Consider the following 141563-nt stretch of genomic DNA (forward strand, 5'->3'; position numbering starts at 1 on the left):
AGTGTGTCACTCTCCTCTGATGTAAGGAACACCAGTAGTATCTATCCACAGAAAATGAATGAAGTCTCGCCTACTGTCAGCGTGTGAAATGATATTCAGATCCATTAGTAATAACCCCAATGACATACGCACTGTCACTCCCCTTCTCCTCTAACATCCAAGCAATGTTCCTGCAGAGGCATGTATTGGTAAATATCCATGGCAACAATATGAAAGTTGTATGGTAACAACTTTATGAACAGGCGTATAGCTGGAGAAAGTTTTCTTTGTATCCACTGCAATTCTGTGTCGCTCTATAGGAAAAGTTAACTTAAAGTATAAATCTTCACATCTTGCTGTAGCTGCAATTTTTAACATAAATCCCAAAACGTTCTTGTCATTCTTCTTGCAAATGAAATTAGATGACGTCACACTTCTGGATTCTTCACCTATTAGTTTGCATGGACTGCACTACAATACAGCGATATACAGTATATATCTAGCACATACTCTAGCACTTTTTAATAAATCACATAAACAGTGTATAAACAGTGGTTCTATGTGATGTAATATGCTATAAGCCATGGTTGCCAACAGTTCACGTTACTGATGAAGGCAGCTGACCAACTAGGGAGTCAGAGAGCTGAGATCACATTCAAATAAACTAATGATTAATTAGGTGTATGTGTCATTGCAATGAATGCACCGTGGGCCTGAATCTTTGCTCTGCCCAGATCTGACCAGGCTACAAGTCACTCATGCTACTGAAGGCAAAACCTCCTCTCCTTCTCTTCATCCTTCCATCCCCTTCTTCCATCCTCTGGTCCCCCATTGCCTGGTTCCCTCTCCATCTCAACGCAGACAGACCTGCTCTCTCTCTCCCTCTCGCCCCCACAGCATCATCGTCGTCTCTGCTGGTCTCTCTCACATCTGCTGAAAACAAGCTCTCTCATTCATTTTTCTCATGTCCCTTCCATCTCTGTTTTACTTAGAAAACAGCAGGAGAAGCACTTATCTTTCTCATGCATCTGTTTCTCTTGTCCCTCGTCTCAAGCCTACGTAAGCTCTGAACTCATAACTTGATTTCTGCACAGAAGAAAAGATTGTTGCGCACTGATGTCTCAGCACCCCCTGCATCTCTCGGTAATGAAAGCAGGCTCTGTGGTGGCCTGTTGTACCCAGACGCTACAGGCAGCCTGAGCGGAAAACATCCACTTCCCTGTGATTTCTATGATGTGGGCCACGGCTGACGCAGGATGCTACGGCTGCTCCCCTTGGCAGCAGGCAAGATTTAATAGGCTTCTGCAGGCAAACATGGACAGACTAACAAAACAAATGCCAACACAGACACTCGTTACGAGCACGCGTAGTATTTGCGCACACACACGCACACATGCAAATAGCTACACTATGGCTACATACAGTCATGCACAAGTACGAATATGCACACACATTCATGCAACATGCCCATGCGCACACACACATACTCTCTCTCTCACACACACACACACACACACACACACAGACAAACCACTTCTTTTCAAGGCAGATGATTTGTGCCAAGAGATGACAGGCAAGTGATGCAAGGTGCTGATACAGAATCTATTCTGGGAAAGTGCGCTCATTGCTCAAATGCCACTACATAGCAGCAAGTGTACCTTCCTCCACCCAACAACAATATAATGCAGTAGAATACTATGAGCAATTCTATAGTTTAATACTTATGGTTCTTCTATGTCATCCCGCATCTCCATAAGAGCTACATTTGAAAGGCATCTAGGCTTAGGTATCTGTGACTCTTAAATAAGTCATATTACATCTCCTTTGTTTTATCGTTATGCCTGTATCTTTTCAATCTTCAACTCTGTCCTCCTCCCTCCTCCACTGCTGACTTCTACCCCCCAGATGCATCTCTCAATGGCTGATATCATGTTTCTGTGTTTTTACTCTCACCTTCTCCAGTGTTTTCCATAAATAGGCTCTTCTGTGGCGCACCGCCACAATATCAACATGACAGCCACAAAATAAGAAGTCGGTCAATGTTTAGAAATGGATCTAAGAATCTAAGAGGTGCGCATCACATTATGTTATGTGTCAACCCAGAGACTAATCTTGCGAGACTGGGGCACTCACTCAGCTGTTGCTTGTAAATACACCGCACGCACCTGCCTTTTTTCCTCATCCGCTTGTGTGAGACAGACAAGACTAACCCTAACCGCAAAAACAGCTGTGTTCAATGTGGAGAGTGACGAAAAACAACAATCAACAACAGAAGGTAATTGCTAAATATTTTCCTCACGTAATCATATATCAATAAGTGGGAAATTAATTTTCTCCCATGCACTGAACGTTTGTTCCACATTGAAAAGTTTTTTACAAGGAAGCCCTAAAGCCCTAAACCCCACCAGTTGAAATTAATTCATTTCAGGAGTAGCTACAGCGACATCCGTTATCACCACAATGGAAAGGGAATGCGCTGAAATAAAAATGTTTAAGCCATGACAGAACCAAGCTGTTTATTTTGATTCCAGCCCTCAACCAGTGCGGCTGCTGTAGCAGCTAGTACAGAAGGTCAGGCAGCAGAGAGAGGTGGTGGCAATGAGGCGAGAGTGGCAGGGCAGAGACGACAGGTGAGGTTTTAACACCGGGATGTCTGTTCAAGTACACCCCCCGAACTCCCCCCGCCCCCCCGGATGCCTTACCACCACAAATAAAGTTCTGAGCTAAGGGAAACACTGTTCTCTTCTGGGAAAGACCTGCCTGAGGAGCTTGGGCTGGCAGGGCAGGAATGTATTAAATCTCTTTTCAACCACTTATTCTCATTTCATCTGCCAGTTATATTCTTCCGTGATCCCATTATTAAATTCATGTCTAGCATTGGTATTGTTTACCTCATTGGCTTGTTGTCTGTAAGGACTTCGCAACTCTGTTTTGAAAAGTGCTACACAAATAAAGCGCATTACCATCATTATCCCCAAGCTGCCTGTTTCTCTATGAGTTTTGCCCTCGTTTCCATTCTCAACTCTTTTTCATAGCAAACCAGTTATCTTGTGCTCTCTCTCTCTCTCTCTCTCTCTAACCTGAAGCCCTTCTCTCTCTCCCTCTCTCACCCATCCAGTTTTCTATTTGCGTCCATGGCGTAACAGCATGGAACCCTATCCCTCTAGACAGCCTGTTGAATTATAGGGAATCTTACTGTAAATCACCAACACACACACACACATACACACTTTCCCACAGGAGAAACTTAAGGCCTGACCCCGTGCGTGGATCTTGGTTTGAACCAGGGTCTGCATGTGAGGACACGTGTGTTCAGACCCTCTTGTACCAGAGCCAAGCCGGGCTGGCTCTTAACAAGTCAGCACTTAACAAGTATTACTGGGGAGGAAATATAAGGTGGAGAGAACTTACTCTGAACTTACTCTGAGAGAGCTGTGAGAGAGTGCGGTAGACTGATAGATAGATAGATAGGGGGGGGGGGGGGGAGTGGGAGACAGCGAAAGAGAGAGAGAGTGGAGAGTGTTATGTTAAGTAAGAGACTGGTACTTCTCTGGATTGCAGTACATGTCTCTGGGCAAACAGGAAAACCACAATGTGTATGTCAAGATCATGTGTGACTTTCTGTGTCAACGACTCTAAGGTCATCGTGGTTGAAGTTGTCTTTCAGTATGCAAAGGTTTCTCACGTTTCACACGGTCTGCAATGAGAAACCTGCATCTCTCTGAGAGAAAATGTTTAAAAAAATATAGTTACACTATACAGCGACATACAGAACATCCTATTGTTGATTGTGTTTTTACTGGTGGATATACCTATCTCAACAAATCCATAGGCCAAGGCTATGGTATAGTTTCACAGATTTTAACTGAAGTTAGGTCTCAATCCATGTAGACTAAAAACTAAAAAAAGGAGTTCTCATGGCTTGGCTTAATCCATGTCTGGCCCTGTCTCATTATGCTTTCGACTTCTCTGGAAGACTCTCGGAGTTCTCAGAGTTTGTCCTTTACTAAATCGGTCCATACTGCTGTCTGTCCAGCTACTTTGATCCAAGGCCCCTGCCTCTACAGCCAAAGTGACAGGTTCCCGAGTTCATGTACTGCTGGCACAGTGTGCTGCGTCTGGACTGGCTCAGCCCCAGCTGTAGCCCAGCCACATGTAGAGTATTTGATCCACTTAGCACCTCTGCCCAGAAAATAGACCTGGATGACACCATGAGTAAGGGCTGTACACTTGAACAGTGCCCCCAATTTGTGATTTAAATGTAAATATTGCTTGGGTGTACCAATTACTGCACTTTTGCTCTAAAAAACACTTATTTGTTGAAGGAATTGCTTATGAAGTTAACCACAATTTGTACAAATCATCACAACATTAATGCAAAAAAGTTTTTCAAAACTGAAATTACTTGATTTGGCAGCAATAATCACAGGAAAAACTCCACCAAATTCCAGAAGAACTGTCTGCACATTCAGTGCAGTCAAGACAAGCATGGTTGACAATACATGTATACTGACTTTTCTTCCAGAAGTGCCCATATATGAGAATAAAAAAACACACAGAAGAAAACAAAGAAGATTGCTAATTAGCTCCTTGGTTACCGCAAGAGTAACCAATAAAGCACAGGGAATAATCAGCAGGGTTAACATGCATGTCTGACCAGACAGATTGCTTGAGTGAAATTATCCATGGTACAAAAAGTGTAAAACTTTCGGGATCATGTAGACCATAACTTGATTTTGATTCCAATCCTAAACATTTAGAGAAAAAAATTAAGTAAATGGGGGATTAGAAAGGACCCAGGAGACAGGAACATCACCAAAATGAAGCAGAATAATAAATGAAAACAAAACTCATGCAATATGGGTAATATGAGGAGGCTAGCATGCTATTCTATTCCATTCCAACTGTGAGAGACATACTGTATATACATTCTATGTGTGGCAAGTATGAATATATGAATGCTTCTATATGTGTATGGGAGGCAAGATACACGACAGGTGCCCACCTTGCCGGAGGCTCTGACAGGCCTGGCGCTCTAACTCAAACCGTATGGCCCTCTTATCCATGCTGCTGCTGATTGGCTGAGGCCTGAAAGGGGCAGGATCAATGCGGAGGCAAGACAGAGGTTCCAGCATGGCGAGTGGGATCAAACTAAGAAATTATTCTGAATCGGAGGCCCATGAACGAGTAACCGTGTGAACAAGAAGCACAAGGTCCAAAAGTCACAAAAATTCCTTAGAGTTGAGCTTCAGTTTCGTCCAGGTGTTGTGCGGTTGTTGTTTTGTGCCAAAGCAAACAATAAAAAGTCACAAAAGGGTACAGTCTCAAAATGGCACAATAAAATCCCCTTTGAGTTCAGCTAAAAATGCCAAGTTGCTGGATATTGAAAACACATTCATGGACCCAAAATGAATAAATGAATCTGTCTTTGTAGCACCAAAACATATGAAAAGTCCAGAAAAGTGTTTGGTTCTCCTTTGGTTCTTAACTCAAAGACCATCAAAACAGATTTCTCTTCATTGAAACAGGCATCTCCTGCCACTTCTTTTGGAAAAGACTCCAAATAGGTGCAATAAAAACATCAAGTGCATAGTCCTCTATGACATAAAACGTTCACTAGTAATAAAAGGCAAGAGAAAAACAAGGAATAAATAAAAAGGCAAACTAGTTTTCCAGAAAAAAGAAGCTATCACAGCTACAGTGCAGCTTCAAAAGAGGTTCCAATGTATCTAGTGCAGCTAGAGGACTGACTGAGCAGGAGGTGTGTGTGCATGTGCGTGAGTGTGTGTATGTGTGTGTCAGATGTCGGTGAATCCGTGATCAAGCAGTCTGTCACAGCTGTTGCTGTACTCAGTCATTCAAACCGTTGACAGACACAGGCAGGCGTGCAGAAGCACACACACACGCGCACACACACACCAAATTCCTCTCACTTTGCACTTATGATCTCAGCTCAGTGGTGTCAACATGATGCACCTGTGTGAGCACCACTCTGCAGTCGAGCCTTCGGGCCTAAAACCATTACCCTAGCACACGGACAGATACCAAAACATGTGCTGCCTCTCTGCATGTCTGCTTTCCTTGCTGTCAAAGTGGCTCTCCCCCTATTCGCCTGTCTGTCTGTCTGTCTGTCTGTGTGTCTGTCTGTCTGTCTGTCTTTTGGATAGCCTCTGCAGTGTTTACTCCTTTAGTTTGGTTAACTCCAAACCATCTGAAAATGCAGATCTCAGTCCACTTCCGAGCAAACCGCAATGTGGTTCATTAAGAGTGAGAACGTAATCTAAACCAACTGCAAGGAAACGACCCCAAAACACGCAGGTTTATGGGTATAAGGAGCCGTCTGTTGACATCTGATAGCCAGCAGTTACTCATGCTTGGGAAGCGTTCCATAACAAAATGAACTGAGGGAAAAGTGACAGACAAGTCCATCATGCTCAGCTAAACTTACAGGTACTGGAATCGGATGTTTTGCCTCTGTCTCTTTCGCTCCGCCGTTCCGTTCCTATCTGTCTTCCATCTTGACTGTTTGTCTTCTCATCTGCCTGCCTGCTTGTCAGTATAAAAAAAAACCCTGTTCCATCCCACTGACAGTTTCATTCATCCCCATTATTAAGGCTCTGTCCGGGGCGACATCAGATAATATGACATGGCATTAAAAGGTGCGAGGGGGCCCTTTCAAGGTGAAAGCACCAAGCGCCCTTTTCTCATCTGTCAGTTAGCATTAAAATGAACAGACGGCTCCTCTCATGCTCACATTATGTTGACGAGGAAGGTGATGCGGCGATGCCAGGGCAAAAATGAAATGAAGCGTACAGTGTGTGTGTGTGTTTGTAAATTATTTGTCCATCAGCGAACCTATCACAGGACACTAAGCATAAACGTGTGTTGTGGTGGACAGATTCACACAAACGAGGGTCCGTGTGTGTGTGCGTGCACATGTTAAATATGCAGGATGCTGCGTCCCAAGGCGAAATGCTTGTATCTGTGTGTGTTCGTGCGTGTGTGTGCTACTGAGTGTGTTAAATATGCAGAATACAGTGTCCCCAGGCAAAGCACTCCTCTCTTTGACGAGAAAGGGGAAAACGAATCAGGACTCTGATCCCCCATTGCTTCAGATAAGGCCCCAACCATACGCTGGCAGGGATAATCCTGCTTTCCTGTGTGTGTGTGTGTGTGTGTGTGTGTGTGTGTGTGTGTGTGTAATTGCCTATTCTCTGTAAGTGTGTATCTATGTGTGAGAATGTATGCCACTCTGTGCCTCAGTAATGAGAATGTGTGAGTATAATTTGTGTAACGGTGAGAGTGAAATTGTATCTATAAGTGTGTGTCTGCATGCGTGCGGTTGCGCAGGGTGTAAATCGGTTAGTGTGCGTCTGTGTGTGTGTGTGTGTATGCCCCAAAACAGTGTATGCTTGTGTCAGCCATAAATAATGATAGGAAAAGCAAATAACGAGTTGCTAAGGGCTCTAAGTATATCCTAAATCTCTCTCTCTCTCTCTCTCTCTCACACACACACACACAGCTCTGTTCTGCTGTATCAGTGGAAGCAGATGTTAATCACCGGTTATCACACAGTAGAAACATATCTCAGAGTAATGCTCTGGATTCTGGATCCTGGAAACCATTGAAAGCTGTGGCTCAAGGTCAACCTAATGGTTTTAGTTTACATTTAAGCCTAAGGCTAAAGTGGTATCATTAGCAGTATCACAACAGTAACTGTGATTACGGTCTATACAAATAAACCTGACTTAACTTGATTACATGAAACTTAAATGATTCCCATAGGGAAATTGGGCCATTGCAGGAGCAAGTAGTAAAAGGTATGCACTGAAGAAGAATAATAGGATATAAGTAACAATAGAGCAATAGAGTAGATCATGAGTGAAAGCAGGCCACACTAGAGTGCACTAACATACACCTAACATCCCATGACATTTGGTGAAAAACAGCCAAGCCCCTGACCTCTGACCTCAGTTGCGTAACATGTCCAGGTAGAGAGGCATGAACACACATGGGTTTCACATGACCGTGACCAGTTTACAGCCTAGGAGGGATGGTATGGGTAAAGGAGGCGTAAGTGACATCACAGGGGTACACACAAGGTAGGACACAAGGACACAAGGTATACAGATTATCAAGTTTAGGCAACAGAGTTCACTTGACAACACATCAGAAGTTTGGTGACCATGGACCAGCACTGGAACAAGATGTCTCTGGGGACCAAGAGGGCACACTAGCTCTGTAGAATTTAATTTATTGGTTACTTCCACGAATCATGACTTAACTTTGGAATTTGTCGGCCTTGAGGCAACAAATGCAGGGTTTACCATATATTGATTACATTTAGGCAGCCCACCCAGGTAAATCAACAGCCACTCAAGTAAAATTTTAAGTAGTAAGTAAAATTTGGTTTAAATTCAAGTGTTCATTACTAAGATACTGTTTGACCCTTCCTTGGTTTTTGCTCCTAGCTGTATGTCCGGCTATGCTTTCATCAGCGTCTCCTCCTCTATGAAGAGGTATTCCGTGATTCTTTAAAAGGACTTGCTGTTATGTCAGCAAGAGGAAATGATGAGACCAGAGGTCAAAGATCACTGTCAAAAGCAGCTGCTGTAAAACTAATGTGTCAGTGTGTGCGTGTGTGTTCGTTAAAACCTGACTCAGTGCTCCAGAAAGAGCCCCGGCAACGACGTTCTGCCCCACATTATGGGAAGTTAAGCCATGGTTCTGAAGTTGTCGCACATAAAAGGGACAGTTATCCTGGCTTAAAGCCATCAAGCTAATGTCTCTGGATCTACAGGGTGCTGGTAATGTGAAGGCCACGGGGCAGCTGGTGGCCTCGTTTCTGAAGCAACAACCCACTGAGGGGAAATATGGTTTGTACTACTTTGAAAAGCCACCAATCCAATAGTTGCTGTGATCGTGTCCAAGCAGTTTTGACTTAAAAACTCAATTTTCATATTTCCCATCTTTACTCATTTTAAGGTAAAAACATCTACCTCATCATCTCCACTTTCATCACTCATGGTAAGAAAAGAGAAAGTTGTAAACAAGTCTCAAATTAACTCCCCTCGTCCCCCTCGCCTCACCCTTTACCATCTCTCTTCAACCTATATGATCTCCCCTTCTCAATCTACACCCTCCTCCTTTCGTCATCCGATACCCCACCCTCTACCATCCTCCTTTCCTCAACCTTATAGCCTCCTCTTCTCCTCACCCTATACCCCCCCGACCCTATACTCTCCCCCTCCCATCACCGCATAGAGCGCTAACAAGAGCTATCAAGAAAAAAAGAATCTTGTCTTCTGCTTGTAGATTCCTCTCCACATCATGTATTTTTAGATAAATGGTACAGAACATCTTAACATCTATTACAAATTGTTGTCATGTCAAGATGTTAGCCTCTCCTCTTCTCATCATAAACCTTCCTCTATCTCCCCCTCCACTCCCTGTCCCATCACTTTCTCTCCTCTGATTAAAAGGCAAGACACTTGGATTATGCTGCAACAAGTGTTCGATGGACCTTGTTTGCATTTTTTAGAGTTGCAAAAAGATGTCTCCGTTAACTTCAATAGTTAATAAGAAGGCTGAGATGAAACTACGGGGTATAACTCACTTTGTGTTTGGTAATATAAACTTCAATGGAGTTTTGAGTGACATGGGGGCGAGCAGTTAATGACTTTTCATTTTGGGGTGAATTATTCCTTTAACCTTACCCTCCTTTCCTCCTCTTCTCAATCCCCTGCTTCCCCCATTTCCTCACCCAATACCTTTTCCTCGCTTCAAAATGCTAACCACCTCCCCCTCCTCCGTTATTACCATCTCTCTTAACTTCTATACCCTCTCGCACTGGTTTAAATAGCAGGGCCAGCTGGCCACACAGCTATATCCAGAACCTCTTCATCTCTGCACACCAGGGCTAGGGTTACTCACAGATAGGCTTTCCTTATGCGCACACACCCAGACACACACAGACACACACACACACACACACACACCCACCCACACACACACACACACACACACCCAACTATACAAAACCTGACTGGACAGATATTTCGTGTTAATGCCTCAGAGCCTGTTTGAGGCATCTCTCTTCGCAGCTCTTTTACACAAACACACATCATCCAAATATAAACTGCCATACAGATCCCATTCAGGGCAGATTAATGGGATTTAAAGGGGACTAAAACTGAGCCCGAGTCCAACAGATGGCATTCTGTTCATTTACTGTTGAATCACAGATTCAAACAGTTGTGTCAGTGTTACAGAAACGCTGGTTGTAGTGCTCATATTGGCCAGAAGGTGGCAGCATGCATCATCTTAAAATAACAGGACTCCACAGTGTATTCCTGTCTGGTAAAGTGGTTTATCCAAATGTTTACAAGTTTTCTGTGACCATGTCAGCTACATATTTAGCAGACATATGCATATTTTATGTATTCCAATAGAAACACAAACACACAGTTATATAAGACAAATCCTATTTCTGTGAACTTCGGCAGCCTAGGCCTAATTTGTGAACATGACCAAGTTTCTCCCAAAGTAAAAACTCTCTACTGACAAAAAACAGGGCAGTAACTTTATGAACACTTTGAAAGCATCCAGGGCGAGTTTCTTAGGATTTGGAAAAACCAAAAGTCAGTGTCTGTGTGTGTAGTTGTGACAGAGAGTGAGACAGAGCAAGAGAGAAAGAGAGAGAGAAAGAGAGAGAGAGAGAGATATTCAGGGTCATTCCCATCCATCACAGTACTGCAACATGAGGTCATGTTCTGTTAAAGGGCTGAGGAGAAGTGGAGGAGAAGAGGAGGAGGAGGAGGAGTATTTGCCTCTGGCTGAAACTCCTGGAAGATGGATTAGACTGAAGGCAGCTTGTCGTCTATCTTTTTATTTTGGTTTATCCGGATCTCTCCAGGTAAATTACATAGTCATTCCTCTTCTCTGTATCTGTCTCCTCTCCCATCTCTCATTTCATCTCATCTCAACATCCTGGGCTAAAATCTGACCTGGGACCTTAATTGCATGTCATCCCCCTCTCTCTCCCCAGTCTTTCCTGTCTCTCTGCACTTTGAGCTATCTAATAAAGGCAAAAATGCCCCCAAAAATAATGTAAAAGAACCCAAAAAACAAAAACAAGGTTATAACCAATAAGATTAACACATTTAGCCCCCCACTCCCTTCTATCCACTACCCCCTGAGCCAATAGTGCAGTTGATTGACATCTGGGAGTGAAGCTCTCCTGCTCCAGAGTTTACCTCAATTGGTCAGATGCCCAAGCCTCAAAATTTACATTGAAAGGAAAAAGAGCAATGGTGCTATCAATATTGACAAGATTCTACCTATGTGGGCTTTAAGACAGAGAGAAAAAGAAGGAGAGAGTGTAAATTGTCTCCATGTGCAGGACTCATTGACATTATGCAAACAGAAACAGATACCTCTACACCCCAAGTAATTACACATACACACACAGACAAACACACACACACAGAGTGTTCTACAGTCCAGCAGTGTCGGGCATAACCTGGCTTTGTGTTCAGCACCTCTACTAGCAAGAGCTTTATCTCTACAACCAGACACACACACACATACGCACTGACACACACAGAGACACACAAGCCTCAGCAAAGTGTTTGGGTCAGGCTTTGGGCCAACTTTGTCGTTTAGCAGCCATTTCAAGAGCTGCACTTCACTGAAATATGGAGTGTATACAATATTTCACTCTGAGTGGTTCAAGTGTGTGTGTGTGTGTCTGTCTACATTTGCGTGTGTGTGTGGGTGGGTGTAAGCAAGCCTGTGCCTGAGTGCATGTGCACGTGGAAGACAGCATTTGCTGTTTAGAATGAGGTAATGCGGGGGGCAGTCCTGATATGTCAGCAATGTAAACTCTCCCAGCTAGCAGCTCTACAGTTACTGGCTTACTGTCAACTGTTTCAGAGAATACAAGGGAAAAACACAACACACAAACTCCCTCTCTCACTCTCCCTGTAGGACAAACTGCGTTAGAAATTACCCTTCTTTACACTTGGAATACAAAGGAATGAGATACCATCGTGTTAAATAGGCAAATTAATTCAAACGGGACCATAGTGTGGTTTTATTTGCATGTTTTATACTAGTAATATCTAACGCGGTCATGAGTATGTTCCTGAATTTCCCTCCTCCTCTGTTTCAATAATATAATGTGTATGCCACTTAAGAATATATGCCATTTGGTGGATACTTTTATTCAAAACACATTACAGTTCTATGAGCACAAGCATTTTTAGCATGGTGGCCCCTGTGGGAAACAAACCCATAACCTTCACAGATAGTTTGTGCTATGCTCTACCCACTGAGCTCAATAGAACCACACTACCACAGGACCACAGTGCACAGGACCAAAAACTACATGCAGGATTGCTGTCTCGTGTGTTAAACAAACTGAAAGCTGTGGTAAAATCATTGTTTTTTAGTTGTTGTTATTCATAACTGAAGGACAAAAAAATTGATGTGCATGCTCACATTTTCTCACCCGTCTACTTCGAGCAAGGGCTGGCAAAGACACAAAGCCCAAAAAATGCTACATCTTTGGAAAATTATGATCTGAAAAAAAGTTTTTGTATCTCCATTTAAGGTTAGGGTTAGGCATGAGGTCTCCAGAGTTAAGGTCAGTGTTTATAATAAACTTTGTAGTTGAAAATGATGTTGGCTTTGCAACTATGCCAGAAATTAAACATTAGAAAAGATAAGAGGTGAAGGATAAGAGATAAGAAAGTTAGCTGTAGGCCCACAGACATAATACAAGCATATGCATACAACCCCGTACATGAATACACACATACAAACACATGCACACACACACATATAATGTCTAAAGAATCAAAGTTTAGGTTGGTTTCATGCCAACACACAATCTCTTCTTCCCTCCTCCTCTTTACCTCTACACTACTATATTTCTCTCTTACTTTATGCTTTTTCATTCCGTCTATTCATAGTTCTGATTCTGTCTCTCTCTTCATATTTCTCTCTCTATCTCTGGTCCTGTCCTCCTCCCACTCTGTGTGAGTGATGAGGAGTGCTAACTAAGCTCAGATATCTTTTACTGCATCCATCACCATCCATCACCGAGAAACCAGTGAAGAGCCTGGGGAAGGTGTTTGACTGCAGCCTGAGAGACACAGCATCCATCCGAGCGACCAACCAAGAGCTGGAAGCCTGGCTAGCTGCAGTGGACAAGTCAGGCCTACCTGGCAAGTTTAAGGCCTGGATATACCAACATGGCATCCTCCCACGGATTCTCTGGCCCCTCTTGGTCTATGAGGTCCCGATCTCCACAGTCGAGGGCTTTGAGAGGAGGGTTAGCAGGTTCCTACGGAAGTGGCTGGGACTACCTCGGAGCCTGAGCAGCATCGCCCTGTACGGGCAGAACAACAAGCTAAAGCTCCCCATCAGCAGCCTGAATGAAGAATTCATGGTGACCTGTACTAGGGAGGTGCTGCAATACCGAGAGTCCTGCGACCCAAAAGTCTCTCAGGCTGGTATCGAGGTCAGGACAGGACAGAAGTGGAGGGCAGCAGAGGCCGTGGATGTCGCTGAGTCGCAGCTAAGGCACAGGGTGCTGGTGGGCGCAGTGTCTCGTGGAAGGGCTGGCCTGGTTAGCAGCATAACACCTCGCTACGACAAGGCGCAGGGGAAGGACAAGAGGTCGCTGATCCAGGATGAGGTGCGAGCGTCAGTCGAGGAGGAGCGAGCCAGCAGGATGGTTGGAATGTGGCAGCAGGGAGCCTGGACAAGATGGGAGCAAGCGGTGGAGCGCAAAGTCTCATGGGCCGAGCTTTGGAAAGCCGAGCCCCATCGAATAAAATTCTTAATCCAGGCGGTTTATGACGTTCTACCAAGCCCATCCAACTTGTTTTGCTGGGGGAAGGTGGAGTCACCAGCTTGCCCTCTGTGCCTGAAGAGAGGGACCCTGGAGCACATCCTCAGCTGCTGTTCGAAAGCCCTGGGCGAGGGGCGCTACCGCTGGCGCCATGACCAAGTCCTGAAGGCCATAGCCACACAATCTGCAGTGGGATTAGCCACTGCAAGCGCCTCCGCACAGTGAAAAAGACCATCGCTTTCGTCAGGACTGGAGAGAAGCTAACATCAGCTGCCAGGACCACCTCCTTTGGCCTACTAGCAACGGCACAAGACTGGGAGCTGAAAGTTGACCTGGGGAAGCAACTGAAGTTCCCAGAAACTGTTGCCACAACAACGCTAAGGCCAGACATGGTGCTGATCTCGGAAGCCATTCTCTTGGAACTTACCGTTCCCTGGGAGGACCGCATTGAGGAGGCCAACGAGAGGAAGAGGGTAAAGTACGCTGAGCTAGTGGAAGAATGCCGAAGCAACGGGTGGCGAGTGAGGTGCGAGCCCATTGAGGTGGGATGCAGAGGGTTCGCAGGCCAGTCCCTCTGCAGGGCCTACAACATGCTGGGCATCACAGGGGCCAGTAGGCGAAGGGCCATCAAGTTGGCCACCGAGGCAGCAGAAGTTGCTTCAAGTTGGCTGTGGATCAGGAGAGGAGAGCCGTGGGTGGGGTAGTGCTACCTGGACATAAGCCGGGACTTGATCAACCCCGGCTGGGTCGCCTGGGCGAGGGTGTCTGATTGTTGAAAGACCCGAAACACCCAATGACCCCAGGTAACATCACTGATGATGTGTCCAGGTGCATCACAAGATGATGTATGCCACAAGAACTGCCCCCACCCCCCAATCCGTCATCCCCACTGTAAAGAAACCGGTGAAATTTAAGAGTGGGAGGATAGAAGTACACACAGAGGAAGATGTGATAACACTCTGGATGCAGTTAGCCGGATCTACAATACAGTGCTTCCATCTTCACTGGTTGATAAAAGTGTGATTAGTTGTGCTCAAATGAATGTTTTAAAGCAGTGTTTGTCAGCTTGTGGGTTGGGGACCGGGAAGGGGACCACAAGATGCTCTGACAGACATGGGTCACAAGGAACCCCCTAAATAGGCGAATCATGTGTTATGTCATATACTACATGGCGACACACTGTTTTTAAGAATAAACATGTGACATTCAGGTGTGAGACTGTAATGCATCTGGTGAATTTAGCAACAGCAATAGTTCAAAAACGTTGACATTAGCCACCTGGTAGTAAATACAAGTAGGACCATTTTTGCAGGCACTTATATCTTACAACCAGTGTTGTAAGTCCAAGGTAACAGTCACACTAAGACATCAACTCTACTTACAAAAAGCGAGCAATAACTGCTGCAGTTCATTTATGGTTGACATTAAATTAATAAATAAAAATGTTTTGGATGTGGGCATTACAACCATTTAAATACATGCGTTCAAGTTGTCATCCTGTTCTTTCGCTCCTTCTGATATGATACAAACGTAGCAATCGACATCATTTACACGTCATTTACCTAGGTGATTGGATTGCAATCAGATCGAGCAAAACAACATGAAATCCAGTTCTAAATGCACCCAAAATGCATTAATGCATCACCCAAAACATCTCCGGAGGTGGTCAAGAGACACATTTGGCCACATTAACAGCAAAGTGTAAATGCATCTCCAATCCACATGTAGCACCTATGTAAATGGCTAGAATAAAAACACACTTGTCAAAAATGGATAGTAAGTATACTCAAGCATGGGGAAGACACACATTCTAACTCCGCCTTAACACCTGGCATTAACATTCGACTCATATCCAGATATCGTTTAGCTGAATTACATTTACACCTGCTGTTAAAATGCATCTCATACATCCATATTGGGAACGGATTTCTCTTTCCCTCGCAAAACGCAAATTCATGTCACTTCCCCTCATACGTCCTATAGGGATATTTGTATGCACTTTTTGTTATTTTTCAAAACAGAGGAAGAGATCATCTTAGACAATATACATATCGTACATGACAGCGAAGAAGAAGGCTGCTATTTTTCTTAGTTTATTTCCATTACAAAGCGTTTACTTCCATGTACACAGTTCCTATATGTGGACTGAAGACGCATTGCATTTACACTACTTGTTAATGTGGTCAAATGCATCTCAGTTTGAGTTATCAGATATTCAATGCATCTTGGGTGCCTTTATACCTGGATGTTATGTGTTTTTGCTCTATCCAATTACGATCACCCAGGATGCATGTTAATTCCAGGTGTAATGGGGGCTAAACATTTTCAAAAGTACAGGGAGAAATGCAGAAACTGTCACTTACCATTCTTTCTCTCTCTGATTGGCAACAGGTTGGGGGCAGGCTGCAGGGACAATTCTTGCAGCTCATTGGCCACAGCCTCACTCTGAGGGCTGGGGGCGGGGCCACCGGCACTTGATCCCTCCCCTAACTGGGGCTCCATGGCTACCAGGGAGACGGAGTGAGGCTTACTTAATGAGGCAGACCTAGGAAATGAACAAACACACGTGCACGCACACACATACACAGACACACACACACGTGATTAACTGTCACAGTTCATTTTGTCTCATGTTCCTTGTCGGGTCTTTCCTTGCATCGCAAGGTTAGAGCTTCCTCGCTTTCAGTCCTTCTCTACAGAGTATGGCGGGTTCCTCAGAGAGAGAAGACATGAGTGGTAATGGAGGAACATCAACAATTCAAACATTACTTTCAATCATTACATCACACCTTAGTGCTCCTATCATACTCCCTCACTCTGTCTCTCTCTGTACCTCCACCTCTCCCTCTATATGCACCTCATCTATACACAGACCATGTCTGTCCTTGCAGGGGACAGCTACCTCATTACTGATGCCACCAGGCAGTCTCTCTTTTTGCCTGCTAGCATTCCAAAATTATTAATTCTTAGAGACTGTCAAATATGTAAAACATAACATCATGACAGACTAACAGAAATACAAAAAAGATGTTTAGATTCAGTTCACCAAAAATAAGCCAAATGTAGCTAAATGAAAATTGGGCCTTATTGCTATTTTTCTTTTGTCCCACTTAGTTCTGCCTCTGTGTGAATCTATACTCTCTCTCTCTGTATCAACCCCCTCTATCCCTCTGTCCATACCCCCCAGGTGAATCACCCCGTTACCCTAGCCTTGTCACACACACGCCTCCTTCTATCTTTCCCTCCATCTCACTCTCCAATCTTCTCTCTCTCTGTCTTGACCCATTCCTAGTTATATGAGCCTGTAGTTAACAGTGAAGACATAACAGAGGTAACAGACACTTCGGTGTCCCTAACCCCAATAATGGCTCCGCCACTCTGTCGTCATGGCAACCCGCCATAAACAGGGAGAGTTGTTGGACCGCCGGGGCCACTGAGCCACTGTGGTAGAATGCAACGCCACAACACTCACCATGGCAACGCCTTACATAATCAACCACTGGCTACCAAGGGAAGAAAGGTAGGTGTGTGTGTGTGTGTGTGTGGGTGGAGGGGGGTTGGGGGGGCAGACAATCAAGTCAATTTACTTAAATTTTTAATATGCTACAAATGGCTTTTGGTATCAAATGTTGGTACTAGGGAAATTCTCTGATAACAATACCCCATTGTAGCCTTGTAGCCTGGGGTTAGCACAATCTCTGAGACCAGTATCAGTATCCAACTATTCATGCATACCTACATCACACTATGATTTACTGGCAAGTCAGTCATTGCACCAGATAGGCTACATAAAGACTGACCCCTCTTGTACCAGTGTCATTCAAGGTGCTACGTGTATCATTATAACATCAATAAATCATTACCATATTCATTTGGAGACATTAATATAAGTAGCCTACCATAAACAAATGAGACCATCACCAAGAAGATTGGCAGCATCTTCCTTGTGTGCCAGTGCCACTGGGTCGAATTTTGGGGGAAATGTGCTGTACTGCTTTACGGCTCAAAGTGATATTGTTTTATGGCACAAAACAGGAAAAGGCATGCTGTTCTTGCAGCCCAATAAAGCTAAAGCTTTCAGAGCTTCTTGCAATGGCAGATTTTGGATCAAGTGAAAGGCCAATGGAAAAAACACTATCAATTTTCAACTCTTACCCTTCTTCTTGCTCTTCTAAACAAAGGCACGCGGAGTGACACCAGGAAGTGGGAGGCAGGACAATATAGCAATATCCTCATGTGACAGGAAGCAACAGAGTTTATGGGAAATGTGGTCCATTTTGAGAAACACTAGCACTAACAATACCACTGGTGGAATTTGCCTATGCCTTCATCAGCTATCTGTGCTGAGCCTAAATAGGACATTTTTATGCACTATGTCCTCCTGCTGTGACAAGCCTCTTCCAAGTCTCTGGGTATCATGTCATGGTGGCTGCAACCTGAGACCTGCCACTGATTAACAGAGTAACTACAATCAGAGCAGAGAACTTATGCCCCCCCCCCTCCTGTCCCCCTCTTCTCCTCTGTCATTTACTATATCCACTCTGCCTTACTCCTCTTCTAATCCTCTTCTAATATAACACTCTGCATTTCTCTCCACAGATACTTGTCAAGCTGCAGCCACTGCTTGTTCCAGTGGTAGCGAATTGTATCATATATCATATCATCACTGACGGCATTGGGTTTCATTCTAAAACACTCTAAGCAATAAGAATTTTTTTTACCTGTTGGGTTCACTGCTCAATATTTAGAAATACAGCTTATTGTACCATCAAATATGTTACATTATGTGAGCTAATAATAATAATAATCCATAGTAAATTATACATTGATGCCAGAAATCATTTCTTAAGAGTGACAAGCATGACACAGTATCACTACCTTGCAGTCACACTACATGATACCAACCCTATAGGACAATGCAACATTTTTATTGCATGAACACTTAAGTCAAAATCTATAACCGTTGCCCAGTCCTCTATGTGACGTGTGACCTTCAGTGAATGGCCTATACTGCTGTCCCACTACTTGAAAAGAAAGGAAAAAAATATCTAATTTTGCCTTCCCGAAGCAGGCCCAAACAGGTTCGTGGTAATGTGCCATGTCCGCTGCCATGGCAACTGATCTAAGGCCCTGGGTTCCCCCCCCCGGGTACACTGAAGCCTGATGGTCCTCCTCTTTCTCTACTCTTCTCTTTCCTCCGCTCGACCCAGAAACACACTGCTGCCTGCCCGAGAGTCTGGCCTATAAGTAGCACCTCTGTTTCTGGAAACCCTCTGAGAGTGGCTGACTGCAGTCTGGTTGATTGAGACACTCTGAGAAAAGCTTCTCCATCACAAAAGCATCATTTTAGTATGGCTGCAGACTGCTTGGCATACACAGAACAGAGGGAGTGGTGAATATTTGATTTGGCCTAGTACACACATGAATAACAACCCATGGTCTGATGGGTCAGGACCTGACATGTGTCTGATTTCATAGCAGCTGGCCCCTGTGACATAGACAAAGCCTCATCACAACACCAGCCAATCATACTCTAAGCTAGATCTATAAGAGGTACTGTTGGGGATTACGAGAGGCAGCATTGGCTTAATTTAGCTCTAGAATATCCTTGAGTGTTTGTGTTACAATGTAAACAATGTATTCAATGCAGAATATTCAAACAGTTGTGATTGTATCAACACAAAGAGTGATAGCCTTGCCTTCCATAGCTTTGTCAGTAACAATGCAAATAAGCAAAAGCAAACAAAATACAGCCGGAAAGATAATCAGAATCTACAAGCCACTTGGAAACACCCTGGCACACTTATCAGTGAAATAGTTTGACTGTATGACATTAGAAATCCATCAAGAATTAGGGTAGATAATATTGATAATAAATGTTAAAACAACAACCTTTGTCAAAAAGAGGAGATATGAAGATAATCTATCCGCCTATCACAGAGCTGCTGCTGTGCATATCTGGTCTTTATTTCCAGTTAAACAAGCTACTAGGGATTTCCAACTCACTGGGAGAGAGACAGAGATTGTATCAAATCTATACAAGAGACACATAAATTCTTATTTGTCAAGCAACTGACTATGGTGTCCCTCAAACAATTGTGACCAGAAGATTGCTGGTTCAAGTCCCTGGCTAAATGGGAAAATCTGGGCAGGGAAAGTGAATGTGTAAAACTCTCTGTCCCTCAGCAACAACCTTCAAGGTGCTATTGAGCAAGGCACTTAACCCTCAAACACTCAGTGAAGATGCTTAGTGGACAGAAGTGGTAGAAGACCATGGTTGTCCTGGGCAGCTCCCAGGTGTGAATGTTTGTAACTGTATGAGTATAAAGTAGGGTGATACTGAACAAGCACGCATGTTGTGACATCTCTGTATCCCATGGCTCTACATGTGTAGAGGATTTTTTTTTGGGGGGGGACCAACCAACCGACAGTGTGTCTTATACTAGCTGCTGATCGCAGCCATGTGAATCCAAATGAAAATGTCATTTAGGCCTCCTTCAAATAATCAGTTAATATCAGAGATCATATGACACATTATGTTATCATCTTGTTATTCTGGTGTCATGTTGTAAATTGTGAACAGTATTTATGTGTTTTGATTATGACTGTGACTGATCACATGGTGGCTGATATTTAATGTATTTGCCTAACCTGCCTTGCCAACTTTACCGCATGGGTGCCACAACAGAAATAGGTTCTGCCTTTCGTTGTGACATCCTCCATGATCACATTTATGGTTAATATGTTTGTAAAGTCAGTAAATAAATATGATGATGGACGCACTCATATTTTAGCCTATAGCCAAATTATAGATCCCACATCCAACAGGGAGTTAAGCAAGATGAAAAGCACACTCAGTCAGGGAGTGTGTTCTCCTCATTTCACAGGACATCAGCCACTGCTCCACTTTGTACCGAAGGCTTTATTCATGCTAATCTGACCCAGTTTTAGTGAGTGCGTGGGAGTGTATGTGTGTGTGAGAGAGTGGGAGAGAGAGAGAGAGAGAGAGAGAGAGAGAGAGAAAGAGAGAGAAAGAGAGGGAGAGAGATCTCATACACATACAATATTCCGTGGACAATCGCAATTCCATGGTACTTGTGTGAGGTCTGTAGCCAGGCGTGTGCCACAGTAATCATCTTGCCACTAACATACTGTACTTAATGCTGCTGCTATTTCACCATCACCTGCTTGAACCACATATCCAGGCATGCTGTGCAGACAGACACATAAAGAATTCCTGTGCAACTACTTCTGAGAAGAATGAACACTGACAAAAAACATAATTTAATGCACATTCCTCCATGGCTTGCACACATTGTGTGGGTTTATGTCTGAAACTACTACAAGCTAGAACCCAGAGGGTTCCTGGGAGTCCTCAGCAAAATGAGTAAGAGTTTAGCACAATGAGAAACTGTATAGAAGAATGATTGTTTTGGTCATAGGTTTCACTGCCCTATTCCAGTTACACTGGAAACAGTTATTAACTTCTGTACTAAATCATATTTAACAACTGAAATCCTCTTCCTTGGGGCACAGTCTTATCAAATTGTGCTCTGTGGTCTGATGCGTGTCTGTGAAAATGTTTTTGGAAGCCACACTAGTCTAGGGGCAGCTGTCAAGATGGGCTTGGTAGTTGTAGCAGTGCGTTATAAGCACAAGTAACAAACAACATGCTAACTGCATTGGCATTATGTAATCCAGCATGCAGGCGGGTCCGTTGGAGGCTATAATGCAAATACGTACCTTGGTATTATCTTGTTGCCCTTGCGGAGTCCACATCATTGTCCATTTCAAAAGAATGACAACCAAAAAGACAAGTGGGGATCTTAGCTAGCCTAGCTACGCTAACTGACAAGTACAGCTTGTTTGACAGACCCCTGTCAAACTAGACAGAATGGAAAAATTACATTTCCTGTCATAACTTTCAAAACAAAACCCTTACTGCGAACATAATTGCAAAGTTTTGGAGTAATACTTTTGTTTTGAAGGCAAAATCCCTTATATTCCGGTATTCTTGTGGCTAGCTTGACGCAGCTTCTTGACAGTCTCTGCTCCGGCTGCGGTCACGCCTCCTCACGACGGAGACGGGCTGCACTCGCTGAACTTATGGTGCGAGCACAAAAACGGTTATCATACTTACTGACGGCAGAGAGCTTTCATTGTAAAAAATGCATTTGCATTCGATAATGCGAATAATGTATATTTTTCAGACCATAAAGTTTGCGAGCTAGCAAACGTGAAGTGAACACAAACTACACGACTCGAGCTGAGCTGCTGATGCTGTCTGGCGCGTCAAATAGATGCGCTCGTCATACCGGTCTGTATGGGATAGCCCGGGATGGCGGAGTTATACGAGGTGAAACCAAAAGGGGGCATTTCAACAAGTAAAATCTCCGGCCATTTGGTCAACTATGCCAGTAGAACCAGACCAACAGCCGTGAATGACGCATCCATTGCTGGTATAGCTACTGTAGGGAATTGAGAAGACTACACATGGGTCTATATAGTCTACTTCCAAATAATCTTATCCCTGTTCTCTGATCAATGATGCCTGTAAATTGCTTGTAACCCTGTTGCCTTGTTCTTCTATGTTTTCCCGCATTACTGTATTTGTACTGTTAACTAAACCATTACTTTACTTGTTTCTGTTGTTTTTTTGTTTACCAAATAATGAAATCCTGACCATCTAATTCAATTAATTTACCTGGCCATCTGACATTTGTATTGAATGACTGAATTTATTGAAGTTGAAATTAATTATAGAAATCAAACTCATGATGCACTTACCAAGTTTTTATCCTATTAAAACCATATTGCATTGAAAAGTCCTAGATATTTAGTTTTCTTTAAGATATTGATACTGGACTCTTGATTTGTTCTGACTTGACTTGCTGTTCTACATTTAGACTTGACATTAATGACATGGACTTGACTTGGACTTCAAATCTACATTCAGACTTGGGACTTTACTTGAGACTTGTGCCTCAAGACTTGAGACCGGCTTGGGACTCAAGCAAAGTTTACTTAGTCACAGCTCAGGGAAAACCAGTCCCATTAGCCAAGGTTATTTTATGCTATAAGACTATGCTTCTATGTAGTGGTAAATAAAAAGGAAGGTAAACTCTGGCCTGCAGTTGATGATCATATAAGGCAAACAACCACCAGTGTAAACTAAATTGACTTTATTTTATGAAAAGCATTCATTTATGCTTTTTTTCCCCTTAAATGACCCTCTACTCATATAACTGACACCAGTTTGACACTTGCTATCACGTTTACTATGAATTAATGTCATATAGATTTCTAGAGGTGGAAAGTAAGTACATTTACTCAAGTACTTTACTTAAGTATAATTTTGAGGTAGTGGCACTTTACTTGAGTATTTCCATTTTGTGAGACTTTATACTTTTACTCCACTACATTTCAGAGGGAAATGTACTTTTTACTCCACTACATTTTCTTTTATTTCATTCTAAGCGTAGTTGTGTGATTTTTTACAACTGATAACGACCATGAAGCTGTTCAATTTCTGTGAGTTTCACTTGTAAAATAAGATTAATACACTTACAAATGACAAAGACCTACAAATAATGTTTATTACCAGATATTTTTTGCATATAAGCACAGGTAAAAAATAGAAAACATCTCCTGATTTTGTACACTTTGCATTTACAGTTCAATCACAGCAGTGTGTGTGTAAAACAAGTTCAGCACTATTCTGTCATCTTTTCCTCCTCTTCCTCATCTTTATTTTCCCTTTCCTCCTCCTCCTCCTCCTCTTCTTGGACATCTTCCACTTCATCTTCCTCGTCATCGTTATCAAAGTACTTTTCCTCTGCATCTCTGCTCACTATGTCCAAGTTGTCATAATCCGGGTTCCCATCCACCTCACTGCAATATATGAAGACACACACAACTTCAAAAGCAAAATTCAACAGTATATTTGTTCATGACAGTTATCAAAACGTTAGGTAAGATCAAATGGTGTACCTTGTACTTTGACCATTTTGTGTACAGGTGAAAGTAAAAAGAGAATTTCCCTATGAGGATCAGCAAAGAATCACATTACTCATTAGTATCCTGCTGATCCATAGGGCCCTCTGTGCTCAGACTGCTAAGTGTGAATGCCCAGTCAGTGGTGGTGTGGCTGACCTGTAGTTGAAATCCTTGTCTTTGCCATCCAGGAAGCGCTGGTGCATCTGACTGACGAACTCCTCCCTGAGCAGAGCCTTCTCCTCTGGGCTAGGCTCCCACCCCTCCTCCTTTACTCCCTCGTCTGCCATAGGAACACACGGAGAGAAACACATGCTTGATGACAGAATGGGGAGGGAGGGAGTGAGAGAAAGACAGACTTTGCCTCCTCACTTGACCGTGCAGGAACACATGCTGACTGTTGCTGAGTGAAGTGGAAGAAGGTGAGAGAGAAATATACAGATAGAGACATTTTGTCCTCTGGGCTGGGCTCCAATGTATTCTCTCACCATCCTCATCCTCGTCTTCCTCCTGCGCGCCCTCCTCTCTCTCCTGCTCCTCCTGCAGCCGGTTCTGGATGAGACGCTCCTGGTAGGAGTCGAGGAGGATGTGGGCAAGCCCCCCCGTGCCTCCCCCCGGGCCCTCTGCTCCTCCGTGTGCTCCTCCGTGTGCCCCTCCCTGCATGGCCTCCAAGGAGCGCTCCAGCAACTACAACGTCAATTTAAAAGGAATCAGAATTGAGTCATTCTGAAAAATAAAAACTAAACTACATCTACCCAACCCTGTGTAAAGACGAGCTAAAACTAAACTGGAAATTGTAATTGAAAATAAAATAAAAAAACAAATGGTAAACCCTGGTGCTGCATCATCGTCTCTCACCTCCTCATCGGTCAGGTACTGGCCGATATACTGCTCATACAGCAGGGGCTCCCTCACCCGCATCTGCTCCTCGCTGAAGTACTGACCCTCTGGGAGAGGAGGTCGGCCGGGACGGAGGGATGGCGGGATGGGCAGATAAAGAGAGAACACACTGTTTGTGAGGGGGTTTTAATGTGATGGGAAGCAAGAGATACTGCGGCAAGTTACTAGCCGCAGTCAGCTAGGGCTGGGTACCGTTAGGATTTTACCGATTCCGGTGCCATTTTCGATTTTTCTTACCGATCCAATTCTTTATCGATTCCCTTATTGATTCCTACTGCATACATTTTCAGGGTTAAGAGACTACATACAGCTTTAGTGGAGTTAAATTTGTTTTATTACTCAAGACAGACATTGTTGTGTAGACTTACTCCTGTCTCTGAATGACTTCTCAGACCAGCTAAGGCACATTTGGCATAATGCCTTATTGTAGAGAACAAAATACAAAGTTATTGGAGGTCCAAATCACAAATATTTGCCACTGACTGTGTTTACCACTTTACTGGGTCCTTCAAGCGCACTCTACCCGTAATTTCAATATTTCCAACAGCACTTGGAGGCAGCATCTGTTTGCTAGTGCTGTGCAGAATAAGTACGGCGAGTCTAGGAGATAATGAGGTAAATATTGGACTTTTGGGCCCACAGAGCAATCTGTGGGGCTTCAGAATACTTGGATCATGCTGCACGAGCTGTTTGGAGTAATTTTATGGTCTTTTTATTTGCTGTTTTTGGAACTCTGCCACGGAGCTGCTCAGCTGCACTATCCAACTCGCTGTGTGTTTTATATGGACTTACAAACTTCACCGGTGTTTCGACTGACATGAGGGTGAGTACGTATGTGACCAGCCAGCGTCAAAGTCCACCATTGTTTGCGATTGACAGCACACCGGAGGGTCAAATAGGTTATTCCGCAGCTACTGGAGAAGCATCCAGCTGTTCAAAATGCTTAATGATCAATAAGAGGTATCGTTAATGCGGTCGCTTAGCGATTCTGGTGAATTAGGCTGGGACTAAATTGGAACCGGTTCTCGATACCGAGCCCTAACATCGGTCCCTAGTGATGTAGTGCAGTGATAATGAGTGTTGACTGAGGAATCAGGCAGAGAATAACCAAGTACATGGGCATAGGTCTGGAGTCTCAAACCTACCCCTCTGCAGGGCCCTGAGGGCAGCGTAGCGCTGGTTTCGGACCCTGGTCCTTTCGGTGCATCCTGCAGTTCGCCTCTGTATCACTCTGCTGTAGTGCTGGGCCCGTGGGTCAGAGCTGAGGTGGGCGAACGCCGCCAGATGCTGGGGCTTCAGGTAGGCCTGGAAATGGGGGAGGGTAGATCATGTTTGATGCAATAACCTGTATTTTACACAGGAGCTACTTTGAGTAAGTGTGGTTATCTAGAAACTGGGAGCACCTGGGCCCAGTGCTCCCAGGCTTTAAGAACAGGCCACCCCAGTTCTCAGGGGGAACTCTCTCCCCCTTAGACATTCTTTTGGTTTTTGGTTGGCGTTTGTTATCCTTCTCCTAGGTTACACCATTCAACACCCACAACAGACACACTTTCACTTATGCATCTTTTACACAACTGACAGTACCGACTCCTCCACATTCCATAATGTGCTTTGCTGCTCTATTAAAAAATTTAACTGGCTTCTTCCTTCAACTGTGGTGCATCTCCCTCCTTTGTCACGGCTTTCAGAGCCGGGCTGTGACAGAAGTAGCAAGTTAATAATCTAGTTATTGTACTTATGGGTAATGCTACATTTCCAAGTGTTTTTCAAAGTCAGTATTTTCACTTGCTTTAGCTGCTTTTTTTTTTTAGGTAATTTTCCAAACAAATACTCACTCTGACTTCAGTTACATTTAACCCTTTACATGAGTAAATATTTCAGAAACGCTTTAGGTTATCATGGTCTGACAAATATCCTGTATTTCTTGGTTGTGGAGTGAATTGTGGTGCAATGTTCAGAAATATATATGAATACTAATCAAAATAACAAATATTTTTGACCTTCCACAAACAAATATTTTGGTACTTCTATCATGCTTCCAACACAATTCAATCACTATCATAAAACAAGAGGCACTTCAGCTGCCTTATGTTGTGCCATAATCAACGTAATATATTAAACATAACCATATGCTAATGAGGCAATTCATTAAGATAATAAACAAATATTTCTATTTAAACATACTTGTCCTCACATAACGCATAAGTATTAATATGAACTCTCTATCTTAAAGTATTAAAGAATTAAAGCAATTTCAAAAAAAGAACCGTTTTTCCTCATGCCATGGTAGCAGGACACAAAATTTATGGTTGTGCATGTCTCAATATGCCTACCACTGTTGTTTAGCTTTCAAAAGGGCATTTCAGCCACTGGTTGAAACATACACACATATGTATACACACATTTAACACACACACACACACCTGAGCCCTACCTGGTACCTCTCCAGGAACACCAGTGGCCTGCTCCTGTACTGCTGCAGTAGCTCCTCTGTGCGCTGATCTAGGCTCAGTTCAGCATCTCCTATCTGCTGGCTCTTCACTTGGGTCCGGCTCAGTGCCACTGCCTCCACCATAGCCCTCACACAGCTGGACACAACCTGGGGCTGGGTGCCATGGGTTTTGACACGACAACACAAAAAATGTAGGAAATAACAGGGGATGAAACGTGGCTGTTGTGCCAAAAAGCCCCAAACTCTGAAACAATACCTGTGAGTATACAAGTTGATAGACAGAAATCAACGTTTTGTTGTTCTCACCTGGTTGTCCTGCCGAGGCTCTTCGGTGTTTGTAGACCTGCTCAACTCGAATCCAAGTGCTGGTGTCCGCTGTTCCCTCGGTCGGCAGACAGGTGCTTTGTTCGTGTCACCACTCACACACAGACTCAGTTGCGGTTTAGGTGGAGGCTCGATCTCTCCCCACATGACTAACGGTTTAGCCACCAGTTAACCAACGTTAACGCTGCCTGGAAAGCTTGTTGAAAGAGGTTAGCTAATGATAGCCAACACTCCTTGTCAGTTCAGATGACCTAATGTAACGGTAATGTATATGTCGTCACAGATATGGGAAAGGGGTGGTGAATTTATTCAAAAAAATGTGCTGTGTTGTGGGCAGAATCACATGAAAATGCATTTAATAATAAAAAAACAAAACAATTAAATTTTACCTAGCTTTCACGTTTGGCAACCATATTGGTCCGTCACTATTATTGTTCCCCCGCATTCGCTGCTTCTTCTTTAGTTTTGAGGCGGTTGACATCTAACTGAAAGGTGTATTACCGCCACCTACTGGGCTGGAGTGTGGGTAGAGACTTGGATGATCTAGACTCTTGAACTCTTACTAGATTCTGTTTATTAAACCCCCCCCACACACACACACACACACACACATTGGGAATTCCTGAGGTCTGCAGAACCAAAAAAAAACAGGCATACAGAGGTTTATTGGTCTTAATGCAGAAAGAGAGAGAACAAGCCAGCCTTCAAACTATCAGCCCACAGGAAACTTTGGGGAAATGAGCAAACATTTGAAAGTGTACAACAGCCCCCCCTACATATAATATTTATATTATATATAAATGTCCTTTCTGCTGGCTTCACTTGGGTGTTGCTCAATGCTACTGCCTCCACCATAGCACTCACACAGCTGGACACAACCTGGGGCTGGGTGGCATGGGTTTTGACACGACAACACAAATGATAATGATAGGATAGAATGATAGGATGTTGTATACAAAGTATACAACATCCTATCTACTTCCTCCCTCCCTCCTGTAACTCCTCACTCCAAACTAGGCTTGTGCATGAGAGGGACAAACTTAATAAATTCCAAATCTTTTACGCAGCTCAATCTAGTTGTAACTACAACATTCACGACTGACTGACCTTACTTGTGCAGTTCGGACAATTGAACAGCAATTGAACAACAATTGAATGGACAATTGAATCGAACAACAAAACAACTGGCTTCCAGTATTCAATTTGGGTTATGGCTGTTTCACCTCATCTCTTCTGTGAATATATTTGTTTTCTCTCAGGGGGGGCAGGGCAGGCCGGACTAGACTGTCTGTGCGCGTGTGATTGACAGGCAGAGCGGAGGAGCTGTCCTGATTGGCCAGAGTCAGTCCAGGCGCCCTGAGATTTTGGAGTAGCTGATTACAGGGCCTGGGACAGCCACAGAGACCAGATTTATTCTCAGAGCATTTGATTTATTCATAGCTGTCGGGATGTAAAAGAATTTCAACAAATATTACCAAAATGGTTCTAAAATAAATTGCCTACTCCAGCATTAAAGCTGCACTAAGCGATTTTCCGACCACTAGAGGGTGACAGAAACCGGAACACATTTGTAAATAAAGCAGAGCAAAACTACTGGACTACAGAGGCCCTAAGGACAAGCTGTGCATAAAGGCTAATAGCTAAGCTACTGAGAAGTGTCGCCGGGTTACCAGTCTCGCTTTGCCAGATTTTTCTCCCGCTGAAGGTTACATGTCCCACAATGACAAGTCAAGAGGCAGGTAAGTTTACTAGTATAACAAGGTTACTCACTTGCTTCATCGTTTCCGCCATTACGAGAATTTTTTTCAGGAATGGGAGGGGGTGAGTGCCACTTTTAAACAGCGAGGGGGGGACAAGCTAGTTTTAAACAAGAGATTGACCTATTGCAAGCCGAGCCCTTGATGTCTCGCCTCCTCTTGGTTTTAGCACCCTAGTATAATACATGTTCTGTACTGCCCTCTGCATTGTAGTGATATTCTAAGTGGCACTTTCTACAATTTTAAGGGTTCCTCAGAGTGCGTGTAAACAAACATTTTGATATTCACTTCAATTCAACTTTATTGTCATTGTAAAGTACACCGGTACACAACAAAAGGCAGTTGTGCACTCCCAGGTGCAGGTGCTATTATGTATACCCAGAGTTACTTGCAGATGGTGTCAACAATGCGGCTGTTCCAGAAGGTCAAATGTAGCATTCGGCTGCATGCAGTGGTCGCTGTTATTGGACCACATGGTCCAAGACAGCGACTGCTGCAATCAGTTATGATGGATAACGTTGATAATAGATTGATTTAACATCAATTACGTTGATTTCCATTGTTAACATCAACGTTATTTCTATCACGAACCAGAGAAGGACCCAGATACAGACACTCAGACCAAGGTAGTATTAAAGTCCAATTACAGTCTTTATTCCACAACAGGCAAAACTCCAGTAGTACACAAAGCAGGCAGGTGGATAATAGCCTGGTAAGACCATTCTGATCACGTGACCTCACATTCTGTTTCGCTCCACAGATCAGTCTGGACTTCTAGCTGCCCACATCGATTTCAGTGGGTGGGAGTACTTGCCTTGACAGACAAACTCCTTCAGCCAATCAGTGAATCCAAATTCAAATCCACTCGGAAGAACGGCGAAAACGTCTTTTCTGCCGAGAAACTCCGCTAGTGCATACTCTTGTTCTTGTTTAATTGTTGTTATTGAGTCTATTTCTGCAATAACTGCACTTATGGCTGTGTTTACTCTACTAACGTTAACGTTACCGCTCGCTTCGGGAGACGGCATTATTGGGTTGAGTTACATTATGATGTGTTCAAGCTCTATTCAGTAAAAATGAGTATTAGGCGAAGGTAAATTATAATGTTATCATGATGTGTTCAAATGTAATCTTGTAAAATTTAGTTTTTGGCGAGAAACTTGAATAAATACAGTTGTTTGAAGGAGAAATTTGTTGATGTTTTCACAGCAATATAAAATAGATATTAGAGAGGGAATTATGCCCTGTTTAACTTCCTAACACTAGTTCTAAGTAGGGCTGTCAAAATTGGCCAAAAATGACGTTTGATTATTCCTTCTAAAAAAACACATAGGTTCGAACCAGTCGAATATCTATTTTTGCGCATTATGTCCACAAGAGGGCAAACCAATACAACGAGAGACATAACTACTTGTATAGGTGCACAAAAAGTGACTTTATTTCGCTAGCAAAGCTAATCATAATGTCATTTTCAAATTATATTTATAATTAAAAAGATTGTGATACAAATCAAGTTATAGTTGGGTCATCTCCAGCAATTCCATGACCGTGGAAAGCGGAGGTTCGTTTCTCAGTGGATTTGTCATCTGTGAAGGTTAAAAAAACAATTTAGCCCCCTTGCCCCTTGCGAAAATGTGGGCTAACTTTTTGAGAGCCCCAAATTCAAAATGGCTACCATCGGCCATGTTGGAAATTATCTTTTCAATGGTTTGGCCTACAATGCTGCACAGTACATGGTTTCTGGGACTTTTTTGGTAGAGGAATTCATAATTGATATCGTTTTGATGATTTGACCTATTTTTGACCTTCAAATCCAAGATAGCCACCGATTTTCAGCTCTGAAAGGTCAATTTTTCAAAGTCGTCGTAGAGCCTTCATATTAGGCTCTAATGAACGCTCTGCTCATGGTGAGTTGAGTTATAAACAGTAAAACAACAGGTAAGTACACAGAGGTCATCTCAGAGGTCAAAAAGGTCAACGTTTGTGGTTCATGAGAAACAAACCTTTGCTATATGGGTCATTCCTGTTATGCAGCAACATTTCTGTCCTCATGAAACACTTCCTCATATTTTCTCTAAAATGTGTCAAATATTTATTTATGGCTTAAATTATAGATTAAGGTCTTCTCTATCACATAAACAGAGAATAATGCACATTAAAAATACTTTTTTTTACTTTACTGATCTTTTTTCTGATACATGTGCTCGATTTTACCATGTCCCCAATGCAAAGTAATCAACTTCTACAAGAACTATAAGCCATAAAATTATAAAATACTCAAAATATTCTTTAATTATTTTATAGGCCATGTTAAACTCTCTCTGATTATATATATTAGGAAGAACTATAGTTATTTTTTACCATTTTCATCATTTACTGTGTGCCCCTGAAGTCATTTTCCACCCCGTTAGTTAGTAGTTTCTCGCCTTCCAAAAAAAAGACTACAATTCCATTGAAACCATTTTCAGGAAGTGAAAAAATGTAAACACATATTTGATACCTACTACTACCACACAACCTACAATGAACCTCCAAGCAAGTCAGTGGTGCATGACATCATGGTGAAACTAGTGGAGGCCATGCACAAGAAGAATATTCCATTCTCCTTTCTCGTTGGTGACTTGCCCACCTACAAGACGATCGTTCAGCTTAAGGCGGAGAATCCGGAAATGTTCAAGGACATCATCCCAATTCTTGGCGCTTTCCATCAGCAGATGTCCTACATCTATGCTATCTACAAGAGATTCAAGGGCTCTGGCATGGCAGACACTCTGGTTACAGCAGGGGTAGTAATGGAGGGGTCTGTTGACCAAGCACTACAGGCGGGGCGTGCGCTGCATCCTGCTCTGGAGAGAGGCTCTTATCCAGAAACGACTGACAAAGATTCTTGAGCATGAGGAACTATCCGAGGACATCAAGAAGAACCTCAACACTCTGCGCAATGCACTTACTGACACTCAGGAGGCTCTACAGGAAGCTCACAGTGATCTTGAGGATGATGGTGACATGAAGGAGCTAATCAACAGAGTTTATGAGAAACCTGGCACAGACATGGGGGACTTCTGGGTCTCATTCATGGAGATGTCCGACCCTCTTGTACAGAGTCTTGATGCATGTCATGCAAGAAATGGCTCAGAGTACCTATCATCAACATACAACATGTTGCCTGGACTGATGGCATATGACAACCATGACTATGGGAGGTGGTTGCCAGATTATTGGGCAATGCTCTCTTCGCTGTCAGATGAGCAAATGGCCTTCTTCAACGATCACTTCACCCAGTCGTTGACAGGGCTACCCTACTCCTGCCAGCCGCTGGACCTTTGGATAGAAACAACTATGAATCTGAACTCAAAGCTACAGCAAGGATGGCTTCAGCTTCTACAGAATGAGAAGCAACTGTTCTCAACAACAAGGAATGCAAACAACGTCGCAAGGGTGAAGGCTTCTTTGAAGCGGAACCTCAAGTGCCAGCGTCGCCATAGGAAGCATGCTGAATGCCAGCCAGCGAGGATGAAGAAGGATGAGCAGGCAGTTCAGGACCTGCAGGCATGCATGAAGGATTTTGACACTGAGCCCTTTGACATCTCCTCACCTAAACTGAGGTCACTACAGTCTGGCCTGGTCGCCTCACCAGAGTTAGTGCATGACCTCAAGACTGCACTTCCACATGGCCAAGTTCCAACCCTGCAAGAGCGAGTGTTCACCAAGATCAAGCCTCTCACTGCAACCATCCACAGGAACAAGAAGCGGAATTTCGCTAGCGAAAGGATCTGTGCACCATCTGGTGCACCTATGAAGGTGGCCCAGATGGAGAGATCGGGGCTGGCGGCCCTGGTGGACCTTGCGGAGGGATCAGGTATGATCCAACTTGAGTCAGCCCTTGAGGGGAGAGTGACTGAGGAGTGCCTTTCACTCTACAATGTAGATGGGTCAATGCGCAAGACTGTTAAGAGCAAGTTGTTAGAGCTCTTCAACCTAGACCCAGTTATTGAGGAACCACGAGACCACATCAGCCTTGTGGACATGGGGCTGATCTGGCGGCTAGCCACCCCCACACCTGAGGACCGCGAGGCTAGGAAGTGGGACAGCTCAGAGTACCGCTGGAGTGACTACCTTGATAAAATCTGCGCTATCATCTTCTCACGCCACGCTAATGCATGCCTCATCATCCTCGTCAACGACAAGTATGACCTTCCCTTCAGCATCAAGGATGATGAGCACGATTGTCGGGCAGCAAAACATCCACACATCCCAAATGTTTTCCCCAAGCCCGAAGACAAGTTCCCAGGAGCTGCTGAGTTCAACGAACTCATGGTCAACTCAGGAAGCAAGGTCAGACTGCAGAAGCTCGTGAAGGAACAGTTGAAAACACAAGTTGGTTGGGTGCGGGGTGACGTCATATACTGCAAGGGAGAAACGTCAACCAACCTGGGCACTGGCATGGCAAGCGGGGACTATGTCTTTAAGCATCCAGAGGCTGATACAATGCTGCTTTCTGCCTATGCTAAGCTGAGGACCAGGAACTACACTGGAACAGTTGTACTAGACTGTGAGGACACAGACGTGTTTGTCCAAGCAGTTTATGTCTCGCAACAACTCCGAGGTGATCTGCTGATTAAACGCAAGCATGCGTTCATCAACTGCCATGCCATGCTCTCAGAAGAGGCTGCAGACATCATCATACCTCTCCATGTGATCACTGGCAGTGACCACACCTCAAGGTTCTATAGGCACGGGAAGAAGAAGGTGTTGGAGAAGGTGATAACTGATCCTGAGGCAAGAGAGCTCCTGGGATGAGTGGGTGAGAATCTGGAGTTAGAAGACGGAGTCAGAGCTGATATGCAGGCATTTGTCCTCTCCATCATCTATGGTGAGAGTGCAGATGTTACCTGCGGGCAGGCCAGAGCTTCCAAGTGGCACAAACTGAAGAAGAAGTGTACAATCCGTCTGCCACCTGATGACGACTCGTTGGAACTTCATGTGGAAAGGACAAACTATATTGCGTATTGCCAGCTCCATTATAATCTGCTCGAGCATCCCTCTCCCATTGGTCATGGCTGGGAACTTGTGAATGGGAAGTGCCGACCAGTGCGTCACACCCTTCCCCCTTTGCCTCAGCAGCTCACACTTCATGACTGTTCAGATGAGAGTAGTAGCGATGATGAGAGGAGTGAGTGTCCTAATCATTGTAAAGTTGCAAATTCAGTTTAAATACCTTGTTAAATTCCTTGTTAAATACTTTGTTAAATACCTTGTACTGTCATAAAGTGGATATTGATGTACAAGTGTATGCCAATGTATTCCAATAAACACCTTTATCATTCAATTCAATTAAAAAAGAAAAAAAAAGAAAAAAGAAATTACTGACCAGAGAGAAATTAGTGACTATAGAGAGCGAAGGTTCGTTTCTCATGAACCACAAACGTTGACCTTTTTGACCTCTGAGATGACCTCTGTGTACTTACATGTTGTTTTACTGTTTATAACTCAACTCAGCATGAGCAGAGCTTTCATTAGAGCCTAATATGAAGGCTCTACGACGACTTATGGAGCTGAAAATCGGTGGCCATCTTGGATTTGAGGGTCAAAAATAAGTCAAATCATCAAAACGACATAAATTATGAATTCCTCAACCCAAAAAGTCCCAGAAACCATGTACTGTGCAGCATTGTAGGCCAAACCATTGAAAAGATAATTTTCAACATGGCCGATGGTAGCTATTTTGAATTTGGGGCTCTCAAAAAGTTAGCCCGCATTTTCGCGAGGGGCATGGGGGCTAAATTTGTTTTTTAACCTTCATAGATGACAAATCCACTGAGAAACGAACCTCCACTTTCCACGGTCATGGAATTGCTGGAGATGACCCAACTATTACCTATTTTGTAACGTCAGACATGTTCAGTACCGCTGTCAAGATTCACTCTCCTGTTTTTTTCTCGGTGTGCGTTCTCATGTGCATTCTCTGAGACCAATACAAGTAGCGTCATACAGAGCGATGGCGATGGATCCATGGGAAGTGTAGTCATAATATGAGGAAATGCACCTGTAGAGGCCATTAAAAAACCCAAGTCTCTATAGTTCAGCACCTTTAAAGTGTGGGTGAAATTTTGCTTTAACTCCATGATCAACAGTCCACCTTTTAAGTTACAAGCTTAAAGCCTGGTGGTTTGTGTGGTAATTTTCCAAGGCACACTCTAAAACAAGATGTATGTTGTCAGTCTGGTTCACAGATGGCGGCTGCCATGGGCGAACAACTCAAGAGGTACCTGCATGCTGAAAGAACCTCCAAGCTGAGCAAACCCCTCCGTACTTCTACTCCTGCTCTAGATGGGTCAGATTCGGATGACACCTCTTGCGATTTGTTTGAGCCTGTAGAAGTGGCAGGAATGCGGAGACGGACAACTTCTCTCGTTGACTACACCAACTCGTGTGTCATTTATTTTTAACCCACAGAGCAAGACAATTTACCTCGCGCTCAAAAATACAACATTACGTCGAGCTGACGTCAGACTCAGAAAACCAGACTTTCTTAAAGGGACCGTGTCTCCTTAACCCTGAGAAGCACACAATATAACTGCGTATGTTAAACATACTCAAACCACAGATTATGGTGAATAATGTCTATAGAGTCCGCCACATACGTCCCCCCAGAATTCACCATAACAGAGAAAGTCAACGTGGAGGGGGACGGATGACCCGGCCACAACGGCTCTGCAGAACGGGAGCGGGGGCCGGGGCGCCCGCAAGAGGAGCCTTGGGGACCCTGCGGCGGCCTGGGGGCAGGGTGGGGGGTGGAGGCAGGGCAGGGGGGCGCCCCCGCTGCAGGGTAGGGTAGGGCCAGGCCAACGGGTTGGTCCAAGTCCAGGTGAGCTGGTTTGAGGCAGTCCACAGAAACGTACTCCGGCTTGCCGCCGACGTCCACCACGAAGTGCTTGTCCCCGGTGAGACCGTGGGAGGCCGTGATGCGAAGTGGGGACCGGTGCGAAAACACTGGCGTTGTCCCGGAGCATGGCCCGTTGGCGGGCTGTGGACCAGGGAGCCGTGGTGTTAGGGACGAAATCCCCTGGGACCCGCAGCGGCTGGCCGTAAACCAGTTCGGCAGATGAGGACTGGAGGTCCTCTTTAGGGGCGGTCCTGAGGCCCAGCATGACCCACGGGAGCCTGTCGGCCCAGCTGCTGTCCTTGAGGCTGGCCCGAAGAGCGGCCTTCATGGAGCGATGAAACCGCTCGCACAAGCCATTGGCCTATGGGTGGTACGCGGTGGTGCGGTGGAGCTTCACCCCCAGGCCCTCTGCGACTGCATTCCAGAGTTCGGACATAAACTGTGGGCCTCGGTCAGAGGAGAGGTCAGATGGGGTGCCAAACCGGGCGACCCAGGACCCAATGAACGCCCGGGCCACCTCGGTGGACGGCGTCGGCGACAGTGGGACGGCTTCCGGCCATCGAGTGGTCCTGTCCACCATGGTGAGGAGGTAAGTGAAACCGTGGGAGGGGTGAAGCCCACGGGCTGTTGGAGCGGCGAATGATGCCGAGGCGCTCCATAGGCTCGAACTCCGTCCTGGCGATGGCGAGCTTGGCCGGGTCGAGGCGCTGGGCCCGGGCGTAGACCGGGGGGCCGGTGGTGGCGATGTGGTGTTCCACCCTGTGCTTGGCGATGGATGACAAGAAGGTGGGCTGCGTGAGGTCCGGGAACTCGGCGAGAAGACGGAGAAACTCGTCCGCGGCGGAGAGCATGCTAGACAGTCTGATGGAGTCTGCTCCACTGAGTGTACACGCGTATGAACTGAAGGTGACAGCGTCGATCAAGCGGCAGTGTTTGACATCCACCAGCAGTCCATAGGTGCATAGGAAATCCGCGACGAGGAGGGAGACGGACACTTTCGCTGTGACAAAGTCCCAGCCAAACCGCTGTCTGCCGAAACACAGCGCCACATACCTCGTGCCGTAGGTGCGGATGAGGCTGCCGTTAGCGGCTACCATGGGGGGGCCATGTCCGCCGTCCAGGATGTCCACTCCCGATGCGGGCAGGACACTCCTCTGCGCGCCCGTGTCGCACAGGAAATGCCGTCCGGAGATGGTGTCCTGGATGAACAGCAGCCTGCCTGCTCGGCCGACGCTCAGGGCCACTACTGAGCGCCGGCCGGCGTTTCCCGCCACGCGAAGCTGCATGGCGATCGGCACCGCTTTTCACGATTTTCACGAGAGCGAGACCACATCCCGCTCCGCCTGCCAATCCACCTGCTTTTCTGCATCTCCCCGCACACCTCTCATTGAAAATGAATGCAGGTGACTGACGCATCTTGTGTAAAATGCCATTAACGCTAAACAACAATGTCTTCAGTAATAAAACGTTAACTCCACTAAAGCTGTGTTTAGTCTTTTACCCCTGAAAATGTATACAATAGGAATCAATAAGTTAAAAAAGTTACTTAAAGACATCAGGGATTGCTGCACAGCGCCCCCATCGCCACTCCAGCTTTGTGTTACTGTGAAAGCCGCATCTCAATGTATTGGGGTGTGGCTTTCACAGTAACTAACAAACCCTGACAACACAGTCGTCACACAAGTTTAGCTGCTTAATGAAAATACCAGCCACACTATACTACAGAGTTGTAGTTAAGTCACCATACTTCGAGTCCGAGTCAAGTCTCAAGTTACCGGTGCTCAAGTACAAGTCTGAGTCATTTGTGTTAGAGTCCGAGTCACAAGGGCAAGTGAAAAAAAAACCCACATCTGAAAATTCTCCGGATTTATCAATAATGAAGACATATCCAAAAAAGAAAAAAGAATTAATTTATTTTTATTCTAAATAAATCATCCTTCCAGAACCCACAAGGTGACACACAACTATGGAGAACATAGTAAACGTAAACAAATAAACTTGACTGCTTTGATATGCGAGTCAAGTCATGCGAAGAAAGGGAGAAAGTGGAGAAAATGGACAATAAAAAGTTAATCCCTGATGTGAATTTCACATCAGGGATTAACTTTTTATTGTCTTCTCCAGTACAGTGAGATGGAAGCACTGTCTCTCCAAGGACAACTGTAACAAAGATGAGGCTTTATGTTTTGTGTTTACCATGTTTTTCTGTAGTGCATTGCTGCACTTCAGAAAAAGAAGATGAGACAATAGTCTCAAACAGACTATGGCCACATAGTCGAGCAGTGAGCAAGCCCTGCTCACTACTTGACTATGTGGCCATAGTCTGTCTGTAAAACTATTACAAATTAGAAAAATGTTCCCTGATTGCACATACAAATAATGCAATTTATATACTGACATACTGCTTTTTAGAACTCTAAATTGCATATGACAGGCACAAGAAAGGACAACCACTTCTACTATCTAAAAAGCTCCTCTAAAAATAAATGACAAAAAAAGTATTACACACAAAAGTTTATAGGTTATTGCAAGCACAACAATATTGGCAAACGGATTTTGGCATTGCTTTGTCATTACACCCACCCACACAAACACACACGCATACGCACACGCCTTATAGGTCTGTGTGATTGACTGATTGGTCGATTTCATTTAGGACCCTGCCACCCCATGTTCCTTTTATCACTTATTTTCTGCAGCAGCTCAATAACTGTGTTCTGACTGGAGCAGAGCTGCTCCAAAGCTGTGGTGATCTTGTGCTGCGAGTCAGAGATCTTTTGCAGGCTGTTAACCATGATGATCTCCCTCCTCTCACGCCTCCTGTCTTGGGCCTTGTCTCTGCCACCACAGTACTGGCTACCAGAGAACCTCAGGTTTCTCTTTCTGCTGAAACTATGGGTCTTCTTTTTGGGGTTGTGAGGGACTTGAGCAGAGCAGTGGGATGCAGACAGGTTTGGGATTGAGGAAGGAAGGCAGGGACTTTGTGATTTGGGCAGCAGAGTATTTGTTGGTAGATCATCATTGGTGTTTCCAGTAGTAACGGCTTGACCGTTGCCTTCAGATTCTGACTTAACACAACTTCTCTGTCCTCTCTCCATTTCAGTCCCCACCTCTTTTCTCTCCCCTTGTCTCTCCTGCTCTCCACTCTGCTCTTTTTCCAGCTCTCCATCTTCTGTCTCTTCCTGGTTTTCTGTGATCTCTTCATGCTCTGTGGGTAGAAGAAGACATGATGAAATAAAAAAAGATATTAAAATCAATCCTTGAAGTATATTCATAAATGAACACATTCAGGGAAAACACAAAAAAAATGTATTTGATGCAAACCTATGATCGTGTTGACACGCAATACATTTGTGTCTTTTGCACTGACTGACAGGAGAGGGCAGGGGCTGAGGTTGGGAGTCTGATTGCTGGTTGATGCAGCATCTCCGGCTGCATTGTGGATGTTGGGTTTGACATCTGGGGGTGAGGTTTGAGATGCAACAGCAGGCATGGACAGAGGTGTTGCAGAAATCACTGTTTCAGTGTTGACTTCTTTCTCTCCTTGCTGACTTCCCTCCTTTCCTCCGACTATCTCCATCTCCTCCTCTCTATTTTCTTCAACACCTCTACTGGAGACAAAGATGGGTGTACCTGACATCTGGTTGGCATCAGCGTCTATGGGTGCTGTGATAGAGGCGTCATCTTTTGCTAAACCATTCTCTTCCTCTCCCCTCTCTTCTTCACGATGCTGGATGGTCTCCATTCCATTGTCTCCATCCTCATCCAATGGCATACACCTACTCTCTATTCAAAAATAAAACTTAAGTATTACATCAAATCAGAGCAGAATCACTTTAATTACAAAATAAAATAATATACAGGAATTTTTTTTGATGATTTTGGTCTGTCAACATGTTGACAGACCAAATCCAGTCGGAAGAACGGCGAAAACGTCTTTTCCGCCGAGAAACTCCGCTAGTGCATACTCTTGTTCTTGTTTAATTGTTGTTATTGAGTCTATTTCTGCAATAACTGCACTTATGGCTGTGTTTACTCTACAAACGTTAACGTTACCGCTCGTTGCTTCGGGAGACGCCATTACTGTTTTGCCAGCGGCGGCCTGTATTTCACGTCATCAACTACAACGCAGTCCCTGATTGGCCCGGTTACATTGTAATTTCAGGAAATGGATGTGGGCGGCTAGAAGTCCAGACTGATCCGTGGAGTGAAACAGAATGTGAGGTCACGTGATCAGGATGGTCTTACCAGGCTAGGCGACACTATGCTAAAACCATTATATACTCTATGAACAATCTGTGAAAATTCTTAATAGAAAACCAAGGAGCTACCATCGCTGTATTATCATTCAAAAGTAGAAATTATTTACCTTTGACAGTTTTCTGTTTTTTGCAGATTCATGCTAACAAAACATTTTGGCTAACAGGCTACTGTTATACTGAAAGACAGCTAACCTACTACAGCTTAGCAATATAGCAGAGTGGATCTATTCTTATTGACAATACACTGGATTAATAAGGTGGTTATCCTGATTATTCCAGGACTTTAGTAACTTCAACTACAACAACAGTTGATGCTGCACAGCTAACTAGCACTGTGGGACTGGACAGCATCTGTACTTGTCTGTGCATTTGTTTCATACAAACAAGTACAGTGAGGCAGTCCTCTATCTGTTTTGGTTGAGGCTCCTCCTTTGTGCCACAAGTCAGTCCTGCACATTTTGTGCCAAATCGCAAGTAGAATAAACACATAGAAAACAACAAAAACAATAAACCACTTTTCACTGCTACTGTCTCATTTTTCTGCAGCCATACTATGCTATCAAAATTAATTTGAGAATGATATATTGAGGTAAATATTCTACACATAGGGGCTTTAATTACACAGTCGATACACTAATAAGTTAATTTTGCTTAATAATCAGAAGAGCAATAACATTTGCAATAAGCAATAACATTTACAAACCTACTACTGGATGTTCCGTACAGTTGGATGGAAAAAGATTTCTCTTGGCCTAAGAACAGAATACATTTGGTTTTAAACAGAGTAATGTGAATATAGTCAGTCAGAACAGTATTCAGTAGTAGTAAAAGCATCATCATCATCAACAGTGCGCAGTATGAAGTGTGTCACTATCTCTCTTTTGAGTGCAATGCCTTTGTCAACAAAATGAATACACTTACAGATTAGATTCTCTATTCTACAGATGAGAAATGACGGACAACAAAATGAATATACAGATTTTGGAATAGAACTCTACAAATAATTATCTTGGGAGATAAAACGTCTCAAGTGTGCTAAGAAGACAGAAGCACACAAGGGAGGAAACAACTCAACAGATGTATAACTGCCTTCATCGCCTTACCACGGGGAATCTCTTGACAGGTATTTCTAAGCAGCTCCTCTCCTTAGCCCCACTCTTCTCCCCCATCTCCTCGTAACCCGAGAGGATGAACCAATTGCCCTTCTCTCCTGCAAGAAGAAGAGAGGAGTGTCAAAGAACCCCAATTCTAGAAGAAAAACGACTGTTGTTACAGAAGTTACAGATAGACGCGCCTGATAAAAGGAGTCACCTTCAAAAACTCTGTTGTCATCGTCACCGTCGGCTGCAGCAGGTGTATCCTCATCTTCCGTTGCCATTTTATCTTCCTCTTCGCTCTGCCTGTCCCTTCCTGAGTCTTCATCCTCCCCTCCATTTTCATCACCTCCCACTTCTTCCTCTTCCTCCTCTGTTAACGTTACCAACTCTTCTGCTGCACTTCCACCGCCTGGATGCCAGTCTTCATCTTTCTCATCATCTTCCTCCACCTCTTCCTCGGACTCTGCTTTTGACTCTTTGACAGGGATACAATGATATGTAAACAGTGAGCAATGATAAATGTTCCTATTGACAGAATATGTCATTCCAAACATCTCTACCTGTCTCTGTCTATTTGTCGGTTTTGTAAATACTGCAGTTATAACAAGCAAGGCACAAAATATGATACAAACCTTCAGAGGAGCTCTCTGATTCACTATTTGGTGATGGAGTTTTCTTTTGCTGGGAATACAAAAAAAAAAAAAAAATCATAAGACAAGACTCATCACTGACATCAAATTGGCTTGACTTTGTTTTTTAAAATGAGTATCACAATGTAGTCTGAAGTTTGTTACCTTTTTGCTTGCAGCTTTTCTCTTTTTAAACCCAGGAGTCCCCAAACAACCCTGCTGTAGACAGATGGTGGTGATGTGAAAGGAAGATAGCAATATTAATGAATTTTTTTTTTATTTTTATTTTTTTACATTTTTTTCAAAGGGTGGATATCTTATTTTGGAATGAAACTCTTCATAGACGGTGCAAAATTACAGAAGAAATGGGATGCGAGCCCGATGCAAACCCATGATGTTGCAAATTTAGCTCACTGAGAGAGGAGCATTAGTTCGTTTACACAGAAATTTGATTTTTGATTTCCTTGTACAGTCTCTTCAAATATTATGATAAATAACAAATGAAAATGATGTCTTTAGCATTAATGCCTTAGACGTGGCAGAGATTACTTTGAGCTTTTCATAATTTACAGAAATGGGGAGAAAATGCTGTAAACCGTAGGTTTACACAACGATAACTTTTTCATTAAAGGAATAGTTCGGTATTTTGAACCCTGGGCCCAAATAAAAAATTGTAAAAAACCAAGCTTTCTGTCAGCAGTTATTTTTGGATTCTTCTGGCTCTCGTGGAGCTTACACCGGTTTAGAAGGTAGTGCGTCTTTGAGAAAAAATAGTTCCTATCCAAATAGAACACAACTATTGACAGAAAGCTTGGTTCTTTACAATTTTTTCAAGATAACATCCTGACACCGGTATGATTATACTGTGAGCGTCGTGTTTTTCCTATTCGCCCATAACAGCAGACCATGACTTTTACTCTCCAGATATATGAGATATAAGAATAGGCTACACAGTTTTATTAGGACTATAGCCCACATATGTTTATTTTTCATCCAAACTAATTTGTATAAATGTTTGTGAAAATATGATATATTAATTGGGTAATCATTTGATATACTGTTAGGAGCAGCAGATTATAGTTTTACCACATTAAAAACACATTACTTCTGGGTCAGAATTAGGAAAATGCATTTGTCTACGTACAAATCGTGTTTTACGAATGGGGATACAAACGTCAAAAAGTCTGAATGTAAAAAAAATTAACTCTAAACTCGTAAATTAAGGATTTCATTTGTAAAACATGGGTTACAATCCTATTTATAGATTTACAGAACTGACTTTGGGTTTTCAAATTAGTGTATTACTTAGTTTATTGAACCATTTCAAAATCTTGGGTTTACATACTCTTTGTTTTGGGGGAAACAGAGCTCCATAGGTGCCTATGCATCCTCCCTGAACACAGCTAAGCGTGTTATGTTGTGTACAAAAGAGAAAAGATTCTCACCTCAAGCCAAAACTGCAGAGGCTTATTCTCAAAGAAGATAGTAGCTTTCCATTTCTTACTGCTGCCTCTCCCCGCAAACTCCTCAAAGGCAGGGGGAGCAAACCAGCAGCCCTCTGATTCTATACAAGCCTCACCTAAACAAGAGCGCAGCCCCAGACAGAGCATCGCAAAGAAGAAGAGAAAACGGGAAAGGAGGAAAGAAAAGCAGGAAAAGAAAATATTAATAAGTATAATAAGTATTTAGTTTGTGAATTGTTCGATAACTTAACCATGAATATAGCACAAAAAGGGTCAAATAACTTATCGGGCAACAGACATTTTATCTTAGACACTTGGAGCACGATCACTTTTTTCACTCGAATGTATAGAAACATTGAGAGAAGTTTAGAAATGTAGTTCCCACTTACCGCTGGCCAGCTTTTCTACATCCAGCAAGCCCTTTTTGCTCCCACAGGTGACAGGCAGCAGGTCAGAGCGGCCCAACAGGCTTCTCTCTAGATGTTGCATAAATTGACATAAATGCCAAGTTGAGTTTATAGGAGTTGCTCACAACTGACGTGTATTTCATAACTAGGATGTTTGTAACTCTATAAGCCTATGAACCTATTTGTCTCACACAACTGAAGAAGTATTTGATAAATTGATGCTAAATACGCTTTTATGTCACTGACAGTGAGACTCACTCTTGTCTGGTGTCGTCTGGATGTGGGTGTCCTGGGTGGATGGGCCTGGCTGCTCACTGCACTCCTCTTCCTCTTCCTCTTCCTCCTCCTCCTCATCGTCATCATCACTACCATCATCTTCGTTATATTGCACTCTCTTTCTTTTCCTTTGGTTTAATCTCATCTTCTTCAAGCTCCTCAATGGGTCTCAGTCTCTTTTCTTTTCCTCTCCCCCTCTTCTTCAGACTTCTAATTTTCCTGTCAAACATTCAGCCGTCTTTCAAAAAGGGGATGGTTGAATTCAGATTGGCATTACTTCTACATAGCCTAGCTTTGTTACATTCAAAGCGTGTTCTACTTGTAGCAAAGGTTTAGTTTTAACATTGGCAGGGACGTTTTTTTCTGAACATTGTTTGTCGTGCTACCAATGTGCATGATAACACACAGCAAGTTTCTTCAAAACTGTTGTAGTAGTCACCTTTATAGTACAACCACTGGTTGACAAAATCAAATCATGTTTGGGCAATGGCCACACGCTACAGTTACACCTTGCTAACTTGGAGTCTTATTGTTTTCCTGGTGTGATGGTAAGACTGTTAACTAACACACTCCAAGTGCGGGCGGTCACTAAGGGTAAGTAACAAATAGTAAGTTAATGTGGGACACGTTATGCTAAGAGGTAGCCTGGATATACTGTCTATGTAAGTTAAAAAAAAAAAAAAAAAAAGAAAGAAACATTTCTCTTCTGCCTCTCGGCCTGTAAACATCTCTGCAGCCCACGGTAACTGTTTGTAACTACAAAGTTACAGACTAGGCTTTGCTAGGTTTGCTATAAGAAAGAAAGAAAAGATGAGATGAGAAAACAATGAGAGCACAGTGCTGTTTGTAATTCCAGAAGGACACTAATTGCAGCATAGCACATCTGTAACTATGGACACTGCTTTTGTACGACCACATGACATTTTTTTTGCGAGCTCTGTGTCTTGAAAAGTGACAGGGGCTAGCTTGCTACCACAGAGGGCTGACCTGTATGAATGGGAGTGCTGCACAGACACTTGTTATTTCTGCTGCGGTGTTCTTGTCTCTCTGGGAATCATCATCATTTCGTTTCAGAACAAATAAATCCATAGATCTGTCATCTCTTTTTGGGACACATTGTTCTTGTGAAGATCACTTGTACTGTACTCTATGTATTCGCCTCTGCGCGAAATTGAAAAAGAACTCTTGCAAAGAATGCAAAAAACTCTGCCAATCGCATTCCACTGGACTTAGATGTTGTTTTCCATTCAGTGGGAAAGCTACAGCTTCTTTTCTTTTTAGCAGTGCCCATTATTGCCTCAAATTCGATTGCTGGTCAGCGGCTGCTGGCTGTAGCCAATGGCAGCCTCGTGCTCTCCAGCCTAAGCCAATCAAATGAGTGGCTTATTTTTTGATAGGCGGAACCAGAATGAGTTACAGAATTAACCAAGGAGGTTCTATATTAACTGGAGGATGAACGGGAAAATGACCGCCCATTCATTTGAATGTAAGCTGCTCACCCAGCCCAGCGCATACGGCAAAAAAGTTTTTTTCTTCCTGGTTTACTTCCGTGATGTGTCATTTGCTTGCAACTCTAATTTCCACGTCACTATTCCATTGTGAGAAGTTGTCTTAAGTTTGTATTAAAGATAAAGATGTCATCACTTTTGTTATTACTAGGCAGGTTTCCCCAAGCATATCTGCTCATTCAATCTTATAATGTTTACATTTCTCCCAAGCTTGACTGAAGCCGCACAGCATAGACCAACTTCATGAGTATGCATGTTGTGCTGCCTGATGTTCACACAGTCCTACCTGCAGCTGTCTGCTGGATACAGCCTGCAGGACCAATAGACTAAAGTACACAAGATCAAACCCATGTCATGCTTGATGAATTTGACTTTACATTCTGACATTTAAATGCAGCTTCAGTTCCTTGCTATTTTTATTTGAGTTACTTAGAAGAGCCAGGTAATGAAAATCATGAGTTGGCCCTGTATCCTTGGCCCTGTAGCATTTACAGCACTTTGCTGTCATCATACAGTCAGAGTTCACTTCCCTACACAGCAGCCACACACTTTGTTTAGAAACACAGTGCAACTCTGACTGGCAGCTAGACTCACAGTCACTACCATGCAAGCAGGTTAACCATACAGCACCATACAATACTGTCATGAAACTGAATTAGAAATCGCGTACAGGGCAAGTTATTTAAAATCGTTTATTTAAAAAAATTAAAAGAACATAAAGTTAATTCACAACGAAATACAAAAGTGATGAATAGCATGACTAGTTGGGTTCGCCAGACAGAGCTGTGGAATACATGTGAAGTAGGCTAAAAACAAGGCTAATATAGTTAGCTTGCTGTCTACATCTCCGTGACATGAACAAGCACAGAAAACACACCTAATCCCAAACCTCCGTTTTCGGTGATCAGTTCTTATCTGTACATATTAAATACCGGTGGGCTACTCATGTAAAATACTTCATATTTTAATAAAAGCGAAGCCGGACTGTACGAACACAGCTGACGGAAGCAGGAGGCTCGTTCCCGATGCAGAGCTCAGAGGCACGTGCTTTGCTCGTACCCTGAGGTGACGTCACACACAAAAAACAGTGTTTATACGGCTCTGAGTGTTTTTTTTTTTTTTTAATCGGCCTTCATGGTTAAAAAATACACAATTCAAAGAGTGTTTTAAGGTCTTGTGTGGTGTTGTAGGTATCTTCTGAACAGTTTTAGAGGACTGTCTTTTACAATGGCCGTCTATGGGAAAAAAGCTTTTTGGGCCGCAGGTGAATTTTAGGCTGCAGTACCACCGTTGGCCACCATGTCAAATTGGAAGCAAGGCTGAGACCTGACGCCTGGGGGCTGGAATTAACCCTTTGTGGAGTTGATAGAAAAATACAGACTTTTAAGACAAAAGCCGTCTGACATTGCTAAAAAAAAATATTGGTAGGGACAATTTTACCCAAACCTACGCCATAGTTTGCTCAAAAGTCTTACCAACATGACAAACTTTGGTCGACAATGAAATGTATTGCATTTACCTGAGTAATGTTTATGTGGCTTCATGAAGGAAATGCTGTTTCAGTATGTTTTGAAGCTTTCTTGGTTATCCACAGGTGATTCTGTGTGCTGAGACAATAGTGTTATGTTACTGGCTGCAGCCTACAGCAAACAGCTCAGTAAACCCAGAATCCCTGTACAGCTGTAACTAACTGTATACCGTGTCCACGTATGACTCTCCTTTACTTGTACAAAGCTGTAGTAGCGTACAAGTAACCACAAAATATACGTTATATAATTTTTATTCACAAACTACGGAAACAACAATAGTTTAGGTCAGGAAGCGGCGCCTTACCTCGTCAGCTCATCCTAACTCAACAGAAGAAATGAAACTGAAACTAGAACAGAACCACCCATCTTCATCCAGCAGCAACACGTTACTCTGCTTTACCACCAGAGGGCGCCAACAAGTTACCTATCTCAATATAACACCGGACTCTAAAGTACAATCATATTCAACCTACTAACTACTAATGATTAGAATCATTAGTGTCATTGCATAGATGAGGTAAACATCAGGAGTGACGTCACATTTAAATGGCATTTCACACAATGTATATTTTTTAAAGAAATGCTTCTCCAAAGAAAAAAATCACTTCTTATTTTCTTGCTCAATTTAAAAGGAGACACTGACAAGAGAAGAGATAAATGCATACATCAATTGGTTAATGAAGCACGACAGTTTTTTTTCTTTTTACTTATTTTAATGATTGAACAGTATATATTTCTACAGCACAAAATGTTGTATTAGCTGTTTTTTACAGGTGTGCTACATCAATAGTCAACCTTAAAATAAAATTCAACCTTAATCATGACAGAGCAAGAAAGCCATAAAATGATCAAATGGAACAAAAAAATGCATTATTTGATGTTATTGAATTATTGATTTATTCTGAATTATTATCAATTATTATTGATTGATTTCAGGTAGCATATGTTTTTTCTTCTCTTTTGGAATGAAAGCCATCATACATATTGAATATTCATCATGGATTGAAGTATGCTTCATTAATTAGCAATGGATGCTTCCCTACTAGAAACAAACACACAAGAAATGCTACTACCAAGGCCACCATGCATCTGAAATTCTTCATCTCCCTTTCGGCATCCGCTCTTGCCTTGTCCTCCTCTTTTCTCCACAGCTTCCTCTTTTCCTCCACCAGCTCTTTCCCCTGGTAATGCTCCTGCAGCTTTGTCTCCTCGCGGCTGATCGCTTCATCTCTCTCTGCCAGGAAGCTTTCCTGTCTTTCCCTGATCGTCCTCTCCTCCGCGGGGTAGAATTCTGTGCGGTAATAGCCCCCTCCGTTCAGGGCCACCAGGGTTTGGATCTTCTTCAGGAAGCTCTTCACCTGCTTCTGGTTCCCTTGGTCCTTGTTGTTGAAGACGTGGAAGCCACCGCTGCACTTGCGTATGAAGTCGCGGAGGTTCTCGTCGCTCTCGCTGATGATTTTGTTGATCGTTTTTCCCTCCAAACGATCCCCGTGGGTGAACAGCACGATGGTGTAGTCCCACACCTTTGGGCCGAACTTCGTCTCGATCACCGCGTTGGTGTCTTGGTCTTCCTGAGTCATCCTTCCCAAGGGGACTACGACCACAAAGACGTGCGGCCCCGGCTCCTGGAGTTTGACGCTCTTCAGAATATCTTGAACAATTTCCTCCTTCTTGCGGACGGTCTGAAACAGCCCCGGTGTGTCAATCACAGCGATAGGGTTCTTGTCAATGAACCCCACTGCCTTTTCACAGTGCAGAGTGACTCTCTGCAGCTTCATGTTTGATTCAAACACATCTCGTCCCAGCATGTTGTTCCCACTCGAGCTCTTGCCTGCCCCGCTCTTCCCAAGCAGCATGATCCTCAAGACCTCTGGCTCTGTAAAGTCAACAAATAACACTTCACTTTACAATGGCTTTATCCCAACATGCCTTTCTCACCATCATGCCTTTCTCACCATCATCGTCACTGTGTGTGTGTGTGTTTTCCGTTCTCATCTTTACTAACATTGTCAATGTTTGATGTTCAACATTTTGATTTTATAATAGGGGTTATGCCCAACTTTCTGTTAAAGCAGATTTACTAGTTTCCGGTTCAGTTTTGCTTTACCAAAACCTCATTGTTGTACCAGCTACGTGTGGATATGGTGTTGTTTTATTCATGGTGTCTTCGGGAGCTGCCGAAGATGAGCATTTCAAACTTGTAAATCTGTTTTAACAGAATGCGGAAGTAAATTGGGCATAACCCCTATTGGTATACTAGCATTGTGTTATTATATATTGTAAATACATTACATTTCAAGCAGGTGTTCAACTTGCACAACATCAATGTGTATTTACAATGTTTTGCAGATGTTAATCCACAGGTAAATACACTGGAATAAGGCCAATAGTTCCAACAAATCCAATAAAAAAGGCTTACTACATTTTAAAATGAAACAAAAGCACACTCATGGCCGATGGAAAAGAAGTAAGGATAACATTTAACACATTGTGATTGTTTCATGTCTTGACTGTGTTCATTTTCAGTTATGAGAGTATATGTGTATTTGCAACTTATCATATAGACTGACCATTATTTATTCAGCACTATTTTCCTCATATTGTCGGAGCCCATATTGCTCCTTCACATGGCGTGTGTGAAGGAAAGTAGAAGAAAAGTGTAATGCCAGCAAAGAGCACATGTAATGCACAACTCACCAGTGCAGATGATTGGTGTAAGTGTAACTGTAAATGAGAATTACTAGATGAGATTAACAGGAGTAATGACATCATGGGATCATAATCGGAGAAAAAGTTAATCAGCCTACTGTTTATGATCAGGGAAACCTGTATGTGTGCATTTGAAGTTTTTAACTTCTTATCAGCCTGAATATTGCCCACAATGATGTTCTGTGGTAAACGTAACACTTCCCCTGCTTTCCCCCACTCCTTTTACAGACCCACCTTCATATCACACAGCCACTCAGAGTGCACATGGGTGTGATTTACTGGAAGGAGCTGAGCTTCCTGAACTGCTGAAATAGCGAGGCATGTGATTTAAAAACAAGAGTTGCTGAGAGGTAGCCTAGAAAAATAATATATGCATGAACCAGCCAATTAAGTTCTCAGTTAAAGAAATGATCAAGTTGAACCAGATGCATACAAGATATACAGATCATGATTACCAAACTTTTACCAAACATGTATATAACATACATGCAATGTATTTGTGTTTAATTCTGTATATCACGTACTGTCACCTGGTACGACTTGTTGATGTCTTTGCACTCAATCACATGTATATATAATTATTATCATGTTATTTTCTAGGCTACCTCCAGATGACTATGTCTTTAATATGACTATCATTACCAATGATGTAAGCATCACTATTGTTTTGTATTCAATTTTAAATTGTTTTGGATATGCATAAATCATGTCACTTCGTACTTTTTCCTTATTTTTATAGACATGTCAGCATAAACCACTTTGTTGCCTGAGGAACAGCGGCAAGCTTAAAACACATTGCAATCCACAGTACCTGCCAGTCCAAGCCTTTCTTGTGTTCTTTGTGCCTTTTAGTGCCTGTATTTGTGCATGCATCAAATGGCTCGACACCTTTTTTCTTTGTGTCATTAGGAACACAGCAACCTATATGCATGCATGGGTTCTGACTAGCCGCTCGAAGCATTTCATGATGATAGGGGTCAGTGCTACAGGGCGGTAGTCATTCAGGCAGGTGATGGAAGGTTTCTTTGGTACGGGGACAATGGTTGTCTGTTTGAAGCAGGTGGGGACTGCAGACTGGTTCAGGGAGAGGTTGAATATAGAGGTGAATACCTCCACTAGCTGGTCGGCGCACGCTCTGAGGACATGGGCTGGAATGCCATCTGGCCCCGGTGACTTCCGAAGGTTTACTCCTTTAAAAGCTCTCCTCACGTCAGCCGTAGATAGGGACAGAGTGCAGTCGTCCTGGTCCTCAGCTAGCCTTATAATAGGGATGGTTTTGCTCACCTCAAACCGTGCGTAAAAGGTGTTGAGCTCGTCGGGAAGAGATGCGGTGGGCTGGGCATCACTGCTAGTTCTCGCTTTGTAGTCTGTGATGGAGCGCAGTCCACACCACATGCGTCTGGGGTCGGAACTGTGGTAGTTAGACTCCAACTTGTCACTGTAGGCTCTTTCGGTATCTCTGATGGCTTTCCGTAGGTTGTATCTGGACTTCCTCAAGGCCTCCAGGTCCCCAGAGCTATAGGCAGAGGACCGTGCTCTGAGTTTAGCACGGACATCACCATTAACCCAGGGCTTTTGGTTGGGGAAGATCCTAACATTCACTCTCGGGGCGACGTCATCATTGCACTTGGAGATGTAGGCTGAGACAGAGTGTGTGTATTCATCAATGTCCCCATCAGCTGCAACACAGAACATATGCCAGTCTGTGGTTTCAAAACAGTCCTGGACAGTGGCAATGGATCCCTCGCTCCAGCGTTGAACTGCCCGAAAAAACGTTTTTTCCTGTTTCAGACGTGGTCTGTAGGTTGGGAGGAGAAGAATGGAAGTGTGATCCGCCTTACCAAAGGCAGGGCGGGGGAGGGGTTTATAGCTGTCCCGTAGTTGAGAATAACAATGACGGTCCAGAGTCTGATCACCACGGGTAGGAAAGTTAATGTGCTGGTGATATTTACGGCAAAACTTTCCTCATATTAGCCCTATTGAAGTCGCCAACAACAATAGAAGCTGCCTCAGGGTGAGCGTTCTCCAGTCCATTAATTACTCCGTAATGGTCCTCTAGTGCTAGCATATATAGACATCTCTGGAATGGTAAGATGACAGATGTTACTGTATCTGTATGTGAGCACTCTGATTTGGTGGGGTGTGTTGACCTATCAGGTGGTGAGGAGCAGAGGGAGAAGGGGAAGACTGTTCTCTGGTTTTGTACTTTGAATAAGGGGTGAATGCTACATAATGCTACATAAACTCCCCTACATAATACATAAAGTGTAGCACGAGGGCATGAGCTACTAAGAGCTTAGACTCTTGGCCTCTTGAAAATTTGTTTGAAACTTCTGAATTGAGTCAGTGTCCTGCCCTCATTTCATTTTCATCCATTCTTTCACTTTCACACTTGCTCACTGGAAACAGGGGGTGCTGGAGAGTGCTGCTACTAGTTGCTCACTTTCAACCTTTGCCGAACGTTGTGTAATAGCAAGGAAGTTGGAGAGGGGACAAAAACAACCAGACTTGGGTATCAGAGTTTGTCGAGAAGAACAGCTACGAAGACACTCTAGGCGTCAACAGGGCATTTTTGCCCAGAGGCTGCTGTAAAAACTGGAAATACAGATACGATATAGGGCAGCTGATCTTGGTGTACTGTCTGTCTATAGCCTGCTGACAGAATATATTGTCAGTCAGTAGTTAGAAGATAGCTGAACAGTGCTGCATCTCCTTCTGCCATGAACCCAGACAGCATGTCTGACACAGAGCAAGAGAATCCAAGGGGACGTAAGTATATAATGAACTCTTTTAATTCTTAACAGTTAATACTTCAAAGTTAGACCTTTCAATTGTTTCTGCCCACAAACACAAACACCTTATGGAAACATTGGTAGAACAAATATAGATTTACACAGGAAGGAATATGAGGATTTCTGACCTTTCTGAAGTTTAAGGGGTGAATGTGACTTTACAGCATGTTCTCAGTAAGAACAGAGTTGAGTTTCTCATGCTGCACTTTACTTTCACTTTCATGAAAGCAGTGGGGGATGGGGGCAGGAGTGAAAACTGAAAATGTTTTCACGGTGGATTAAAAGAGGAAGAATTTTCTTTTTGAGGGTTTTACTTTTGCCTCATGAGAGACTTGTATGAACTGTCCACTCGGCAACTCTTGTTTTTAAACCACACTAGTGCAGTGCCCGTTCGCGCCGCTGCTGCACAGAGCGCTGTGCGCTTGTTTATTCAAAGTTTATTAATATTGAACGTGTCGCGTGTCCAAATTGCACCAAATCCGACACTGCACTTCCTTGGATCCCCAGCAATACACCCACCAAGTGTGAAGTCGATCGGACGAACGGTTCTCGAGATATGCGACGGACACACAGAGAGACAGACAGACAAACAGACAGAGATTCCTTGCTATATAGTATGATGATGATGATGCCTCGCTATTTCAGCAGTTCAGGAAGCTCAGCTCCTTCCAGTAAATCACACCCATGTGCACTCTGAGTGGCTGTGTGATATGAAGGTGGGTCTGTAAAAGGAGCAGGGGAAAGCAGGGGAAGTGTTACGTTTACCACAGAACATCATTGTGGGCAATATTCAGGCTGATATGAAGTTAAAAACTTCAAATGCACACATACAGGTTTCCCTGATCATAAACAGTAGGCTGATTAACTTTTTCTCCGATTATGATCCCATGATGTCATTACTCCTGTTAATCTCATCTAGTAATTCTCATTTACAGTTACACTTAGCACCAGTCATTTGCACTGGTGAGTTGTGCATTACATGTGCTCTTTGCTGGCATTACACTTTTCTTCACACACGCCATGTGAAGGAGCAATATGGGCTCCGACAATATGAGGAAAATAGTGCTAGTAAATAATGGTCAGTCTATATGATAAGTTGCAAATACACATATTCTCTCGTAACTGAAAATGAACACACAAAATACACTGATACTGTGCAAGCTGAATACCTCCTTGAAATGTAATGTATTTACAAGATATAATAACACAATCTAAGTATATCAATTATAAATCCAAAATGTTGAACATCAATGAAACAATATGTTAGTAAAGATGAGAAAGGAAAACACACACACAGTGACGATGATGGTGAGAAAAGGCATGTTGGGATAAAGCCATTGTAAAGTGAAGTGTTTCCTATTTGTTGACTTTACAGAGCCAGAGGTCTTGAGGATCATGCTGCTTGGGAAGAGCGGGGCAGGCAAGAGCTCGAGTGGAAACAACATGCTGGGACGAGAGGAGTTTAAATCAGACATGAAGCTGCAGAGAGTCACTCCGCACTGCGAGAAGGCAGTGGGGGAGATCAATGATAAGCCTATCGCTGTGATTGACACACCGGGGCTTTTTGAGACCATCCGCAAGAAGGAGGAAATTGTTCGTGAGATTCTGAAGAGCGTCAAACTCCAGGAGCCCGGGCCGCACGTCTTTGTGGTCGTGGTCCCCTTGGGAAGGATGACTCAGGAAGACCAAGACACCAACGCGGTGATCGAGACGAAGTTCGGCCCAAAGGTGTGGGACTACACCATCGTGCTGTTCACCCACGGGGATCGTTTGGAGGGAAAAACAATCAACGACGTCATCAGCGAGAGCGACGAGAACCTCCGCAACTTCATACGCAAGTGCAGCGGCGGCTTCCACGTCTTCAACAACAAGGACCAAGGGAACCAGAAGCAGGTGAAGAGCTTCCTGAAGAAGATCCAAACCCTGGTGGCCCTGAACGGAGGGGGCTATTACCGCACAGAATTCTACCCCGCGGAGGAGAGGACGATCAGGGAAAGACAGGAGAGCCTGCTGGCAGAGAGAGATGAAGCGATCAGCCGCGAGGAGACAAAGCTGCAGGAGCATTACCAGGGGAAAGAGCTGGTGGAGGAAAAGAGGAAGCTGTGGAGAAAAGAGGAGGACAAGGCAAGAGTGGATGCCGAAAGGGAGACGAAGAATTTCAGATGCATGGTGGCCTAGGCAGTAACATTTCTTGTGTGTTTGTTTCTAGTATGGGTGCTAGTAGGGGGCATGCCTGTATTACCGACCGGGCACGCAGGGCACATGCCCCGGAGCCCCAGACCACCAGGGGACCACCTGTATTCCTGCATCCATGTTCAATGCATTTTGCAACATTTCACAAATTTTGATTGAAATGTGCAGATGTGCAGCCAGGCTCGACCCTGACACACACTTACCTGCCTGAGGCCCCTAACCATAGGCCACAGTTTAGAATGATTATGGAGGCCCAATTATGGAGGCCCTCTATTGATGTTGGGGGACCTAAACACGATTTCTTTTGATAAAAGCTTTACGTTTGTAGTGTTTGTGAACAGGCTAGTATCTTGAGTTATGGTGTGTGGGTGTGTGCCGAAAGGAGGGGGGGCCCAATAGGACATTTGTGCCCAGGGGCCCTGTGGTTGGTATATCTGGCCCTGGTAGGGGGGATAGGTTTGATTTGGATTTTACAAAAAAGATTACTGATTACTTCAGCACAAATGAGACTGGATGTTAAAAATAAACAAAAATAACTGTGTTTTGAGATATTGAAGCATCCATTGCTAATTAATGAAGCATACTTCAATCCATGATGAATATTCAATATGTATGATGGGTTTAATTCCAAAAGAGAAGAAAAAAAAACATATGCTACCTGAAATCAATCAATAATAATTGATAATAATTCAGAATAAATCAATAATTCAATAACATCAAATAATGCATTTTTTTGTTCCATTTTATCATTTTATGGCTTTCTTGCTCTGTCATGATTAAGGTTGAATTTTATTTTAAGGTTGACTATTGATCTAGCACACCTGTAAAAAACAGCTAATACAACATTTTGTGCTGTAGAAATATATACTGTTCAATCATTAAAATAAGTAAAAAGAAAAAAAACTGTCGTGCTTCATTAACCAATTGATGTATGCATTTATCTCTTCTCTTGTCAGTGTCTCCTTTTAAATTGAGCAAGAAAATAAGAAGTAATTTTTTTCTTTGGAGAAGCATTTCTTTAAAAAATATATATTGTGTGAAATGCCATTTAAATGTGACGTCACTCCTGATGTTTACCTCATCTATGCAATGACACTAATGATTCTAATCATTAGTAGTTAGTAGGTTGAATATGATTGTACTTTAGAGTCCGGTGTTATATTGAGATAGGTAACTTGTTGGCGCCCTCTGGTGGTAAAGCAGAGTAACGTGTTGCTGCTGGATGAAGATGGGTGGTTCTGTGGAGTGCCTGCTAGTTTCAATTTCATTTCTTCTGTTGAGTTAGGATGAGCTGACGAGGTAAGGCGCCGCTTCCTGACCTAAACTATTGTTGTTTCCGTAGTTTGTGAATAAAAATTATATAACGTATATTTTGTGGTTACTTGTACGCTACTACAGCTTTGTACAAGTAAAGGAGAGTCATACGTGGACACGGTATACAGTTAGTTACAGCTGTACAGGGATTCTGGGTTTACTGAGCTGTTTGCTGTAGGCTGCAGCCAGTAACATAACACTATTGTCTCAGCACACAGAATCACCTGTGGATAACCAAGAAAGCTTCAAAACATACTGAAACAGCATTTCCTTCATGAAGCCACATAAACATTACTCAGGTAAATGCAATACATTTCATTGTCGACCAAAGTTTGTCATGTTGGTAAGACTTTTGAGCAAACTATGGCGTAGGTTTGGGTAAAGGAGTACTGAATTGTCCCTACCAATATTTTTTTTTAGCGATGTCAGACGGCTTTTGTCTTAAAAGTCTGTATTTTTCTATCAACTCCACAAAGGGTTAATTCTGTAACTCATTCTGGTTCCGCCTATCAAAAAATAAGCCACTCATTTGATTGGCTTAGGCTGGAGAGCACGAGGCTGCCATTGGCTACAGCCAGCAGCCGCTGACCAGCAATCGAATTTGAGGCAATAATGGGCACTGCTAAAAAGAAAAGAAGCTGTAGCTTTACCACTGAATGGAAAACAACATCTAAGTCCAGTGGAATGCGATTGGCAGAGTTTTTTGCATTCTTTGCAAGAGTTCTTTTTCAATTTCGCGCAGAGGCGAATACATAGAGTACAGTACAAGTGATCTTCACAAGAACAATGTGTCCCAAGAAGAGATGACAGATCTATGGATTTATTTGTTCTGAAACGAAATGATGATGATTCCCAGAGAGACAAGAACACCGCAGCAGAAATAACAAGTGTCTGTGCAGCACTCCCATTCATACAGGTCAACCCTCTGTGGTAGCAAGCTAGCCCCTGTCATTTTTCAAGACACAGAGCTCGCAAAAAAAATGTCATGTGGTCGTACAAAAGCAGTGTCCATAGTTACAGATGTGCTATGCTGCAATTAATGTCCTTCTGGAATTACAAACAGCACTGTGCTCTCATTGTTTTCTCATCTCATCTTTTCTTTCTTTCTTATAGCAAACCTAGCAAAGCCTAGTCTGTAACTTTGTAGTTACAGTTATTGTGGGCTGCAGAGATGTTTACAGGCCGAGAGGCAGAAGAGAAATGTTTCTTTCTTTTTTTTTAACTTACATAGACAGTATATCAACATTTTAGGCTACCTCTTAGCATTGGTAACGTGTCCCACATTAATTTACTATTTGTTACTTACTATTTGGCCTGTTGGTCACCCTAGCTGTATGTCATGTGTCCATGTGACCGCGCGCACTTGGAGTGTGTTAGTTAACAGTCTTACCATCACACCAGGAAAACTGGGGGTTATGCATATAACCAATGTTCCCTGAGGGAGGGAAACGAGGTACAACACATTAGTATGGGGATTGTATCCTCGCGAGACCAACCTGAAGAACCTTTCTCAAAATGCCTGTCAAGGCCAATGAGACTGAAGCAGGCAAGGGGAGTCCCGCTACAAAAAACCCTGCACAGTCTCTGCTCCTCAATCTAACCGCACTTCACCGAGCCAAATAATAGGCGGTGAGGGGCTAACTTGTGTTGTACCTCGTTTCCCTAACTCAGGGAACATGGTTATATGCATAACCCCCAGTTCCCTTTCGGTCGGTACACTCGGTACAACACATTAGTATGGGGACATAGCAACACACCCCGAAAAAACGCCCTTGCAGATAGACTGAGATGAACTGACCCTGATACAGCAGCCATGATGACGTCAGCTACATCACCTTCCTGCTGAGAGCACAGACTGGGTGACATCCTGAGCTGTCACATCCAGGCAATAAAACTTCATGAATGTATGTGGAGAAGCCCAGCTCGCAGCGGAGCACACATCCTCCACCGAAATCCCTTTAAAAAGGGCCCAAGACGCAGCCATACCTCTGGTGGAGTGCACACGCACGCTACTGGGCATCTGTGCGCCCTTGCAGGCATAAGCACGCAAAATGGTCTCCACTATCCAGTGAGAAAGGCGTTGCTTGGAAAGTGCCTTCCCTTTAACTGGGTTAGCAAAACAGACAAAAAGCTGGTCAGTTGCGTATTTCCCTCGTATTCTCAACATACACGCGCAACGCACGTACTGGGCATAGGTTATGCAGATGCCGTTGCTCGGTTGATGCAAATGGGGGTGGTGAAAAGGACGTGAGCTCAAAAGATAATGCCCTGTATGACAAGGCAGGTACTTTAGGGATGTACGTGGGATTAGGACGCAGTATCACCTTAGAGCTGTCCAGTGTAAACTGTAAACATGAAGGATGAACAGAGGGTGCATGGATGTCTCCCACGCGTTTTGCTGAGCACAGTGCCAATAAGAATGCTGTCTTATATGAAAGCACATCAATGCCCACAGACTGTAATGGCTCAAAAGGCGCATTGCACAGTGCATCTAGAACCAGAGCAAGGTCCCACTGGGGAATCATGGTTTTGCGCATTGGACTCTTACACTGTACGCCCTTCATAAAACACATCACCAGAGGATGGGAGCCGGGGGATTTTCCGTCAAATCCCACATGGCAAGCAGAAATAGCCGAGAGATAGACCTTAATAGTGGAAAAGGAAAGGCCTCTTTCCAATAATTCTTGGAGAAATGTCAAAATATCCACCACAGAGCTTTGGAACGGAATAATATTCCTTTCGTGACACCAAGCATCGAATAAACGCCACTTGAGCGTATATAACCCCTGCGTGGACACTGCTCTGGCACTCTGTATTGTGTCAATGACGTTAGCAGGCAACCCTGTCGCTGTCAGTTTCTCCCTTTCAGGGGCCAGGCCCACAGATCCCAAATTTCAGGGCACAGGTGCCAAATCTGGCCCTGGGCCTGCGACACCAGGTCTCTGCGCACGGGGAGGTGCCACGGTCTTCCGTTCAGAAGAGAAATGATCTCCGCGAACCATGCTTTCTGGGGCCAATGTGGGGCGATCAGAATCATAGTTAATCTCCCTATGTGCACACGCTCCAGTGTGGTCTGGATCAGCGCCACCGGAGGAAACGCGTACAGGAGTGTCTGAGGCCACTGATGAGCCAGCGCATCTAACCCGAGGGGCACGCTCCGGTCCTGTAGCAAGAAGAACATAGGACAGTGCGCGTTTTCTCTCGAGGCGAACAGATCGACGGTGGCTCTGCCAAACCGACCCCATATCTGTTCCACTACCTCGGGGTGCAGTTTCCATTCTCTTGCCAGTGGAAACACCCTGGAGAGAAAGTCTGCCCCGCTGTTCAGTATTCCCGGGATGTGCATCGCTCTGAGAGACAGCAGGTGAATGCTGCTCCATGACAGTAGGCTGTGAGACAGAGAGAGGAGGGGAAGAGAGTGCGTCCCTCCCTGTTTGTTTATGTGCGCAATTACGCACGTATTGTCGCTGCGTACTAGAACATGTTGTCCCGACAGCAGACCCATACTGTAAAATCGTCTTAGTGACAGATACACAGCATAGAGCTCCAGCAGATTGATATGCCATGACCTCTCCTCGTCTGTCTAGGTCCCATTCACATGCACGTTCCTGCAGAGGCCTCCCCAGCCCCATTTGGATGCATCCATGGTAACCAGGACGCGTGAGAGAACCTGGCCCAAAGGGGCTCCCTCGCTCAAACGTGCTGGATCTTTCCATGGGAGCAGAGCCCTCAGGCACAATGGTGTGACCTGCATCCTCTCCTCTCTCCGACGAGAGGAAAATACCTGTCTGGCCTGCACCCAGTGCTGGAATTTTCTCATCATCAGCAAGCCCAGGGGCACCGCTGGAATCATCAAGCAGACGCTGGCACTGACGGAGATGCACAGTGTGATGCGGCTGGAATAGAGACAGACATCGGTTGAAAGCGGTCACTCTCAGGGATGATAACCGGGCTTGGTTGTCTATAGAATCCAAATCCAGACCGAGAAAACACATTTTCTGGCTGGTAGTAAGACAGCTCTTTTTCCGGTTTATGACAAATCCCAGAGACTGTAGGTGAGTCACCAGCTGGGACGTGTGGGTCCTGATACTCCGAATCCGACAGAATCAGTAAATCGTCCGGGTAGTTGAGGGTTCGAATCCCCTGGCCCTGGCTGATCGGTGCCAGCGCTGCCTCGAGGCATTTGGTGAAAACGCAAGGAGCGAGGGATAAGCCAAATGGCAGAACTTGGTATTCATACGCTGTGCCGTCGTAGACAAAGCGCAGAAACTGTCTGTGTCTTGGTAATATTGGCACGTGAAAATAGGCATCCTTTAGGTCCACCGTAGTGAACCAATCCCCTGGTCGAACCGACTGCATTACCTGGCGTAATGTCAGCATTTTGAACTTTGAACTGAGGTATTTGTTTAGTACCCTCAGGTCCAAAATAGGATGGGGTTAGGGTTCCGTCCTTTTTCGGTACCACAAAGTAACGGCTGTAAAATCCGCCCTGAGCTTCGTTTATGGGGACCCTGCTTATAGCCTGTTTCTGTAGCAGAGAGTGGATTTCTTCTCTTAATACAGGAAGGATGCACTTTTGACATTACAATGCCTCTGAATAGTGGGGGACGCTTCCTGAATTGGAGCCTGTAGCCCTGAACTACATTTCCCATGATCCACTGTGACGCGCCGCATACCTGCCAAGAGGTTTCTCTCGCAGCTAGTCTGCCAAGCATTCGTGGTACCGCAGCGCCCTCTGCTGGTGGGCTGGAGCAATGACCGGGACAGGTTTGAGAGGTTAAGTTTGGGAGCGGACGAGGGGCTGTTTCCTCGTTTATTTCTGCTATCTGAGGATATATTGTGGGGCAGGAAAGGCCCTTTATTGACACACAGGTTTTCTGAACATTGTGAACTTTCTGACCTGGTGAAGGGGGAGTGAGTGTGGGGGCTGTGCTTGAGTGCAACTGTTTGCTTAACCAAGGTTTCTTTAACACCGGTGCAAACTGAAAATGAGGGATCTCTTGGTTTAGCCCTGTGGGTCGAGAGCCCGTAGTATAAGGGGAGACTGCGAGCACCCCCGGCTCGACCGTCCCCCCTGCTCCCCCCCGGAGAGCTAGGCGGAAGACTGCTTCCTCCCTCTCACTGTGGAGGATGAGTTAGAGGCTGCCGCTTGTTGTGGGACAAAACGATGTTTACCCCATGTGGACTGTTTCGGCTGGGATTGGGGCCGCAGCTCAGGTGTGGGTGCCGCTGGCCGGTGAGAGTAGTCCTCCAGGGAGGGTCTTTTCTGGGCTGTACGCCGTGGGAGGGAGTTGGAGTGTGCACGGGAGTGCGGACGGCGCGTCCCTGGCTGCTGGGAGGCTTCGGCTGTGCGTAACAACGCCTGGGCATACTCATATGCAGCGCTTCCTCCTGCTTCTTCCTCTGATCGCAGCGGGTCTGGATTTTCTCCAAAGCCTGTCCGAATAAGCCAGCGGGCTCAATGGCTTGGTGGAGAAACTCAGCGCGCTGCGTTTCTGGCAGCTCCGTGAGTGTCAACCACAAGTGACGCTGGGCGACTACCGTCTCAGTCATTCCTTTCCCCAGAGCGACGGCCGCTGTGCTGGAGAGCCGGAGGATAAAATCCGCCGTCCTGCGTGCTTCATCCAGTAGCTTGGCGGGATTCTCCTCCTTTGCCAGGGCCTCGTGGAGATCCCGCAGCTTCTCCACTTGATAAGCCTGCAACATCTAGGCCGTGTTAAGCACGTGAGCGGTCAGCCCCTGTGCGCGGTATATTTTCTCGAGCTGAGAGGCGGAGAATCTGCACTGCTTACTGGGGAGAGTGGATTTGCTGCTCATGGTGTTAGGCTTCGGTGCCAAGTGGACAGCCAGCGTCTCATCCATCAGAGGAATGTTAGCTAGGCCCACAGCCTCCATATCCTCCAAGTCCAAGAACTGGGTAAACGGCAGTGACAGCGGAACCTTAGGGGATGCCCAGGACCGTGTGAGCTCGTACACAAAGTCGGGGAAAACAGGTAATTTGTCTCTCACCGCTGCGAGATGCTGCGGGAGAAAATAATTTCCTGCGAGCCGAGTATGCTGTTGGCGAGGAGGTGGAGCCGGCCATGGCACTTCAAGGCGCTCAGCCGCGCGGTAGCACAAGTCGATCATGGCCGGGGTGGTGCCGTCGGTCTCGGTCGGACCTGGGAAGGCTCCTCTTCGTCTCCTCCACCTCCGACTTCAGTCTCCTCCTCTGAGAGGCCGTCCGAAGTGGCGAGGGAAAGCTCGTCCTCAGACAGCATGCCGAGCTGTACATTGTCGATGGAGACGGTGAAGTTGGCTGGGTCCTCCTCCATACCCACATACTCAGTAACGTTAGTATCTGGGAGTATATCATCCATGTGATCGCCCCATGACTGTCCTACTCTCTCATCGAAGTCCCCGCCTTCGGGTTCGAGCTCCGCAGAGGACTCGATGGCTTCAGACAGCAGAGGATCTCCGTGCGCGGCTGAGCTTCCCAGCACCCTCGACAGGAACGCCACACGTCTTTCCAGTGTCGTCCTCCGGAGTCGGCGACAGTGCACACAGGTCTCCGGATTAGCAAGTGCTGCTTTAGCTTGCAACATGCCGAGACACACCGGGCAGGCGTCGTGGGTATCCGTCTCGAGAGAGAAAACCCACACTGGGGCACGCACGATTTTTTGATTTCACAGCTTTGCTAGCTTTGCTAGACCCGCTGGAAGAGCTTTTCTTTCTATTTTCAGGTGCCATTCGACTGGCAAGTTAGTTTGCTAAACAAATTGTTAGCTTGCTAAACAGGTGTGGAAAAAGCGGTTTTGTTAGCGAGGCTAAACAGGTGCACGTTAGCTGGGCTAAACGCAGTAAAGTAGCTAGTTAGCGAGCTAAACAAGCGCTGTGTAGAGAGCCTTGGTAGCGACGCCTTGGGCAGGGAGCTAGCTCACCTCCAAGCAGACAGTTAAATCGCTAGCAAGGGTCCTACGAGAGTCAGGTTATGCAAGGTGAAGTGCAAAAAGATTGAGGAGCAGAGACTGTGCAGGGTCTTTTGTAGCCCCAGGGGAAGGTGGGACTCCCCTTGCCTGCTTCAGTCTCATTGGCCTTGACAGGCGTTTTGAGAAAGGTTCTTCAGGTTGGTCTCGTGAGGACACAATCCCCATACTAATGTGTTGTACCGAGTGTACCGACCGAAAGGGAACAATAAGACTCCAAATTAGCAAGGTGTAACTGTAGCGTGTGGCCATTGCCCAAACATGATTTGATTTTGTCAACCAGCGGTTGTACTATAAAGGTGACTACTACAACAGTTTTGAAGAAACTTGCTGTGTGTGCGCGTGTGTTATCATGCACATTGGTAACACGACAAACAATGTTCAGAAAAAAACGTCCCTGCCAATGTTAAAACTAAACCTTTGCTACAAGTAGAACACGCTTTGAATGTAACAAAGCTAGGCTATGTAGAAGTAATGCCAATCTGAATTCAACCATCCCCTTTTTGAAAGACGGCTGAATGTTTGACAGGAAAATTAGAAGTCTGAAGAAGAGGGGGAGAGGAAAAGAAAAGAGACTGAGACCCATTGAGGAGCTTGAAGAAGATGAGATTAAACCAAAGGAAAAGAAAGAGAGTGCAATATAACGAAGATGATGGTAGTGATGATGACGATGAGGAGGAGGAGGAAGAGGAAGAGGAGTGCAGTGAGCAGCCAGGCCCATCCACCCAGGACACCCACATCCAGACGACACCAGACAAGAGTGAGTCTCACTGTCAGTGACATAAAAGCATATTTAGCATCAATTTATCAAATACTTCTTCAGTTGTGTGAGACAAATAGGTTCATAGGCTTATAGAGTTACAAACATCCTAGTTATGAAATACACGTCAGTTGTGAGCAACTCCTATAAACTCAACTTGGCATTTATGTCAATTTATGCAACATCTAGAGAGAAGCCTGTTGGGCCGCTCTGACCTGCTGCCTGTCACCTGTGGGAGCAAAAAGGGCTTGCTGGATGTAGAAAAGCTGGCCAGCGGTAAGTGGGAACTACATTTCTAAACTTCTCTCAATGTTTCTATACATTCGAGTGAAAAAAGTGATCGTGCTCCAAGTGTCTAAGATAAAATGTCTGTTGCCCGATAAGTTATTTGACCCTTTTTGTGCTATATTCATGGTTAAGTTATCGAACAATTCACAAACTAAATACTTATTATACTTATTAATATTTTCTTTTCCTGCTTTTCTTTCCTCCTTTCCCGTTTTCTCTTCTTCTTTGCGATGCTCTGTCTGGGGCTGCGCTCTTGTTTAGGTGAGGCTTGTATAGAATCAGAGGGCTGCTGGTTTGCTCCCCCTGCCTTTGAGGAGTTTGCGGGGAGAGGCAGCAGTAAGAAATGGAAAGCTACTATCTTCTTTGAGAATAAGCCTCTGCAGTTTTGGCTTGAGGTGAGAATCTTTTCTCTTTTGTACACAACATAACACGCTTAGCTGTGTTCAGGGAGGATGCATAGGCACCTATGGAGCTCTGTTTCCCCCAAAACAAAGAGTATGTAAACCCAAGATTTTGAAATGGTTCAATAAACTAAGTAATACACTAATTTGAAAACCCAAAGTCAGTTCTGTAAATCTATAAATAGGATTGTAACCCATGTTTTACAAATGAAATCCTTAATTTACGAGTTTAGAGTTAATTTTTTTACATTCAGACTTTTTGACGTTTGTATCCCCACTCGTAAAACACGATTTGTACGTAGACAAATGCATTTTCCTAATTCTGACCCAGAAGTAATGTGTTTTTAATGTGGTAAAACTATAATCTGCTGCTCCTAACAGTATATCAAATGATTACCCAATTAATATATCATATTTTCACAAACATTTATACAAATTAGTTTGGATGAAAAATAAACATATGTGGGCTATAGTCCTAATAAAACTGTGTAGCCTATTCTTATATCTCATATATCTGGAGAGTAAAAGTCATGGTCTGCTGTTATGGGCGAATAGGAAAAACACGACGCTCACAGTATAATCATACCGGTGTCAGGATGTTATCTTGAAAAAATTGTAAAGAACCAAGCTTTCTGTCAATAGTTGTGTTCTATTTGGATAGGAACTATTTTTTCTCAAAGACGCACTACCTTCTAAACCGGTGTAAGCTCCACGAGAGCCAGAAGAATCCAAAAATAACTGCTGACAGAAAGCTTGGTTTTTTACAATTTTTTATTTGGGCCCAGGGTTCAAAATACCGAACTATTCCTTTAATGAAAAAGTTATCGTTGTGTAAACCTACGGTTTACAGCATTTTCTCCCCATTTCTGTAAATTATGAAAAGCTCAAAGTAATCTCTGCCACGTCTAAGGCATTAATGCTAAAGACATCATTTTCATTTGTTATTTATCATAATATTTGAAGAGACTGTACAAGGAAATCAAAAATCAGATTTCTGTGTAAACGAACTAATGCTCCTCTCTCAGTGGGCTAAATTTGCAACATCATGGGTTTGCATCGGGCTCGCATCCCATTTCTTCTGTAATTTTGCACCGTCTATGAAGAGTTTCATTCCAAAATGAGATATCCACCCTTTGAAAAAAATGTAAAAAAAAAAAATCATTAATATTGCTATCTTCCTTTCACATCACCACCATCTGTCTACAGCAGGGTTGTTTGGGGACTCCTGGGTTTAAAAAGAGAAAAGCTGCAAGCAAAAAGGTAACAAACTTCAGACTACATTGTGATACTCATTTTAAAAAACAAAGTCAAGCCAATTTGATGTCAGTGATGAGTCTTGTCTTATGATTTTTTATTTTTTTTTGTATTCCCAGCAAAAGAAAACTCCATCACCAAATAGTGAATCAGAGAGCTCCTCTGAAGGTTTGTATCATATTTTGTGCCTTGCTTGTTATAACTGCAGTATTTACAAAACCAACAAATAGACAGAGACAGGTAGAGATGTTTGGAATGACATATTCTGTGGTTATTGGAACATTTTTCATTGCTCACTGTCCATTGTATCCCTGTCAAAGAGTCAAAAGCAGAGTCCGAGGAAGAGGTGGAGGAAGATGATGAGAAAGATGAAGACTGGCATCCAGGCGGTGGAAGTGCAGCAGAGGAGTTGGTAGCGTTAACAGAGGAGGAAGAGGAAGAAGTGGGAGGTGATGAAAATGGAGGGGAGGATGAAGACTCAGGAGGGGACAGGCAGAGCGAAGAGGAAGATAAAATGGCAACGGAAGATGAGGATACGCCTGCTGCAGCCGACGGTGACGATGACAACAGAGTTTTTGAAGGTGACTCCTTTTATCAGGCGCGTCTATCTGTAACTTCTGTAACAACAGTCGTTTTTCTTCTAGAATTGGGGTTCTTTGACACTCCTCTCTTCTTCTTGCAGGAGAGAAGGGCAATTGGTTCATCCTCTCGGGTTACGAGGAGATGGGGGAGAAGAGTGGGGCTAAGGAGAGGAGCTGCTTAGAAATACCTGTCAAGAGATTCCCAGTGGTAAGGCGATGAAGGCAGTTATACATCTGTTGAGTTGTTTCCTCCCTTGTGTGCTTCTGTCTTCTTAGCACACTTGAGACGTTTTATCTCCCAAGATAATTATTTGTAGAGTTCTATTCCAAAATCTGTATATTCATTTTGTTGTCCGTCATTTCTCATCTGTAGAATAGAGAATCTAATCTGTAAGTGTATTCATTTTGTTGACAAAGGCATTGCACTCAAAAGAGAGATAGTGACACACTTCATACTGCGCACTGTTGATGATGATGATGCTTTTACTACTACTGAATACTGTTCTGACTGACTATATTCACATTGCTCTGTTTAAAACCAAATGTATTCTGTTCTTAGGCCAAGAGAAATCTTTTTCCATCCAACTCAGTAGTAGGTTTGTAAATGTTATTGCTTATTGCAAATGTTATTGCTCTTCTGATTATTAAGCAAAATTAACTTATTAGTGTATCGACTGTGTAATTAAAGCCCCTATGTGTAGAATATTTACCTCAATATATCATTCTCAAATTAATTTTGATAGCATAGTATGGCTGCAGAAAAATGAGACAGTAGCAGTGAAAAGTGGTTTATTGTTTTTGTTGTTTTCTATGTGTTTATTCAATTTGCGAATTGACACAAAATGTGCAGGACTGACTTGTGGCACAAAGGAGGAGCCTCAACCAAAACAGATAGAGGACTGCCTCACTGTACTTGTTTGTATGAAACAAATGCACAGACAAGTACAGATGCTGTCCAGTCCCACAGTGCTAGTTAGCTGTGCAGCATCAACTGTTGTTGTAGTTGAAGTTACTAAAGTCCTGGAATAATCAGGATAACCACCTTATTAATTCAGTGTATTGTCAATAAGAATAGATCCACTCTGCTATATTGCTAAGCTGTAGTAGGTTGGCTGTCTTTCAGTATAACAGTAGCCTGTTAGCCAAAATGTTTTGTTAGCATGAATCTGCAAAAAACAGAAAACTGTCAAAGGTAAATAATTTATACTTTTGAATGATAATACAGCGATGGTAGCTCCTTGGTTTTCTATTAAGAATTTTCACAGATTGTTCATAGAGTATATAATGGTTTTAGCATAGTGTCGCCTGCCTGCTGATAAATTCCAATAATTAATTCTAACACAATCTAATTGTAACCGGTCTAGTCCGTCTGTCAACATGTTGACAGACCAAAATCATCAAAAAAAATTCCTGTATATTATTTTACTTTGTAATGAAAGTGATTCTGCTCTGATTTTATGTAATACTTAAATTTTATTTTTGAATAGAGAGTAGGTGTATGCCATTGGATGAGGATGGAGACAATGGAATGGAGACCATCCAGCATAGTGAAGAAGAGAGGGGAGAGGAAGAGGATGGTTCAGCAAAAGATGACGCCTCTATCACAGCACCCATAGACGCTGATGCCAACCAGATGTCAGGTACACCCATCTTTGTCTCCAGTAGAGGTGTTGAAGAAAATAGAGAGGAGGAGATGGAGATAGTCGGAGGAAAGGAGGGAAGTCAGCAAGGAGAGAAAGAAGTCAACACTGAAACAGTGATTTCTGCAACACCTCTGTCCATGCCTGCTGTTGCATCTCAAACCTCACCCCCAGATGTCAAACCCAACATCTGCAATGCAGCCGGAGATGCTGCATCAACCAGCAATCAGACTCCCAACCTCAGCCCCTGCCCTCTCCTGTCAGTCAGTGCAAAAGACACAAATGTATTGCGTGTCAACACGATCATAGGTTTGCATCAAATACATTTTTTTTGTGTTTTCCCTGAATGTGTTCGTTTATGAATATACTTCAAGGATTGATTTTAATATCTTTTTTTATTTCATCATGTCTTCTTCTACCCACAGAGCATGAAGAGATCACAGAAAACCAGGAAGAGACAGAAGATGGAGAGCTGGAAAAAGAGCAGAGTGGAGAGCAGGAGAGACAAGGGGAGAGAAAAGAGGTGGGGACTGAAATGGAGAGAGGACAGAGAAGTTGTGTTAAGTCAGAATCTGAAGGCAACGGTCAAGCCGTTACTACTGGAAACACCGATGACGATCTACCAACAAATACTCTGCTGCCCAAATCACAAAGTCCCTGCCTTCCTTCCTCAATCCCAAACCTGTCTGCATCCCACTGCTCTGCTCAAGTCCCTCACAACCCCAAAAAGAAGACCCATAGTTTCAGCAGAAAGAGAAACCTGAGGTTCTCCGGTAGCCAGTACTGTGGTGGCAGAGACAAGGCCCAAGACAGGAGGCGTGAGAGGAGGGAGATCATCATGGTTAACAGCCTGCAAAAGATCTCTGACTCGCAGCACAAGATCACCACAGCTTTGGAGCAGCTCTGCTCCAGTCAGAACACAGTTATTGAGCTGCTGCAGAAAATAAGTGATAAAATGAACATGGGGTGGCAGGGTCCTAAATGAAATCGACCAATCAGTCAATCACACAGACCTATAAGGCGTGTGCATATGCGTGTGTGTTTGTGTGGGTGGGTGTAATGACAAAGCAATGCCAAAATCAGTTGGCCAATATTGTTGTGCTTGCAATAACCTATAAACTTTTGTGTGTAATACTTTTTTTGTCATTTATTTTTAGAGGAGCTTTTTAGATAGTGGAAGTGGTTGTCCTTTCTTGTGCCTGTCATATGCAATTTAGAGTTCTAAAAAGCAGTATGTCAGTATATAAATTGCATTATTTTGTATGTGCAATAAGGGAACATTTTTCTAATTTGTAATTGTAAACACTTCAGAAAAACATGGTAAACACAAAACATAAAGCCTCATCTTTGTTACAGTTGTCCTTGGAGAGACAATGCTTCCATCTCACTGTACTATTTCACATCAGGGATTAACTTTTTATTGTCGATTTTCTCCACTTTCTCCCTTTCTTCGCATGACTTGACTCGCATATCAAAGCAGTCAAGTTTATTTGTTTACGTTTACTATGTTCTCCATAGTTGTGTGTCACCTTGTGGGTTCCGGAAGGATGATTTATTTAGGATAAAAATAAATTAATTCTTTTTTCTTTTTTGGATATGTCTTCATTATTGATAAATCCTGAGAATTGTCAGATGTGGGTTTTTGTTTTTTTTGGTAATATGACACTTGCAGACTTGAACCCTTGTGACTCGGACTCTAACACAAATGACTCAGACTTGTACTTGAGCACCGGTAACTTGAGACTTGACTCGGACTCGAAGTATGGTGACTTAACTACAACTCTGTAGTATAGTGTGGCTGGTATTTTCATTAAGCAGCTAAACTTGTGTGACGACTGTGTTGTCAGGGTTTGTTAGTTACTGTGAAAGCCACACCCCAATACATTGAGATGCGGCTTTCACAGTAACACAAAGCTGGAGTGGCGATGGGGGCGCTGTGCAGCAATCCCTGATGTCTTTAAGTAACTTTTTTAACTTATTGATTCCTATTGTATACATTTTCAGGGGTAAAAGACTAAACACAGCTTTAGTGAAGTTAACGTTTTATTACTGAAGACATTGTTGTTTAGCGTTAACGGCCTTTTACACAAGATGCGTCAGTCACCTGCATTCATTTTCAATAAGAGGTGTGCGGGGAGATGCAGAAAAGCGGGTGGATTGGCAGGCGGAGCAGGACGTGGGCTCGCTCTCGTGAAAATGTTGTGTTAGTGCTCGTATCACGGGGGGTCAAAAAAGTTGTTCCGCAGCTGCTGGAGAAGCATATAGCTGCTCAAAATGCTTCAAAATCAATAAGAATCAATCAATTATACTGAATGGCCTAATTAGGGTGCTGTAATTAAAGGTGAAAATAATATTTCAGACACCACTGATGCAATTTTTGTGAAATATGGAGGGATGACTCATTTGGCATGATACTGACATGAGTTGTCAAAGACAGAATAGACAGAGTTGTTCTTTCTCAGTACGAGAACAGAACGGTGGGATTGAAAACTTGCAGCTAAGGTATGAAGATTCATAGTTAAGGAAAAAAACAATCACAATGATATAACTTTTTATTTCCTTTTATTAAGTCAAGAATGATCAATAAACAACAGCCATGATTTGCAGTGAATTATTTTCTCAAGTGCTGTACACTGATGAAGTTTAATAGCATGCAGGCAAGGAGATGTTAAGCATCTGACGCCTGAATGACTGATGAAAGATCGCAAACTAGCTCCCCAGTTACCACATACCACATGAGATGTCCTAGCCATAATAATAATAATCAATATAGCCGCTAGTCACAATTGTAGGGGTCCAAGAACACCTTGAAAAACTGAAAAAAATACAATAAAATCACAGAATAGTTTTTTTTTTTTTTACACCAAGAGCAGGTTAACCCCATGTATGATGCCATGTTGTGACATTTGGTTCAGCACATTCAAAGATATGAATTTAACATCTTTTAATAAAAATCTATTAAGTAGCCAAAGTCTAATAGCATACAGTCTCAATACAGATGCAGGAAATGATTTCCATAGACAACCTATTTAATTCCAAACAGGTTACTAGTGGACAAACTGAATGCATTTAGCTTATGAAGTTTGGTGGACAAACTGTACTAACTGGGCTTTGAACAACATTATTGTTACGCAGATATTTTAACCACTAGGCGACAGGTATAGATAGGAGACAGGATAAAAAAAAAAGCAAAGATATTTTATAAAAGTGTGACCCATGGTGTGGCCTTTTAAGTAAGTGTGATGTAAATCATTTTCTGGTTATTTGCAATGGCTAAACTTTATATTGGAAAATATGCCTTTTGTTCTTGGCAGATTATGACTTTTGAAAAGGACAGGCCTGGATTTGAAAACACATGAATGGCATATGCTTTACCAATTGAGCCAAACACCTGACAAGATAGTTTTGTTGAGGAAAAAAGAAATAAAGGGAGAAATATTGTGATACTGCAGCCTATGATTGAAAGGTTTTAGAACTCTGATAAAGCTGCCAGAGGTGAAAACAGCAACACAGCTGGCCCGCGTGTTTGGCTATTCGTTTATATCATTACGTCTCACGGAATTCTCCATGTAGCACACGTTAGTTTCAGGATTGGTTATAGGGTCTGAAATCGCTAATTGCAGGTTTAACTGTGTCGCTGATAGAAAAGGGCATTTAAGACAAAAGTTGTTTGAGATTGCTAAAAATATTGGTGGGGACAATAGGGGTTATACGCAACTGATTTCTGCATTCTGTTAAACAGATTTGCTCGTTTCCGGTTCAGTTCCACTTTACCGAAAGCTCATTGTTGTACCAGCTACGTGTGGATATGGCGTTGTTTTATTCACTGTGTCTTCGGGAGCTGCCAAAGATGACCGTTTCCAATGTATATCATATGCAGGTTGGCCTCCAAGACTCCCACGACCAAACTGGATGAAGGGTTTAAGCTATACGCTTCTTCATACATCTGTGACTTAGTGACTATGAGGGTAGCTGTCTAGTACTAGCTAGCCGGCTAGCTATCTAGCTAGCTCACTACCTAACACTGTTGTTATAAGAGAGTCTCACCCCAGCAAGTTTCTGATTGATTGCTATATATGCCTACATAATCATGTTGTTTTATTTTCATCAGTATCGAACAGAGACCGGCTGACTGGCGAAATCGGTATCAGTCATGATCCCTGATTAGCCTACTCCTATTCTGAGAGGCTTGATAAATATCATGTTATATTTATCTGGAATAAACTGGAATTGAAACTGGAAGTGCATGTGAACAGACTAGCAATCCAAGCTGTGTGGCTTCTTGTTTTTCCTCATAGACCTGACAGGCTGCTGTCCTGATACTGAATTCGCCACATTTAAATGGCATTTCACACAATATATATATTTTTTAAAGAAATGCTTCTCCAGTGAAAAAAATTGCTTCCTATATGATTTTTTTTTTTCATTTTCTTGCTAAATTTAAAAGGGACACTGACAAGAGAAGAGATGAATAAATACATACATTAATTGGTTAATGAAGCATGACAGGTTTTTTTTTCTTTTTATCTATTTTAATGATTCAACAGTATTCATTTCTACAGCACAAAATGTTGTATTAGCTGTTTTTTTTTTACAGGTGCGCTACATCAATAGTCAACATTAAATTCAACCTTAATCATGACAGAGCAAGAAAGCCATAAAATGATAAAATGGAACAAAAAAAATATCATTATTTGATGTTATTGAATTATTGACTGATGGATTTCTGGTAGCATATGTTTTTTTGTATTTTTTTTTCAAAATGTTCTCTTTTGGAATGAAACCCATCATACATATTGAATATCCAGCATGGATTGAAATATGCTTCATTAATTACCAATGGATGCTTCAATATCTCAAAACACGTTATTTCTGTTTATTTTTAACATCCTGTCTCATTTGTGCTGAAGTAGTCGAATATCTGTTTTGTAAAATCCAAAACAAACCTATCCCCCCTACTAGCACCCATACTTGTGGTACCACAAGAGCCAAACACACAAGAAATGCTACTGCAAAGGCCACCATGCGTCTGACTTTGGACATATTCTTCGTCTCCCTTTCGGCATCCGCTCTTGCCTTCTCCTCCTCTTTTCTCCACAGCTTCCTCTTTTCCTCCACCAGCTCTTTCCCCTGGTAATGCTCCTGCAGCTTTGTCTCCTCACGGCTGATCGCTTCATCTCTCTCTGCCAGGAAGCTTTCCTGTCTTTCCCTGATCGTCCTCTCCTCCGCGGGGTAGAATTCTGTGCGGTAATAGCCCCCTCCGTTCAGGGCCACCAGGGTTTGGATCTTCTTCAGGAAGCTCTTCACCTGCTTCTGGTTCCCTTGGTCCTTGTTGTTGAAGACGTGGAAGCCGCCGCTGCACTTGCGTATGAAGTTGCGGAGGTTCTCGTCGCTCTCGCTGATGACGTCGTTGATTGTTTTTCCCTCCAAACGATCCCCGTGGGTGAACAGCACGATGGTGTAGTCCCACACCTTTGGGCCGAACTTCGTCTCGATCACCGCGTTGGTGTCTTGGTCTTCCTGAGTCATCCTTCCCAAGGGGACCACGACCACAAAGACGTGCGGCCCCGGCTCCTGGAGTTTGACGCTCTTCAGAATCTCACGAACAATTTCCTCCTTCTTGCGGACGGTCTCAAAAAGCCCCGGTGTGTCAATCACAGCGATAGGCTTATCATTGATCTCCCCCACTGCCTTCTCGCAGTGCGGAGTGACTCTCTTCAGCTTCATGTCTGATTTAAACTCCTCTCGTCCCAGCATGTTGTTTCCACTCGAGCTCTTGCCTGCCCCGCTCTTCCCAAGCAGCATGATCCTCAAGACCTCTGGCTCTGTAAAGTCAACAAATAGGAAACACTTCACTTTACAATGGCTTTATCCCAACATGCCTTTTCTCACCATCATCGTCACTGTGTGTGTGTTTTCCTTTCTCATCTTTACTAACATATTGTTTCATTGATGTTCAACATTTTGGATTTTTAATTGATATACTTAGATTGTGTTATTATATCTTGTAAATACATTACATTTCAAGGAGGTATTCAGCTTGCACAATATCAGTGTATTTACAATATTTTGCAGATGTGTCTTGACTGTGTTCATTTTCAGTTATGAGATAAAAAGTTAATCAGCCTACTGTTTATGATCAGGGAAACCTGTATGTGTGCATTTTAAGTTTTTAACTTCATATCAGCTTGAATATTGCCCACAATGATGTTCTGTGGTAAATGTAACACTTCCCCTGCTTTCCCCCACTCCTTTTACAGACCCACCCTCATATCACACAGCCACTCAGAGTGCACATGGGTGATTTACTGGAAGGAGCTGAGCTTCCTGAACTGCTGAAATAATGAGGCATGTGATTTAAAAACAAGAGTTGCCGAGTGGACAGTTCACACAAGTAAAACCCATGGGGGTTTCAGGAGTTGTTTGCCCCCATCCCCCACTGCTTTCATGAAAGTGAAAGTAAAGTGCAGCATGAGAAACTCAACTCTGTTCTTACTGAGAACATGCTGTAAAGTCACATTCACCCCTTAAACTTCAGAAAGGTCAGAAATCCTCATATTCCTTCCTGTGTAAATCTATATTTGTTCTACCAATGTTTCCATAAGGTGTTTGTGTTTGTGGGCAGAAACAATTGAAAGGTCTAACTTTGAAGTATTAACTGTTAAGAATTAAAAGAGTTCATTATATACTTACGTCCCCTTGGATTCTCTTGCTCTGTGTCAGACATGCTGTCTGGGTTCATGGCAGAAGGAGATGCAGCACTGTTCAGCTATCTTCTAACTACTGACTGACAATATATTCTGTCAGCAGGCTATAGACAGACAGTACACCAAGATCAGCTGCCCTATATCGTATCTGTATTTCCAGTTTTTACAGCAGTCTCTGTGCAAAGGTTGATGTGTTGCCCTGTTGCCGCCTAGAGTGTCTTCGTAGCTATTCTTCTCGACAAACTCTGATACCCAAGTCTGGTTGTTTTTGTCCCCTCTCCAACTTCCTTGCTATTACACAACGCTCGGCAAAGGTTGAAAGTGAGCAACTAGTAGCAGCACTCTCCAGCACCCCCTGTTTCCAGTGAGCAAGTGTGAAAGTGAAAGAATGGATGAAAATGAAATGAGGGCAGGACACTGACTCAATTCAGGAGTTTCAAACAAATTTTCAAGAGGCCAAGAGTCTAAGCTCTTAGTAGCTCATGCCCTCGTGCTACACTTTATGTATTATGTAGGGGAGTTTATGTAGCATTATGTAGCATTCACCCCTTATTCAAAGTACAAAACCAGAGAACAGTCTTCCCCTTCTCCCTCTGCTCCTCACCACCTGATAGGTCAACACACCCCACCAAATCAGAGTGCTCACATACAGATACAGTAACATCTGTCATCTTACCATTCCAGAGATGCCTATATATGTAATGTGTCACCCATCATCAGTGATGTTCAGTGTTAGGTTGTGAGGCAATATGGCTGCCTGTGGCATTTGTACCAGATGAGGAGGAGGAAGAGACTGAATGAAATTAATGAAAGACATCCAGTGGGAGGGGAAACCACTCAGTGTCCTCTTAAAGACTCTAGCTGCGTTTCATTAGTCATTTAATCAGCCCTCCTTCACTTCCCCTCGGCACTTGATAATACGGAGCACCATATGTAACGCGAGTGGCCACTTGCAGAGCAGGGGGGCAGGGTCCGAGGGGGAGCAGAATAATATTTGAAACGGAACGCACTTGCCCTTAAGCAGGCCTAATAATTAATAAGAAGAATAAATAATAAAAATTACACAGAACAATGAGGAATGAAATATTGCAGATGAGTTCATTTAATAAATATGTCTAAATCCTCTAAATATTGTTTGTGTACTTGCATTTATATTTATCACCTGTTCGTGCACCGGAATTGAAGTCTACATTGTTGTTGACTCGCTCCCTCGGGCCTTGAAGGGTCGATCTCAGAAAGTTCACTTGAGTTATCAGAGTAATGGAACGACACTTAAGATGGCGACGGGGATTCCCCCGAGAGGAAGTGCAGAGGGGAAGTCAACGAGGGCCGGTTGAAACGACTAATGAAACGCACCGTAGGGCTTCTTTTATTTTTTGCCATATCAACACAGCTGATTGGAATTTGACTTTCTGTAGCTCAGGTTAAAAACACATAGCAACAGAAGTCATTTACTATACAATTGCATACATACCCACTATCCTGTTAAATTACACTTATTTTGAGGGGTCGACCTTTGACTTTTCAAGCGTACAAGCACTCCTGTGGATCTCTGGACCACACTATAAAAATCACTTCAGCAGCTCAAACACCACTTAGTGAATCAAAAGCACCATCTAGTGGTGCTTTTGCAGGTTAGTAATACTAACCCTAACCCTCCAGACAACAGGAGTAAAACTCAAGCATCTGAGAGCGAGATCCACAGTACAGTACAGGTCAGAATCGAAAAGTAGACCACCACAGTAGTTTTTTGTAGGCTCATTTGCTTTGGAAAAAATCCGAAATTTGCATGGAACATGCAAACAAATTAAACAAATGATGCAGAATGTAGAATAAAGGTGCTCTTTCAAAACATATTCTTTGGAATTTCTCACTTAGTTGTATTACAGTTTTGTAAATACAAATACAAAATGTGCTTAATAAATCAAAACCTATCAAAATAGTTGTTTTAAGGATATTGTCCTCAACTACACTGATGCTGTGTTGAAGCCAGCTTGCTTTTTGCATTCTGCAGGACAATCCAGCACAGATGTGTGGCCATGCTCTCCCTATCAATAAAAGGTCATCTTTTGAGAAGCATATAAAGATGTTTTTTTTATTTTAAACCTCACCTTACCAGGAAGTTGCATTGAGATTAAGAAACTCACAACAAACATGTAACATTGTACATGAGCAGAAATTCAGCCAAAACTACATAAAAGTGCAAATTCAATAACAGACCTTCATGTGACAAAAAACAATATGAATTTTTTTTTTTTTTTACAGATAACAGAGAGGCAGACAAGTCACATTCACCTGATCATGATCCCATCTTGATACCATGGCTTTTATTTCTTTACTAGCACTTCTCTATCATACATGACCACTCTTGGGACACTGGAGTAATCATGTTACATCTGTTCTTTGTGTGTTGAAGCTTTGACCCTTGCACTCTTTACTCTTTCGGTTGTCGGTTATGGTGAAAATCTACAATAGCAATGTCACCTTCTTCTGTAGTTACACTCAGTACATCACAAGGGTGTCAACTAAATGGCTACAATGTAAAATGTAAATGGAGAGCATCCATGCAGATGGAGACCTGTAGATATGGAGCTACCAAGAGGAAGGAGGCGAGACAATAGGCAGAGGAAGACCTAGAAAAGTCAAATTCATCATGTTGATTCTGTTGGAAGCAATGGGATTCACTCTTCTAGGACCAGAGGGTGAAAGGGTATGATTTATTTTATCTTTATTTTATGGTCTGAGAACATGTCTTCTTTTAGTGCAAAGTATATTGAATAAAAATGTTTGACGAATGTGGTTTAGTTTTCCTCCTCCTTTATGTCTCACAATCTACATTGTCCCAGTAAGGACACAACAATGAAGAAAATAGTGGTCTTTTTATCTAATAAATAAAGCAACTTTACTTTACATTTTTTAAAATTAATGCAGCAGGATATTCCAAAAAAGCAAACTGAGATGCATGTAACCAGAGCACCCTAGTTTGATTTAAAAACATGAGCTGTTCCTATCATTTCATTTCACTTCAGTTAAGTTCTGGAGAATAAAAACCGTTTAAAATACATTAGAGTCTATGGATGTGGACCAAATATGGGTCTGTTTCTTCTGGGTCACCACATGACAGGAGTACTGGGATGTTTTAATAAGCCTGGGACTCAGGGTGAGACGAAACTTCCCATTTGGATCTGAGATCAAAGAGTTCTCAGAGCCCCTCAGTGTTTTACCCCACATCACTTCCGATCTGCCAGTCTCTGCAGGAGGGCGATGACTGTGTCCTGTTTGGAGGAGAGGAGCTCCAGGGCCGTGGCTATCCTGCTGAGGGACTCCGCCATGCGCGCTTCCCTCCTCTCGCGCTTCTTCTCCCTGGCTTCGACCCTGCGGCGAGCCACTCGATCCAGGTAGGCCTGCTCCTCTTGCCGCCTCAGCATCTCCTGCAGCAAGGAGGCACTGCTTTGCTCCTCGTTTCCCACCTGGTTCTGTCCTTCTGTCCCCGTCACGGTGGTGGAGGAAAATGAGGTGGACATAGAGGAAGTGAGAGAAGAGGAAGCAGGAGGGAAAGAGGAGGAGAGGCCGAGGAGATTCTGATTGTTGCTGAGCTGTGCGTTGCTAAGGCGAAAGGGGGCGACGGCTGACGAGAGGGATGGAGCTTTAAGGCTTATGTAGCGGTGGGTTTTAGGGTCTGTGTTATTGGTTGATCCGAGGGAAGGGGAAGGAGAGCTTGTGTCCGTAGGATAGAGTGAAGCGATGGAAGAGGGAGATGGAGCAAGGGTGGCTGGCTGAGTACTAGTGGTAACAATGTCACCGTTAAGGACGATTAGCGGCTTGAGTTCTGGAGCATTTGTTCCTGGGGCGATGGTGGTTGTAGCCATGGAGGTTATGCTACTGTCGTTGCTGATGATGTTGTTGATTTGAGTGCTGGCGGCAACCTGACCCATCGATTCCATGGTGCCAGTGGTGGCAAAGTCACCATAAGGGCGGATGATGGTGGTGGCTTGTGGAACCTGGGGTTTTGCAGCGATCTTTGCCAAAGGACCAGACAGTGTAGCGACAGTGTTGCCGGCTTTGTTTTTTTTGTTGTTGATGATCTGAGCACCAACAGTGTCGCTGAGAGTGGCATCCATCAACTAGAGAGAGAAAAGAGAGATACAAAGAGATGAAAAGAAGGGGCATTGTTTCATAAATCCAAAGTAGTGGCTGACAAATGCCCAGTGTGCTCATCACAAAAGTAATCTGTAACGCTCCAGGGTATAATATACAATTTCTCCAAACAGGTTAAAAAGAACAAAATCCCAAACCCTATTTTGTGGTGAAGCCTGATATCTAATGGTGAAAAGTAGGGTACTGAACTGGCCATCTGCTATTAGCTGGTCTTTTGTGCCAAGTGATGCCACTTTCTATAGAGTACAGGTAAAGTACAGTTGTCAGTTCCGTTTCCAGAGCCAGTTGCATGTCCAAATTAGCCCCATATTTATTTAAATGTAATAACCCACTGCGCACTAGACATCATTTCAACGTTGTGTCTATGCTTTAGCTCTCATATAGCCATCTTTTTTGGTTATGTATATCCCAGTTTTAGACCAAGCAGTACATACATTATTACATATTTAAACAATGCATAAACAGCTATGCACCAGAGAAGTCCACATGTACAAGATAATGCTTTATTTTTGTCATATACCCCAGAAGATGCAGTTTAAGACATAGACATCTACTAAACTTTCACTTTTAAACCCTGTGTAGCCTATGTATCTATAACCACCAATGTAAAATTGTTTAGTGGGAAGATTGTATGACGTTTTTTTATATTTTCATATTAGTCTAACAGTGGAGGGAAATTTCCAGCATTGCAATAGACAGACTGCACAGGGGTAACACTGAGCATTAGAACTATGTCCCCAGGTCTCTTTTCTCACTATAGGACCTACATCAAAGAACTCCCAGGAAGTCTTGGCATGCCCGGTCTCACGACTGCGGTCTTTAACCCTCTTGTAGGTGACAATGAGGTTGTTCCACTTGCGGCGGATCTTTTCGACGGGAAGGACGTGTCCTTTGGCAGCCATCTCCTCCTGGACGCTCTGGAAGAGCTGCGAGCGTTCCCGGGTCTCGTACAGGCCCCAGCGGCGCCCCACGGCCTCGATCAGGCACAAAACAGCTTTGGAGGAGAAGTCTGAGCTGGAGGTGAAGGTCTTGTCTGAGGGAGTGGGTGGCATCACCGAGGCTGGGAAAAGCATAGAGCAAGAGGAGGCTGTCAGAGAAGATAAGAGCTCCAAGTTAGCAGTTCAAGATCTCATGAACCGGTGTTTTCCCTGCCACAGCATTTCATTTGAACTGGCTTTGGTGAAGTTAGTGTCGCACGGCTATTTCTGATTACTTTTAGTACCAGTAAGAAGTTGCTTCTAGAAGAAATACTGCTGTAAGCCCTCATACTGACCATAGACAACACACACACACACACACACACACACACACACACACACACACACACACACACACACAATTTCTGCTGACCTGGAGCTATCTTCAGGTACGTTTTTCCATCCCCTGATGTAGCGAAGAACCTGTCTGTACTCACAGGATCTGATGGTGAGACAAACAGACATTTACATGTAATAGCAGATTCATAGAAGTGACTTAGACCTAACAGCAAATCCAATGAACTGCTACTTTGGGGACAGGCATTGTCATCAATGCTATGATGATGTGAGAGATTGATATCTAAATGTCATTTTATCAATATCAGTATGGACCTAGGCCGTCTTTAAGAATCCTCTGGATATTAGGTTCCTCGTGTGTCGTTTGAACTAACGCATCATGAAAAGATAAATTCACTTGAAACAATGTAGTCAATTACACACTCACACAGTAGTAGAGAAGTGGTGGTCGCGGCTGCTTGCTGCTCTGTCTCACCCAGCTCCTCTGTAGTCTGATGCACACCTCCTCCTCCTCCTCTGCATGCGGCATCGTCGCAGGGCGCAGACGGCTCCCCCTGACTGCCCAGAACGAGCGCAGATGCATTTTCATCGACTGCTTCAATTTTCACGTGCATTGTTGCGACGTCGCTAGTACTTCCGTGCAGATTTCCCTCCATGGTTGGTGCAGAAACACACGCGCGAGAAGCAAGCGGAGGAGAAAGCCTGTTTGGCTGCGCAGGCGGCGCATTGGGGAAAAGTTTCAGCCGCTGATGCTGCCTCTTTCACGGAGTTAACCGCCGGTATTTAAGGCTTAAATCAACCCTCCAGTGGGTTAGTTTACTTATGAGTGCGGACGGTCAAAGGCCGTCCACTGTATTTCATGCTGGGCAGAGAAATGGCTGCGTTTTCCTCTGTACAGCCTACGTATGCGCAACGCGGCTGCGCAGCTCTCAGCAGGGATTTGCTGCTGGCAACTGTGACGATGACGTCAGCAGACCGCACGCACTGCAGCTCTGACCCAGCAGAAAGTTAACTGGATAATAAAGCTTCAAAGTGAGATTATTGGCATCACATAAGGATTATTATCAGGATTTGATTCGCCTAACAGAATTATTAATAATAGGATTAAGAGGAATGTATTGAATGTTATACAATAGGAATAGCCTATTACACTTAAAAAACTGAAAACTTGTATTATTTATTATTTTCAAAACAGACATCCGGGTGTAGGCAAGCAATACAACTCCACAGTACAATATCTATGTACAATACGCTATTGATCTCTCTCCCATTGCATGTTTTTCTATTATTCTCTCTCTCTTCCTATCACACACACACACACACACACACACACACACACACACACACAGTGACTGTTTGTGAAGGAGGGAGTCTCTCTCTCCCTCCAAAGAATACTTTAATTGCTGTGTCCTGTGACTGATACTTTGGTTGATGTAAACCTCTACACATAAATACATTTTCCCTATTCAGACTAAGTTTTGAAACCATGGCATGCCATGTAACATCAACAATATCAAAACAATATACTGTATATTAAAAAAAAAAATCTTCCAGTTCTTGTAAACAGATGTTAGAGCAACACACATTAAATGCATTTACCCATTGACTTTTAAGGCCTTGAGCCTGAGGTCACATCAAGTGCCAATGTCTCACAAATGCCTGCAGAGGCCTGAGATGCCTGCATTCTAGCAAAAGTTTCATTATGTTGAAAAAGGTAGAATGATTTTGCACATTTCAAATTATCAAATTATTTCAAAAAGTTTTTTATTCACAAAAAAAAAAAAAAAAAGATTTTCAAACAAAATGCAAGATGTATTATTTGTTGAGATGCGATTGAAATGGCAAACACAATATGGGTTAATATGAGAGTATCTGTAGTATCTGAGTATATGGAGAGTATCATTCCAAAATGAGATGTCCACTGTTTCAAAGTGGTGATGTTTACAAAATAATGGATATCACTAAATTCAATCAAATATAGTATAGCTGGCCTTTATAGTATTGTAAAGGCCAGCAGGCAATTTAAATCAATGATTGGAAAAATAACACTTTCACAGACGGTATCCTCTATATTTTAGAGTTTTTCCAAAATGGACATATAAACTTTTGGAAATGAACTCTTAAGGGCTTTTCACATAGCACATGCTTAGCCTAGGGTAATCTTAACACTGGGTTAACCGTTATCTGAGGGTTATCTTAACCCTTTTTCACACACAGACATTTAATCCATAGCTAACTATTCACACAGAGCTCTTCTTAGCCCAGGGCTTACATGTCCGAAGGTACACGTGACCTATGATTACATGGCATGTAACTGGGCTACCGTGTCCATTTGATTGGACAATACACAAGTCTTCTAACCCTTTTCACACAGCCAACAGATATATTTTTAAACTATTTTCTGGGGTATAACCCTAAAAAGTCGGGATAGCCGTGTTCTGGAGCAGGGTCAACTAGTCCCGGGCAAGTTAGCCCAGGGTTAAAAGCCCTTTACAATGTTTTCCCAATATTTGCCGATAGTCTGAAGAAAGATTGTTTATCAATCTCCTGTTGGATTAACAGTCTCCTGTTGGATGCTGAATACATTCTTAAATTCTCTCTCAAATAACTCCTTCAGTCTAACGCCCATGGCCTGGAATTCTGCATTATCCTGCAAAAGAACATAATAATTAATAATAATAATTAATAATAACATTAATAATAATGTCACCAACTGCTGATGCACACCTGTTTAAGTGTGTGAGAATTCAAAGTATTTGGGAAACTTAAAACTTACATCACATTATGACCTACATGTCACCTTGAGGTTTGAATGATACTGTTTCTTACCCTGTTGAATGTCGCACAGTTGGTAAAGATGAGCTGGACGTCGGACACAAACTCTCCAACAGTCTGGTAGCATCTGTTCAGAAGATTCTCTGCTACCTTCTCCAGCCACATCGGACTCCTGATCAGGTTTGTGTAGCCTCTCACCTGTTGGCGCCAGGCAGAGATTAATGTAATATACTCACTAAGAACTAGACACTGTGTATCTGAATTTACTAGAAAATATCATTAAAATGTGACTTTATTGTAAAAATTACAAAATAATTGGTATAATAATTGTTATGCACAAAAGGGAGTGTGTGTATGTGTGTGAAAGGCAGAAGGAGACTTACATGGATGCTTGGGTCTGTAGCAAAGATTTGGTCCTCATCTGCATTGTACAGAGACAGGAGGAGATACTGGCATTCCTGTTAGTGTGAGGAAAGAGGGATGGGTCGCTGGATCAGCAGATGGATGGAGCAACAGATGGATGTTCATATACATGCAATTTGGTTGTTAGACAGATGCAGATCGATAGAGAGAAAGGCAGAGAGAGTGAAAGACAGAGGGAGAGGCAGAGATACAGCGTCCTCACCAGCAAGTGCTCAGATATTTGGCGGGACAAGGCTTTTTCATGGGTCAGCTGAGCAGAGTAACGCCATGCTTGACTGGCCTTTAATACACAGAACGTACAAATCCATGGACTGTCATCCCTGTTCAAACACAAACACACACACGCACACATACAAATACACCCACACAAACACACACATACAAATACACCCACACAAACACACACACATACAGAGTCTGACAATTAACAATGCTGTACAGAAAACAGATCTCTCTGAAATTTCTTGATGTATTTTAACTTTTTTAACCAGATTAATCCCATTGATATTAATAGGATCTTTTCAAAGGGAGACCCGGCCAAGAAAGCAGCATCAAGATAAACATAAAAGCTGTAGACCAACAACATACAACAATGTATGGAGTCAGAATAAACAGTCAAAAGCCCTATTCACACAGGACTAGTGTTTCATGACATAATTCATGACTTACTCGCAAACTTTTGCATTTTGTGAAAGGATAATGAAATTCACTGAAATCACCAGTGCCCATATACAATTTGTCAGTTCATGATTTAGTAACGCAAAAAAAACGCAGAAAGATAGAAATCACTGAGAGTTTGAATCGCATAGGATTACGTCCCCAGGTAATATTAGTCTCAAGCGAATATAGGGCTACATAAAAGAAAGAACAAGGTAAAACAGTGCATAAAATAGAGAACAGAGTAACAACAAAGTCAATTTTTCTACATCTTGCTTCCCATTCTTCTCAAAGCTCACCCCAACATGGCGTCTTCCACATGAGGCAGATGACACTCCTGGTGGAAGGAGCGAGGGCACTGATCGCACACCACCAGGTCTTTCTCTCCTTCACTTCTACAGATGAAACACTCGTCATCGTTCTTCTGACTCTCCTGCCAACGCATACGTGAGAGAATCAATATTTATTAGCAACGTGATTACTGCATGCTTGTTGCATCTTTCTGCACTACTCTGACAGGAACATTTTCCTTGTTTTGAAAATGTAAGTTTGATTCTTTTCAGTCCCCAGAAGGTACAGACTTGTAGCACTACATTACGGCTATTCAACAGTGCAACATTTGAAATGTAAAAGGCTGCACTGACTATTGCAGTACTAATGCAGAACAAATGCAGGATAGATGTGAGAGTCTTCTAACAATAAGTACCCGTTCTGATACAGTATGTTGACAACATGCCGGCTTCTCTGACCGTCTGAAACTTACAGATACACAAACTTACCTGGTTTTTACAATCTGGTATGCACAGTCTGCATTTACACAGCATTGAGTGGATTTCCAAGACATTTGCCTGAAATAGACAGATGAATAGTCTCTTTCTGTGTGTTTCTTCAGTTATGCTTTACCGACTTAACATCCAAAATTTACTCAGATCTTGTGACTCTCTCTTAATCTCTCTGGCTACGGTTACATTTGTCATTTCCACATGACTTTTGAGAACTGACATTTTATAAAATCAGATCACTGTAGGTCCACTGTATGATGACTGTTATGCCTCTCCTGTGGCTGTATTTATTTAAACCTGTGTCTGCATTATTTTCATCTATTTACATTGCTAGTATGTGCATTGTGACTTGCATCCAGACTTCATGACAACTTCTAAATCTGGTTTTGAAGATTCGATTGAATACTAATACTAATGCTAATTACTAATAGTTTAATATATAAAAACTGTCGCAACTTTTGCACAGGGGTTTTGATGTCTATTGGGTGTCCGTCTTTGTTGGCTCTGTAAGTGAAATAGTTCCATATTTGACTGATTCCTGGCACCAGTTCTGTCAACCAGTTCAGGTGGACTGGGATTCAGTTCATGATGTAGTGGACTGTTTGACTCTGTCACCACGTTTTCCTCTGTTTGACTTTGATTGAATTGTGCGCTGATTGCTGCAGTCCACTGTAAAGAGCCAGACTGCGGATTGATCCAATCCTTCTTCTTTTAACTATTCCAATCCACGTGTCATCCCCTTGTATACGCCGTCTGGAGGAGACGCTGAAATGGAATTTCAGCTTGCAGAACACATTTGGTGAAAGTACTGAATGTTTATAAAATATAATATTGAATTGAATCTTTTCCAATCTTATTTAAGTAGTATTGAAGTTTTGCTTATTGTGACAATATTAACCGTTTCAGGGGAAAATCCAGTTTTTGTGCATCCAGATCTGTCACTTAATGCGTCCAGGTATGATCAGATGACAAAAATCACAGTGAAATGTCAAGTGTAATCGTAGCCTCTCTGTCTCTCTCACACACAAACATGGACAGTTAATAATTCAAGACATTATGAATCCTATATTAGTAGATTAGTACTGACAACATACATATGAACATTAACACATATACACACGCACGTGCATGCACACACACACACACACCTCATACCTCCTCTGACCATGGTTACCTTTAGGAGGACAGCAAGTGGTTTCCCCTCCCACTGGATGTCTTTCATCCAGGAGGCGTCTGGCTGAGATGATCCCTCCTTCACAAAGTCCACTGGGCTCATCCAGCTCTTCTCAGTGCGAATACTCTTCCCACAAGTCCCTGATGGGGGAACACAGAGGAGGGGGCACAATTCATTGAGTTTATTGTTAGTTCGAAACGCATTACGTTGTTGACCAGAAAGTGCTCTACTTGCATGACAGTCAACAGTCTAATCTACCACACAATTAGTATATGTTATACTGTATAGTACACACACACACACACACACATACCTGATGCAAATCGGTCTTTGTGTAATGTCCCAGCTGCAGCTCCACATGTAACTTTGAACAATGTCTTGCTACTGCTGTCATTGCTGCCACCTGGCTCCTGTAGAGCCGCATCCTCCTCTTCTCCTTCTTCATCTATAATGAATAGAGGCAGCAAGAACAATGTGATCATGAGAATACACAACCACCACTAATTGCTATAGTGGTGGTTATGTATGTTACAATTGTTACACATCGAGAATAATTCAACTATTCAACAGAGCAACATTTGAAATGTAAAAGGCTGCACTGACTATTGCAGTACTAATGCAGAACAAATGCAGGATAGATGCGAGAGTCTTCTAACAATAAGTAACTGTTCTGATACAGTATGTTGACAACATGCCGGCTTCTCTGACCGTCTGAAACTTACAGATACACAAACTTGTTATAATTATTAACAAGTAACATTATGTTATAATTGTTACACATCGAGAATAATTCACCTAATTTCTATTATTATTGTTGGCATTAACATATTTCAATTATTTCAACATTCAGGGTTCCCACAATCACCGCGACATCAAATTCAAGACTTTTAAATTACTTTCTGTGGAAATTCAAGGACTCACAATTGGCATGTTTTAGGGTAAGACATGACACTGATAAAAATCAGATATCACAGAGGCCTCACATTTTACTTGTGATCTTGTCAAGTCAAGAAATCATGATGAAATCATTCATTTTAAAACACCTGCTGTATCAATCATCCATTTCTTTTCTAAAACATTTAAGGCCATATTTTATTTTTCTCAAATCCCCTCACTTTCAAGGATTTTCAAAGCCTGTGGGAACCCTGAATATCACTCTTTACAAACCTGCACCTGTGACATCTGATGAACTTTCTTTGTCGCTTGTTGAAGCCTGGTCTTCCTTCTCCTGGTCAACTTCCTCATTTCCATCCTCCTCGCCATCTGTGTCCGACCCTGAAAAAAGATGCAGAGATCAGATGCGTGGCCATTTTACCCTCTCATGCATCTATTATTCATGTCTCCTAGATTAGTACTGCAGAAGCTCTTTCTGCTTCTTTCTCAATGTAATGTAAATTTGAATAAGCCTCAGTAACAAATATGTCACTTTGTTTTGAGCTGTAACTGTATTTCCCTCTTGGGCCAATCAGTGTCATTTTGAATGCTGGAATGCAGCAGTGAGATGCATCATTTTCTCAAGTTTTGTCAAAATCGGATCAGTGGTGTCTGAGATTTTGCACGTGACACGGATGAGTGAACAAACGATGCAAGCGCCCCCTTTGGGCTGATCAGTGTAACTTTGAAAATGTGAGAACGGAGTGGTGAGATGCATCATTCCCTCAAGTTTTGGCAAAATCCAACAAGTAAACAAACGTTGTTGTTGCCCTCTTAGGTTAATCAGTGCAATTTTAAAGATGCCAGAATGGAGCAATGAGATGTATCATTCCCTTTTGTGAAAATCCAAGTGGCGTTCGAGATATTGTGTGTGATGTACAGATAATTAAACAAACGTTGTAGCACTCTCTTCAGGCCAATTAGTGTAATTTTGAAAATGCCAAAACACACAGGCGTGATGAAGTTTCATCAAAATCCAATCAGTGGTGTCAAAGATATAGACCGACAGATAGAAGGACGGACGAGGACCGATCCATAGTCCCTCCCTCAATTTCCTTGTGGGAGACAAAATACAATTTATAACTCAGAAATCTGCAACAAACCTGTGGTCAGGCTCTGAGATTGTTTGGATCGAAACAGCGATTTCTGGGCCTAGCAAGGGACAGACAGAAAAAGGAGGATGGGTCAGATTTTGTATCACTAAAGAAGCAGTTACACTACTAAGTCTGAATTTTTTTTCTAATTTTCTTTTACCTTTGTACGCAACCTTTTATAGCCCGGGGACTTCAGGTGTCCATCCTGCAGTGGATTCCAGAAGAAACAAAAACAAATGTGAAGATATCTGACCAGGGCAGGCACACTAGCACGGCTGAGGTTAAAGAAAAGCAAACTATATCATATTGTTCCACAGATATTTTAAAATAAAATAACTTTAAATAATACCTGTATGAGCTTTCGCAGGGGGGTGTCCCTACATTGGATGCTCACTTTCCAGTTCTTACAACTCGCCTTCCCTGCAAACTTCTCAAATTCAGTGGGAGTAAACCACTGGTTCTTGACCACGATGCACTTCTCCCCTGAAACATCCAAAAGATCAGGAAATTAAACAACTTTAACAGACAGGAAAAGAATTGATGATGATGATGATGATGATGATGGTAGCTGATAATGCCTATGATGATGATGATGATGATGATGATGGTACCTGATAATGGCATGGGCACACATGCAGCAACATGTTCTCATTGACACGCATGCATTTTTTAATAATCAGTAACAAAACACACTGATTCCAGTTAGTTTTTTTTTCTGTCACAGCAGTGATATAAAGCTAGGCTATAGGTAGTAATGTCATTCTTATCTGTGTCCTTATGTAAGAGTTTTCTTCAATATGAATATTTAGTTATCCTAGTATTAGACATCAATAATAGTGTTTTTTTTCAGACATTCAAGCTTGCTTGCCCCCTCTAACCTTTAGCCAGCCTGTCTCTGCTCAGCGTCCCCTCCTGGTCTCCACAGGTCACCGGCAGCTGGGTCTTATATAATGCCCAGGTCCAGATGTCCCTCTTCTCTCCCTTCCTCAGAGGAGAAGCTGGGGGATAAAAACACAATAGTTGAGAAATTCTCTTTCACTCACACAGATGCTAAGGTGCCATTAACATAATTTACGTTCACATTCACCAGACAAGATACCCAACCTTGGAACAACGCAGTGTAATTGGTGGCAGGATGACTTACAGTAGCTTGGTTTCTGGAGTTTCTTCTTTTGACTCGGAGTCGACTGGGAAGACGGGCCGGGCTGCTCCTCATCATCGCAAACACTCCCAGTTCTCTGTTTCTTCTTCTTTTTCCCCGTCTTCCCCTCCTTACCCTCTCCCTCCTCGTCTTCTGCAGGCTCCTTCCTTTTCTTCCCTTCCCTCTCTTCCTTTTCCACCCTCTCCGGCAGTTTGCTGGAAAACTGGAAGGACCCTGTGTTTGAATAGAAATTGGAGCATAGCTTAAGATATCAAGGAGACACCAGCTGTTGATGTGTCTGTGTCGTTGTCATCATTAACATCACAAGCACAATCACAATAATAATCATAATCATAATCACGCCACTACCTCCACTATCATTATCCTCCTCCTCAGCATCATCTGTTCATAATCATCCTGCATAACCTCCTCAAAAATTATCATTATAATCCTCCTCATAATAATTACCATTACCTTCAACGATATCATAATCATCACTAACAACACCGTCATCATTCATTCATCATCACTCCTCCCTTTCATCATCATTACTATCATAATCATCACCAGAGTTTCATCATCATCATCCTCACCATCATTACCACTAATAATTTACCACCTACATCATCATCGTCATCACCACCACCAAGACCTTGATCATCATTACCACTAACATCGGCCACTGCCTTCATCATCATAAAATTAACCACCTTCAGCAATATCACCACTAGAAATTAAACACGTCATTATCATCAACATCATCATAACCTTCACCAACATCACCACCAAAATCAGCAATCAAGTTAAATGTATTGACGAAACCAAGCCTACCTAGATCTAGCTAATCAACAAAACACATATCACAAAACTAAAACGTTTGACATCATCATCCTCATCCTCATCAAAAGGTGAGTGGAGACTGAGCTGACCGTCCATGAGGTTGTTGCGCAGCAGTCGCAGGGTGGGGTACTGGTTCATGATGCTCTCCTCGAAGACACAGGTCCAGAATAGCTGGATGTGCTGCGGTCGCTTACTCTCCAGCCAGTCCAGGACTCCGTACAGGCCGTTCCTCATGTTCTCTTTGCTCTTCATGCGAATCACCTTCTGCACACATGTAGGGTTGCAGAAAACATGGTGGAGAGGAATGAATCATTAAGTATTGGGTTCTTAATCAACTTACTGTACTGTTTCACAATAACAAAAATTAAAGGAATAGCTCAGTGCTGTAGGGCGAGCGGCCAAAGCATCGTCAGTGAGGAAAATATGGGGGATAATGAGGTAAATACTGGACTTTTGGACACACAGTGCATTCATTTGGCTAAACAATACATGGATTATGCTGCAGCAGCTGTTTGGAGAAATCTGATGGACATTTTATGTAGTTTGGGATCAGGCTGAGATGGAACTACAGGGGCTAACTGGCTCTGTGTTCAGTGGAGTTTCAACTGACATTGAGTAGCTAATGACTGAATTATGATTTTGTGGTGAACTATTCATTTAAGTTTACACAACATTCTGACTTTTGTAGCCTGTTGGTGTAAGATCAACAGACTTATTATAGGGTATGAATAATAGCGTTACATGCATATACTGTACATGAATACTGGTTAATATGAGTTGTACAGCTGAAGCTGAGAGAAACAGATTAATCTTTATAATTAATCTGACTCCTGCTTGGTAAAATAAAGACCAAAATACAGAAACAAAAATCTGTCAAACACAGCAGACTTCCTAATGAACATATAATGAAGGTTCTATGGGGGAAAAAAAAGGAAACTAGGAAGGTTTAGGCCACTAATTGTTTAGAGAGGTTTATTTGTTTAGGGACCAATTAGGCTATGCTAGGCTATTATTACTACTATTATTAGGCTATTCATCTAAAAGTTGAAAGGCATGTTGATTACATTTACTGTGAACTGAACTCTAAAGTGATGTAGTAAATCTTATGGAAATAAACACTGCCGGTCACATTCACATCTTTTGGTGAAACTACACAATTCATGGCGTTTGCCTATTTCACTTGCCTTGCTTTCCACCTCTGCTTTGACTACTGTAGATATCACCTAATATGAAGAAATTAAAGCTTTCTAATTTCATATCAAAATGAAACAAAAATAAATAAATACATAAACCTGTATAGGCTACATGCATGGCATTAAGCTAGCCTACACGGTGAAAAAAATAAAACCTCTACAAACTGTAAGCTATTTAAACCATTTTAATACAAGGCCTACTTTTAAGGTCTTTTAAGTAATTTACTTTAGGCCTAACTGACTTTTAAGGACAGGCAGATACCCGTAAAATGAAATAAGCTAACATTAAAATGTAACTATTCCTTCCTTTACTTACTTAGGACCTCTCAAGGACGCCTGGCGGTCCCCGGTCCCCACTTTGACAACCACAGGCCTTACTACGCACGCGGGCTTCAAGTGCAGCCGCGCGCCAAATCATTCAAACAGGCTCTATTGACTTCTGCTTCTGACGAGGTGAGGGTGTGTGTGTGTGTGTGAGTAAATGTGTAACTAGCACCTCACCCGCTCAGTACCTCACCTTGTATCTGTCTTCCGGGATCAGGTTGTGATCCCTCAGCTGGTTAAGGAACGTCTGCGGTTTCTCCATGCACGACATTTCTGTCTTTTTACGGTGGAAAAACTGCAGTAGTTGTTCAGGCTCGAGGAAATCCAGCGGGTCCATGAGCGCTGTCACACGCCTCTCCTCACCAATATGAACCTCAGGTATGCGGACCCAGCGAGGTCAGAACAGCTCCAAATGCCCACCAGAGCATGCAATAAAAGTAGCAGTAGTTTGCGGTGGTTGCCTCGTTTCTTATGCCAGGCAATAGTCTGTAGTCTATCCCATTAATGTCCTATTTAAGGCAGTTTAGGCTCCTCCAGACAACAGCTGCGCACAGTGAAAGAAAACAGCAGCAGCAGGAATATTCTGTAGCCTATTTATCAGGAATCAAAACAAAAATAACGCGGCTGATTTCGAAGAGCAGGCCAAAGTCCCTCCGGAAGCGATCAAAGCTTTTCTTGTGTGAGTGCCCACACAGGCTTTCTCAGTTCCTCCTTCCAGTGACGTTTAGAAAGTGAAACTATTTTTTGATGTGGTTCTGTTTAGCGGACTACAAGTCGCGCTTCAGGTCAGTGGCAGACAGGGGGTTCCGTCAGCTGAAATAAGAATAAGACTTCCGGTCCGATTTTTTCCAGAATAAAAGCGTGATTTCTACAAATCCACAACACTCAAATATTGACTAAAAACAAATCTTTTTGCACAAAAAACAAGTAATTAAGCAACAAAATACGACTATACAATCTCTAAAATGTTTTTTTTATCATAAGAATTGTAATAATTTAGTTGAAAGACAGAGATTTGTCATTTTTGGACCACATAGGCTAAACACTGCACAGGTCACCTTTCATTGTAACTGCACAAGTTCTATGTCAAAACACTCCTACAGACCAGTACTTTCACTACACACCAACATTTAGGTCCAAGCTGTTTAAGCAAAGTCATGACAGGCACTCAAAGTCAGCCATACTGTAATACTGTGACATTTGTAGAATAAAGCCTTGCCATGTAACAGGGCAAATTCTAATCTGTGGCTAATTTGCCACAAAAAAAATGGAGATGCAGAGATAACACCATGTCAAGATACCATAACATCTCTAATACTGCTGCAGATCCACTTACAAGTGCATGTCCAATGACTGTTCGTTACATTCTAAACATAGTGTGGATAAAGCCGATAATGCATATCTTGATATCAGCAACAATTCGTACACAGATAATAAACACATTAGTTGTGCATTTTCCTGTACTGCAGACACTGTAATTGATAATACCTGTGTTATTCCCATCAAACAACGGGCAGGCAAAACGCATGCAAGAAAGTGAGTGGGACAGCCAGGCAATACAGCTTGATCTGTAGTTGTTGAGAATGAAATAGATGAAAGAACAGCCTGCCTAATGTACAGCTTGATCCACCTGTTGTGGAGAGGGAAATAGACAAAAGGTCTACAAGGCTGCACATATTTGTTATCCCACTTTTGTGAGCCAAAAATTGAGGAGTCTTTGATGTGATAACATTAGTGTTCTTCCTGAAGTTCCAGAACTACCAGAAAATTGGTGGAACTTTGAGTTGGTGATGTTGCCAGTTATTGTAAAATCCCAATGGGGAAGGTATATTTGTAGATTTCACCAAGAAAAGAGAGTATGGTAACAGCATAGTATTAGATGTTGAAATGATGGATTCACTGTTGCAGTATGAGAAGGAGCTAGTAAAGATATTTCATCCACTACAAAGATTCCTAACATTGAAAGCAAGGATGCGGAGGGACCGCAGCTGATGTGTTCAACCAGGACCAAGACACACAACACTACACTGTTTTTTTGCTACTTTGCTACTATAATTATTCTATACTTTATTTATTATGTATGTATATATTTCATATCTAATTTGGCACATTTCTAATTTTCAGTCACACCTGCCACAAACCAGTAAAATAAAGATTTTACAATGTGAAAATACTTGACTTGAGACTATTGTGTGTGTTTCGAATGTGTGTCTTAGATACTTTATTCTACAAATGTCACAGTGTTAAGAGTATGGCTGAGTATGAGTATGGCCTGCCATGACTTTTCTTAAACAGCTTGGGCCTAAATGTTAGTGTGTAGTGAAAGTACTGGTCTGCAGGAGTGTTTTGACATATAACTTGTGCAGTTACAATGAAAGGTGGCCTGTGCAGTGTCCAATTTAGTCGGAAAATGTCAGAAAGTGTAATATATGCAGGGTTTATAGTTAAGTTATGGCATTTTTTATTATTATTATGACATCAAACATTCATATGGGTGCTCACTTATTGAATTTGACGATTAAATACAAAGTAATTGGTTTAAAACAGTATTTATACATGTTTAAAATCTTGCGCTTTTCATTCATTCATTCATTCATTTCTTGCCACACATTCGATTTCCGTTTCCTCAAGCATATGCGAATGAGCAAGTGACAAGTATTTGTGGAACATGGAAGCCTACACGTGTGGATTGTCTGTGGGTTACAGTAAAGTCTAATAAAAACTTCCATTGCTTTCCAAACGCAGCCATTACCACAACAACAACGCAGCTGTAGCCCGCGGTTTCTCCTCCACCAATCAGAACACGGCTTCGCTTCGCCATTCTAACTGATTATGACATCGGTGGATGGAGCTGGACTCTGCTCTACCAATCAGAGCCTGTCTCAGCTGCACTGATGACGGCACAATCAGAATTGTGATGTGTTTAAAAGCCGTGGTTGCGCTCAGACCTTTGCCACGCTCCCCGAGGCGCTGGTACAGCTGTTGCTTGGACCGCGGCAAGAGGCTCTCCGTGGGAACCTCTTTACACCGCCCTTGATGGTCGTGTTTGGAAAGTTCCTCTGTCAAAACCGGCACGACACCGAGAGATGGAGCGGGACCGTCGGGGGACAGATGCGAGAGGAACGAGTAGGACGTCGAGGGACGGACGAGATCGGCGGTGTCTCTCGCGTCACTCGTGCCGGATCAGTTTTTGATAGGGTTGTAGCCAAGGAGGTTCTGTAGCCCCTTGTCGAAGTCCACAGTAAGAGCTCCACCAGTCGGGTCTCCGGGGAACGTGGTGGGTGCTGCCGCTGCTGCAGCAGTACCGTTTAGCCTGGTGGTAGTTAGTCAGTAGTGACAAGCAACAACACTGCTGCCGCTGCTGCAGCAGTACCGTTTAGCCTGGTGGTAGTTAGTCAGTAGTGGCAAGCAACAACACTGCTGCTGCTGCTGCTGCTACTACTACAGCTGCTGCAGCAGTATAGGCCTAGTAGTGGCAGTTCTCTAATGACATCTCCAATTACATTATGACTAGCCAAAATGCTAATTTAGATATCTCGAATTACATTATGACTAGTCAAAATGCTAATTTAGATATCGCTAGATAAGCACGTCATCATGGTAACAGCTGTGCATATACAACTTCCTGTGGCAAGTTTCTTTTTGCGACTTATTGACAAACCAATCCAACAAAAACAACAAAATCGTAATGGTTACTAGCACTAGATACATAATGTAACAAATTAAACATTTTGGGCAGGTTGTGGAGCGATTTAACGTGAACGTGAAAAGGGCCTATACACATAAATTTGGACAAATTTGACATATATTAGTCTTGTAAAGTTTTACTTTTAAATGGAAAAATAAGCGTTCTGCAACTTTCCTGATGCATTGTATCTCAAACTTAGACTGTAAAAAACATTTTTTTTTTTTTTTTACCTCGCTTTACCTCACAAACATTACCAATAGAGCCAAACATTCTACAGCCTCAAAGTGCATTTAAAACTCCTGTTTAGTTGTCACATACTGTCAGCCTTTGTATCGACAGCACAGTCAATCAATCTGAGTCAGAAAATGTCTTAACAGTGACAGAGACAGCAACACGTAGCACCATACTGCTATCACACATTGGGTCTCTAATGTATTTAAACTACAAAAAATGTCTATTAGGGGTAAGAGGGATGTTAGGATGAATGTTTTTTTTTTTTTTTTGCAGTGTAACAAATGCACCTCACCTAGTTGAAGTGACACCTAAACTTTTCAGGGGTTCAGCATTCGGTTTCAGAACCTCAGCCTATTGAATTATTCATTTTCATATTCTTATGATCTAGGGTGTAAATGAGTTGGTGTAAATACTGCTGTACTCACCATTGACAGGGGGCAAGGTAAGACAAAGTTACTGAGGCTTTCAGTACACCGAGCTGAGCTACTGAATGTATGTTAGGACCAACTTCCCAAGGCTGAGTTGCATCCGCTTTGGCACAGTTCACCTCTCAGTTTTTAAGACACATTCTTTAACCGGTCTCCCTCATTGTCATCCCTCATACATCTTCCTTTCATGACTAAATTAGATTTAATAGGTGAAATCAATAAATGACCTAGAGTCTATTTCACAGAAAGAACAGCTGTTCCCAATATTTTGTAGACTCAGGGTTCCCTTCAAAATCCTTGAAAGTTTGTGGATTTGACAAAAATAAAATAAGGCATTACAAGAATTTGAAAATGAATGGATGGCCTTGAAAGTACTTGATTTTTTCTTTAAACACAGCACCCAACACACTTCACATCCTGAGGTAAACCACGATGGATGTTTGCATGGATATAGCAGCTGTTTGAAAATGATTTCACTGATTTCTTGGCTTGAGAAGATCAGTGAAAGAAATGAAGCCTCTATGATGTCTGATTTTGAAGTCACAGCTTACCCAAAACATGCCAATTTTGAGTCCTTGAATTTCACTAAACAAGACCTTGAAAGTCATTGAAAAGATTAAAAGGCCTCAGTCCTGATTAAAAGGCCTCAGTCCAGGCATCATAACACTTGAGATCAGCAGATGATTGTGTATTCATTTGATGTAAATTAGGTATTAGATGTAATCCAAAGGTAACTGAAGGTAATGGCCTTAATGTCTATCTGTGTCTTCCTATCAGCTCTCTGAATCCCATGTTTTTCAGATGTACAAATTTCTCCAACATTTAGGCTACATCTTCACTTCTACCCTAATGCCATCATGACAAGTATTCACCTACAGATCTGCTATTCTGACAAAATAATTAGTTACTACAAGGATTTATCAAATGGATATGTCTTTTATTGCGTTCTCCTCAGTCAGGCTGTTGGTAATATCCCTCCAAGTCATTGTAGATAATGTCGTCATGGTGATCCTGACAGGTGCGCACCACCTGTAGGACGGTCGCTAGGCGTCGGCCCAAAGCCAAGAGGTGCGATTCAGAGAGGAGGGGAGCCACGCCCGCCAGAGGATCCTGGGCCAACGACTCCCGCATGACATCGCTCAGACGGAAGTCAGGAAGGGACAAGAGACGCAAACGGAGGAGGGTGGAGTGACGGATCCTAACAAGGACGGGTGGAGGGGGGTGGAGAATGAGAACACAAATAGTTATTGAAAGAGGAAGAGAGAGAGAGAGCCAAAGGAAGGTATTAAGGAAATGTAATGGAGCCAAGATATCACTTGACTTGGCACACAAAAAAAAACATGAACCGTAATTTCCTTAGCTCTGCCTTCAGCTTTTTCTAAATGAGATTCAAACAAAGTCAAAGAAATACCCAAATAAAATACAAAATGATATCCTGTCCCTCTGTCTTATTCCCTTGATATAGGCTATTATAACCCGTTATACTGACTTAGAAAAAGACCCAAAGAAGTCTTGCCTCATTTTTGTAAACATCTATTGTTTTTCTAACAATTCTATTTGTCATCAATATTTGTCATCAGTGTGTTTGACTAAGGTGTTATGTATGCGCTTATACTCTGACGTGTAGGAGTGCTCACTTTAACCTGCGGGAGTGGTATGTTGGAATCATGTAACAACCATGTGACACTGACCTGTGACCTTAACATGGGACTTTATGTATATAGTTGGATTTTTGGCTGAATGAAATGTTTGCTGTACTTTGCACTTTGGAATGAAATGGACTAATATCTCACATAATTTCTTCCTCCCATCTTTAATTTTTGATAGTGTGCAGGTTCCTACCTCTTACTGTGATTCATTTTCAGGATTTGTTTTCTTAACAATTTTATAATGTTTTCTGTTAAGTATAGGGTTTTTTTTTTTTTTTACCTGCAACACTGTCGCAAAGGAGCTAGAATAGAGGGCTCGTCCTGAGAGTGACGCCCAAACCTGGAAAACATCATCAACAACATTTCAGTCATGGATAAGTTACATAAATAAACTGTTACCACAACCGCTAACACCATGAGTAATAGATGGTACAGATGTAGATTGTAGAAGTCCCACTTTTTGCTGCATGCTTGCTGAACTCTGATGTGCTTTGGCCCCATGCTCAAGAAGTAACACTAGTTTGGTTCTACTGTGTAACATTCAAGAGAGAATTGTCAGTACTACTAATGGAGGATAAAGGATGCATCATAATTGCCTAAAAAGTGACTTCTACAGGAGCTACCGCTGTACATTGTCAACAGTATGAGCTGCGGTGGGGTGAAAGATGCTTATGGTACTCACGCCCGTCCATTGTCCAGATGCAGCAGAAAAGTTTCATTGCCAAATTTTTCAAATGTCTCATAGTGATGTCTGTCCATGTTGCCTTTGAATGAAAAATGTTTGTTACTGACAGAGTTTAGACTATAGTAGAGAATGTTTAGTAGAAATCAAAATAAGACACCCTAATATAGACATACATTTATAGAAAAAAGCAAAAATTTTCTCTAACATCAGTAATGCATGAGAACATCTTGAGTGGATTTACATGGGCATTAATACCGATAATATTCATATCATAGAAAGTATGTCAAGAGTTGGTGCATGTAGGCCATACCATGTGCTATCCTGATTAGAAACCAAAATATGAAAGCTGGACATGGTGATATCACACCTTATCTCATTTACTGGGTTAAGTTCGGTGTCCAATAATATATTTGGAATATTTCTTCCTTGAACACAGGTGCATCTCCAACTGAACACCAGCTGCTCATTTTAACCACTAGAAGGCAAACTGAGCCAGGTTTAGTGAGATAAATATGGTAACGGCACATTAGTACTCAAATGTTGACAATATGGCTGGCGTTGTTGTATTTCGTAATTACATAAATACCAGTTTACAACTCAATGTTTTAGTGTGGAGTTTCTCTTTAAGCGGTATATGAGCCGGTACCCAGGATACTAAATACACTTGTGAGGGAGTAACTTCTCAACAAATACAACCTCACTACAATTACAAGATGCCATAAACCTATATAAGCTCCATCTTCTCTAAAGGCTAGCTATGACAGTGCCCACCTCACTATGCTCCATCCCCTTCAGTCACCTACTTTGAATGGCTAACTCATGAATAATGTATAGAGTATTAAATGTAGTGACTGACTCATGAGAAAGTCCAGTATAGCCAAGTCTATGAGATCCACCAGTCTGGAGCCATGGTTGTAGGGAGGCGTCTGTTTCACTGTGTCACAGTAAGCCGGGTCCTTCTCCCACCTGGGAACAACAGTGCAGTGACAGTAAGTGAAGGACATAATCTTATGTGCTATGGAACAAGGCATATATATATATATATATTTATAGAGAGAGAGAGGGAGAGACCACCACAGACAGAGAGACAGTGTACCCACGGTGCCAGCTTGGTGCGGCTGTATGACCGCCTCCACGGTGACCTCCAGGACCTGCGTGGAGCCAGGGTGAGGTCAGGCAGCATGGCAGCCAGGGAAACCTCCAGGACGTGGGGCTGACCGCACACTGGATGCTCTGTTGAACAGTAGTACTCACACTGGCCGTAGAAGCACACATTCCCCGCTAGAGGGAGCCAGAAGAGAAGGTTTCATTTAGTGGTCAGGGTCTGTATGCTGTTGTCTGGTCTAAGTAATAGGTTTTGTTTTGCCATACGTGTCTGGGATGAGCATGTGTAATGCGAAATCCATGCATTTGTGGATGCATACTGATAGACATACATATACTCATACACAAACACACACACACACACACACACCAGGGGAGGTGAAGAAGGTCCTAGAGAGCCTGCGGTCGGTGGTGATCTCTCTGATCTCGGTGGTGACATTGACAAGTCGACCGACCACTGGAGGGATCCTGTTAAAACCCAGTAATCTGAGATGAGAGAGAGAGGGAGAGAGAGAGAAAGAGACATAGAATAAGAAAGAGATGGGAATAGCAAAAGATAAAAAAGACAGGGAGTGACAGCAAGAATCAAATAGAGAAGGAGAGAGACAGAGAGGGATGAAACAGAGGATGAGAAAAAGTGATAGACGTAGGTCAGGTTTTCCTTTCATGCAGATGTATCTAGAACTCTCATGTTTTCCATGGTTCTTGCCCTGCTGCTGCATTGTGGCTCCATGCCCAAGATGAAATGCTAATTCAGGATAGAAAGGGTGGTTGAACTTCTAGAATTGCTCAAAATGTTTTTGAGTATAATTTTATCACCCTGTTGTATTAATCCTATGAAAGGGGAAACCTTGAAAATGTGCAAATGATAGAGCTGGATGCGTTGAGCCAGTTGCAAAGGTTGTGTCTCGCAACACTACTAAGGCTCTAGGTAACAAGACCCAGGAGAGAAAGAGGCGATCGCTGTTTGAATTCATAGAGCACTCTAATTACCATGTTACACACAATGTAACTTCAGTTTGGTTCTTCTTGTATCCATCTGAGACATGCGGTACATACGTGTACAAATTATACCCCTGTCCCATGGGTAGGGTGTAATTGGTACATGTACAGCGCTTCAGTGTCTTGCTCAAGGGCTCTTTGACTGGGTTGGACTCATTGGCTGTTGATGGGATGGAACCTGTGACCTGCTGAGAGACACACAGTGTAACCCCCTATGTACCTGTCCAGGTGAAAGGCAGCGATCTCTGCGTTGTGTCTTTCAAAGTCTGAGAAGTAAAAGAGGTTGAAGTCTGTCTCTGTATCTCTGGACTGCCTGCACAACAAACACACAAATCACATCACATTTTTCATGTGAAATGCATAAGTTCTGGTTGTGATTTACTGGGCAGCATCACTGAATTGGAGCAACACAAACACTGTCAGCGAGTCAGCCAACCAGTCATCCAGCCAGTTAGCCTGGATGTCAGCAGAAGGCAGAAGCCTATAGACGTTACAGCTCTCAGTCAGTCAGTCAGTCAGTATGAGGACATTGTGTTCTTACTTCATGGGTTTGAGCAGAGCCTGTCCATAGTTGGGGAAGAACATGAGCAGTTTGAGCTGGGTACCTCCTGTCTTCTGAACTGAAAGATATACATGCAGTACATAGAGTAAGTACATAATACACCAAAATACAAACAGAAAGACAAGATCATCGCTTGTATACTAATATCCGTAAGTCACTGTAAGACACACACGTATCACAGACATTCACACTAGATTAATTTATTGTTTACTATTGTCACAAACTGAAAGAGATGCACACTGTTTTATATGAGTACTGCACTGTGTAGAGTCTATTCCTTGTCATGCATTTAGCCTGTTTCTCCACATGGTGGGCCCATCACATAGCTAAACCACTGACTGTCACTGGACCCTCCAATTCGGTATACTGCTGTGACCAAAAGACCTGGATCAAATACTATTTGAAATGAATTTAATTTGTTTTACGGCAGTAATTGATATTCTCTGACTTTATGGAACCTATTGCATCGTCCCCATTATTGTACATTATTCATACAACTTGTGAATGATTTGCTCATTTTGAAAGAGTCTTTCTGGTGAATCGTTGGTATCAATTTTGCACCTGTGACTCGAGTCGTGAATAAGGAAATGAATGAATCATTAACAGGGTTGCGAACAATGTGAAGTCATTTGAGCACCACTGTCCATAAATTGGACACCAAACCACTTTCAATAGATGAGATCCACATAGAAATGAATCTTGATTTGCCTTCTTTCATCCCAACAACCTCGCTCCACCCCGCCCACACATTAGGTAAATTGGGCAACGTGAATGAGATGAATCAAAGTATTTGCTGTTTCTACTGAACAAGGTTGACAAAGTCCCAGACTTCCAAAAAAAAAGGGTCTAACATTTGGTTGTCACACACCAGGATTGTGAGAGCAAATGCAGCAAATCATTTCAAAAGATTTCAAATTGAAATAGATTTTAGCCAGGTGGAGGGCATGCTGGTACTCAGTGGACTAAAACACAAAAAGATGTGACAAAAATGGACAAACCATCAACATCTTACCAATCATTCAGCGTTGTACAACACGATACTCTGCAAAGCATATTTCTGTTATAGCTATCCCTAAACTTGATAAAAGCAAAACAAACAATTATGAATTCATTTGTTTAAAGCTATGTACATCATGGTGAGGAAAGTGTTAAGCATGAAAGAAAAGTGATGAGAAAGTATAACATAAGAAAAATACAAAAATCAGCCTGTAGCTGAGATTAGTGCTGCTTAATCTGCACCGTTCAACACAAATCTCAATACATTATTCATCGCGCGGTCTACTGGATATGGGGTAGGGGAGTCTGAGGAAGAAGACAAACAGAGGATGTGTGTGTGTGTGTGTGTGTGTGTGTGTATACATGTGTGTGCGTCTGTGTGTACCTGTGTGTCTAGTAGTTTGTGCGTGTGTTTGGAGGCTGAATCTGTGTCTGTGTGTGTGTGTGTATGTGTGTGAGCATGCGTGTGTGTGTGCGTGTGCATGTGTGTGTGTGGGTGATCAAGATAATGTGAGCTTGTGGGAGGATTATATCTATGACCCTAGAACAAAAGATCATGTGAGCTGGAGATTTGCGATGTTCGATTATCTGGCTTTTGACTTGTTACGAAACACCCATTGGTTTTTCGCTCTACCCATTTGCCTGCCATCTGATTGGAATTATAATAACTTCATTTTCACTTTCTAGTCTCTGTGTGTGTGTGTGTGTGTGTGTGTGTGTGTGTGTGTGTGCGTGTGTGTGTGTTTGTGTCCGTGTGTATTTGGAATGCAAGAAGCGTATGGGGTATTGCTTCATTTCTTCCAAGGAGGAATTGCCGTTTCCTGAATCCTGAATTCTCTAAGGATTGTGACTCAAGCCAAGGGGAAATCATTGTCTTTTTTTTTTTTTTTTAGATTATTATAATGGCGTTTCTGCTTTTTTGGACAGTGAATGTAGAAAAGGCATGAACGAACGGCGGAAGTTATGGGATGACATGCAGCGGAGCTCCGGGGCTGCATTCAAATACAAAACACAGTGAGCACTTTGTATGTCTACTGAGTCAGCCCAACTCGACTGCCAGGGGCGTCCAATCCAATCACACACACACACACACACGCACGCACACACACACACACACAGACGCATATGTGCACCCATATGCACAAGTGAATATGTAATGCAGATATTCACATCACGCACACACACACACACACACACACACACACAAATACACAATCAATCTCGTGTCCTAACATGCCCCCTCTCTGTTTGCTTTTCCAGCTTCTTCAAACTCTCGCTATGCGACAGAGGGGATTTGTGGGTCGTCAAACAGTGTGCTGAAGCCTCTTGGGTTAGTCCTTTCATCCCCAGTAATGCCAGCCGTCTCACCAGAGAGTGCCTTTATGGGTGTGTGATGTAAATGTAAATGTCTTTTCCTGCGTCAGTGTCTGTTTACCCCTATACTGTATATATGTATGGATGTGAGTGTCTACCATCTTATGTATGTGTGTGTGTGAGTGTGTGTATGGAAGACATCCTCTGAGGACCACTCTGAGTTGAAATGTGAGCCTTCCAGTGCTCCACTGTTCTGAATGTAAACTGTGGCACAGAAGTTTTCCCACAGTGAACACGCTGTATTGCCTGTGGCTCTCTCACAGTCTAGTTTGTATAAAGGGATTAGAGCTAAACGAGAACGCAGCGTGGTTCTGACTTTGACTGTAATTGGGTTTAACCCAGAGGAATCTCAATGATCATGCTAGGAATAGATCCTGGCACTACTAGGACAATAGTAGAGACGAGGTCAGTAATAATTTAGTCTTGGTGAACAGAACAAGGCAGCCCCCTATGGAGTCTGTATTCAACTACAGATAGCGTCTGTTTAAACTTAGATGTTCAAGAGGATTGGCGTTATATTTGACCAGAAGGTGCAGATCAGTTTAACTTTGTTCACTGATCACAAGTGCGATACTTTCTTTTTATCTAACTGGCCTTGAACCCAAATAGACAAGATAATACATTAACAAGAAATCCAAAGCAAGACTTCACCTAATTTACAGCATGTAGAATCTCAAATTCCAGCAATCCAGCAAACTAGTATTTTTTATTTTTTTTTACTTGTCACAGCTGGTACAAATGATTTCTGGAGCTGTACAAATGATTTGTTCTATTCTAATGCAGTATGTGTGAAAGTGAGTGAAAGATTGATTTACAGACTGAAAGCCATCCTGTCATCCTGTCTATCATCCCCTCATAAGCTGTAATACTGGGCGAAAAGTCTCTCTTGAAGAAGACAGCCGAGCGAATAAACTTGTGGAAACTGCCTCCCGTACTTTTTCTTGACTGACTCTCTCTCTCTCTCTTTCCCTTTCCTGTCCTGGATGCTCTCTCAAGCAAGACTTGACCTCACTTATAACACATTTTTTCTAACATGTTTCTGCAAAAGCCTTCATCGGAGCATCTTCAACATGGTACCTAGCCATGTTCATGGATAATAATTAGTTGCCCTTCCTCACATGAGTGGTGGTTTGTGGCAGAACACCCAACAAGAAGGATATACAGTGTATGAAGAGGCGCACCTACATGTTTTCCAATACATTTTCACAGCTAATAATAAGGGTGCTATTGGGTGCCAGCAGGTAGGCATAGTACCGGTTCTGCCTGGGCGATACTTCTGAGAGTATATTTTTGGGAACGGCAAGATAAAAGGAGACAAAACTGAAATCCCTGGTAATCCTCTTCTTTCTGCACTGTGCAACCTCTTCTACCATCTCCTTTCCTCCTCATACCTTCCCCTCCTCCCCTCCCTTGTTCTCTCTCTCTCTCTCTCACCTCACCTTTTAGCCCCGCCCCTCCTCCCCTACTCACCGACGTTGAGGATGCGTTGCGTCGCCAGAGAGTGAGCCAGCCGGGCCAGGTTGGGCTCCTTCCGGTTGTACAGCTCCCAGCGAGAGATGTCCAGGTGGAACCGCAGCCAGGGGGGGTGGGTGTCCGCGTCGCTCGTCCAAGCGGCTTTGTCGTAGCCGTCCTCCTGACTGTGGCTCTGCCTGTAGGAGAGGAGGCGGAGGGGGTGAACGGGGCAGGACCGGCCAGTGAAGCAGCAGCAGTCAAATTGAGAATGAAAGATAGCGCTGAGGGATGAGACTCACTGTGTAATGCAACCGCACCTCACTCACCATTCACTGTCTTTAGTGTCACTGTCTTCCCTCTCTTCTTCCTCAATCCCTGTATCCCTCCCATCTTCACCGGTCCTCACCCTCAGCAGCCAATCATCTTCCTGCGGCTCCGGGCGTGGCAGGTTGTACAGCAGGTGGCTGAACAGAGCCTCCAGCTTGGAATGGCCTTTGACCTTTTTAATCACTTCGGCAGCCATCTTGGCTCCAGTCAGTTCCTTTTCCCTCTCGGTGACATCATTGAATGAGGCTTTCCCGTGATGGTGTAGCATTTTGCGATGCTCTCCATTTTGGGGACTGGTTGGAAGTTTATGTGAGGAAGAGGCAGATGAAGGAGAGGAGGAGTGGGAGATTGACTGACGATGCTGGGCATCTGCCTCCAGAACGGAGGAAGGGGAGGAGGAGGAAGACGGGGGGAGGACGCAGACTGTCTGGAGGACGGAGAGGCAGAAAAGTGCCAGGAGGAGGTGGAGAGCGAGGGACAGACACGCCAGAACCAGACAAACGGAACGTGTGGAACGACCCAGGCTCTGTCTCAACATGCTGGCAGAAAGAGGGAGATAGATAGATAGACAGATAGAGAGAGAGAGAGATTTGAAATTCACACACCATGGAGCCCCTCCAACACTTCAAACATTGGCCGATAATGATGAAACACTCTCTTCTCTTTGTATTCCGCACTCATACACATCTACAGGGGGTGGACAAAATAAGAGAAACCATACCACATGAAAAAGGACTTTGAAGTAACTAAATCGCACTGACAAAGGCAAGTCATATTAAGTGGAATAAACACTAGCAGTTTGTGTCAGCTTTAAAAAATGCTGTGACAAAAACCACTAAATATGAGTTTTCAAAGCAACATGATGCAACTAACAGTACACTGGCCACAACAACTGCACATTTATTTAATGTGGCAAGGGAAACAGTGTGGAAAATCATGACAACATAATGCTAAATATGGACCAACTTCATTGGCAAAGAGGAAGAATGGTTGCAAGTCGAATACTTAACAGGATATTTGTAAAGCACCACGAAACTACAGCAAAACCAGAATCAAAACCTCTGTGACACAGTCTCAACAAAAATTGTACGTCATGAGAATTGCAAAGCTGATATTTACGTCAGGGCCAACTGCTCGTATCCAAGGCCAGTGCACAAAAATGCATAACCTGGTGTAAGGAGAACAACACCTGGATGCTTCAGCAATGGAAAAAACAAATACGAGCTGATGAGTCGTCTTTCACCCTTTGCCTACATCCGGACAAGCTTACATTTGGAGAAAGCCAAAGGATGCCTTCAACCCACAATGTATGTGTTCTACAGTTAAACATGGTGGTGGATCTGTTATGGTATGGCAGCCATCTCATGGGAGTCATTTGGTCAGCTGATTGCTGTGTATGGTCATATAATGGCCAAGGAATATGAGGCCATTCACACGACCCTTTGGAGCAAACGCTGTTCCCTCATGATGCTCCCATACTCCAAGATGATAATGCCTCCATACACACTGCTAAACAAATTTGAGTGTTTTCATAACACCATGATGCAGTCAAACGTCTTCCATTGGTCTCCCCAATCACCTGGTCTAAACATCATTGAACCTTTTTGAGAAGTTCCACCTCCTTCATCCCTCAAAGAACTGGAGACTTTCCTTTCTTGAGGAATGGTCCAATATCCCGCTGCACACAGTTCAGGACTTGTTTGATGGATTGAAGTTACTCTGAGGGGAAAGAGTGGCCCTGTTCCTTATTAGCGATTTAATATTCATATATTGTTAGATGATTACCTCATTTTGTCCACCCCATGCGTTCAGAGAGAGAGAGAGAGAGAGAGAGAAAGAGAGAGAGAGAGAGATTATTGAAATTCAAACATGAGACTAACTGCCATTACGTGAGGGTTGAGAAAAATAATGTCTGGCTGCTCTAGACAGCCAGATGGATAGTACACTGGTCAGCAGGGACCCAGACACAGACACAAAGAGCGATACAGGCATACAAACAGGCACACGCACACACACACACACACACACACAAACACAAACACACACACACAGGCAAGCAGACCTTCGGAAAAACAATCATTTAACTCAAATTAACCAAAATACAGATGGTCAAGCAGACAGAATGTCAGATAGACAGGTGGATGGACAGATAGACAGGCATTCTGCACGAGTTATCCAACACACAGAGGAGACAATCGGTCATTAGTGTCAGTCAGATAATCATTTGCGTCAATTGCCCAAAGAATGAAAAGCTCACTAAAGAAAATCAATACATTATTGAGCGACTTGCTACTCCCAAATTCCCTGTGTGGCTCAGCAGGCTGGGAGAATTACTCACATCTCTTCTCGCTCAAGACTCTTTCCGTCTCCCTCTCTCTCTGTCTCTCCCTCTCTCTCTCCTTGACGTGGGTTAATGAGACAGAGCATCAAAGTTCGGTGACATTTTTATTCCTTTTTTGTCCGGTTCTTTCCCAGGAAGATTAAATGTGTGTGTGCGCGTGTGTGTGTGTATGTGTATGTGTTTGTTATCATGCGGTCTCTGCAATCCAAACAGAGCAGTGAGAGGACTGCCAGGTTGCAGTGACCTGTGTCTGCGTGACCCATAGTTAAGAGTAAGGAGACAACACCACACTGCCTGATGGTATTCTATTGATCTTTTAGTCTGTTTGGATCACTGCAGAGCTGTTCATTAAGCCGCTGATCAAACAGCGCTGTGCCACTGGAATCACTCCAGGCCCAAATGGTTCCAACTGTTATTCTTGACAGCAAAAAATAAAAATATCGCTCTGTAAAATTGAAAAAGTTCCAGGAATTGACATCATACAGGGGTCATTAAACTTTAGTTAAGTTAGAATGCTCTTGATCAATGTAGGATTCTCTAATGTGCCAGTGTACCAGTTCAGGAGGAGAGATTCTCTTATTGTACTTTACCTGCACAGTATTACATTCATATCAACATCTATGCATCTCTCCCCTTTACATCCCCAGTGCATCATTCGCTCCGGTGCTCCATGCTAACACTTTAGCATACACTATGTTGAGTGATAGTAGGTGACTAGCATTTTCCAAAGTTCGAATACTGACCTTTTAGTAATACAAAGTTGTTACTGGCTTTTATTATATGGCAACATATCTGATGTAGCCAGGTTTGTTTTTGGAACTATTTCAGGTGAGTAAGCACATATTCATCAAGATATTTAGCTGCACACAGTCTCCCATTGCTCACCACAGTCACTTCTTATGTAAACAAGGAAAGTTCCAAACAGTACATTCTTCTAGTATCATATTTCTTGTAAATTTTAACAATCTCCTACACAAAACTGAAGATTTTGTACCGTTTAACCTCAGAGTGGCTTCTAACTTTCTCACTTTTTGATAATGCTAGTTGCCGACTATCATGGCGACTATCTATATACTAGCATGGAGCGAGTGATCAACTGGGGACACATGGATGACTTTAGTGTCTATGTTCCCATCACTTAACAGGGTAAGTTGAGCCAATTTCCCCAAAATGTGGTGTATTCCTTTAATTCTCCATTTCATACAGTGGGATCGTTCCAGTAGAACATTGATCCACTATCGACTGAATCCAACCAGTGAACTATAGTACACAAGTTTAGCATACAGTTTTTTTAATTTATTTTGCAGAGTAATTGAAGCTGTACAATTGATTTCTCCTTTCCTGATATGTGAGTATGAAAGACATAGACACAGACAACACTTAAACCAATACTTCACCTTCTCTCTCTCTCTCTCTCTCTCTCTCTCTCTCTCTCTCCATCTCTTTCTCTATGCTATCCATTATCCTTCATAAGCTGTAATGCTGGGTGTAAAGTCTCTTGTAGAAGACAGCGGGGTGAATAAACTTTTAAAGTCTGTGTGTCACCTCATGGGAACAACTCTGACAGGATGACTGTCTCTTGAACGCCTCTCGCCCGTCTCCCTCTTTCTCCCTCTCCTTTTTACTGTCTTTGACACTCTCTTTCTCTCTCAACCTCGTTTCCTCTCTCTCTTTCTCCCGCTTTACACCCTCTCTCCCTCTCTCTCTCGCCATTGACTCTCCCTCTGTTGCCTTTGATTCTCTCTCATTTGCCCTGTTGCTTTCCAACCTCTCTCCACTCTACTGCCTTTGATTCTCTCTCTCTCTCTCTCTCTCTCTCTCTTTCTCTCTCTCTCTCTCTCTCTCGCTCCCTCTCTCTCCCTCTTTCTCAGCTTCATTAATCTCCTGTCTCTGAGTCCCAGATCCCAGTCAACAGTCTGCACTGATTTTATTGGAGGAGCCGCAACATCTATCAACCAACAGTGCTCCTTCAACCTGCAGCCTCCCTCCTCTCTTACTCTCTCTCTCTCTTCTTCTGTGGTGGATGTGTTCTATCTTAATATCCCTCTCCTTATCTCTATATTTTCCACCTTTTTTTATTATTCTCTCTTCTTGTCTGCCCTCCCTTATGTCTATCCTATCCCCCCTCTCTCTCTCTGCTGTACATATTTTCTACCTCGCTCTCTCCTTTCTCTGCAGATCTTTTTCTCTTATCCCTTCTCTTCAATCCTTGTCTCATCTCATCTTCCACCCTTCACACGCTCTTCGCTTACACTTTTGCCGCCTCTCTCTCTCTCTCTCTCTCTCGTACAGTCTCTTTTTCTTTTCCTGCCTCTGGGCTTGATTTGTGAGAGGACACGTGATGCGGTTTGTCTTCGTTTTGTGAATTCAAGGAGGTTACTCTTTGTTTTCAGATGGAGCACAAAGGTTCGCTTCGGGACTCAATGAAAGATGCAGGAGAAGTCAGGAACAGTTGGCTCCTCACGAACAGTTTGATACTGGCAGCACATGCAGGTGCCAGGTGCACGCACACACACACACACACACACACACACACACACACACAGAAACACACACAGAGCAATGAATTAATATTCCATGTTTCATCAGAATTCACTCACAGCAAAGGAGCCCGGCTTGAATCAAATATTCATCTCTTTCTCTCTGTCGGTCTGTCTCTCTCTCTTTCTCTTTCTTTGTACCTTTCCCCTCTTCCTTTCTCCCTCCTCTCTCACCTGCTTATAAAACCATCCATTCATCTCCTGCTACGACTTTAAATCTTTCACCCCCCGACTTTCAATATTTTCTTTCCTGCGGGGGTGGAAAAATCTTTCTCTCGCACGGTGTTGCCGCTAATTAGCTAACTATATGTTTCTGTTAATTAGCTAACGTGGCTCTGAGAGAGAATGTATTATGTATGTTGCAGCAGGTCCCAGCAGAACGGGCTGATTACTGATGTCTCGTAAACATGGGGTAATTAGCGGTGGTATTGTATGCAGGCTTGGGCAGTGTTACAATACATGTGATGGAATGGGATTACAGCACTCTGATTGCAAAGATGGCAACTGTCATTCCAGTTAGAAAAACACAAATTAGATTACACACACACACACACACACACACACACACACACACAGCCTACTTGTTGGATTACTTGGAAATATGAGATTACGGACTCAAATCTCATTGTAGAGAAGTTGTAATATTGATTAATTATGATTGTAGATCATGATAACTATTTACTATTTACATGGATTTCAATGTAGTAGTTAGTAGTTAGAAGTTACATTTTAATCAGTTAATCAGTCTTTTGTCTACAGTAAACCACCATCAGAATCTTTTCATTCAAGTAAATGTACAGGAATTGGCCTTGGTGTAATTGGTTCAGGAACATACCAACAATACTCTATAAGTACAGTATGTACTGGTACAGGCATAACAACACCTCACATTTAGTGCAATGGCGCAGTGCAACATATATAACAGACTGTAGTGTAACGTTATGTAATACCTTATTGATCCCTGTCAGGGAATTCGTTTTTAGCGCTTCCCTCCTCCACAGGGAGGTCAAAGGTCATGGTCGGCTACAGAGCAACATCCAGGAACTAGGAATTCATCATTTTGCTCAAGGACACTGTAACACTTTAGCAGGGCGGATGCTTGAACCTCCCTGCTCACTACACCACCCTGCTGCTCCTGCAGGCGTATCACTCTACATATGGAGCGAAGACACAATCCCACATTAGCAGGTTATGTGCTGACTCTCGCCCTGGTGTTCAAATCCTATTACGCTGTATCAGGCAATCAAATATAATAAGACAGTTTTAGCTGTGTTGCTCTCCATTTCTTCCTTGTCTCTTCTTTCCATCTGTCTTAGTGTTTGTCTCTCAATTCACACACGCACAGACACACACATGCGCACGCAGCACACACTCAAACAGAGAAAACACTTCAAAGCTTTGAAGCCCCGTTTTCCCTCGCAGCGGTTGCAGCTTAATGTAGGTTGCTTGGAAACAACCCAGAATTTGGCACCTAATTGGAGAGTGTGCTGTATCCACCAGGCAGGCAGACGGTGACTCCGCTGTGTCGAGGTGCAAACTCAGGATAAAAAGACAAAGTGAACGCAGTCACATCTGGCACATTGGATAGAGCAGCAGACGACCTATTGAGGCATGCGGAGGATCGACCGATGGGAAGCCTTAGAGACTTAATGTGTGTGTGTGTACTTGTGTGTGACTTGCTTATGTGTGTGTTTATGAGCTGGAGAGTGTGTAGTAAGTGTACGTGCATGTGTCCTTTTGTGTGTTGGTGTTCTTGTCTGCATACATCAGCATGAGCACGCAAAAGTTTGTGTCCGCATGCACTCGTCGTGCGCGTGTGAGATCTGATGCACGCGCCTGGGTGTAAGAAACTGCTTAAGTGGCCTTATGAGCACCCTAGGGTGCAAGAGTGCTATTTAGGTGTGTATGAGTGTGGAATACAAAGCGAGCAAAGTGTTTAATCATGTGTCGGACAATGTTTGAAGTGCTGCAGGGGCTGCTCGGTCTCTCTCTCTCTCTCTCTCTCTCTCTCCCTCTCTCTCTCTCTCTATCTCTCTCTCTATCCATCTCTCTATGTGTCTCACCTCTCTCCGCAGGAGTGTGTAGGTGTGTGTGAGTGTCAAATGCAAAGAGAGCGTTTCATCATGTGTTGGCTGGTGTTTGAAGTGATGGAGGGGCTCCGTGGTCCTTCTCTCTCTTTCACTCCCCCCTACTTCTCTCTCTCTCTCCCTCTCTCACTCTATCTCTGCTTACCTCTCTATTTCTCTCCCTCACCCACTCTTTCTCTCTTTCCCTCTCTCTCTCGTTCTTCCCATTCTCTCTCTTCCTCCCACTCTCTCTCTCTCTCTCTCTCTCTCTCCCCCTCTGTACGCTCAGAGGCCTGAAGTCTTTGAAAGCGTCGACTCCTGTGGCTCGGCTGCTGCGGCTGCGCTCCCGATATGGATGGGCATGAATATTTCATCTGGGGAGAGAGAGAGGGAGAGAGAGAGAGAGAGAGAGGGAGGGAGAGAGAGGGATAGGAAGAGTTGGGAGACACAGAGAGACAGAGAGAAACAGAGAGAGGCAAGAGTGATAGAGCGATACAGATGAGAGCAAGAGATACAAATAAATAAAGACAGAGGTGGTGGAGAACAAAAGCAAAAGGGAGAGAGAGAGAGAAATGAGAAATACAGAGAGAGAGGGAGAGATGGAGGGGAGGAGAGATACATAGGCTAGATAGATGGCGGGGGGGAGGGCGAGACCACGAGGAGAGAACTCGTATGGAATACCAAGTGTGTTAGAGTGGAGCAATGTGTTTGATACACAAGCTTTATTTGGAGAGGGAAATTTACTCTTCTCTCACTAGACACATCAGACACACACACACACACACACACACACACACACACACACACAGACAGACACGCTCACACAGAGACACACAAAAACACACAAAAGGTTATATACACACACATAAACCTTGGGTAATCCAGCTTCCCAGTATTCAAGTAATGTTTCTCATCCTCTTCATTTCTTCACTCCATTCCATAGTTCATCTCTCTCTCTCTCTCTCTCTCTCTCTCTCTCTCTCTCTCTCTCTCTCTCTCTCTCTCTCTCTCTCTCTCTCTCTCTCTCTCTCTCTCTCTCCTAGTCCATTTCAAGGCAACAGCTTGCAGGATATTGATGATCTAATCCTGCATCTCTCCATGTGGGACAATCTGTCATTGGCTATAGATACATACTGTATGTGTAAGTGCATGTGTGTCGCATGTGTACATGTGAGTGTGTTTACATGAGGTAGAGGAGGGCAATATGGAAAGAAAGAAAGGAAGATAGGAAGAAAGAAGGGGTTGGCCTGAGAAGAAGAGGCAGGGGAGCAAATTAAGGAAAGCCAGAAACAAGAAAGACAAAGGAGGAAAAGTGATTGGAGAGATGGAGAGAACTAGACAGCAGGCCCACCTGGCCAGGCAGACAGGCGTACGTACGGAGAGAGAAAAAGAGCAGAGAAACAAATAAACAGAAACCGGATTGGGAGATGAGTCAGACCGAAAATGAAAGACAAAAACATAGAAACGAGGAAAGAGAGTAGAGGAGAGAAATGAGGGAGAAGGCGAAGCAAGAAAGTGGAAAACTTCTTCGTACGATTTGGGGAATTGAACCCGGGCCGTTCAAGTTGAAGGCAAATGTTTACGTCCATCCAGAAGCCTTACCTTCCACCGCTCGGAATCAAATAAATAGTTTACCTGCCCTCCACCACCTGTGCTAAATTCAATATTAGGTGATGAAACTCTGGATCAGTCCTGAAAATCTGTGGTCCATGTTTGCCTCATTTTTAGGAAGAGAAAGTAGAAAGGCGGCTCGCTATTTGCCAAACAAATGGCCTGCAGGGAAGCCATTTTAATTAGCCAACACGCTAACCAATGCTACAGCTTTGGTTAACGCTAAATACCATGGCCTTTTCTTTAGCTGCAAGCTATGGAAGCCCATTCCAGCCACTTAATAAAACTAACAATTCTGACTTTATATCTCAGAATTCTGCCTTTTTCTTCACAATTCTGACTTCATGTCTCACAATTATGACTTTTTTCTCACAATTGTGACTTTATTTCTCTGAATTCTGACTTTTTATCTCAGAATTTTGACTTTATATCTCAGAATTCTGACTTTTTATCTCAGAATTCTTTCCCCACTCCCAAAGATGACCAGTGCCACAGCAGGTGCAGTCCAAACAGAATTGATTTATTAAACACCTCTTCAGTAAGGTAGCCAAAAGCGTCGGGGGGAGCACAGCCAAAATAACAAACAGAACGATCTCTAATAAAAAAATAACTAACTTACCTAACTTAAGTAAGCGAAAACAAAAAAACAAGCAGCTTATCTGCCTCCCTAACATAAACAAGAGAAAAGAAAACAAACAAAAACGCTTCTCACCCCTACGGCTACCGGGACTGCTCTCTCAGAAGGTATATACAGAATTAACAACAAGGACAGTCTACAACACCAGGTCAAGACAACATTCATGTGGCAGAACACAGTACGGTCTGGTTGGGAGCCAGGAAGGAGAAGGAGTGAGCCGGCATCGGACAGACGCCCTTTTTGAAGTAGGCGCCATCAGCCTCCCGTCCAATCACCAGCCGCCACCTGCAACTCGACACTCTGGGGAGAACACACAAACGGGGTGAACACCGCCACCCTCAGGCAGGGAGGGAGAAACAACACAAATACACACCCAAACACAAACTATGACCCAGGGTCATAACACCCCCCACCTAAGATCAAACATTTCTTCCCCCAAGAAATGCTTGATTTCTAAAACCCCACACGAGACAATGCATCAGCCACAATATTATCCACTCCTTTAATGTGATGTATCTCAATGTTGAAATCCTGCAGCAATAACGACCAGCGCATAAGACGCTGATTGTTATTCTGCATGCGAGACAGGAACACGAGAGGATTGTGGTCTGAATAAACATGAACCGGAATTGAGCTCGAACCAACATAGACCTCAAAGTGCTGTAACGCCAAAAGCAATGCCAAGGCTTCCTTCTCAATTGTACTGTAATTCAATTGGTGTTTGTTGAATTTCTTTGAGAAGTAACACACTGGGTGATCAATACCATGATCATCCTCCTGTAAAAGAACAGCACCTGCACCATAAGCACTGGCATCTACCTCCAACTTAAAGGGACGTGCAAAATCAGGTGCAGCCAGTACAGGCGCGCTGCATAGAAGAGCCTTGGCAGAATCAAATGAGTCCTGACACACAGCAGTCCAGCCAAATTGGCTGGAGGGGCTTACCAAGCTAGTTAGGGGCGCAACTACACTAGCAAAATTTTTACAGAACCCTCGATAATAGCCACACATTCCCAGAAACCTGCGGAGTTGCCGCCGTGTTTCTGGCACAGGAAAATCCAGGATGGCCTGGACTTTGGCCAACAGGGGGCGCACCTGCCCCTGGCCTACTTGTTTTCCTAAGTAAGTGACTACAGCCTTACCAAACTCACATTTAGCCAGATTCAAAGTCAAAGAAGCACCCTTTAAACGACTGAATACTTCCCGCAAACTGTCTACATGCTCTGACCAGCTGGAAGAATACACCACAATGTCATCCAAGTACGCCTCACAGTTTTTGACACCAGAAAGAACTGTATTCATTAACCGTTGGAAAGTGGCAGGAGCATTTCTTAACCCAAATGGCATAACGGTATACTGTAAGAAATGGTCAGGAGTAACAAAAGCTGAGACCTCAGATGCACAAGGTGTAAGGGGCACCTGCTTGTAACCCTTCAATAGGTCTAACTTAGTGACGTACTTGGCTGACCCGACACGATCTATACAATCATCCATACGTGGCAGAGGAAATGAGTCTGGCTTAGTAACGGCATTCACTTTACGGAAGTCATTACAAAAACGAGGCGTTTGATCCGATTTCGGAACCAAAAGCGAGGGTGAGCTCCACGGGCTGGAACTGGGTCATAGTTTGTGTTTGGGTGTGTATTTGTGTTGTTTCTCCCTCCCTGCCTGAGGGTGGCGGTGTTCACCCCGTTTGTGTGTTCTCCCCGGAGTGTCGAGTTGCAGGTGGCGGCTGGTGATTGGACGGGAGGCTGATGGCGCCTACTTTGGAAGGGGCGTCTGTCCGATGCCGGCTCACTCCTTCTCCTTCCTGGCTCCCAACCAGACCGTGCTGTGTTCTGCCACATGAATGTTGTCTTGACCTGGTGTTGTAGACTGTCCTTGTTGTTAATTCTGTATATACCTTCTGAGAGAGCAGTCCCGGTAGCCGTAGGGGTGAGAAGCCTTTTTCTTTGTTTTCTTTTCTCTTGTTTATGTTAGGGAGGCAGGTAAGCTGCTTGTTTTTTTGTTTTCGCTTACTTAAGTTAGGTAAGTTAGTTATTTTTTTATTAGAGATCGTTCTGTTTGTTATTTTGGCTGTGCTCCCCCCGACGCTTTTGGCTACCTTATTGAAGAGGTGTTTAATAAATCAATTCTGTTTGGACTGCACCTGCTGTGGCACTGGTCATCTTTGGGAGTGGGGAAAGAGGGGAGTCACTTTTGTGCTATGCTTGGTTTTCCCCTAGGCCGGGCGTAACAGAGATATGAAGTCAGAATTGTGAAAAAAAAAAATCTTTCAGTCAGAATTGAGTCATTTTTTAGTTTATTGAGTGGCAGGAATGGGCTTCCAAGCTAATGCTGTCGTGCTAACAAAGTACATCGGACCCTGCCTTCTTAATTGCTGAGCATGTGACAGCTGAAGAGACTCATTCTCCAGTATGGTTTAGCTAATTCATTCATTCAGCTAGCATTTTAATGAGCTTTTTCCAGCAAAATATCATGCTTTCATGCACAAGAGTGGTGGGTTTGTCGGCAGGCAAGGGAAAATCCTGACACGAATCTCTAATGACATCTGTGTAAGTAGCACAGCTTGGTAGAGTAATAGCTCAATGGATATGTGTCAGTTACACAGTTCAATTCCCGTTTTTGCCACCCTTCCAAAAATGCATATATTCAAGCTTCTGCAAGGCACATACGATGAAAGTGTCCATAGTGTCCAGTTATATGTGGGTGAAATAGCAGTTGAACCCATTTTGAATAGGTTTCTTAATAGAAACCCATAACGTGTCCACCTCTGACAGGGTTCTTTCACTTCTTCAGCCTGGGACCCAAATGGGAAATTAAATATCTCACCCTGAGACCCAGTTGATTAAAATGCAATCGACACTGTTGGCCTGCCAGCAGCAGGCCACGGGGGAGCAGCTATTTCTTTCCCAACCCATAGTTGAAGAAACAAAGATTTCTGAGATTAAGTGTCTGGAAAGATAAATCAAGCTGACACCAGCTTTATCAAATACTATAGAGCTTATTCAAGTACATTTATCCCAGGTATGTGCTGTTTTGTCTGTGCCGGTACCATTGATGTTGTCGGTCTGCCCTTTGCCTCAGCTAACTAGTTCACAAGCCAACACTAGAGCCATCTAGCTAGATTAGTTTCCTTATAGTTCCCAATTGTTCCAAGTGCTTCCTGGTAGACTTAATAAGCTAATGCTGCCAGGCATCAAGTATGATTCTACCAGGTGGGAAGAGTTTGGGCTGACACTGCTTAATACCACATTTATTTCTAACTTAAAAAAAAGTGAAACAGTGTTACAAAATTTTAAATACACAAATTTAACCTAACAATAGGAGACAGGTAGCGACTCTGCAAATATAGGGTTCCCTGAGCCCAGGGCAAGGTCTCAATCAGTTTTCCTATTCTATTCTATTCTATTCTATTCTATTCTATTCTATTCTATTCTATTCTATTCTGCCTTGTCCTGTCCTGTCCTGTCCTGTCCTGTCCTGTCCTGTCCTGTCCTGTCCTGTCCTGTCCTGTCCTGTCCTGTTCTGCTCTGCTCTGCTCTGTTCTGTGCTATGGATGTACGCGGCTGTTATGGATTATTCCTATAAAAAGCTGTGAGCGAGGTGGGTTGGAGGTTACCGTGGGTTACCAGCAGAGCCCTGGGTGGTCTTGTGAGAGCAGTGGGTCAGTTTCTGTTATGGATTGTTTCTATAGCACTGCGGGAGAGGTCAGAGGTAATGGCGGCTTACAAACACAGCCCTAGGTGGTCTGTGATGAGAGCAAGAGGTCAGCCTTTGAAGGAGGGGTCAGTATAAGAAAACTGACTCACAGCATTCTACACAGGTAATGAGAGTTGTACTTGCACTCCAGAGCTGCAGAACGGTCAACTCTGACTCCCACCCTTTTTACCCTATCTGAGAGTGTGTATCTTACCACACTCTCAGCCAGTTGCTCTCCTTGGGTGCAAAAAAATGAAATACTTGCGAATATACACTCAACAAGATTGAACTCTGCCTTATATCATGATTAGACACCATTATTTCCATTTGACAACAGCTTCAGGCAGACTTTTCGCTGCAAAAATAAAGCAGCGAGAGATGTTGGGATGAAAACAATGCTGAGATAAGAGTGCTGAAAGATTGCAGTGCGTGAAGAGTAGTATAGGACATATGGCTTGTGAGTCAGAGAGCTGCACCAGTCTCACGCTGGTGATCCACGCTCATGATTTCCAAATGATGAGTTTTATTTAGATTGATTGCGCTTTGGATGGGTGGAATCCATTTCTCTTGCAATCAGATGAAATATGGGTGAAGAAGAAGAGGGTGGCGGTTTTGACTTGACTGCACTTTTGACTTGACTGAAGTTATAATACAGTTATACAAATACTGAGGAGCAGGGAGCAGAGGAGGACATGGAGAGAGAAAGTGTGAGAGAGAGAGAGAGAGAGAGAGAGAGAGAAAGAGAGATAAAGTGATTATTTTAATTTGCTCTAGATAAGGTTGTCAGCAAAATGCCTAGATTGCAAATTGTGTGTGTGTGTGTGTGTGTGTGTGTGTGTGTGTGTGTGTGTGTGTGTGTGTGTGTGTGTGTGTGTGTGTGTGAGCGAGAGCGAGGGCATATGTGTGTGCATGCATACCTGGGTTTGTGTGGATCTTTTCTATCTAGCAGAAAATTGATTTGCAGCAGATGGCATGGAAGCCCTCAGAGGACGAGAGTGTGTGCCAGCATAAAAAAAAGGGTTTGGAGGACAAAACACAGAGATGGATGCATTTTTAAACAGGTGTATTCACAGACACACACACACGCACACACACACACACACACACACACACACACACCTTGAAATGCAGTAAATAGAGGAGAAAGTCTGAGTGCAGAAGGGTGTTTCAACACATTTATATTTTAGCTGGAGAAAGAGAGTAGACTCCACCACACATTTAGCTGCCATGTATCCGAGATTAACTGGATACACATGGTGCAGTTACTTGCCACCAGTGTCTCTTAATGCACAGGATTGTTATCATTTTACATTCTGCTGAAATCTGAAACAGCATCATATGTAAAAGTTGACCTGGCTAACATTAAGACAGGCTCACAAGAATAGAAAACAGATTGGAATCGGTTTTCCAACAATCTATAAATGTGTGGTTTGGATGGGGATATACTGTACAAGTGTGTGTGTGTCCCCAGTGTTTTTCCACTTCTCAGCTCTTATGTATTGAAATGGACACGTTTGACTTCTATGTTCCCACTTTGCATTCGTCTTCTCACCCCTTTATCATTCTCACACTCCTCTCATCTTCTCACCCCCCCCCCCCCCCCCCCTCCTCAGAGTCATTCTTCTTCACACCACAGTTATTTTCACTGGGGTTTTTTTCCCATTGTGTGCACAGTATATATACCAAGGAAGACCAAATAGTAATAGTGTTGCATAATGATGAATAATGGAAAAAAAAAATCAAGAGGGGATGTTGAATACAAATGATGAGGATTTGCATGATGGATTTGCAAAATTCATCAGATCCAGATACTGTATAGAATGACAATAGGTTATGCATGCAGATCTGCAGTCATGCAAGCAGAAATGCCATTATGAAGATCTAAAAAAAAAAACCCCTAGATGATTGTTTCTTGCCTGAAGACACGAACCTTGGACAACTCAGAAGAAACAGCAATTCTTCACACACACACACACACACACACACACACACACACACACACACACACACACAAACTTAGAGACAGACACGCATGCTGGACACAAGCGCAGAAGTTAAAGTCAAACTTTGGAAACTACACAGCGCAGAATGTGAATCATGCAGGATGTGTTTTATAAATAAATAAATAAAGGCACACAGCAGGGAGTGACAGACAGAGAGGCAACCAAGAGCCAGGTTAGGTGTGTTTGCAAGCACACACACACACAGACATATAGACACACACACACATACATACACATACCAAGCACAATCGTGACAATGGAGCCAAAGCCCTGCCTGAATTGAGTCACAGGCTGCCAAAATTATCATGCATCCGCTCTCTCAAGGAGTGAGAGACAAAAAGGTGAGAGAGAGCGAGAGAGGATGTTAGAGAGATTGGAAGGATGGAAATAGACAGGGGGAGGAAAGAGTAAGAGCTAGAAAGAGAGCTAGAGAGAGAGAGAGAGAGAGAGAGAGAGAGCGAATCGGAGGGGAAGGTCGGGGAGGGATTACATCATTACAATATGGCATTTCCTGATCAGTTCTCTGGTGTGGATCCAAGCAGGTCCCTGCTGGCTGCTTTCCCTGGGCTCCTGTTCAGCTTCTGGCTCTATAAGATGCAGAACAACAGGTACAGTACGAGCATTATGCAAGAGTGCATCTGATCCCTCAAACTAAACAAAAAAATGGAAAAAAGCAACTCCACTACTTTTGTTGGAAAAGGGCAATGACTTTTCATAAGGTACATATGAAAAGAGAAGGACCTAGAGAAAACATCACTCAAAAACACATGGGATGGGTTCAGCATCCATTATGGTGCTCAGCTGCAATACAATTAGAGGCAGGAGGTGCTCAACTCACAAAACAAAAAAAGACAAAGGGAGGTGCCGAAAGCTCAAAACATTGCGATAACTGGAAACTAACGAAAAACCTAATGAAACAAACTATTTGTTCAAACTGAGAGGAAACAAAAACTGTGGCCTTGGTTTGCAGCGCTGACCTGCAAACACGGAGTACCGAAAGCAACGGGAAACCAGCCTAAACAGAGAGGAAAACCAATGCCCATAACATACTCCCTTACGACAAACATAACCCTGTGTATTTGGTGTTTGTTTTGACATTCCTTGTGAACCTGTGCATTTTTCAATCTGACTTCTCCTGAAACTTGGCTGAAGTTTCGATGCACTTTGCTCCGTCTCCAGAAATTGTTAAGGGAAAGAGTTTTGCATTTCAGCGTACTCATTTGATTCTACCGTGTAACCTTTGAGAAAGAATTGTATGCATTATTAATGCAGGGTGGATGCATTATAAATACATTTAGGGGGGTTTGTACGAAGGCTACCACTGTATAACATATAGGTTGAGTATCAGTAAGAGAAACTCTACAACTACAATTTTTGAACATTCCCACATAGACAAGTGCTTGGTGACAGCACTCTTGTCTATGTGGGTTTCTTTGTAAATCCTCTAGACTTACAGTAGTAGCATAACAACTGAAATTCCTGTTTCAAAACTGCTGCAGGAAAGTGTATAGACACACTAAAACATATATTAGTAACATGTTTACAACCAAAATGTTTTCACATTAGGAATCTGGACACTGTAGATTGATGACAAGAGCAACACAACACAAAATGAACTGATAAATGCTGAAAAGCCAGAAAACTAACACATCATTCATACAACCAATGAACATAACAATGGGTTCCCAAAGACATCCATGAGTTTCACAAAGAGTTGAAAGCAACAGAGAAGCCACAAAACCACTAACAAAAGTAAAATAAAGCCTACTCCAAGTCCAAACTATAAACTAAAACTTTTTCTTGGTTTTGTGGAAGACTTTTGTGAAAGAGAGTGTCCTCACTCGCCTCAACACCCCAGCTGACATGCTGGGATAGCAAGGCTTTAACAACCTCAGGTGAGCCTGTACAGGTGAATTATTCTGACTAACGAGGCGGCATCAGACCTAACAGGAAACCTGTGATCCTCAACACGGACTGGAAAACCAACAGCTACATAACATGAGATAACAAGAACAGAGGAGGAGATTTTGAAACCAAACTATCGAGTTAAAAAACAGGTCAATGAGATACTCTCTTTCATTCAAATGCCTCACAGTGCATGAGTGCATATTTTTTAACATGGGTGGCCTCAGCGGAAACTGAACCTGTAACCTTGGCTGTGTTACTACAATGCGTTGCCCATGGAGCTCTACAGGACCATCTGTATACCCATGGAGTTATACAAGACTACCAATTTGAAGGAATGAGGATGAGTGGACGGAGCAGAAGTGGTATAAAAAGAAGGCTGGGGAGAATGAGCAAGGGAGGGAAGGATGAATGCGACAGGAGAAGAGAGTGAGAAAGATGGAGGAAGAGCAAAACAGTGTTCCTGTCCAGATGGAGCCTCTGTGGGGAAGCTGGACTGGTACCTAGACTCGTGTGTGTGTGCATATGTGTGTGTGTGTGTGTGGATGAAGCAGAGTGAGGAATCTGGTGCGCTGCCATGTGGAGGCTGAGTAGGTGGATTACCTTCTCTGGTTCAAAAGGGAAAGTGATGAGTAGGTGGATTTAAGGATTTTGATGGAATGTACAGTAGTTGTCGTGATGACGACCAAGTCTCACATCACGATTGCTGACTGTGCGCACTATTCCAGTAACATGAACCACTTCACCACACTAAAATGTCCTACTCTATTTTCAGATTTCAGTAAAAGTCATTCTCAATTCAATTGTCAACTCAATTTTCCTGCATCATAAATATAATATGGTACATCTTTTTACATAGGAAATTTAGTTTATAGGCCTTCAAAAATAGAAACCTAGAACCACTATCTACTATAGGCCAGCATCTTCTTCTTCACTAAGTAGGAGTGCTGGTTTGGCATCACTGAGAATGGTTCTACTGTTTTCATTTGGTTAGGACACTAAATAGGATGCAGGCTTTTTGCTGTTGATGGGTAGTACTGTAATGTGTTTTCAGTGTGGAAGAATAATTATTCATTCTGGTCCCCGGCTGGTCCCCAAGTTCTAAGGATCCCTGATTTATATCATATGATTTCACTCTCTGATGAAGGTCCAACTGGGCTGAAACGTTAGTGAAATGAATTAAATTAGTGTTGTATGGCTGGAGCAGTGTCCTGGATCTCTTTCATCTAAAATACTATCTGAGTTGAAAGCTAAAACTGAAAATCAATCAACCATATTTCTGAGACACTTGTTAATTGCTGTACCTGTCCACATCTATTGGGGATGAGGCCAGTCCCTTCCTCTAAAGTAGTTCTGCCACTGAAGAGCACTTTGTTTTTAAATTAAAATGCACCCTGAAGCAACATTTTTCATATGAAATTCGACACTTCAATCAATATTTGTGAAAATGAACAATTTCCCCCAAAGCTAAAACACAGCGGACAAACAGTTTATGTTGCCATCAACAGACAGACAGTGGAGCTGCTCATTTGACAGAGTGAAAAGCTGACTTTGTGGGCTGAATGCTTGCTTTAGCATTTAAAGCACAAATGAGTTTATTGTCATAGTAGCACTAACAGCTCTGAGTCAGAAAAAGCACTCCTATCTCCAGAAACTGGCAAAGAGCCAGCAAATCTGGTCTCTTATTCATTGTCAAGGATGCAGCTCCAGAAAGTTTCACTTGTGGTGACATCACATATTAGAGTCTGTGTGGGAGAGACTTGCCCATGAACACAAATCGAACTTGAACAGTCAAAGATAATAATAATAGCATATATGAAGAGTGGACTATGAAGGATCTTTTAATCTTTTAGCCCGGATTTGTTTCTTCAATATATGTCTCTCTGAGATCAAGCAGGGTGGGGCAGCTGTATGGGAGAGTTCATTTGGTGCTGGACCATCCATTCCATGGATTATATGGGATTACAATCTATCCTTTTCTAGATGGAACATGGTGGATTAGATGGAGACTGGTAATCTAACAGGGAATAACGTCTCCTGGCTGTGGATGATATGTGTTGAATGATTAAGGTGGCAAGGCGGCGTGGTAGCCAGAGAGGTTGCCCATAACTGGAAGGTTTAATCCCTGCTGCAGCCAATATATCCATCGCTGTCCACGTGTCCTTGATACTGTAGCCTGCCTCCTCCAGAGACAGTCCAGGCTGTGTTCTGGTCTGGACCGTCTCATACTGTATGTGTGTCTCAAAAGGATAAGCAAAGAAACCAAGTCCCAATTTCAATGTTTGGGTCTGAGGTTGTAAAACAAAAAATGCTTAATGCGAAATCGTGATTTTAATAGATGTGGACACACATTGAAATTGTGTGTGTCACCCTACATCTCTGTCCTTTGAGAAGTGGTGAGAGCAGCACCCGCCAGCTTGACAAGTGCGGGTATAAATTGGCTGTGGCAGGTAATTCTGTCAGTTCTACCAGCCAGGTGTTAGACACCTGTAGCAAAAAATGAAAATGGCTTCTGATGTTGCTCTATGTTGCACACATTGGTCAAACATGACCATCAAACAGATGGTGTAGGCTAAAAATATATACACTCATGATAGTCTAAGGCTCTTTGGATTACAGCATCCAGCAAATGGCATGTTTTAATATCATGTTAGAACTCATCAATCAATAAGATTTAGGAGTGACCTGGAAACACCAATGGCACAGCACTGTCAAAGCAAATCTACTGTGACACATCAGATCAGCCACCATGTTTAAGCAGTTTCTCACACACAGTATACCCGCACAGTAACGAGGTTAGCAGGACTACGACTCGGTTTAAATCCGAGTTGTGTGACACAAGCCAGCTGATGGTGAATCTCTGGCGTGGGCAGGTGAGCCCTTGATGGACTTAACCTGTAAATCCATTACCAAAAGAGAGGATTGCGTGAACGAGCGCTGCTCAGTCCGCCTTATCCACTGCAATGAGTTAGCTGCATGAGGCTGAGATGAGTTGCTCTCAGGACAGATGGGCTCACACTAATTAGGGATTGCAGATTTTGCTGACCAGTCTTGTACCGTCCAATGTCATTAGTTGTAATATCCACTGGTGTGATATTTAATAACAATATTAATAATACTCTGACATATGGCACCTTTCAAAACAAATGTTACAAAGTGCTTTACATAGATTAAAAGAAAGTAAAACAGATTAAAGCAAATACAAGACATCAGTGAAATATAACAAGCAAATAAACAACAGAGACATAATAAAATTTACAATAAAACGCTAGGTTATAAAAATGAGTTTTGAGCAGTGCCTTAAAATCATGTACAGAGGGAGCTTGACGTATATTGACTGGGAGGTTGTTCCATAGTGTTGTGTCTATCACCTCTTGACTTCAGCCAATGTAAATTTGCTAAAATGAGAGTTATGTTCTCTCTTCTACTTGATCTAGCGGCTGCATTTTGGAATAGTTTCAGGTGTGAGAGAGCTTTCCTATTAAGGCCAAAAGACAGGGAATTGAAATAGTCAATGTGGGATGCTGGCTTGATATTTGCTGTTAGGTTTCCAAAAATGTTCATTGAATTTTAGCAGTTACATCGGGGGAGGTGATAGAGTTGTGTACCATTAGCATAACAATGAAAGGAAATATTATGCCTACAAATATGTGGCATGTAAATGGAGAACAACATAGGGTCAAGGATGGATCCCTGTGGGACTCCACAGGAAGATTGACCTACGGAGGATGTAGCACTACCCAGACCAACAGAGACTCGTCTGTCAGTGAGATAAGATATAAACCTATTGAGAGCTGTAACAGATACAGCTATCAATAGGTTTATATATAATCCCCACAAATTTTCTGAGACGTCAGTTAAGATGCTATAATCAGCCGTATAAAAGGCAACACTAAGGTCTAGTAGAACCAGAATGGAGCGTTTGCCAGCATCTGCTGTAAGAAGATCATTTGTACTATCCATGCACTATCCTTGTTACTATCAGTCACCATGTTTGATACACCTTCTTATTCATATTTAAAATTCTCATTTCCAGTGATGGTTTGTCAAATCATCACCAGTGTGTTGGTGCACAGAAAGCCCAAGAGAAAATCTAGACTTTGTGTTGTCATGTTGCGTGACTTATGTCTTGAGGCAGAATGGCACTGATAAATAGATTTGTTTTTAAATTCCTACTCATAGCTATTTGTTCTTAGAAATCACTGCCATGCTTGCTCCCTTCGTTTCTTGCTCACAATTCCCCAGCACATCTGTAAAAAATGACAGATCCATGACAGCCAACCTTGAGAAGTGAGAGCCTCTCGCTGTGTTAGCTTCATCTTTTGTCTTTTTTCCCTCAGTCGACGTGTTGAGGCTGTCTTGACTGAAGCGATGGCTGAAAATAGGAGATGAAAGAATGGAGAAATGGAGGGATGGAGGGATTGAGGGAAGACGGGATGACACTTGACAGGGAGCTGAGAGGACAAGAGTCACTCGTGGTGTGAAGAAGAAATGACATTCAGAGGAGGAGAGGGGGGAGTGAGAAGATGAGAGGAGTGCGAGAATGAAGAATGACAAAGGGGTGAGAGGATGAATGCTAAGCGAGAATCAAATGTGTCCATTTTAATACTTACAAATGGAAATGTGGGAATTACATGCTAGTGGCGTACATGCTTGTAGGTTCCCATGCAAATGAGATATCTCTACATCACTGGTAAACCATATTTTGTATTTTTTGTCAGCCTGTGATAATTAAAGCCATGTAAGATAAGAATTCATACAACATTCATACATCATACAACAGTCATTGTGATTATAACAGGCAATAAGAGAGATAGAGACTGATATATAACTAGGGAATTGGCTGCACCCGCAAATACACAGATGGCCAGGTATACTGTACATGAACCATGTATATAAAACATGAAAAAATGCCAAGTACAATCAATATACATAGAGCACATGGTAGATAGAACACTGTATGTGCTATACAATGTATATTGATTGTACTATATACTGTATTATAGTGTGCTGTTGCTCTGCACTGAATGTGAGGTCCTGCACCATTTGTGCCTGTAAATATGCTACAGATACAGTATGTGTATTCCTTTTTCCTTAGTTGGGCTGTCATGAGGACAGATTGGTAATAGATCAGATGTGACCCCAGATGGAGGAATGGTGGGACTGAAATAGCGGGAAATAGAAGATGAGTAGCTGAGTCATAGCTGATGACTCACTGGGTCTCCCAAATACTTTATTTACTCATAACACATATTCTCCCTGCACCTGCTACACCCGAGGGAGAAGGCTTCATGCTCTGCTCCTTGAACTCGCTCCTTTAATTTGCTTGGAAAAAGGGAGAAGGAACAGAGGACCTGCATGGAGGTCCTCTTTTTCATTTGAATGAAAAAAAAAAAAAAAGGATTTTTCTTGTGGAGAGCACTCTGACTGTGGGTGGGTTTGTTCTCACAGCAGGTTTTGTTGTTGCTCCGCTTCAATTACAAGGGTGTGTGTATGTGTGTGTGTGTGTGTGTGTGTGTGTCCTTGAATTGGATAGAAGAGCAGCAGATGTGAGAGGCAGTGAAATGTGTACCAATTATTCACACTGTGGCCGCTAATGACAATCCATGTTTCTCTCACTTAAGTACTTACTTCATTGCACTTTTGTTGCTTGTCATGAGTGAAATAAGGTAACAAGGAAATCCAGAGGATACCATGACAAAGGACTACAGTCTTTACATCTGAAAATCAGGACTTTAATTGTAAAGATTTGAGATTTGTACACAGCACATATGCAGAACAATACAACACCAAATAAGACACGGACATACAGTAGTGTCATTTATACGCACACCGACATGAAAAAGAGACAGATACCAATGCATACACTGAAAAAAAAAGATAAGAATGGTCATGTAAAAAAGACAAACATTGCTGATATTGCTAAAATTCATAAAAGCTTGGTTTGGTAACTGCAAATCATCTTATTTTACAATTCCAATATTCATACACAGAAATAGAATAATGCCACACCACTATCAAAAAGCCCCAAAAAAGCTCTGACAAGAGCTAAACAGACAACAGGCATAATATTAACAACACAGCAGACTGAGAAGCATCATCAAAGACACTATTAGACACAACAAGATGCTGTTGACTTGATTTAGCACCAGTTTGGCTGCACTGCACAAATGTAGGAGTTTAGAATGAAAGTCCCATGACGGTGTTTTCAGACGTTTTCTCAAACCTCTTCAAACTTGAGAAGTCACCAGGGACGGAAACACTGATGCTTAATTAGTTCAAAATATCTTGCAGTGTGAGTTTTCCATCAGCATAATAAAGTAGATGATTTGTTTACATGGGTACAAATACCCCGACAGGCACTTTCCACTAAGGAGTCATTTTTATGCTGAGGAGAGAAAGTATTTGATAAATCTTTGAACTGAACAATCTATGAGTAACATCATGCCTTATACAACAGTTGAGAATTACCGCCCAAATGTTTGTGTAGTACAAGCATGATAAGAAATGGATTTTTCGAAAACATATCGGATGCACTGTTACAAAGATATATCTCATGCATGGAATGTAGAAGGTTAGAAGACTTGGAGGTTGCAGGTTGTTAATAATTTACCACGCCACAATGCTCGGTGGTTTGCATTTATAAAATTTGCAAAGAGGAAACAGTCGATATCTAAGAATATAAATAAAATAATGAGTCTGTGGTGTAGATGTGAAACATTAATGTAATATTCTGTTTTAAAATGTTGGAACGTTTGTGCACATTTAGGACCATGAATTTAAAGAGTATAAAGGGTGGATGCACACTACAAGATTTCTTAAAGATCTAATTAAACCCAGTGTTGTCATCTAAGACAAGTTTTCTCTGTAAGACTACTGCAAGAAAGGCTGCAAGTACAAGTACATTTGTTGCTTTGACCTTGATTTTCTAAATTTGCATGGGATGACATAAATGGGGCTAAATCTTGTCAAAAACGTGTAGTGTGCATCCAGAGAACACTAGCGTTCTGCTACTGGTGGTGATTTCCTTAGGGAATAAGACTGTTTTCTTCTCAGTTTAGATCTGTTCAGCACACCCTTAGAGAACAAAAGAGACCCTCACTCCCATAGACAAAGACTAAGACAGTCACCCACCAGCCTTTAATGCAGAGGCACCACACGCTTTTCTGGAACTGTGAGCAAACAGTGCAGTGGCAAGACATGACAAGTATATGAATACATCATGCAAAGGTGAAAACAATGTAGCATCACTCCTAAAAAAAAAAAAGTACCTAATCTGCCTCCATCATTCTCCTTTATACTCTTCTTTTTCTTCTTGTCTCCTAATTTTCCTTCCCCCTCCCTCTTTCCTCTCTCTTTCATCCTCTACTACTCCCTCTTCTACTACTTAATATTCCTACCACTTTCTTAACATTTTGTATCGTCTCACCTTGACTCCAAACTCCAAACTGTCGCAGACCTTAATTAACTCTACTGGCCCTAACACATCAATAGAGGGCTTTGAGGTGATTTACTCACCCTCTGGCAGCCATAGCGGAGGTCCTCAGCTCTTGGGCAACAATAACTGTGAACGGCTAATTGCTTTTCTAAACTTAGGACTCATTCGTCTCAACAGAATTAAATAGACAGTTCATTTCTGCACTATTTTTGACTGGGAACTGATCATTTTGGCAGTGATACATCTGATCGATTTCATGTTTAGATAATGTCAGCTTGTTAGAGCTTTAGCTAGCTAGCTAAACATCACTGTCTTGTTGCTAACACATCAGATTTGAACACTAATTAACATAACTAGTACAGAAGCTAGCATTATTAGTGGCTAGTTGTCGCATGTTAACATGGTTGCTTTGCTAAATTAGCCTGCTGGCTAGTTAGCTGGCTAGTTAACAAAGCCAAAAACCACCAGCTTGTTCAGGTTAACTGACTCTTCTTTTTGGTGCAGATGTTAGGACTAAAGAGCAAACAGTTTACTGTGTCACAGTACCCTAAATTTGGAAAACAAAGCTTCTTTATCAGACTATTCCCTTTTACTTACAATGTTAACAAATTGATCTAACACAACTATGTTTTTCAGGAATGTCTTTTTCTTGCCCAGTTATTAAATATTTAGCCATTATTTGTGCACAACCACTGGACCTCCATGATGCCGTCAGCTGTGGCTGCCACAAGTTTGTGACTGCAAAGCCTCTGTACTCATGCAGCGATCATAAAAGTGCCATTTTTACATATTGTTGCACTGCTGTGGCACTGACATGCCATAAAGAATTGTTTATAAAATTCTGTAGCACTAACACTGTGGAGGTGGAAGGTTGCTTTCTAAAATGGCTACCACAGTAACTCACCCCTTTCCCTAGCCCTTCTCTCACTTCCCATTCCCTCACAGCCGTTCCCATCAGATCTCTTTCCTGTCCGTCACTGAGAGCTCCTGCTGTGTTTACTACAAGGCTCCCCAGGGTCCTTGGTGGCTCCGCCGGAAACCTCCACTCCCTTCTCGGTCCAGGGGGCCACGCTGCCCTGGGTGACTCTGCCGCAGCGTGCCAAGCTGGCCACCTGGCTGGGGGTCAGGACCCGGTCCCAAAGACCCACCTGGGACAGCTCCCCGACCAGGGCCTGCGATGAGTCAAAACCCCCACCCAGGGAGTCCTAGAGACGGAGGGAAGTGAAAAAAGAGGAGTACAATTAGCGGGGGAACAGATAAGAAGCTTGGAGATATTATAACATATTCCATGGTATTGTAAGGTACTGTTTCATCATAGAATTTTAGCATGAATGGTCCCAGTGGAAAATGAGCTCGTAACCCTGGCAATGTTAGTGACATGCTTTACTCACTGATTTATAGCAGTATTCATTCGTTCATTCATCTATTCACCTGCTCCTGCCCCAGTATGAGCACTCCTCCAGGTCTGATGTGGTGCCCGGGTGCCAGTCCGTGGCCCTCCCCCCTCAGCTTGCCCCCCTGGTAGGCCTGCCAGGCTCCGCCCTTCTGGCTCCAGCTCACACACATGTGCTGCCAGCTGCCTCGGGACAGGTTCAGAGGCAACTGCGCCACCTAGAGATGGGACAGCAATAGGGCAATTTAGATAAACTGGGTATTTGGATTCCAAAAGGCTGCTGTAAAATGTGTGACGAGCTAAGAAAAAGATTTTGATGGTTACACATTTGAAAGTAATGCATGTGGCAGTTTCGCTGACTCAGGCACTTGGATTTACATTTGCAATTTTTTTGCATTGTAAGGTTTTACATTTTCCTGATAGTGGTGCAGTTGCAGAGTATATTCAACATCTATTTGGCTTGAATTTAATAATGAACCATTCCCTTGGTTTGATAATGAACTATTCATTTGGTTTGGCCAATCTATATCCAGTCAAGCCTGTAGTTGCATCCTTGCAAGTTAATATCAATGACAACATCGGTAACAACAACAACTAATACAGAACAGGCTATTACAAGGGTAAACATCGGTCACGGACCCCACAAGCCTTTTTTTTATCCCCATGAATCTCAAGTCAAGGTTGGAGTCTTATAATGCAGTAAATAATACTTTCTTTATGAGAGTCTTAAGGGCCCAAGCAGCTGGGTGTTATTTCTGAAGTCTCAAAGACATTGACAAGGACAAGACAAGGACACGGAACTATCCCTACAGGCATCTATTACCATAATCACATCATTGAATTTTACCTAAAGGCACTGCACTGCATTTAAGGGTTGGCAGGGAGGTGTAATGGTACCTGAGTTTGTCATTTAAACACACGCATGGGGCTATTTAGCTCGTCTGCTAAATTGGCTATTTCATTTGACATGTTTTTATGCTAATACAGTGCACTGTTTTTTCCATGATAAAGACATTTCAGATTCCAGATTCAGTTCACTGCGTTTTATATACAGTACAAGTGGGGAAACTGTCACTGATTTTCCATGCCTTTAGTGAAATTCTTCTTTCTCCTTGTCCTTGCTTATTAAGCTGGTACTTCACCAAAAGACAAAGCTATAAGTACACAGGCAGCCATCAAGCCCCTCATCATCTATCCTTTACTAGTACTGCAGAGTCCCATATCCATTCATTTACAAACCACTTTGAATCTGTCCTTGAGTGATTTCATCACAGCACACTACATTTGTATCCTATCCCTTATGTTTTTATTCTCACTCATGAAACAATGTAGATGAAAACATTTGCATGGCCCTTAGCCTCAGTAAGGGATACTGCTTAGGGAATACACTGTGGTTTTTAAGTTAATGCGCTTTTTATGTCGTTCATACAGTAAATAGGACATTTCAGAAAGTCAAATTAACACATCAATTAACCATTTAACCAATTTGAATATTTCCTTGGGTGATTTCATCAGAGGACAAATAAATCCTTATGCCATCTGTCATGTTTTTATTGAAAGTCGCTGATGAAACAATGTAGATGAAAACATTTGCATGGTCCTTAGCCTCACTAAGCGATACTGCTTGGGAAATGCACTGTATTTTTTCAGTTAATAAGCTGTTTTATGATTCACAGACAAAATAGTTCGTTTTAGAAATTCAAATAAGTGAACCATTCAGTAACCAGTTTGAATTCATCCTTGATTTCGCTGGAGGACACTAAATTCTTATCCTATCCTTTATGTTTTTGTTAAAACTCACTGATGAAAATATCACTGAATATATTTGTATGGCCCATAGCCTTCATGAGAAATACTGCTTTGGAAATACACTGTAATTTTCAGAAGCTTTTCATAAAGTTCATAAGCTGTTGAATGTTAGACTAATATTCAGGCTGAATGGCCAATATGTTGGTTAAGCTGGTGATTTCAACATCTATTTCAAACTTTAGTCCCGCCAACAAAGGCGCTGATTGGCTCGATTGTTTCTCTGAGCGAGAACAAGCCGTTGACTAGAGCAACACCAGACTCTCTGAATCGCTTGACAAAATCTGACAAGAGGGTGGGACGTGATTCAGGAGTCTGGAACCAGGCTCGTGTCATATAGTTAATAGCACATGCATGATATAACCCATAGACAGTGATGGAAATCTCTGTGGGGAAATCAATTGCACCCAAGGTCGGGCCAGTTCACTTCAGATATAGATGTATCACGGCTGGAAAACCCTTTCCTAGCACTTTTCCGACACCACCCTGCAGCTCCACTGTTACCTTGTCGTTAACGAGCAGCTCGGTGGGGGTGTGCAGGCCTTGCAGCAGCACCAGCTCGTTCGGCTGCTCCGGGACGGCATAGGACAGGGGGGTGCCGATGCCCCCCTCTGCGGGACGCAGCCACAGGCAGACGCTGAAGGCCCGCAGCTCCGGGACGGGGTGCTTGATGACGGCGTGCATGTAGTTCGTCCGTGACGGGAAGGACAGTCTGTAGCCCTCTGGGAAAGAATGCCCCGAGACACCTGGGGGAGAGGAGAGAGAGAGGACAAATGGAGAACAGAAGAGAGAGAGAGAGAGAGAGGATGCGAGAGGAAAGAAACACTGTTCAAGTAATCTACAGTAAATTGGCAAGAAGATCAAATAGATTTCCTGCTTCCCTTGTATATCTATACTTTCTTCACATCAAAACCTCTGATCTGGTTTCAACAGTCCACTTTTTGCGGGGCACGCATTTCATAGTCTTTCTGATCTTTTTCTCTGTACATAAGTTACACATAACTTATTCATCATAAAGAAACCCCATGGCTTGATTTGATAAAGAATAATAAAAAAATGAGACATGTCGGCTAGATTATGGCCATTCAAGCTGGAAGTCATGAATTTTTCTCCACCTTCTCAAATATAAGCCTCTGTAATTCTCTCTGCCTCCTTATAATCTCTTCATATACACATGCGAATGTGCACACTCACACACACACACACACACAGACACACACACACGCACAAGTACATCTTTATCTCTTCCTCCCTTTGTCTCAAAGGTGACTGCTATAAACTGACTGCTATATCTTTCTTCCTTTCTTCATTTATTTCTCTCTCTCTCTCTCTCTCTCTCTCTCTCTCTCTCTCACCATCCTCCAGTCCTGAGATGCGGTGGCGTAGTTTATTGATGCCCTGGTCGATTTCCTGCCTGTGTCTCTGCGTTTCCAGCCTCAGGGCTTTCCTCTCCTTCTCCAGCAGCTCCACCTTCCTCTCCAGCTCTCCCTCCAAGTCCTCCATCCTCCAGGATCCGCCTACACCGGCTCCATGCCCCGGCTCCGCCAACCTTTCCGGGCCGCCGGACAGCCCGCCTCCCCCCGGCGCTCTGGAGGTATCGCTGTCCGTCTGGTTGTGAGGAAATGGGCCAATGTCTGACTGCAGAGGAGGGAGAGACGGCGGATGAAAACTGGTTCAGGACGGGTTTTTACAATCAAAGGGAAATGCTGCACAGTCCTCCCTCCATTCGCTGTGTTTACACATCTACATTTCAGCTGACAAATATTGCCATCAGCAGGGTGTGAAAAAGCATCTGCCATGCAAAAATGTTCTTCTTGGGCAAAGCCATGATTTTTGTTTCCAATTCTATGTCTTGGATCCACTGATTTGCAGAATCAGACACACTTAACAGGATGACAATCACAGATATGACACTTCATATATTCATCATATATTCACATGATGATCATATATTCAACTATAGTGGTGCGTTTCAACATTTATATGGCTGTGGCATGCCTGTGTGAGACATAAAATTCCAAGACCCATTCAATTATTGATTTCTCGGAAATATTACAATACGCCTGGGGTACATCCAAGGGCTGATTTCATTAGATTTTAATATAGTTATTGTAATGTTTTTCCTTAAACTTGATGGGTTTTTTTTTCCCTTTGTGTGCAAAATCTCAAGGCTTATCACAGCTTACTCCATAGAGCATCAGCATGCTTTTGCACCATTGTTTAGAATTGATTCTCTAGCATAATATTTAGACTGTTATTGTTGATTGGGCTGTGTATCCACACTGCATTCGTTAGAGTCATTGTGATTACAGTGTGGCATAAATAAACCGGGGCATTTACTTCAAAGCACTCGTGACACAGAGCTGTCAGTGAAAGATAAGGAAAGAACTGTGACCACATTGTAAACTCATTCAGTGTTGATTCGGTCTTAATTTGGGTCTGAACACCTCTTCGTTAATATAAGCAATCTCATCTCTGGAGGGATTTTTTTCAATTAACTTTAATCAATTATGCATAGGAAAACACAACAAATAATTAGGAAGCTAGCAAGAGTGCCAAGAGAATGCACTATTTCACTCACAGCAACAAATTGCCGGTCTCCGCTCTGCATACTGGTTCACTGAAAATACACCCAAACCACAAGGGAAGGATTGTGGGAAACACAGACTCTGCAAGATACTCAAAATCTATATGGTACAGTATAGCCCCCTAGCATACTGTGTTATATAGAAATACACCAGAGCCACCAGGGAACCAATACAGGAAATATAATACTCTGCAAAATACATAAACGCCAGTCAATATGGCCTGTAGGATAGCTATACATTATGTAAGATGATAGAAATACACTAAAAAATACACTATAGGGGAAGGAATATAGAAAAAAGCAGACTGTATACTATGCTGTAGACTATATAAATGAGGCGTTTCATCCCAAAACGACATATCCACTCTCTGAAAAAACTGAGACTAGCTCTTATGAAATGATCGATCGCACAAAATGTAACCAAATTATTGCCCTTTTCAAAGGATAGTAGGTAATGCAAGTCCTAGGTTGACAAAAAAGATTACACAATAGTTTAGGCTATATTTGAAGATGTTGAATGAGGTATTGATTTTTCTTCCAAATGGATTGTTGTGGAACAGAATTATTCAAATGTAAATCCTTCACAAGTCTCACTGATCCAGCTGTCATTAAATAGCATTTCCTAAGGTCATGACAGAGGTACATTTCAAGGCAATGTTTACGAGAAAATCACCATTCATGATATTTTGTCATTATACGTTAGACTTGTCAAAGTCTACTATGTTGAGTGTGTCCCATTTGGGCAATATTGACCAATTGTTTTGCCAATATTGCTCAAATCTACTGCCTAAGAAAGCTGTCCTTGTATCTGTACCTTTAAGGCACAAACACATCTGCTGTAATAACTGACTTGTCATTTAACACTCCTGTTATGGTGCACTGCAGGTGGGAGATTTGAAGCCTTTATCATATGAAGTTGGATTTCTGCAATTATCTTAGAGAGCCAGGACCTGCAAGGTCTACCTGGAGTGCATGCAATACATTTGACATACTGTCATGTTTTTTACGAGTTATAGGATATTGCCACTTTGATAGTTATGACGCCTGCTGAAAAGGACAGCTATGAACTATGCTATGAACCATGCTTTGGACTAAGGTGTGTACAATGTAAATGAGACACTCTGGATTTAAATATAGCCCAGGACCTCCTCCTCCCCTCTCACACCCAATCTGTCTGTCTTGTACTGTCATATAAAGCCAAAAGAAAAACCCAATAATCTTAAAAAACAGAACGTTTCTTTGGGTCTTGGCAAGCGAGGTGATCCCTTATCAAATATACTGTATTTGACAGTTGTGTTATTGAGCCTGGGGTTAGGCTTCAAGGCAGGTATTTACATGTGCAGACGTAAGACGTTTCTAAGGAGACAACTACCAAAGTGGCAATATCCTGAAAGTATACTAAATACCATAGATGCCATAGATGCAGCACAGGCATCATTTACATTCTAAGCCGACGCTATGTGAATGCTACATGTACTCTATGCCTTACACTAACTTTACACCAATGTTAAAGGTGTCTAACAGCTGTCTACCTAAACGTGTCTGTTGCAATGTCACATTTTCTGTTCCAGGGTCTGTTCCACGCCTGCTTCATACTGTATATTTGGAGACCAGCTAGTAGACCAGAAAGTCTATATAGTGTTTGTATTTCATATGCTTCTTATAGATGTACAGTATGACCTGACCAGTGACCTAGGGTCAGTACAACTATTCTTAGAAGCTTTATGTATGTGGGCCTTGGTCTGCTTAATGGCTTAATGGTAGCACCACATAAAAAGGAATGTAATGCTGATGTTGCAGGAAACACTGAACTGTTTAAAGGTGCAATATGCAACTTCTTACTTATTAGAATAACAATAAGTAAATACGATATATGATACATTATCAGTCTGTGTCTGTTTGTGCCCCTAAATCCCCCCGTTTGCCTGAAATAGGCTTTTCAGTGATGCTGGGGATGTTTGGAGACATACACCATTTGCACAGCGGGAGGTCATAGCAACAAAAGCAATAGCAGAGAGCAGTAAGAAACAACAGAACAGCAAAGCTAAACTTGCAGCAGACAAGACCTATAAAAAAACACGGTTGGCATTGCTTTTTCTTTTTTTTTTTTTAATTGCAGGTTTGTTGTGTTTGCTGCGGATGCCGTTTACCTCAGCCTCAGGCTAGATGCTGTTTCAAATTACACCTCAGTATGACTGGCAAGTGTCGGGGTGTGAACCTGCAAACTGAGGGGGAGGAGGACGGGACTAGTGATACACTTAACACCCCCAAGGCGAAAAATTGTAGCTTTAAGCATTACTGTTCAAAACTGGTAGCACTTTTATTCTTATAATATGGGACCTTATCGAAGTGCTAAAAATACACCAAACATACAGTGAAAAACCAATAACTGTGTATTCACATCACTTGCAACCATATCACCCCGCTTCCATCACATGGTAGATTTGAGCAGGCTTTATTGCAAACTGTAGCGCCAAAGCAGTAGGTAAGAGGCAGGACATACAGTATAGTAATGTTAGTATGTGATTGGCTGCTAATGGGCAATGTTGCCTCCAAATTCAGCTGAAGACAACTTTTCTGTTCTGACCAATGAAGAGAGGAGGCAACTGTAGTGTCTCTATGGACTTCTGGTGACTGGTTCTGAGAGTTGCTGGTGTGCATGCATGATCAGCAAGTCAGCCTGAACAGACCACATGTAATCCACAGACTATCATCTACATAAGAAAGTCTTACTGAGGATTTAAGTGAAGTTTACATGATCATTTGACCTGACCTGTAGTCCCACATGAGTACTCCTATTTTTTACATTCACCAGTACAAAGGATCTGATGTAACTATCCCTTGTGCTATTAAACTAGGCCAAGTGCCTATAAGTACACTGTTGGGGTTATTAAGTGAGAACTATATGGCACCAGCTTTGTTTGTTGACAAACTATACACACCAAATCCACAGGTAAGGAACATACTGTAGATGATGGTATTGTATTGCTCTGTTTGAAGCTACACATTGTTCTTTACAGTATGTGTACACTATGTTTCACCCTTGGACCAATGAAACCCACTCATATATCATTCTATAATAGGAAAATATGTGCCAATGAAACACAGAAGTCAGAATTCCGTAGTTCCTGTAAAGCTTATATTTTGGAACATGGCATTTTACCACTTTCCATTTTGAAGGTTTATATATGGAAAATAGACTGAACGAAGTGAGCGTAATAATCCACAGAGAGAATGACCCATACGAGCATGTCCTACATAAAGTACCCACGGAGATGGAGTGCTATACTGCACAGGAGCGTGTCGCTCTCTGCTTTTAACAAATATAGGCATCTCATAAATTATGGATGGTATTTCTCCAGCCAAAATTGAGGTTGTACATCATCAGATTCTGGTCAGATAGGAGAACGCCTCATGTTACTCATGCTGTATTTCTCTCCTCCACCCCCTCCTCCACCTCCTCCTGCTACTTTTCTTTTTCCTCCTCCTCCACCCTCATCCTTATCCTCCCCTCTCTTCTCCTCCCCCTCCTCTCTCTCTCTCTCTCTCTCTCTCTCTCCCTCTCTCTCTCTCTCTCTCCCTCAAATTCAAATTCTGCTTTATTGTCATTACAGGACATAAACCTACGTTGCCAATGCAATATATAGTGTATTGATTCAGGTAATATTGTAGATGTTAACAGGTGATTAGTAATAATTACACATAATCAATACATATCAGTGTTATCAGCAATTAAACTGTTCCATATGTAGGACAAAAAAATGTGTGTGTTTGGGGGTGGGGTGGGGGGGGCAATATGCTATATGTCTCTCTCTCTCTCTCTCTCTCTCTCTCTCTCGCTCTCCTTATCTCAAATTCCACTGCTGTGGGAGATGATTACTGTAAATAGACGAATCAATGATTACACTTAATATTCTCCTTCACAACAGATAGGTATCCAAATACAAATGTCCGCAATAGGCTATTAGATCATTCACTTGTTCTCATTTAAAATTGAAAACCCTCCCTTTCATAAACCCCACGTAGACACATGCCCAGAAACCCTGAAAGGGACTGCGTGAGTAGAAACCGGGAGAGAGGGAGTGTGATATATAGCCAAGGATGTCAACTCTGACAAGCACTAATTAAAGCTAACTGTAGCAGAGAGAGCTATATATTACTTCATGAATATTAAAAGCGAGTTTTCTGAGTTGTGAAACGGCATTCTGGGTCAACCTTATAATCTGCAGATCCTTCTTTATGTATTCAAAATCTAACCATGTGGGGCTAAAGAGCGCTCCGCGGGATTAATTAAACGTTTGCCCGCGTTTGTCAAGTGCTGTTTTAGTTTTATGGAGAGGGAGATTCGTTTTCTCTACACTTCACTCACCTCTAGTTTCTCTATGCGGTCTTTGAGTTGAGTGATCGCCTGCTCCAGTTCATCCACAGCCCTGACGGTGAGCAGGTGGACGCCGTCGGGCGCCGAAGCGGGGCTGTCCCGCACCATGATCCGGTCGCGGTGCCTCTCCTCCACTCTGCCCCCCCACAGCCCCGCAGCGCCGCCCCGTCTGTCCGAGCTGCTGCGGCCGTCCAGCCCCCGCTCGCACTCGGTGAGTTTCCCCATGAGCTCCTTGATGGTCCGCTGGTCGGTGAGGATCTGGTCCTTCTGCTGCAGCACGGTCTGCCGGAGCTCCTCCGCGGCGGTGCGGAGGAAGCCCCAGTCCTCGCCCGCGTACACCGACGGGTCATCCGCTTGTTGCTGAAAGTTTTTCGGGTTGCACTCGCCGGCGGGGATCGGCGTACAGATGAGCCGGCTGACCGCGGGGTCGTGCCCGGTGAGCCCGGTGACCCCGTCCAGCCCGCTGAGCCCGACGTTGAAGGTTGGCGCCTCCGAGTCGGGTGTTTCAGAACCGTGGAGAGCGCCCAAGGATCCCGCGCGGGCCACGGAGCCCCCGGCGGCCGGGGTCTGCGCCGCGGAGTGCGGATACAGCGACTGGTTGTCGGTTGCTGGTTGCTGTGGTGCAGCGGCAGCCCTGGAGGATCCGGTGTGGACGGCGGCGATGATGCAGATAACCGCTCCGATGAAGGCCACCATCCCGGCGGCCAAGATGATAACGATGAACTTCAGGGTGGCGGCGGGGGCGATCGATAATTAGAAAAATCTCAAAAATCTACTGATAACACATTGGTTCCGTAAGTCACTAAGAGCCCCAAAACAGCAAAGAATCAAATTGCTTTCGGCCATATCATATATATATGGGAAAAAATAAATCCCTCCTCACTTTTCCATCTGTCCACACAAACGGGAGATTACAGCATGAGAGTTCCGGACCATAATTGAGTGGTCGTGCAGTCAACACAAAACATGAAAACAAGACCGTCGCCTCTCCACCTCCTCCCCCTGTTCAGCGCGCATGTCTTCAGTGTTGTTCAGGCAAATTCCAGCCTGTTAATACTGAGAGAGAGAGGGAGAGAGAGAGAGAGAGAGAGAGAGAGAGAGAGAGAGAGAGAGAGAGAGAGAGAGAGAGAAAGGGAGAGAGAGACAGACAGAGAGAGAGAGGCAGGGACAGATGAGACATGGAGAAATGAAGTTAGACATGCTCTTTCTTTCTTTCTTTCTTTCTTTCCTTCTTTCTGTAAGGGCTTTTGGTCCTACAGACCCTGTAGCAATGCTGAAAGGTTTTCTGCACTTCTTAGACCGCAATATGTGAATATTTTTCTCTCAGGAATGATATCGTCTCATTTATGAATATTTGGAAGCTGCACAATGCAATATATACAGCAGCAGAAGAGCTTCTGTTTTTGTTTTGTTTCCTCCTTCCTTTTTTAGTTTTCATCGTTCTGCTGTTTTGACAAGAGGTGATGCAATTCTAGGTTGGACCTTGTCTGAATAAATCTGTATCCGTTTAAGCTGGTGGTTCAAGACAGGTTCATTTTTTAATTAAGATTTGTTTTTTTCCTTCCCCTTCGGGTGTGATATTTTAGAGCTCAAGCAACACATTACAGGCCCAGCCGAGTGTGCCGTTTGCAAGGCCATAAGTCAGCCTCAAGGCTCCCTGTGGAACCGCACTACAGCAGCCGAGAAGGGAGAGTGATGGCCGGGGTGGTGGTTTGTGTGTGTGTGTGTGTGTGTGTGTGTGTGTGTGTGTGTGTGTGTTACGGAGCATGATACAGACCTGGTGCTATTAGTGTGCTTCATTAAATCATGCCAGGTCAGGTAGGATACATGTTAATCTCGGTGTGATGCACACACACGCATGTAGTTTACATCGAAAGTGAATTATCTGAGTGTGTGTGTGTCTGAGAGAGAGAGAGAGACAGAAAATGAGAGATAACACAAACACACACACACACACACACAC

General features: G+C 43.1%; 10 protein-coding genes and 2 pseudogenes across 20 annotated transcripts; 3 read left to right on the top strand and 9 right to left on the bottom strand.

Annotated features, from left to right (window-relative positions):
* Window positions 1-12605: 12605 nt before the first annotated feature.
* LOC144539451 (uncharacterized) lies at window positions 12606-14606 on the top strand (annotated as a pseudogene).
* An 8819-nt stretch (window positions 14607-23425) lies between these two features.
* Window positions 23426-27943, bottom strand: ccdc97 (coiled-coil domain containing 97). Of its 2 annotated transcripts, XM_078284389.1 has the most exons (8): window positions 27896-27911; window positions 27489-27757; window positions 27165-27335; window positions 25876-26035; window positions 24689-24777; window positions 24319-24517; window positions 23990-24113; window positions 23426-23728 (listed from the first exon to the last, which is right to left on the bottom strand). In XM_078284389.1, exons 2-8 carry the CDS (start codon window positions 27651-27653, stop codon window positions 23551-23553), a joined length of 1086 nt encoding a protein of 361 aa, XP_078140515.1. In that variant the 5' UTR covers window positions 27654-27757; window positions 27896-27911; the 3' UTR covers window positions 23426-23550. The 2 variants fall into 2 exon arrangements, with proteins under 2 accessions (XP_078140515.1, XP_071764027.2); XM_071907926.2 differs by having other exon boundaries at window positions 27489-27943.
* A 10705-nt stretch (window positions 27944-38648) lies between these two features.
* Window positions 38649-47650, bottom strand: LOC139918477 (uncharacterized). Of its 3 annotated transcripts, none has more exons than XM_078284815.1 (11): window positions 47625-47650; window positions 44266-44502; window positions 43990-44076; window positions 43583-43716; window positions 42303-42356; window positions 42141-42189; window positions 41723-41983; window positions 41515-41621; window positions 41115-41163; window positions 39474-39935; window positions 38649-39357 (listed from the first exon to the last, which is right to left on the bottom strand). In XM_078284815.1, the coding sequence occupies exons 2-11, from the start codon at window positions 44426-44428 to the stop codon at window positions 38798-38800; spliced, it is 1926 nt and encodes a 641-aa protein (XP_078140941.1). In that variant the 5' UTR covers window positions 44429-44502; window positions 47625-47650; the 3' UTR covers window positions 38649-38797. The 3 variants fall into 3 exon arrangements, with proteins under 3 accessions (XP_078140941.1, XP_078140943.1, XP_078140942.1); XM_078284817.1 differs by having other exon boundaries at window positions 44266-44521; window positions 47625-47643; XM_078284816.1 differs by lacking the exon at window positions 47625-47650 and having other exon boundaries at window positions 44266-44639.
* A 648-nt stretch (window positions 47651-48298) lies between these two features.
* On the bottom strand, window positions 48299-51182 carry LOC139918468 (GTPase IMAP family member 7-like). Its single transcript, XM_071907865.2, has 2 exons — window positions 51140-51182; window positions 48299-49196 (listed from the first exon to the last, which is right to left on the bottom strand). The coding sequence occupies exon 2, from the start codon at window positions 49174-49176 to the stop codon at window positions 48316-48318; it is 861 nt and encodes a 286-aa protein (XP_071763966.2). The 5' UTR covers window positions 49177-49196; window positions 51140-51182; the 3' UTR covers window positions 48299-48315.
* A 1272-nt stretch (window positions 51183-52454) lies between these two features.
* LOC139918457 (GTPase IMAP family member 7-like) lies at window positions 52455-55664 on the top strand. Its single transcript, XM_071907854.2, has 2 exons — window positions 52455-52798; window positions 54197-55664. The coding sequence occupies exons 1-2, from the start codon at window positions 52750-52752 to the stop codon at window positions 54997-54999; spliced, it is 852 nt and encodes a 283-aa protein (XP_071763955.1). The 5' UTR covers window positions 52455-52749; the 3' UTR covers window positions 55000-55664.
* Window positions 55665-56287: 623 nt separating this feature from the next.
* On the top strand, window positions 56288-69809 carry LOC139918495 (uncharacterized). Of its 4 annotated transcripts, none has more exons than XM_078284489.1 (11): window positions 56288-56313; window positions 63823-64053; window positions 64243-64329; window positions 64603-64736; window positions 65949-66002; window positions 66116-66164; window positions 66317-66577; window positions 66679-66785; window positions 67137-67173; window positions 68065-68526; window positions 68643-69809. In XM_078284489.1, the coding sequence occupies exons 2-11, from the start codon at window positions 63897-63899 to the stop codon at window positions 69200-69202; spliced, it is 1908 nt and encodes a 635-aa protein (XP_078140615.1). In that variant the 5' UTR covers window positions 56288-56313; window positions 63823-63896; the 3' UTR covers window positions 69203-69809. The 4 variants fall into 4 exon arrangements, with proteins under 4 accessions (XP_078140615.1, XP_078140617.1, XP_078140616.1 ...); XM_078284491.1 differs by having other exon boundaries at window positions 68065-68217; XM_078284490.1 differs by having other exon boundaries at window positions 56295-56313; window positions 63804-64053.
* Window positions 59180-62034, bottom strand: LOC144539452 (uncharacterized; annotated as a pseudogene).
* A 2960-nt stretch (window positions 69810-72769) lies between the features above and the next one.
* LOC139918501 (GTPase IMAP family member 7-like) lies at window positions 72770-75240 on the bottom strand. Its single transcript, XM_071907914.2, has 2 exons — window positions 74911-75240; window positions 72770-74042 (listed from the first exon to the last, which is right to left on the bottom strand). The coding sequence occupies exons 1-2, from the start codon at window positions 74957-74959 to the stop codon at window positions 73084-73086; spliced, it is 1008 nt and encodes a 335-aa protein (XP_071764015.2). The 5' UTR covers window positions 74960-75240; the 3' UTR covers window positions 72770-73083.
* Window positions 75241-77044: 1804 nt separating this feature from the next.
* LOC139918446 (uncharacterized) lies at window positions 77045-81161 on the bottom strand. 2 transcript variants are annotated; one of them, XM_078284493.1, is made up of 4 exons: window positions 80784-81161; window positions 80433-80501; window positions 79850-80142; window positions 77045-79048 (listed from the first exon to the last, which is right to left on the bottom strand). In XM_078284493.1, exons 1-4 carry the CDS (start codon window positions 81010-81012, stop codon window positions 78155-78157), a joined length of 1485 nt encoding a protein of 494 aa, XP_078140619.1. In that variant the 5' UTR covers window positions 81013-81161; the 3' UTR covers window positions 77045-78154. The 2 variants fall into 2 exon arrangements, with proteins under 2 accessions (XP_078140619.1, XP_078140620.1); XM_078284494.1 differs by lacking the exon at window positions 80433-80501.
* Window positions 81162-81530: 369 nt separating this feature from the next.
* On the bottom strand, window positions 81531-92338 carry sp100.1 (SP110 nuclear antigen, tandem duplicate 1). 4 transcript variants are annotated; one of them, XM_071907954.2, is made up of 16 exons: window positions 91886-92338; window positions 90265-90439; window positions 89339-89569; window positions 89073-89192; window positions 88544-88677; window positions 88355-88399; window positions 88204-88252; window positions 87341-87442; window positions 86481-86612; window positions 86168-86307; window positions 84991-85059; window positions 84511-84644; window positions 83757-83874; window positions 83515-83589; window positions 83186-83329; window positions 81531-83006 (listed from the first exon to the last, which is right to left on the bottom strand). In XM_071907954.2, the coding sequence occupies exons 1-16, from the start codon at window positions 92027-92029 to the stop codon at window positions 82896-82898; spliced, it is 1923 nt and encodes a 640-aa protein (XP_071764055.2). In that variant the 5' UTR covers window positions 92030-92338; the 3' UTR covers window positions 81531-82895. The 4 variants fall into 4 exon arrangements, with proteins under 4 accessions (XP_071764055.2, XP_071764048.2, XP_071764059.2 ...); XM_071907947.2 differs by having other exon boundaries at window positions 87335-87442; XM_071907958.2 differs by lacking the exon at window positions 84991-85059 and having other exon boundaries at window positions 87335-87442.
* A 4655-nt stretch (window positions 92339-96993) lies between these two features.
* LOC139911017 (extracellular serine/threonine protein kinase FAM20C-like) lies at window positions 96994-105731 on the bottom strand. Its single transcript, XM_071898489.2, has 10 exons — window positions 105193-105731; window positions 104885-105063; window positions 101024-101102; window positions 100703-100795; window positions 99851-99966; window positions 99477-99657; window positions 99233-99342; window positions 98374-98455; window positions 97972-98031; window positions 96994-97240 (listed from the first exon to the last, which is right to left on the bottom strand). Exons 1-10 carry the CDS (start codon window positions 105729-105731, stop codon window positions 96994-96996), a joined length of 1686 nt encoding a protein of 561 aa, XP_071754590.2.
* A 24679-nt stretch (window positions 105732-130410) lies between these two features.
* Window positions 130411-140323, bottom strand: nptxra (neuronal pentraxin receptor a). The gene is made up of 5 exons (XM_071898492.1): window positions 139592-140323; window positions 133991-134273; window positions 133140-133381; window positions 130868-131047; window positions 130411-130641 (listed from the first exon to the last, which is right to left on the bottom strand). Exons 1-5 carry the CDS (start codon window positions 140294-140296, stop codon window positions 130411-130413), a joined length of 1641 nt encoding a protein of 546 aa, XP_071754593.1. The 5' UTR covers window positions 140297-140323.
* Window positions 140324-141563: the final 1240 nt, after the last annotated feature.

This window comes from Centroberyx gerrardi, chromosome 7, assembly GCF_048128805.1.
Source record: "Centroberyx gerrardi isolate f3 chromosome 7, fCenGer3.hap1.cur.20231027, whole genome shotgun sequence".
Lineage (NCBI taxonomy): Eukaryota > Metazoa > Chordata > Actinopteri > Beryciformes > Berycidae > Centroberyx > Centroberyx gerrardi.

What these genes read in the sequence shown, in the direction of transcription:
- ccdc97 (XM_071907926.2), bottom strand. Translation starts at nt 27,653, where the DNA reads ATGTGGGGAGAGATCGAGCCTCCACCTAAACCGCAACTGAGTCTGTGT. An exon ending in TGTTCCTGGAGAGGTACCAG is followed by an intron (nt 26,036 to 27,164) that starts GTAGGGCTCAGG and finishes CCCCATTTCCAG; the next exon opens with GCCTACCTGAAGCCCCAGCA. An exon ending in GGAAGACGAGGATGAGGATG is followed by an intron (nt 24,114 to 24,318) that starts GTGAGAGAATAC and finishes TTCCTATGGCAG; the next exon opens with ACGAGGGAGTAAAGGAGGAG.
- LOC139918477 (XM_078284815.1), bottom strand. Translation starts at nt 44,428, where the DNA reads ATGAGATTAAACCAAAGGAAAAGAAAGAGAGTGCAATATAACGAAGAT. An exon ending in TGACAACAGAGTTTTTGAAG is followed by an intron (nt 41,622 to 41,722) that starts GTGACTCCTTTT and finishes TTCTTCTTGCAG; the next exon opens with GAGAGAAGGGCAATTGGTTC. An exon ending in CTGTCAAGAGATTCCCCGTG is followed by an intron (nt 41,164 to 41,514) that starts GTAAGGCGATGA and finishes TTCTGTTCTTAG; the next exon opens with GCCAAGAGAAATCTTTTTCC.
- LOC139918468 (XM_071907865.2), bottom strand. Translation starts at nt 49,176, where the DNA reads ATGCTGCTTGGGAAGAGCGGGGCAGGCAAGAGCTCGAGTGGGAACAAC.
- LOC139918457 (XM_071907854.2), top strand. Translation starts at nt 52,750, where the DNA reads ATGAACCCAGACAGCATGTCTGACACAGAGCAAGAGAATCCAAGGGGA. An exon ending in GCAAGAGAATCCAAGGGGAC is followed by an intron (nt 52,799 to 54,196) that starts GTAAGTATATAA and finishes TTGACTTTACAG; the next exon opens with AGCCAGAGGTCTTGAGGATC.
- LOC139918495 (XM_078284489.1), top strand. Translation starts at nt 63,897, where the DNA reads ATGAGATTAAACCAAAGGAAAAGAAAGAGAGTGCAATATAACGAAGAT. An exon ending in TGTAGAAAAGCTGGCCAGCG is followed by an intron (nt 64,330 to 64,602) that starts GTAAGTGGGAAC and finishes GCTCTTGTTTAG; the next exon opens with GTGAGGCTTGTATAGAATCA. An exon ending in CTCTGCAGTTTTGGCTTGAG is followed by an intron (nt 64,737 to 65,948) that starts GTGAGAATCTTT and finishes ATCTGTCTACAG; the next exon opens with CAGGGTTGTTTGGGGACTCC.
- LOC139918501 (XM_071907914.2), bottom strand. Translation starts at nt 74,959, where the DNA reads ATGAACCCAGACAGCATGTCTGACACAGAGCAAGAGAATCCAAGGGGA. An exon ending in GCAAGAGAATCCAAGGGGAC is followed by an intron (nt 74,043 to 74,910) that starts GTAAGTATATAA and finishes TTGACTTTACAG; the next exon opens with AGCCAGAGGTCTTGAGGATC.
- LOC139918446 (XM_078284493.1), bottom strand. Translation starts at nt 81,012, where the DNA reads ATGGAGGGAAATCTGCACGGAAGTACTAGCGACGTCGCAACAATGCAC. An exon ending in CACCACTTCTCTACTACTGT is followed by an intron (nt 80,502 to 80,783) that starts GTGAGTGTGTAA and finishes TCTCACCATCAG; the next exon opens with ATCCTGTGAGTACAGACAGG. An exon ending in GTACCTGAAGATAGCTCCAG is followed by an intron (nt 80,143 to 80,432) that starts GTCAGCAGAAAT and finishes TGCTTTTCCCAG; the next exon opens with CCTCGGTGATGCCACCCACT.
- sp100.1 (XM_071907947.2), bottom strand. Translation starts at nt 92,029, where the DNA reads ATGGACCCGCTGGATTTCCTCGAGCCTGAACAACTACTGCAGTTTTTC. An exon ending in CAGAGACAGGCTGGCTAAAG is followed by an intron (nt 88,678 to 89,072) that starts GTTAGAGGGGGC and finishes TGGATGTTTCAG; the next exon opens with GGGAGAAGTGCATCGTGGTC. An exon ending in CTACAGACCCAAGCATCCAT is followed by an intron (nt 83,330 to 83,514) that starts GTAAGTCTCCTT and finishes TGGCGCCAACAG; the next exon opens with GTGAGAGGCTACACAAACCT.
- LOC139911017 (XM_071898489.2), bottom strand. Translation starts at nt 105,731, where the DNA reads ATGTTGAGACAGAGCCTGGGTCGTTCCACACGTTCCGTTTGTCTGGTT. An exon ending in GACCTTCTTCACCTCCCCTG is followed by an intron (nt 99,658 to 99,850) that starts GTGTGTGTGTGT and finishes GGCTCCCTCTAG; the next exon opens with CGGGGAATGTGTGCTTCTAC. An exon ending in AGCCGCACCAAGCTGGCACC is followed by an intron (nt 99,343 to 99,476) that starts GTGGGTACACTG and finishes TGTTGTTCCCAG; the next exon opens with GTGGGAGAAGGACCCGGCTT.
- nptxra (XM_071898492.1), bottom strand. Translation starts at nt 140,296, where the DNA reads ATGGTGGCCTTCATCGGAGCGGTTATCTGCATCATCGCCGCCGTCCAC. An exon ending in ACCGCATAGAGAAACTAGAG is followed by an intron (nt 134,274 to 139,591) that starts GTGAGTGAAGTG and finishes CCTCCTCTGCAG; the next exon opens with TCAGACATTGGCCCATTTCC. An exon ending in AGCTGCTCGTTAACGACAAG is followed by an intron (nt 131,048 to 133,139) that starts GTAACAGTGGAG and finishes TCCCATCTCTAG; the next exon opens with GTGGCGCAGTTGCCTCTGAA.